Here is a 144,179-nt window from a genome sequence, read left to right as displayed (position 1 = left end):
CACTAGAGACCTTTATGCGAATAAACTTGAAATTTAAGAGGAGGAGGACACACAGTAAAATACAACTTAATCAACCGGAGAGAAGATGACATTTAAAAAACATGGTTTGAACTAAAAATATGAAGTGAATGAAATTAAAACTTTCCACAAAGGGATCTCTAAGCCCAGACAGCTTCATAAATGAGTTCTGTCAATATTTAAATAAGAGATAATTCCAGTATTACACAAAATATTCAGAGAATAGGGAAACAGGCTATACTACATTTTCGTGTTTTATGAAGCATAGCATTGGTATCCAAACTGGTCAGGACACTTTGAGAAGGTTAAATTGCAAACCACCTTGTCTCATAAACATGGATGAAAATATCGCAAGCAAATACTTGTAAAAAAAAAAAAAAAAAAAGAAAGAAAGAAAAAGACCAGCAACATAGAGAAAACACAGCATACAATTACCAATTAGAACATAAGTCAATGTAATTCTTCACCCTAACAGACGGAAGGGCAAGGCAAACTAAACGCGATCTCCTCAGTGGATGCAGAAATATATGTTGTTAAGTCATCATTCACTCATGATGGAACACCTTCAGAAACAGAGATATAGAAGAGACTCTCTAAAGGTTTGTCGATATAATTTTAGAATGAACAGGGTCCTTCGAGGCATGTTGCATAGCAAAATTCATGAAAGGAAAAAGTGATATATTTCAGTGCAAGACGGAATAGAGATTCAGCCGGCTAAATCTGTGTAAAGGGAAACTCAAAAGGCCAAGTTTCAAGAAGTGTCTGCTCTCCATGTCACAGGCAATGGGCTGATTTCCTAATAAGAATGGTGTTTTATTGACTCATTTTTGAAAAACGGCACAAAGGCTTCTCTACTGCGTGTCATAACACCAGCCGCTGTAACAGGTAAACTCCCAAATCGTAGTGGTCTTGCACTACGGAAATGTTTCCCGCCCGTGTAAATTCCAAATGAAGGCAGGTTTAGGAGACAGGCTCTGCTTTTGGAAAAAAATTCAGGACCCAGACTGACAGAAGGAGCTCTGCCACCTTCAGCACTGGCTACGTCGGTCACTCGGGTACAAGCATTTTGCCAGCAGATGAGGGAAGAAAGAAAAGAGGAGGCTCTCACGGGAGGCTTGTAGGAGTCATGCTGGTCTATGTTGTACCTCACTCAGGTCCTCTTTCCCTTGGCCAGGACTCAGCCCACAGGCCACAGTTCGGTGCTGGAAGGCTGGGAACCTTCCAGCAGGAAAAGGAAACGGGTTTGGAGAACAGCTAGTCAGTCTCTGCTATTGGTCTGACAAATACTTTCACAGGAGGGAAGATACACAGTGGCTTAAACGTGTTTTAAAACCCCCCAGCCTTGCTCATAAGAAGAGAAACGTGTATTTTAACTACAACGAGGTATCGTGGTTTATCAAGTTGCCCCATACACAAATGTTTGAGATGCACGATTGCGGCGAGGTTGTGCGGGAACAGAAATGCTCCTGCATTGTTAGAGGGGGTGTGAACTGATATAAGACCTAGAGAGGGAAATTTAGCAGCATCTGGCAACGTGCTGTGTGCATTTGCTCTTCGATCCCGAAATCCTACTTCTATGAATTTATCCACTGGATATACTTGCCCGTGTGTGGAATGATGTCCCATATAAGCTTATTCAAGGCAGTATCATCGGGGATTGGAAAACCCATAGTGTCCATGGGTAGCAGACTGGTAAATAAATAAAGGTGGATACATCTATGTAAAAGGATACCATGTAGCTGTTTTGGGTTTTTTTGTTTTGTTTTGTTTTGTTTTAAAGAATGTTATGTAGCTGCTTAGGGGTTAAGTGTGCATTCTGAAACTGCAGTGCATGGGTCCGATCCTGGCTCTTCCCACTATGGGCCATATCACTTTGGCACGTTATTCACATTCTGTGAGCTTTCGTTTCCTCATCAGTAAACAAGGGTCACATTTCCTCCAGTGGGTCTGACGAGGGTTAAACCAACAGGTTTAGAGCTCTTAAAACCATGACATGACCAGCACTCTCCAACATTTGTCCTCATCATGATCCGACAGAAAGACCTCCGAGGTACATTAAAAATGGAAAATGCAGGCCCACAATGCTGTTGGCTATTTGTACATAAAGCGGACAGGTTGAAATACACGTGTACGCTTGTCTATGCATAATGTACCTCTGAAAGGAAGGCTAGAGAAGAACCTGGCAGAACGTGTTGTTGCCTTTGGGAGCAGAACTGGGTGCTTCCACAGCTGGGGTGAGAGGCACATTTTTGACTGTGTGTTTTGAAGTTTTTGGATTTTATACTATGACTGTAATTTTCATCTATTCAATTTTTTCTTTTCGTTAAAGGCAAGAAGAAAAGACAAAGCAAACCTGGGATTCGGAGCTGTGCGATCTGAACTGTGTTCGTCTACCACGCAGGTCCAGCTATATAAGGAGGGGCCTATTGCAAAATGAAAATGTGTGGTTTCTCATTCCGAAAGCAGTGAAAAGCTTTTTTTCCCCCACCTTTCTCCCACAGTCTCTCTTTGACCTGTCGTTGTGTTTTGTATTTGCTGTCTGATGTCCTGAAGTTCCTCACAGGTGTCTAGGGGCCGCACCCTGGACCCGGCACTCTCCACCCTGGCCCTTCCTGGGCCCACACCCAGGCTCCCACCAGAGGGTGGAGTGAGGACAAGACACCCGCCAGGGCAGGAGGGGAGGGCAGTCTGGGTGGGTGGCTGGGTGAGTGCACAGCAGAGAACCTGTCCCAGTGAGGCTGGGAGCTGGTGGACTGGGCCTCAGGAGAACAGAGGCTCCGGGTCCCCAGTTCCTACCGCATTGTCTGGTCAGACACCACCTACAAGCACGAATTCAGAGAAAAGAGGTTACGAATTTCTAGAAGGCGGCATTAAACCAAAAATGCAGGGACCCATTTGCGGTGCAGGTTCAGTCCTGTGGGACTCACTACACCTGCTGCAGGCTCTGGACTCCCGCCCTGCTGTCATGTCTTACCTGTGTGCCAGTAGCTAACTTCTCTTGGGATTCGGTCTCTTCATCATCAAATGGAGGTTAAAAAAAACCCCCACAAAACCTTACCCGTTTTTGGTGAAACTTCAGTGAGATTTTATGTGTAAAGTGCTTAGCATATTACCTAGTACGATGCCACAAATCGTTACATGTTGAATATAATCGTTAAATTATTAACGAGACTGTAGTCGTATTACATTATAATTAACAATGAGCAGACATTGTCTCAGAATTCGAATGATTAAATCCTCCTTTAAAATAGCATTGAGGTGATATAAGGAGCACAACAAACAAGCCTCACATTACAGAGAACCGTCGACCACAGCAGAATAAACAGGAGAGTTCCTCCTACAGGTTTGGATGGAGTAATGTGCCCCAGACCACCCCCAGAGCTGTCGCCATCCTGAAAGCCACTCACCCACCCGCAGGTAATATCAGCAAGTTCAGAGCAAAGTGTCTGACTATTATGAACCCATTTTGGTAAAAAATTGGTCCTGGTGAGACACGTGGTTGGCAGAAGCTGGGTCAAGTACCTCAGTTGCCATGGCAACCAAGTATATCAAGAGCTCCATCTCTCCTAGAAAATGCAGGGAGAGGCTTTCTCTAAGAAGCAGGACTGCAACTTACTGGGAAGAGTTGGTGCCTCTCTTCTGGGTCCTGTGCACTTTCCACCAGGCCCACATCCTGTCTACACGCAAAAACCACCTCTTCAGGGGCCATTTTTAAGCTTCCGTGGAGCAGCAGTGCCCACGGGTTCAGGCATCTTCCACGTCCTCAGCCCAGCACACCATCCTCCTTGCCTCCACCTGTTCTTCCTTCCTCATGAGGTTGGGTGCCTTTTCTTTTCACTCATCAAAGTGCCGCTGTCTCTGTACACACTCTTTCACTGGAATTACTGCAGGGTGTGTTCCATTCCCCCACCCCATTGATAGGGGGACCAAGTGGGGCCGTAGCTGCAGGACCATGTCGGGGTCAACACAGGGTAAGTTACAGCAGGTTTGTAGCCCGATGGGTATGAGTCAGACGTGGTGTAAGGCAGCGAGTTCGTGTTAGTTTTCTCCAAGTCATGAGCTGGTTCTCCAAATGTTGACCTTTTCAACAGCAGTGTTGGGAGAGGAAGTCCACTATGGGCCCTGAGTGTTCCTTTGTGGTTTTGATGGAAGGTATGCCAGGAATTTAAAGCCCTAATCACCCTTAACCAGGGAGATTTCTCAGGGTTTTATTTGTGCTGAGCAATCCTGAAGGATGAGGTAAGGCCTCCCCCTGAGAGCAGGATTGCTTCTGCTCACTGTACCAGCGGTACAACTCCCAAGCTCAGGGTTCCCGTCCCAGGTCACAACCCTCTGCCTGTGCAGGCGTCCAGGCAAGTCTACCTTCATCATCCCCGTGCGACTTTGGGCACATGGAGAGCTGGTGCAAACTCGGTGCCCTGGCTACTGCTTTTGCTGCCAGTATAATGTCCTTTGTCTCTCACCCGGGAATCTTCTGTCTTCTGCCAGGATCCGTCAATCTGTGGCAAATGAGCTTGTGAGCTTGCAAGTAGGATAAATCCTCAGACCCTCCACAGTCCTTGACACACAGATTTAAGCACATCACTCTGTTTCCCTTTGCTTTGAAGATAAAGGCCAACTTTGCTAACAGGATCTTCCAGGCCCTGCGTGGTCTGACCCTGCTTACCTCTCCAGGTTCCTGTGCCACTCTCCCCCAAATCTCTCTGCTCTTTAGTCATAGGAAGGAATAATTCAGTGGCTGACATGTGGCACTTGCCTGACACTTACAAGGAGGCCTCCGTGTTGCTGATAACGGGGCCTGCTGCTCCAGCTAAGCCATGTTGTTGTCCTGTTGGACATAAGCAACCGAATCACCCAGCCAAATCTCGATTCCCATAATAGGTCCTTTCTAACATGATCTTCCTGACACCCATGTGTGGCTCCCCACGTCCTTCATTTCTTCACTGCAGTGAGTAATAAATGCAACTTATTTAATGCCCTGTGTCTTGGTGCTTTTTGTTTGGCATTAACATATACAATGTCAGTAGTCCTTTCAGCTTAACAAATGTGCCAATTTCTTTCCTGCCACAGGGCCTTTGCACGTACTGTTCTGTCCGCCTAGAACACTGTTTTACTCTCCTCCTTCCCTTTGCTAATCCCTCCCTATCCTGAATTTGTCCATGTAAATGTTACTTTCTCTAGAATATTTTCCTGACTTCCTGAGCAAACTTTGAGTTTATATCCTGATAGCACTGAGTATTTTTTCCATTAAATACCTTTCCATAATTTATAGTGTATATTTGTTCCTTTGTATTTATTGTATATAAATGTTGGTACCACATCTTCCTTTCTAATAATATGCAATATCTATCAGTTGGCTTAGTACATAGTGGGGACCAATAGTTATCATTTATTCATACAACAAACAATTTTCTACACCTACCAAAAAATAGGTAGAGACTATTCTATGATCTGGAGATCCACAGGTGAAATAGATGAAGTCCTGGCCCTCATGCAGATCACATTTTCATCAGGGAAGGAAACATGATAAGAATTATACAAGCCCCTCAACACATTTTTATTTAGAGACTCTGAGGTAGAACCCACTGTTCTAAAAGCAACACATGCAGCAGAGAACAAAATCTATATAATTTGTGTTCTCAAGACCTTAAATTTCTTGTGTACTTATGTTTATATTAGTCTATATGTACATTTTAATAGGTATTTATGAGAATCATTTTGATAAGTTTTGGCATGAAATAAAATATGATGAGGTGATGGAGAATGGAGGGGTGCTCTCTCCAGTTGATGTGACAGTCAGGAAGATCTCTCTGACATGGTGATAAGTTCTCAGAGAACTGTGGAATAAATAGGAAATGCAGTGATTGATCATCTAAATATTTGATGGTCATTGTATTCAACTTTTTTTATCAGGAAGATTGAAAGCAATAGGTGGTTGTTGAGTTGCGTAAGGGATTTATTTCTCAAGCTATTGTGAGGAGTACTGACACAGGAGTGAGAGATGAGGGGCAAGAGACATAACAAGAACATGAGCTAAAAGGCTATTGAAGTTATCCAGGTAAGAAATGGTGGTGACTTAGATCATGATGTTATGGCTCATGTATCTGAGATGCACCCCTTATATTCATCTGCAAAATGAAACTTGTCATCCAAGTGAGAGGAATTTGTTTAACTGACAACCTCCTACTTGTTAGCTCCTTCAGAGTCTACTTTTGCTTTCCAAATGAAGTCCTAATCTTCTCTGGTGGGCCCCACCCAGTAACTGAACAAGAGAGTGGCAGCCAAGGTTGAGATTTTTGTATAAGGTATTTCTAATAAGTTTTATTTTATTTTATTTTATTTTATTTTATTTTATTTTATTTTATTTTATTTTAGTTGAAGTAGTCAATTACAATGTGTCAATATCTGATGCACAGCACAATGCCTCAGTCATGCACAGATTTTAAAATTTAGAATCCAACTCTTCCAAATCACTAATCCATGTGGAGATGATGATGTCCATACTTTTTCACACCGTGTTATCCTTGTACCTTCAAGTGCGTCAGTGATGCAGCAGTTCTTTTTAAAATTTTTTTCTTTTTCAGTTTTATTAGGTAGAATTGTTACAATTTGACTGCACATATACAATGTATTACATGTAAATACATATACACAATATACTGCACATATTTTTAAATTTACATATATGTACTGATCATTTTTTCTAAGAACATTTAGAGCTTTAGCATTTTAAACTTACATAGTTAAGAAAGGAATAATGTCAACCACAAAATAAGAATTAATTCACAAAGACACATACACCCTGCTATGAAAAGCAATATTATTTCTAACTGCCAAGATATGGAAGCATCCTAAGTTCATATCAACAGATGAATGGATAAAGAAGATGCAGCATATGTATGTTATCGAATACAACTCACCCATAAGAAAGAAGGATATTTTGCCATTTACAGCCCTTCATTCACTTTTTTTTCCACTTCAAAAACCATAATTTTATAACTGGCATAAACATTTCCATTGCATCAAAAAGAACAAAATACTTAGAAGTAAACTTTATCAAAGAGGTTATCTATACTCTGAAAACTGTAAAAATTGATGAAGGAAATTGAAGATGATACAAAGAAATAGAAAGATATCTTGTGCTCTTGGATTGGAAAAATCAACATTATCAAAATGACTATATTACCCAAAACCATCTACAGATCCAATGTCACAATCCCTGTTACGACATTTTTCACAGAACTAGAACAGAAAATTCCAAAATTTATATGGAACCATAAAAGACTCCAAACTGCCAAAGCAATCTTTTCTAGGTCTTTTTTTCCCCTCTTTCTTCTTTTTGTTCTCTTTTCTTATGGTTTGATGACTAGAGAAGTTCCTTTAACATTTGTTGTAAAGCTGGTTTGGTGGTGCTGAATTCTTTTAGCTTTTGTTTATCTGTGAAGCTTTTGATTTCTCCATCAAATCTGAATGATAGCCTTGCTGTGGATAGAGTATTGTTGGTTGTAAGTTTTCCCCTCTTTCACCACTTTAAATATATCCTGTCACTCCCTTCTGGCCTGTAGAGTTTCTGCTGAAAAATCAGCTGATAAGCTTATGGGAGTTCCCTTGTATGTTATTTGTTGCTTTTCTATTGCTAATTTTAATATTTTCTCCTTATCCTTAATTTTTGTCAATTTGATTACTGTATGTCTTGGTGCATTATTCTTTGGGTTGAGCCTGTATGGAATGCTCTGTGCTTCCTGGACTTGGGTGACTGTTTCCTTTCCCAAGTTGGGGAAGTTTTCGGTGATTATCTCTCCAAAATTTTTCTCAGTTTTTTTCTCTCTCTCTTCTCTTTCTGGGACCCCTATAATGCAAATATTAGTGTGATTCATGTTGTCCCAGAGTTCTCTTAAACTATCCTCATTTCTTTTCATTCTTTTTTCTGTTTTGCAGTAGTGATTTCCACTAATCTGTCTTCTAGTTCCTTGATCTGTTCTTCTGCCTCATTTAATCTATTCTTGGTTCCTTCTAGTGTGTTATTCATTTCATTGATTTTATTCTTCAATTTTGTTTAGGTATTCTTTATATTTTCCAGCTCTTTGCTAAAAACTTCACTCTGTGCATCTGTTCTCCTCTTGAGGTCTCTGAACATCTTCACCATCATTACTTTAAACTCTTTCTCAGATAAATTGCCTATCTCCTCATCACTTATTTCTTTTTCTGGGATTTTTATCTTGTGCCTTTGCCTGGGAGATATTCCTCTGCTGCCTCATATTGTCTATCTATCTATTTGTATTTTTAGGTAGGTTAGTTACATTTCTCAACCTTGGAGAGGTGGTCCTCTGTGAGAGATGTCCTATGTGTCCCAGCAGTGCACTTCTCTTGTCACCCAAGGGCCAGGGTCCAGCTGGTCCCAGTGTAGGGTCTGGCTTGTGTTTGTGGATTCCTTCCACAGGCTTTGGGATTGTTGTTTTCTTATTTCTAGTATCTGCCCCTGGTACATGAGGCTGTACTAGAGGCTTATGCAGATTTCCTGGCAGGAGGAGGCAATGCCTGCCCACTGCTGGGTGAAGCTTGGTCCTGGAACTCTGGTGTGTAGGGCTGTGTCTAGAGGACTTTGTAGCTTAGGAAGTCTGCTTATGGGTGGGGCTGTGTTCCCACCCTGTATGTTGTTTGGCCTGAGGCTTCCCTACAGGCTGTTGTGTGGGGCTAGGTCTTGGTGCTAATGATCCAATCAAGATGTCAGCCTCCAGGAAAGCTCATGTAGATTAACACTCCTGGAATGCCAGCCATCAGCTTTTATGTACCCTGAGTTAGCTGTAACCATCCCCTATGTCCCTAGGAGACCCTCTAAATCCAGCAGGCAGGTCTGGCCCAGGTTCCTATGAAATCACTGCCTCTGCCCTTAGACCTTGGTGCACATTAGATTCTGTGTACACTTCCCAAGAGAGTGAAGTCTCTGTTTTCCCCAGTCCCAGGGAATTCCTGGAGCTAAACCCCACTGGCCTTCAAAATAAGGCGTCCTCGGGTCTCCTCCTCCCGATGCCAGAACCCCAGGCTGGGGAGACTGACATGGGGCTTAGAACTCTCACTCCTGTGGGAGGGCCTCTGTAACTTAATTATTCCTCAGTCTGTGGGTTGCCAACCTGGGGGTTATGGGGCCCAATTATATCACAAGCACGACCCTCCTACCGTCCTGCTGTGGTTCCCTCTTTATGTTTCCTTTTGAAGATGATCTTCTTTGCTAGGTTCCAGTCTTTTTTCCAATTGTTGTCTAGCAGTCAGTTGTGGTTTCGTTGTAGTCATGAGTAGAGGCAAGCTCGTGGTCCTACCTTTCTGCCATCTTGACTGGAACTGGTCCCAAGGTTGAGATTTTTACTGGGTGACTCCCAGCCATTGTCAGAGCCAAGTGGCTATACAAGGGCCTAACCATTTTCACTCAACATGGGGTCCTCTACCAGGCAATATTTGCCCTAGAGCTCTTCTCTGTGCTGAGAGAGACTTCTCCAGCTCTGTGTCATGTTCTGATGGCTCTCTCTGCTCAATTTTCCTTCTTTCCTTTCATTTTACAGGAGTTACTTCCTGTTGTGGTTAATTTTTTGTCCCCTGGGGGCCCAAATATTTGGTTAAATATTATTCCTGGGTGTCTCTGTGAGTGTATCTTAATGAGGTTTAACAATTGAATTGGCTGACTGAGTAAAGTGGATTACCCTGTCTGATGTTCTCTTCCAATCAGTTGAAAACCTGAATAGAACATATGGAGTAAGAAGGAATTCCTTCTGTCTGCCTGTTAAGCTGGGATATCAGTTTTTTCCAGATTTTGTACTCAACTGAAAAATCAGGTATTCTTTGGTCTCAAACCTGTCAACTTTTAGAATGGAACTTACACCATTAGGTCTCTTGGTTCTCAAGCCTTTAAATTCAGATTGGAATTAAATCGTCGGCCTACCTGGGTCTCCAGATTGCTGACTGCAGATCTAGGGACTTCTCATTCTACATAATTGTGTGAACCAATTCATTCTAACAAATTTCTGGTTCTGTTTATAATATAATTATAAAAAAGATAATTTTTGCACTTCTAACTCCATCTCAGCCTCTGCTTTATGGAAATCCCATTCTGTGGCAGAGATTAATATTGCAAGAGATGAGAAATGGACAGATTCAGGATACATTTTGAAAGTAAAGTTGGAAGGATTTGCTAATGGATCATATATGCCATGTGAGACAAATATTTAGTAATATTTATTTAAATTAAATATGTGGTAAGTATTACCACTCTTCATCAATTTTAAATCTGTGAAATGGGGAAATTCTGTGTAATGAGGTGTGTCATACTTCCTTGAAGTTAAGCATAGCTATGTTCATTTCTCTGATAAATGAAATATGAGGGGAAGTACAAAGTCTTACTTACTTTGGGGAGCAATTAAGAACCAATGGCTGGTTCTCCATGCCTTCTTCTTCCTACTGCTATAACTGATGAAATTTGGAAATTGTAGCTTCCATCATCCTATATCCCTGAGCGAATATATATACATGTGCATATATATATAATGGAATATTACTCAGCCATTAAAAAGGAAATGATGCCATTTTCAGCAACATGGATGGGCCTAGAGATTATCATATTGAGTGAAGAAGTCAGAGAAAGACAAATATCATATATCACTTATATGTGTAATCTACAAAAAGAATGATACAAATTCTATTTACAAACCAAAAACGGACTAAAGGACATAGAAAACAAATGATGGTTACCAAAGGGGAAAGGGTGGGGAAGGATAAATTAGGGGTTAGGGATTAACAGACACACGTTACTATATATAAAATAGATAACCAACAAGGACCTACTATACAGCACAGGGAACTGTATTTAATTTCTTGTAATAACATATAATGGGAAAGAATCTGAAAAGAAAAATATGTGTATATATATGTAAAAAATAATAATGCAGAGCAGTTACCATTCCTGATCCATGATAAACATGTACAATGAACAAGAAATATATATGTTGATGTGTTAAACCACTGAGATTTTGGTGTGTTTTATTACAATAGCCTAAATCTAGCTGAACCTGAATGAAATTGCTACTGTTACCCAAAGTGGAGTGCTGTAGAAACAAAACCCATAAAAATCTTAAAAATATGGCATTGACTTAGCAGTCAGATGGTAGATGGCAAGAAAAAGCTCTTTGGAAACTCAGAGGAGTTAAGAAACTTGTTTCTGTTTACACATCTGACAGATGGCAAAACTGAATTTGAATTCAATTCTGTTTGACTCCAAGGTCTATTTCATTTACCACTCTAGCCTTTCAGTTTGGACTTTGGTGGTTGGATGGTGGTGGCCTATCTTTAATTGATACATTTATTCTTTCAGTTAATATTGATTATTTGGCATCATGGTGAGCGGGAAGAGGAACATATAAATTAATAAGTAATTTTTCAGTCATGTTGCATTTCAGCTGACTTTGGGACTGCTGAGTGGAAAGAATGGTCCAGTAAGAATTAATTAACTAATTCATCCATTCATCGCACAAATCAATGCTAAAAATTTATAATGTGCCCAAAACTGTTATGTTCTAGGAATACAGTGGTGAACAAATCCCCCTTGATAATGGTATATAATTCATTTTTTGTATTTTTAGACTCTATTTTTTATATTTTATTGTTTTATTGCATTTATATTCATCTACTTCTCTTTTTTGTACTGTTTTTGTCTAGTTTTGTAGTTAGGGTAATTCTTATATCATAAAATGATACAGGAAGTATTCTCTCTTCTATTTTCTGGAAGAAATTGTGTAAATTAGTGCTAATTATTCTTTAAATGTTTGGTAGACTTGTCCAGTGAAACCATCTTGGCATTGAGATTCTTTTTCTAGAGTTTTTTTAATCACAAATTCAATATCTTTCATGGTTGTAGGACTAATTGGATTATCAGATTATGTATATTGTCTTGGTTGAGTTTTGGCAGGTTGTGATTTTTTGAGGAGTATGTCTTTGTCTTCTAAGTTGTCAAATTTATGAGTGTAAAATTGTAGTATTCCTGATTATGTTTTATATGTAGGGTTTTTAGTGATATCTCCTATTTTATTCCTGGTATTAGTGATTTGTGAGTCCTCTCATTTTATTTTTCCTCTCTAACAAAATGTTTATCATTCCCTTCAATTTTCTCAAGAAACTTCCTTTTGTTCATGCTTGCATTGTATATTTTTTCTATGTTTTCACTTTACCTGTGTCATTGAGTTTGAAGTGAGTTTCTTGTAAACAGCAGCAGACATATTTTTTTTGTTGTTATTTTGACACAGATTCTTGAGGCTCTGATTTGTTTTGAGTCTATTTCTATGTTCAGATTGAATAGATTTTCTTGATTATGTCCTCAATTCACTGATTCTGTCCTCAGTTCACTGATTCTGTCCTGTCTTCTCCACTCTACTATTGAGTTGAGCTTTCCTATTTCAGTATTATATTATTTCTTACTGAGAGTTTCTATTTTTTTCATTTGTTTTAAGGGAATTTCAAATTGCTTGTGGAAACATTTTTATGATGACTGCTTTCAAATTCTTGCCAAGGATGTTTCAGACCCTGGGGATGAAGAGGCTTCCTGGGTGCTTATTTTGGTGGAAACACTCTGGATCCTGCCACCCTGTTGCCTTGTGTCTCTTGTAGGGGAGGGTAGCCAAGCAGAGAAGAAATGCACTTCCCCTGGCTGCTTATTATCAGCAGGTCTCCTGATAGATCCTCCTGACCATTGCCACCAGGCTCCATTGGTGTTCATGATGGTACTTGATTCAGTTCAGGTAAGAAATGAGCCTACCTTGGCTTTCTGTTATTGACAGGTTGGAGTTTGGGAAATGCCAGACCTGGGTTTCCTTATTCTGTTGTGTGTGGGTGGGGAGAGGGGGAGATCCTAAGACACTCTGCCACTATGTTGTTCCCATGGTCCTAGAGTCTCTAACTAGTTTGCCTTCCTTTTTCCACCTTTCAGAGTTCTCCTTTGGCTGTTTCTTGCATTTTTTCCAGAGTTTATAGTTATACTTAGAAAAGAGGAGCAGGAAAAAAATGAGTCCATGGACTGGATGTTCACTTATATTATTTTTAGAATTCCATTTTGATTTATCAATAGCATTTCTGAGTGTATCTCTTGGTTTAGACTTTTTGTTATTGTTCTAAGTATTATATATTATACATATTATTACACTATACATTATACATACATTACTTACCACAGTTCACCCATGTCTTCCTTTTTTTCCAGTTCAAGTGAAGCGTAGAAAACTTTCCAGTTTTTAATTCCCTTTGCTCTCCCCTATTATAATATAAGCATCTTAACTATTTCTCTACATACTTTATGAACCACTGAAGACAATGCTATAATCTTTCCTTCAATTTTTAAACATAGTTTAGAAAACTAAAGAGAAGGAAAGTCTACTGTATTTACCCCTAATTTTCCTCTTTCTGTTGTTTTTTTCTTCCTTCTTGATGTTCCAAGACTCCTTCTTTCGTCATTTCCTTTCTATTTAGAGAATTTTTTTCTAGCCATTCTTTTAGGGTAGGTCTGTTGGAGACAAATTCTCTTAGTTTTCCTTCATGTGAAATTGTCTTGATCTCCTTTTCTTTTCTGACAGATATTTTCTCTGGATATAGATTTCTATGTTAACAGTTCTTTTCTTGTAACACTTGAAAAATATTTTGCCACTTCCTTCTAGCCTTCATCATTTTTGATGAGAAGGCTATTGCCAATCAGAATTGTTTCTTCCTTATATATGACACATCAATTCTCTCTTGTTCCTTTTGAGAATTTTCCCTCCAAATTTGGGAAATTTTTCCAGTATTTCTTTGCACTTACAACTCCACCCTCTTTCTCCTTGTGAGTCCCTGATAATAGGAATGTTAGTTTTTTTGTAGTAGTCCAAGTACCTGAGGCTGGTTTTAGTTTTTTTTTTTTTAATAGTCTCTCTCTTTGTTCGTATTAGGTAATTTTTCTTGTTCTGTATTCAAGTTCACTTAGTCAATCTTCTGTCTTCTCTATTCTGGTTTTGAGTCCATCCAGTGGTTTTATTTTGGTTTTAGTATTTTCAGTTCTAAAATTTCTGATTGAGCCTTCTTTATGTTGTCTATTTCTTTGCTGAGACTATATTTTTTTTGCTGAGATTTTCTACTTTTCATTTGTTTGAAATGTGTTTTTAATGCACTTTGAAACATTTATATAATGTTTTCTTTGAAAATACTTTTCAGATAATTTCAATGTCTGTGTTATTTCAGTGTTGGCATGTGAAGATTAGTATTTTCTCATACAAGTTGAGATTTTCCTGATTCTTGATATGATGAGTGATTTGTGTTGGATATTTTTTGTATCATGTTATGAGACACTGCATCTTATTTAAATCTTTCATTTCAGCAGACCTTCTCTGACACCATACTAATGGGAGAAGGGGGAGTGCTGCTTTGTAATTGCCAGGTGGGTATGGAAGTCTAGGATCCTCACTCAGCTTCCCCTGATAATTGGGAAGGAAGGGGCTCCTCATTACTGCTGGAAGGTGGGCACAAGTTCAGGCTCCCCACAAGGCCAACACTGAGACTAATTTATCTGGATGTTGTAGGGGGAAACCTCATTACTATTCCCTATGTGGTCTCTACTAAAACTGTGGGAGAATGCTTCCTTATCACTGAGTGAGGATGAATGTCCCAGCTCCACACTAGGCTTCATCTGAAACCACACTGACTCAGGAAAGAAGTGCCTTGTTACAGCCAGATCAGAATGGAAGTCTAAGCTCTCTGCTCAGTCTTTATTGACCAAGGGGTGAGGTGAGGTAAGGCCACATTATTTTCTATGGTATTTGGCTGGAGTGGGGCAGTAATTGCCTACAGTTTTCTATCTTGTTATGCTGATGCCCATGATCTTTTCCCAGTTCTTTGGCTACAGAAAGAAAGCTTTTCTTGTAAAGATACCCATTGACATTTCTGGGTTACTAGATTTTGTCCCACCCAGTCTTGGATCTATGAGACAAAAAAAAAAATCCAGGAACTCACTACTGTGTTTTACTTCATGTCTGATTTCTTCTTGCCACCTATCACGTGTAAGGGTTTTAGTTGTACTTAGTGGGAAGAACAAGGGGAAATGTGTCTATCTTGTCAAGCCTAGGGTCTAGTCCAAGATTTACTATTTACTAGTTAATAGACCTAAGCAAGTACTTTAACCTCTTTGGGACTCAGTTTCCTCATCTGTAAAACTGGGATACCGATAGTGCTGTTTCACAAGGTGGTTCTAACAATTAAATGAGATGATTTTGTTAGTTAAGATAGTTTATCGCAGTGCCTGGCACCCCATAAATATAATTTCTATTGTCATTTTTGTATTATCTCTAGCAGTGCAAGGAGAAACAAGTGAGCAAGCCATTTTTCTTGTCTTCAAGGAGCTTGTCAAAAATTCAGGAGGATGAAGTGGATACACAAGCAGCTACTATAAGAGCCGTAATAAGATAAATACCATAGGGCTAGGACTGCCAGAATGCTGTGAGAGTTCAAAGGTTTGGAACATGGTAGCTAATGTCAGAATTTTGTACCTAATTTTTACATGTGTGATTTTCTCAACACTGAGGTCTTGATATACAGCATTAAAGCTAGGAAGGCAAATATGCTGCAACCCTCTTCCTATATCTGTAGACAGACCCTACTTCTTTTTGGAGATAATGAGGTTTATATATTTATTTATCTATTTATTTATTTTTAATGGAGGTACTGGGGATTGAACCCAGGACCTCGTGCATGCTAAGCATGCACTCAACCATTGACCTATACCTTTGTCCCAGCACATGCTATTTCTTGATCTCAGATATGACCTTGAATTTTTTTCTTGACATATTACTCCAGGGTATCATTACTAATCACCTGAAATTATCCTTGAAATAGTCTGTACCTAAAGTGTGATGCTCCTGGGGGGACATCAAGAAGAAAGTTGCAGATACTAACCACTATATATAAAATAGATAAACAACAAGTTTCCTCTGTATAGCACAGGGAACTATATTCAATATCTTGTAGTAACCTATAATGAAAAAGAATATGAAAACAAAAAATGTATGTATATATATATGACTGAAACATTATGCTGTACACCAGAAATTGACACCACATTGTAAACTTACTATACTTCCATAAAAAAAGACCAAAAGAAAAAGAGAAAGGGACATAGGCTAACAGTGCTAAATAGTAGAAGTAAAAGACATAGAAAGGTATCAAATTTTTAAGAAAGGCATCATCGATGAATTTTGAGAGACAAATAACATTACAGTGAACCCAGAGTAAAGGTCACAGAGTTTGAAGCTTAAGGTGGATAGAGTTAATGACTGTTGGAGTTGTGGGCATCAAGGAGCTTTGAGGCTAAATTTGGATGGATAATCCAAATAAATGTTGAAGTTGCCCATGAAGATGGCAGAAGTTGCAGTGGAAATCAAGAACTGACTAATGGAACCCTCTTATACTGCTGGTGGGAATGCAGTTTGGTGCAGCCACTGTGGAAAACAGTATGGAGATTCCTCAAAAGACTAGGAATATGCTTACCATATGATCCAGTAATCCCATTCCTGAGCATATATACAGAAGGAACCTTACTTCAAAAAGATACCTGCACCCCAATGTTCATAGCAACACTGTTTACAATAGCCAAGACATGGAAACAGCCTAAATGTCCATTGACAGATGACTGGATAAAGAAGAAGTGGTATATTTATACAATGGAATACTATTCAGACATAAAAACCAACAACATAACGCCATTTGCAGCAACATGGATATTCCTGGAGAATGTCATTCTAAGTGAAGTAAACCAGAAAGAGAAAGAAAACTGCCATATGAGATTGCTCATATGTGGAATCTAAAAAAAAAAAAGAACATAAATACAAAACAGAAACAGACTCATAGACATAGAACACAAACTAGTGGTTGCCAAGGGAGTGGGGGATGGGAAGGGATACACTGGGATTTCAAAATTTGTAGATACTGACAGGCATATGCAAAATAGATAAACAAGATTATACTGTACAGCACAGGGAAATGTATACAAGATCTTGTGGTAGCTCACAGCGAAAAAAATATGTGACAATGAATATACGTATGTTCATGTGTAATTGAAAAAGTGTGCTCTACACTGGAATTTGACACAACATTGTAAAATGAATACAACTCAATAAAAACGTAAATAAAAATAAAAATAAAACCAAAAAAAAAAAGAACTGACTACAGTAGTCTCCCCATATCTGCAGTTTCACTTTCTGTGGTTTCAGTTACCCACGGCCAATTGCAGTCCAAAAATATTAAATGGAAAATTCCAGAAATAAACAATTGTGCACCATCTGTGTAGGGTGATGAAGTCAACAGCTGTCCTGCTTTGTCTCAGGCATCCCTTTGTCCAGCGTACTCTGCCTGCTAGTCACCTAGTTACTATCTAAGTTATCAGAATGACTGTTGCAATATTACAGTGCTTACATTCAAGTAACCCCTATTTTACTTAATAATAGCCCCAAAGCACAAGAGTAGTGATGACAATTCAGATACACCAAAGAGAAGCTGTAAAATTCTCCTTTTAAGCAAAAAGGTAAAAGTTCTTACTAAGGAAAGAAAACAATCATATGCTGAGATGTGGGGGAGGGTATATAGCTTAGTGGTAGAGCACATGTTTATCCTGGGTTCAATCCCCAGTACCTCCATTAAAATATTTTTAACATTTTTTATTGCATTATAGTCATTTTACAATGTTGTGTCAAATTCCAGTGTACAGCATGATTTTTCAGTTATACATGAACATACATATATTCATTGTCACATTTTTTTCACTGTGAGCTACCACAAGATCTTGTATATATTTCCCTGTGCTATACAGTATAATCTTGTTTATCTATTCCACATATGCCTGTCAGTATCTACAAATTTTGAAATCCCAGTCTATCACTTCCCACCCCCTTCCCCCTTGTCAACCACTAGTTTGTGTTCTATGTCTATGAGTGTTTCTGTTTTGTATTTATGGGTTTTTTTTAGATTCCATATATAAGCAATCTCATATGGTATTTTTCTTTCTCTTTCTGGCTTACTTCACTTAGAATGACATTCTCCAGGGACATCCATGTTGCTGCAAATGGCATTATGTTCTCATTTTTATGGCTGAGTAGTATTCCATTGTATAAATATACCACTTCTTCTTTATCCAGTCATCTGTTGATGGACATTTAGGCTGTTACCATGTCCTGGCTATTGTAAATAGTGTTGCTATCAACATTGGGGTACAGGTATCTTTTTGAAGTAGGGTTCCTTCTGGATATATGCTCAGGAGCAGGATTACTGGGTCATATGGTAAGTGTATTCTTAGTCTTTTGAGGAATCTCCATACTGTTTTCAATAATGGTTTCACCAAAGTTCATTCCCACTAGCAGTGTAGGAGTGTTCCCTTTTCTCCACATCCTCTCCAGCATTTATCATTTGGGGACTTCTGAATGATGGCCATTCTGACTGGTGTGAGGTGATACCTCATTGTAGTTCTGATTTGCATTTCTCTGTAATTAGTGATATTGAGCCTCATTTTTTCAAGTGCCTATTGATCATTTGTATTTCTTCCTGGGAGAATTGCTTGTTTAGGTCTTCTGCCCATTTTGGATTGGGTTGTTTGGTTTTTTCTTATTAAGTCATATGAGCTGCTTATATATTCTGGAGATCAAGCCTTTGTCGGTTTCATCATTTGCAAAAATTTTTCCCATCCATAGGTTGTTGTTTTGTTTTGCTTATGGTTTCCTTTGCTGTATAGAAGTTTGTAAATTTAATTAAGCCCCATATGTTTATTCTTGCTTTTATTTCTATTGCTTGGGTAGACTGCCCTAGGAGAACATTTTTGAGATTTATGTCAGATAATATTTTGCATATATTTTCTTGTAGGAGGTTTATTGTATCTTGTCTTATGTTTAAGTCTTTGATCCATCCTGAGTTTATTTTTGTGTCTGTTGTAAGGGAGTGTTCCAGCTTCATTGATTTACATGCTGCTTATACACAGAGAACTATAAAACACTGATGAAGGAAATTAAAGAAGACCATAAAAAATGGAAAGATATCCCATGCTCCTGGATTGGAAGAATCAATATCGTTAAAATGGTCACACTGCCCAAAGCAATCTACAGATTTAATGCAATCCCTATCAAATTACCCAGGACATATTTCACCAAACTAGAACAAATCATAATAAAATTTATATGGAACCACAAAAGACTTAGAATTGTCAAAGCATTACTGAAGAAAAAGAAAGAGGCTGGAGGAATAACTCTCCCAGACTTCAGACAATACTATAGAGCTACAGTAATCAAAACAGTATGGTATTGGCACAAAAACAGACATATGGACCAATGGAACAGAATAAAGAGCCCAGAAATGAACCCACAAACTTTTGGCCAACTAATCTTCGACAAAGGAGGCAAGCATATACAATGGAATAAAGACATTCTCTTCAGGAAATGGTGTTGGGAAAACTGGACAGCAGTATGTAAAATTTTTTTAAATCATATGCTAAGATTGCTAAGATCTGCAATAAGAGCTTTTGAAGAAGGAAAAAGAAATTCATGCCAGTTTTGATTTCACACCTCCAACTGCAAAAGTTAGGGCCACAGTGTGTGATAAGTGCTTAGTTAAGATGGAAAAAGTCTTAAATTTGTCCAGTAAGACATTTTGAGAGAGAACATATTCGCTTAATTTTTCTTGTAGTATATTGTTATAATTGTCCTATTTTATTATTAGTTGTGGTTGTTAGTCTCCTATTGTGCCTAATTTAGACATTAAATTTATCAGGGTATGTATTTTTCGGAAAAAATATAGCGTATATCTATACAGCTCAGTACTATCTGTGGGTTCAGGCATCCACTGGGGGGTCATGGAATATATCTCCTGCAGATAAGGGGGGACTACTGTTCATACTGAGGAGGAATGACATAGTACATAGCAGATTACGACAAGGAAGAAAGTTTGTTTACATGTCTACTCCCTCCCTCTACTAGATTGTGGCACCTCAAAGCCTAGGAGTTATATCTTATTTTCTTGAAATCTCAGCACCTAATACAGAGTAAAAAGCATTCAATGAATGGGTTGAATGAATGAGGAAATGTTTGGTGATCATCAGGTAAATGAATGTAGACGATATATTTGAAAGGAAGTTGAAAATATCATCCTAAAAAGATTAGATTGGGACTAAAGAGAAATGCTAAAAGCTGAGTTTCCCTTGAGCAAAATTGTATCTTCATTTCCCTGAGTCTTCAGTAGGTAATTTGCCCCATTAAGCACTCATTCCTTCTGACCTCGGTCTATGTCAAAGACTCTTATCCTTGTCTGCAAGTTAGAAACACCTAGAGTTTTAAAAATTCAGTTTCCCTGCCTGCATCCCAGACCAATCAAATCAGAATATCTGGAGGTGTGACTTAGTCATCAGTATTTTTGAAAGTCCCCTAGGCAATTTGTGCTGCCAAGATTGAGAACGACTGGGTTGGACCCAGATAAAACCAAGTGCAGGCATATTAACTTATTTAATCACACAAAGATTCAGTAATACAGCTAGAATTAATTTCTAGTAATTTTTGGTAAGAAATGAAGTATCACAGTTCTCAACTTCTGTTTACAATGTTATTCCATGATGACATAGTGCCTGGAGGCCTACAATGGATTGTGTTGGACCCTCATAGTGCTGAAAAATTTTTTAATTTATCTCCAACATTTAAAACTCTGGAGATTTCACATAAAAATAGGAGCTTCCACTTTCTCTTGAAAATTAGAAGTGCTGGTAACATGATATTTTTAAAATTTATTGAGACTTGCGTTCCTTAGTGGTACCAATGAGTCAAAACTGAGTAGCTGCTTCCCCATTTATTTATTTATTTTGTGTATGGTCTCATTTATATTTGGAATCTAAAAACCCCAAACTCACAAAAGAGTACAGTGGTGATTACCAGGAGCTAGGGTGGGGGAAGTGGAGAGATGTTGGTCAGAGGGTACAAACTTCCAATTATAAGATGAATGAATTCTGAGGATCTAATGTATAGCATAGTGATTACAGTTAACAATACTGTATGGGATACTTAAAAGTTGCTAAGAGTAAATTTTAAAAGTTTTCAGCACACAAAAAAATGATAATTATATGTGATAATGGATGTGTTAACTAACCTTACTGTGGTAATCATTTTGCAATATATACATGCATCAAGTCATCACAATATACACCTTAAACTTCCACAATGATATATGTCAATTATATCTCGATAAACCTGGGAAATAGAGTTTTGAAAATTGATGAAGTTAAAAAACAAAATATTCTCCAATAAGTTTGGCACAAAGCACTAGCTCATTATTATGTATTTACTGATTTATTAATGAGGATAGATTTTTTATATCTTAATTATAATTTTTTTCTTTTTGTTAATGCCGTTACATATATTTTGGTAATTTTTATATTATTGTGTTTGTTTTCTGTTTGTTTTGAAAGAGTTCTTTACTTATTGATAATATTCACTGTTGAATATTTTTGCTGCCCCATTTAGATGGAAATAGTCAATTGTTTTTTTTGTCTCTCTCTCTCTCTCTTTCTTTCTTTCTCTCTCTCTTTCTTTCTCTCTTTCTTTCTTTCTCTCTATCTTTCTTTCTCTCTATCTTTCTTTCTCTCTCTCTTTCTTTCTATCTTTCTTTCTCTCTATCTTTCTTTCTTTCTTTTCTTTCTTTTCTTTCTTCCTTTCTTCCTTTCTTCCTTTCTTCCTTTCTTTCTTTCTTTCTTTCTTTCTTTCTTTCTTTCTTTCTTTCTTTCTTTCTTTCTTTCTTTCTTTCTTTCTTTCTTTCTTTCTTTCTTTCTTTCTTTCTTGCTCTGATTAGAGCTTTACCAGTTTTATTGATCTCATAGAACCAGCCTTGTGTTTCATTAATCATTTTCTATTTTTTTATCTTTTCTGTTTTATCAGTTTCCATCTTTTTTATGCCCTTTCTTCTGCTTACTTTGGGATTAATTTTCTCTTCTTTTCCTGGCTTCCTAAGGAGGTTATTGACTTGAAATCTTTCTTATTTTCTAACGTAGACATTCAGTGCTATAAATTTCCTCCTAAGTACTTCTATTTTTTTTGGTATAATTGACATATAACATTATATTAGTTTCAGAGATACAACATGATTCAACATTTGTTCTAAGTACTTCTTTAGCAGCATCCCAGAAAACTTGATATATTGTGTTTTCATTTTCACTCAGTTAAAAATACTTTTTAACTTCCCTTTTGATTTATCCCATAATCCATGAGTGATTTATAAGTTTATTATTTCGTTTCCAAATATTTAGGGATTTTCCAGAGTCTTTCTGTTATTGTTTCTAATTTAATACCTTTATAGTCTGGGAATACACTTTGTATTATTTTATTCCTTTAAAATTTATTGGGATTTGTTTTTATTCCACAGAATATAATCTATATTGTTAAATGTTCTATGTGTACTTGAGAAGAATGTGTATTCTACTGTTGCTGGGTAGAGTTCTGTAAATGTCAATCAAGTCTAGCTGGCTGACTGTGTTGTTCAAGTCAGCTTCATATCCTTGCTGATAGTCTGCTGATATTTTCTGTTAGTTATTGAGATAGGAATATTGAAATCCCTGACTATAATTGTGAATTTGAATATTTCTCTTTGCAGTTGGTGAGGTAATAGAAAATATGAATATTGGTCTCAGCCCCTAGTTTCTGGCACAAGGCTCCTAAAACTTTTCTAAGTTCCCAAGTGATAAGAGTAACTAGGAACATCTTTTGTTTGAATATTTGGTCTTTGACCCCAGTTCTGGACACAGGGCTCCAGAAACTCTTACAAATTCCTCAGTGAATTCCTAGCACTAGGAGCATCTTTTGTTTTAATGAGGCAACTCTGGGTGGACTTCTGGATAGGGGCTGGTCACCAGAAAGACTAAGCCTCTATTAGAAGCTTGGGTTTCTCAGCGCCATCCACCTCCATCCTCCAGAGAGGGGAGACGGGGTAGAAATGGAGTTAATAATTGATTATGCTTACATGAAGAAGCCTTCATAAAATCCCAATAGTATGGTATTCAGAGTGCTTCCAGGTTGGTGAACACATCCCTGTACTGGAAGGGTGACGCATCCCAACTCCATGGAGACAGATGCTCCAGTGCTCAGGATCCTCCCAGACCTCACCTTCTGTATCTCTTTATCTGGCATTTCATCTGTACCCTTTATTATATCCTTTAATACACTGGTAAATATAAGTCTTTCATTGAGTTCTGTGAGCTGCTCTAGCAAATTAATCAAACCTGAAGATGGGGTCATGGGAACCTCAGATTTATACCACATTGGTCAGATGCATAGGTGACAACCTGGACTTGTGATTGTCATCTGAAGTGAAGTGGGAGCAGTCTGTGGGACTGAATCCTTAACCTGTGGGATCTGACACTATCTCCAGATAGATAATGTCAGATCTGAATTGAATTGAGTTAAATTGCAGGACACCCAGCTGGTGTCACATAATTGCTTGGTGTGGGAAACCCACTCACATATCTAGTGTCAGAGTGTGAAAGTAGTGTGAGAGTGAAGGAGAACCACAAGAAAAGGACTGTTTTTTTTTCCTAACACAGCAGTTATATCAGGTTTTGCTCCATATATTTTGAAGCTCTGTTATTAGATACATAACCATTTATGATTGTTATGTCCTCTAATTGACTAATTTATCGTTATTAAATATCCTTCTTTTTCTGTGATAATATTCTTTACCTTAAAATGTACTTTGCTGCATAAATTTAGCATCTCCAGGTTTTTCTCCACTAGAGTTAACATGGTATATCTTTATCAAACCTTTTACTTGTAGTCTATTTGTGCCTTTAAAACTAAAGTATATTTCTTATAGGCAGCATATACTAGTGTCTTGCATTTTTATCCAATCTATCAATTTATAACTTTGAATTGGGGTGTTCAGACCAGTTACACTTTGTCATTATTGATATGATTTAGTTTAAGTCTATCTAGTGTTTTCTGTTTTCTTTTTGTCTCATCTGTTCTCTTCCCTTTTCCCTCTTTTTCTGGCTTTTTTCCCATTAGTTAAATATTTTTATGATTCCATTTTATCCCCTTTGTTAACTTATTACCTGTAACTTTTTGTTATTTTAGTGGTCAGTTTTGGATTCATGGCCTACATGTTTAAATTATTGAAGTCTACCTTCAAGTAATATTATACCACTTTGGGTATATATAATATCAGATCCTTCAAATAGCCTGCCCATTCTTCCCTCCTGGCCTTTATTCCATTGTTGTATACATTTTATTTTTACATATGTTATAAAACTTATGATACATTATTATTCTTTTTGTTTAAATGGTCGATTTTCTTTTAAGAAGTTTTAAATAATAAGAAAAATACTTTTATATAGTTATTCTTTTTGGATACCATTTCCAGAGGAAAAACACACTGCCATGTGCCTCCTTCACTTCTGACACCAGAGATGTGGGGGAGGGGGTCCCCCACACAAGCAATTCTGCACCAGCTGGGTATCCTAAAATTTAACTCAATTCTGACACTAGATATCATCAAATGTCACAGGTTAAGGATTCAGTCCCACAAGACTGCCTCCCTCACTTCAGATATCAATTCCAAGTCCAAGTTGTTACCTGTGCCTCTGCCCTGCTAACTATAAATTGGAGATTTTCACAACCCTCTCCTCAGGTTTAATTAATTGGCTAGAGCTGCTCACAGAACTCAGGAAAGCATTTATTTGCTAGATTGCTTGTGTATCATAAAAGGATATCTCAGGAACAGCCAGATGCAAGAGTTGCACAGGGCAAGATATGTGGGAAGGGGCACAGAGTTTCCATGCTCTTCCTGGGTACACCACTCTTCTCACATTTCGGGATGTTCAGCAACCTGGAAGCTCTTTGAACTCATCCATTTGTGTTTTCATGGAATCTCTAATACATAGGTGTGATGAATTAAATCTTTGGCCATTGGTGACTGAACATTCCAACCCTCTAATCAAGGTTGGTTCTCCTGGCAACCAACCCCCCATCCTTAGGGGCTTCCTGAAAGTCACCTCATTAACATAATCTCAGATGTGCTTGAAAGATGTTTGTTATGAATAACAAGACACCCATTTCACCTTTATGCTCTAAAACTATTTCAGGAACTGAGGACAAAAGACCAAATATTGAAACAGAAGATGCCCCTATGGCTCTTATAAAAGAAATTATAAGACTTTTAGAGGCTATGTACTAGGAACAGTGGATAAAGACCAAATATATATTTCTTATTATAAATAAAATATCACACTATTTCTGGCCCTCTTCATTCCTTTCTGTAGATGCATATTCCCATCCAGTATCACTTTCCTTCTGTGTGAAGCACTTTCTTTAGTATTTCTTGAAGGACAAGTCTGCCAGTAATAAATTATTTCAGCTTTTGTATGTCTGAAAAACGTCTTTATTTTACCTTCACTTTTGAAAGATATTCTTGCCTGATAAGGAATTTTACCTTGACATTGTTTTTCCTTTTGGTATGTTATAGATGTTTCTCCACTGTCTTCTTGCTTGCATTGTTTCCCAGGAGAAATCTGATGTCATCATTATCTTTATTCCCCTGTACATAGCACGCCTTTTATCTCTGAGTGCTTTTAAGATTTTCTCTTTTTTCCCTGGTTTTAAGCAATTTGATCATAATGTGCATAGGTGTAGTTTTCTTCATTTTTCTTCTGCTTGGAATTCATTTACCTTTTTGATTCTGTGGGTTTATAGTTTTTCTTGAAGTATAGTTAGTTTACTATGTTGTGTCAATTTCTGGTGTACAGCATAATGTTTCAATCATACATATACATACATATATTCATTTTCATATTCTTTTTCATTATAGGTTACTATAAGATACTGAGTATAGTTCCCTGTGCTATACAGAAGAAACTTGTTGTTAATCTATTTTATATATAGTAGTATCTGCAAATCTCAAATTCCCAATTATCCCTTCCCACCCTCTTCCCCCTCTGGTAACCATAAGTTTGTTTTCTATGTCTGTGAGTCTGTTTCTGTTTTGCAAATAAGTTCATTTGCATCTTTTTCTTTTTTAGACTCCATACGTGAGTGATATCACACGGTGTTTTTCTTTCTTTTACTGGCTTTCTTCACTTAGAATGATGATCCCCAGATCCATCCATGTTGCTGCAAATGGCATTATTTTATTCTTTTTTTAAGACTGAGTAGTATTCCATTGTATAAATATACCACAATTTCTTTATCCACTCATCTGTCGATGGACATTTAGATTGTTTCCATGTTTTGGATATAGTTTTTTTTTAAATCAAATTCACAAATTTTCAGCCATTATTTCTTCAATTTTTTTTCTGTCTCCTTCACTTCTCCTCTCTTTCAGAGACTCCAATTATGCATTCATTAGCTACTTTTCCCACAGCTCACTGATACTCTGTTCATTTTTTATGATTCATTTTTCTCCCTGTGTTTCATTTTGGATAGTTTTTGCCATCAAGTACATTAATCTTTTCTTCTGCAATATCCAATCTGCCATCAATTCTATCCATCACATTTTTCATCATGCAAATTTTAGTTTTCATCCCCAGAATATCTATTTGGGTCTTTTTCATATATTTCATGCCTCTACTTAACTTTTTGAATATATGGAATACAATTATAATGTCTATTTAAATGTCTATGTCTTCTAATTCTAGTATCTCTATCAGCTTTGGATCACTTCCAGTTGAATTTTCTCCTCAATGCAGTTTATATTTTTATGCTTTTTTTCATTCTTTGTAATTTTTAATTGACGACTAGCTAGATAATGTAGATTTTACCTTGTTCAGTGCAAAATATATTTGTATTCCTATGAATATTCTTGACATAGTTCTGGGACATTGTTAAGATATCTGGAAATAATTTGATCCTCTTTAAGTTTTGTTACAGGACTAGAGTAGTGCTCAAACTAGGCCTAATGATTCCCCAGTACTCTGAAGCTACCCTTCTGGGTACTTGACCCCATGCCTCATGAATTTTAAAGGTTTTCAGTGTGGCTGGTGAGAACAGGCATCATTTCTGGCCCTGCATTCACCTCAGACACTGTTAGTTCTAATCCTCTTGGGTGATTATCTGGCCTTGGGTACTTTCTTCTCATGCATGTTCTGATCAGTCCTCTGCTGAATAATGAAGGGAAATTCCAGTAGACTTCTGGAGTTTTACTTCTGTGCAGTTTGTCTTCTTTAGTACTCTCTCCTGAAAATTTTAGCCACCTAGGTCTCTCTTGACACTCAACCCCATCTTCTCAATGTAGGGAGTACGTCTTCTCAATTCTCCTTCCCTGCACCATACCCTGGAAAATCTCTCAAGGCAATAAACTGGGGCAATCTTTGAGCTTGCCTCATTTGATTCCATTGCTGGATCTTTGGAGATCCAGTATCTTGAAAACTGATGTATTATACAGTTTGAAGCATCTTTTGGTTCTCTCAGCTTTGAGGGTAAATCTGTTGTGTTTTACTCCATATTGTCCATAAGCAGAAGTACTGTTCTTTTTTTCTTATTGCATTTTAAATTGAGGTGTTTTACATACAATAATATGCATGTCTCTTGTGTGTACAGCTCAATTATCTATATATCTGTGTAATCACTGTCCAGATCAAGATATTAAAATATTCAAGCACTCTTAGAAGACTCTTTCATCCTTCTCCACTACTCTGTTTTATTAGAAGTTAGATAACTACCTTGTTCTTCTTTTGTTTTGACCTTGAAGAATCTTATGCTACAGTCAGGATAAATCCATGTAATTTTATTGGTGCCACACTTAGGCTACCCATCCCTCTCTTCTAGAAGTAGTCTCACTTCAGACATTCTTTTTCTTTTTTATTTTTTACAAATGGCTATTATAGATCAGAATAGATTTTTTTTTTTTACTTTTTAAAAATTGAGGTATAATTGACATAGCATTATATTAGTTTCAGGTGTACAACATAATGATTTGATATTTGTATATATTGCAAAATGACCACCACAATAAGTCTGGTTAACATTCATCACCACACATAGTTACAAAAATTTTTTACTTATGATGAGGTCTTTTAAGATTTACTCTCTAAGCAACTTTCAAATATGCAATCCAGTATTACTAACTATAGTCACCATGCTGTACATTATCTCCCCATGACTTTTTTATAACTGAAAGTTTGTATGTTTTGACCCCACTCACTCATTTTACTCACCCCCTACCCTCTGCCTCTGGCAACCACCAATCTGTTCTCTGTATCTATGAGTTTAGTTTTTGTTTGTTTTGTTTTGTTTTGTTTTTAATTCCACATATGAGATCATATAATATTTGTCTTTCTCTGTCTGACATTTCCCTTAGCATAGTACCCACCAAAGTTCATACATGTTGTTGCAAATGGCAATATTTCCTTCTTTTTTATGGCTGAATAGTAGCCCATTGTGTGTGTGTGTGTGTGTGTGTGTGTCCATCTTCTTTATTTTATCTATTCTTTCATCGATAAACACTTAGATTTCTTGCATTCTTGGCTATCGTAAGTAATGCTCAATGAACATGGGGATGCATATATCTTTTCTATTCAGTGTTTTTGTTTTATTTGGATAAATTCCCAGAAATAGGATTTCTGGATCATATGGTAGTTCTATTTTTAGTTTTTTGAAGCTCCCTCATAACTTTATTGTTTGTTTTTTATTGAAGTATAGTTGATTTACAATGTTGTGTTAGTTTCTGGTGTATAGCAAAGTTATACATATATATACATTCTTTATATATATTCTTGTTCATATTCTTTTCCATCTCCTTCATACAGTTTTGATTGTAGCTATGCCAATCTACATTCTCATCAACAGTGAACAAGAGTTCCCTTTTTTCACATCCTTGCCAACATTTTTTGTCCAGCAAAACTGGGCCTAAGTATTCATAATTTCCAAGTTTCACACCAAAACCCACCAAATCTCACTGTTATCAGTTATTTATCATTCACATAGTAGAATTTTGATAGATACTAGCAAAAGTGAGTAATGCTAATAGAATTATGACCATGACTCCAATCAAGAAAAGTAGCATGATGCTGTAGTAATGGTTTCCTTCTGCTTTTTCACCCTTCCTGTCTGGATAACAAGTCAAAACTGTTATTTTTAAATCAATGGCATGCTTTCTTGAGTTTATGATTTTTCTTTATCTTCCAATTACTATTTTTTCATGTTTCCCAGACCTCAGCAGACAAAAAATTAAATAACAATTAAAAGGGAACATTTCTTCGATTCTGCTCCCACCTGGTCTTCAGAAACTTCAATCTTAGTCAAATTCCACACAAATGATTTTAAGAGAACCCACTGAGGTTTCTTTCACCCCACAGGTTTTTATCACTTTGCTCATCATTAGAATTACCTTGGAATTCTCTCAGGACCCCGCCCAGGGAACTGTTATGGTTTCTTTCTTTTTGCATTCTTCTTTTATTTTGGAAATGTTTTCCTAAAACTCAGTCTTTGGGTTCCTAGTACTGGGCTGGCAGACAGTGAGTGACTGAATGGGTTGTATTCATAATTCCTCTCTTCATGGTTTTGATATGAATTTTCCTGATGGCTAATGATGTTAAGCATCTTTTCATTTACTTACTGGCCATTTGTATATCTCCCTCAGAGGAATATTCCTTTAGATCTACTGCCCATTTTTCAGCTGGGTTATTTGTCTTTTTATCTTTGAGTTGTACAAGTTCTTTATAAATTATATCCACACATGCCTTATCAGATACAGTATTCAAATAGGAGAAAATATTTCCACATCATGTATCCTTTACAACCTAGAAGACTTTTTTTTAATTTTGTTGCATAATTTCCCTCTCTAGAACCTATAATACAATGTTGAAAAGAAGTGGTGGAAGTGTATATCCTTGCCTTATTGTTTATCTTAGGGAGAAAGCATTCAAGCTTTCATCATTAAGTATGATAATAACTGTGCCTTTTTTGTAGAAGATCTTTATAAGGTTGAGGAAGTTCCATTCTATTCCTAGTTTGGCCTTTTTTTTTTAAATCATAAAGGGGTGTTAGATTTTGTCAAATGCTTTTTTGTGTGTCTGTTCATGTGGTTTTTGTCCTTTATTCTAGTGATACGGTGACTTTAATAGATTTTCAGACTTTATACCAACTTTTCATTTCTAGGATACATTCTACTTGGTCATAATATGATCCCTTATATATGTTGTTGGGCTTGATTTGGTACTATTTTATTGAGGATTTCTGCATAAAGTTCAGTAGTTTTCTTTTCTTGTCATGCTTTTGTCTGCTTTTATTTGTAGGAAAATATTGGCTTTATAGAATTTGGGAAATATTTCTCTTCTTTTATTTTCTGTAACAATTTGTAAAGAGTAAGTATTGATTCTAATTAATTATTTTAAAATTTGATAGAGCTTATCAGTTTCTTTATAGTGTCATTCATTTCTTCTAATTTCTTGTTGATCTTCTGTTTGTTGTTCTATACATTCATGTAAGTAGAGTGTTAAAGTTTCCAACTATTATTGTTGAGTTCTCCATAACTCTTTTCAATTCTGCAACTTCATGCTCCTTTCATTTGGAGCTCTGTTTTGGGGTGCATATATATTTACAATGTTAATATCTTATGGATGGGTATACTCTTTTATCATTATAAAATTTTTATTTATAATAAATGTTTTTTGTTTTCAAGTCAAAACTCAGGATATAAAATCAACACACAAAATTAATCACATACATATGCTAATAGTGAAATTAAAAAATATATAATAGCTCCAACAGTTAAATAAAATTGAAGAAAACAATACAATTTATAACAGGTCAAAAAGGGGAAGCAATTAGATATGAATTTAACATGAAGAAAAAATAAACAGGATCTGCATCTTGAAAACTATAAAACACTGATTAAAGGAAGCTAAGAAGACCTAAAGAAATAGATTTATCTAGTGCTCATGTATTTATACAGTCCTCTTACTAAGATGGTAATCCCCAAGTTAATCTATATATTTAACACAATTTCAATCAAAATCACAAAATTTCAATCAAAATTTTTTTGTGGTTATAGAAAGCTGATTACATAATTTATAGGGAAAGTCAAAGGGATTAGAATAACCAAGCCAGTTTTGAAAAAGAAGAATATATTTGGAGGAATCACAGTACTTGAGATTAAGATTTACTTGTCAGAACAATATGGAATTGGTGAAGGGATAACATAGATCAGTGGAAAAGAATAGGGCATTCAGAAATAGACCAATACAAATATAGTGAATGATTTTTTTTTACAAAGGTAAACTTAATGGAGAAATAATTGTCCTTTTAATAAATGGTGTGCATACTAAAACCACAAAGAGATTCTGCTACATACCTGTTAGAATGGCTAGCATAAAAAAAGTATAAAGAACATCTAATGTTGGCAGGGATGTAGAGCAATTAGAACTCTCACACATTGCTGGCGGGAACACAAAATGGTACGGTCACTTTGGAAAACATTTTGGCAGTTTCTAATAAAGTTAAAAATGCACAAGTTATAACTATTTATGAGCAATCCTATTCCTAGACATTTCTTTTGAGAAACTAAGATTTATTTTCACACACAAGACTGCATATGAAAGTAATAGCTGCTTAATTGGTCATCTTCAAAAGTAGAAACTATCCAAATGTTTTTCAGTTGATGAATGAATAAACAATTTGTGATACATCCGTATGATGAGATATTCTTCATAAATAAAAACTAATGAATGGTTGATGTATGTATCAATTTGGATGAATCTCAAAGTTGTTAGCCTAAGTAAAATAAGCTTGTCTCAAAAAGTTACATATTCTATGCTTCCATTTATATGACATTTTAGAAAAGAAAGAACTAGATTGAAAGAGAACAGATGAGTATTTGCCCGAGTTTAGGCGTGGGGAAGACTGTGTGATGAAAACAGGATACCATGGGGCTTTGGGGGGCTTTGGAATTTTTCTGTATCCTGATTGTGGTGTGGTTACATGAATCTATGCATGTGTTAATACTCATAGTACTGTACATACCAAAAATTAATTTATTGTATGTAATTTCTTTAATGACAATTTTTAAAATTTAAGTATAGTTGTCTTACAATGTTGTATTAGTTTCTGCTGTACAGTAGAGTGATTCAGTTGTACATATACATATACATTCTTTATCAGATTCTTTTCCATTATAGGTTATTATAAGATATTCAATATAATTCCTTGTGTTTTACAGTAGGTCCTTGTTGTTTATCTATTTTATATATAGTAGTGTGTATGTGTTAATCCCAAACTCCCAATTTATCCCTCCTCCCAATCCTTTTCCTCTTTGGTAACCATAGTTTGTTTTCTATGTTTGTGAGTCTATTTCTGGTTTGTAAATAAGTTCATTTGTAACATTTTTTTTTAGATTTCACATATAAAATATTATGTAATATTTGCCTTTCTCTATCTGACTTATTTCACTTAATCTGATAATCCCTAAATCCATCCATGTTGCATTATTTCATTATTTTTATGGTTGAGTAATATTCCATTGTATATACATACTACATCTTCTTTATCCGTTTATCTCTCAGTTGACATTTAGGTTGCTTCCCTGCCTTGGCTATTGTAAATAGTGCTGCTATGAACATTGGGGTACATGCATCTTTTCAAGTTACTGTGTTATCTGGCTATATCCCAGAAGTGGGATTCCTGGATCATATGGAGACTCTAGTTTTAGTTTTTTAAGGAACCACCATAGTTCTCCATAGTGGATGTACCAATTTACTCTCCTACCAACAGTGTAGAAGGGTTCCCTTTTCTCTACACCCTCTCCAGAATTATTGTTTGTGGACTTTTGAATGATGGCCATTCTGACTAGTGTGAGGTGACACCTCATTGTAGTTTTGATTTGCATTTCTCTAATAATTAGCGGTATTGAGCATCTTTTCATGTGCCTGTTGGCCCTGTATGTTTTCTTTGGAGCAATGTCTATTTAGGTCTTCTGCCCATTTTTTGATTGGGTTGTTTGTTTTGTTATTCAGCTGTATAAGCTGTTTGTATATTTTTGGAAATTAATCCCTTGTCAGTCTCATTGTTTGCAAAAATTTTCTCCAATTTTGTAGGTTGCCATTTCATTTTGTTTATGGTTTCCTGTGCTGTGCAAAATCTTTTAAGCTTAATCAGGTCCCATTTGCTTATTTTTGCTTTTATTTCCATTACTCTAGGAGACGGATTGAAAAAAACATCGCTGCAATTTATGTCAAAGAGTGTTCTGCCTATGTTTTCCTCTAGGAGTTTAAGAGTATCTGGTCTTACATTTAGGTCTTTAATTCATTTTGAGCTAATTTTTGTATATGGTGTTAGAGATGGTTCTAATATCATTCTTTTACATGCAGCTGAAAAAAATTACAACTCTTTTTATGTACCAAGGTGAAATGAATGTCATAAAATATGGTTAAGTGAAAAAATCATGGTACAAAATAGTTTGTATCATACGTCTGGTAAAAGTGTAAAAAATTTACATGTGTTTACTTGCATATGCATAAAATACCTTTGAACAAGTAAGAAATTCACTAGGTAGCTAGGGGCCAGGTTTAAAAAGGAGAGTTTTTATTATATATCATTTTGTCCTGTTTTTGGTAATTAAAAATATTCTTTATATCTTTATTATAATATATGAAATAACACATGTAATACATTTGTAAATATATGATAAACATATATTTGTAATATATTTGTAAATATATGATAAACAATGGTGTAATGAACACGTCTGAACCAGTCTCAACAAAGATAATTATTGATTAATTTCCTCTGGCTATGAAATCCCCCAATGCTTCTCATTACCTACCCTAGAGGTAAATGCTATCTAGCAATCTATGTTTTTCTGTTCACATAGGTATGTGCTTCTTTTTAAAAATTTATTGAAATTGTTTATCCTCTTCCATTTTATCCCTCTACAAGTTTAAATTTATGCATTTTTCTTTATGCTACTTTTCACTCTCACCATGTTTCTGCTCTTTTAGTGGTAACTTTTGAATATTTCTTCGACTTATTTAACTTAACAATGTCTGAAATTTAAAAAGATTTTAACCCTTCTACCAATTTAATTCTGATCTCTATCTCTTCCTGAGTTGTAAATATTTTTGTTCAGAATCTTTGAAACACCATTTTCGTCAACTCCACAGCTCAGTCCTGATTATTATGTTTGTGTATGTACCACTTTTTTTTTTTAATATTGACATACATGTTTATAATTTTATTTGCTCTTCATTCTAGAAGCTTTTTGGATTGTCCTTCTGGTATCATTTTCCAGATCCTGTAGAAAAGTAGTTTTCAATCTCCTCTGTGCTTCAGAGACACTTTAAGGAGCTTTAAAAATATATGTAAATGCCTGACCTCATCCCTTAAGCTTCAGATTAGTTTTGGCTGGGATGGAGATCAGGCATTGGTATTTTAAAAAGTAGAAAGACAAAAGCTTTCCTAGCGATTCTAATGTCCACCCATAGTTGAGAACTATTGCTTTATAAGTTCTATATTTATTATGTTATTTTGTTTATTGCTTGTCTTCCTCACTAAAATGTAAGTTCCAAAAGCACAAGGATTTCTTTGACTCCTTTGTTTATGAATGTATCGCTACTGCCTTGAAGAACGACACAGAAGCTGACCAACAAATGTTTGCTGAGTGAATAAGAATAGGATACGTGGCAGAAGCAGAGAAAAGGAGCAGTTGTCTGGTTTGGGTTAAAGAGTGAAAGGAAGCATTAGCAAGGTTTCATGAAAGAGAGAAAATGTGAGCTGACCTTTGAAAGGTGAATATAAGCTAGCAGTGTGTGAAAGCACAGAGATTTGTGATCTTCTTGGTGCACTTTCCAAATTATAAGGAATTTGTCCATTTTGATCATGGTTCTATGCTCAGGGCCTGGTGCATATTAATTGGTCAATAAATATTTGTTGCATGAAGTAATAAAGAATTTTAATGCAGAGGGCATAAAGGAAAATGCTCAGGTTTCACTGTCTCTGGATTTTGGATAATCCATTGGCTATTTTTCCCAGCTCATTTCCAAAATACAATTAATTCTTAAATGCATAAATCCCTTATTTTCTGTTTTTGGTCATTGATGACTATAATATCTTCTAAACTAACCTGTCTGTCTCTAGGTTGCCCTGGTGTAACTTGTCTTCTATTTTCTGATTTGAAACATTACTATATGCTTTCTTGATTAAAATTCACCTTTGGCTTTCTGTTTTCCTCATAATTAAACTCAAACTCCATTACATGGTATGTAAGGTCCTTCCTTGTCTGGCCTCTTCTTATATCCAGCCTCATCTCTCAACAGTGCTCCTTTCACACTATGCTTCAAATCCATTGTCATTCATTTTTAATTTACCCATTCAATCATTTATTCAACATCAAACAAATCTCCCTTGAGCATCCTCTAGGAGATAAGGTCTATTTTAGGTTTCTAGTATTTGCCAGTCAATGGGTTAGCCATAGTTCCTACATTGTCTTCTCTTGACCAATTATTATTGTTACATTATACTACTGTTAGTTGTTTATGTCTTCTTTTCCCCTACTGGTTGGAGGGTCTTGAAATCTAGGACTGCGTCTTACTCTTCCTCACATGGACACTGTCAGGAACAGAGCCTTGCACTGAGTGATGGTTCAAAATCTGTTGGTTGAATGGCAAAATATGAGTCAAAATGTTGAAATGAACTATAACAATACCAACAAAAGTCAGGACCTTGTGCTGGTCCCGGTCATTGCCCTGACCACATTTTGGTTATTTATTCAGTCAACAAACATTTATAATCACCCATTTTATGCTAGGCTCTAATGTGTTTAAATGGTACATTTAACCCCTAAGCTGTGGGCTTCTAGTGCAATACCTCTGGCTATAGCATAGTGTTTGGGATATGGTAGATTCTCAGCATATACTTCTATGTCGACTAAAAATAACACCAAAAGAGGAGAACTGGGTACAGATTTGGGGCCCCAAAGAACTTTCTGGAAGTAATGGCAATAGTTAACTCAATGCTGAACTTTTAACCAGAGTAAGGATTATTCTTATTTATTTATTTGTTTGTTTGTTTGTTTATTTATTTATTTATTTTTAAGTTTTTTGGGGAGAGTGGATGGGTAATTAGGTTTATTTATTTATTTAAAAAATTTTAATGGAGTTACTAGGGATTGATCCTGGATTATTATTATTGAAACTTTTTGTCAGTTGTCAATTTCTTCATTTTCCTGGGGACTATACAAGTATACAAGAGTGCTTTCTAAATGAGCTCACCTTTGCTTATTTGGAAATTTGAGTATGGCAGGCAACTCTCTGGATACCATTCCAAGACAAAAGTGATTCAGATTTAGGATTTTAAAAAAAATCTTGAAATCTAAGTATGCCACTAGTAAAAACGAACTTTAAAAGAATTCCAGAAAACAGTAAATCAGTGTGGTAAATATATAACTGTAGGCATCCTAGACTTAAGAGGCTAAGGGTAAGGGGGATATTTGAAAGTCTGAATCATCAAGGCTTGGTGACAAACTGGATACTTAGGGTTTGACAAAAATGCTGCAGTTCCTGGGATGACTAGAGCTAGAATTTGTAAAAAGTTAACTGATTCCCTCTTCCAGCCGTTTTACGTCACTATCCAGGTTCCCATCCATCTGGTGAGAGAGCCAAGGAGACGAAGTATTTAAAGAGCTTGCTAGAGAGGCACAGGAAGTCTCCTGGAGTGAAGGCAGGGGGCGGGGGTGGGGGGCCGGGGTGGGGGTGTGGCCGCCTGGGCTAAAGCTTCCACCAAACAAAAGAAAACAGCACTTCCGGTCACGCCATCGTCGCGTCGCGGCTTTCTTCATCGAGGTGAGTGTAAAGAAAGGGACTGGTAATTTTCACAAGTGAGTCCCCAGACACTTCAGGGACACTTTCCTCCTAGCGTCCACGTGAGATGGAAAGAATTCATCCCCAGAGTACATTGTATGTAGGATGTTTCTGATGCTTCTGATTCCGATAGCCTCTCCCCTCTCTCTTACTCGTCAAGAGACGGCCGGCCGTCATCCCCTCTCCCTGTGACTTTTCTGGTCCTTTTATCCCTGGTTGTTCTTTACTTCTCCTCGTTGTCCCGGATCCTCCCTGATTTTTTCTGAGCCGTGATCATTTCTTCTGTCGCCGATTTCTTTCCTACCTCTTTACTCCTACCTCCCACCCCGCCCCTCTTTTAGCTTAAGAACTTTTGCAACCCCCCTTCCCCGACTCTGAACCTACATTCTTCCTTCTTTTTCCTTCCGACCCCAGTATTTTACTCCTCCTGAAGATTTCTGATCTCCCCTGTCACACTCCTGCAGAGGCCAGTGAATTATATACTTTCTAAAATCAGATGTGACTTCAATTTCAAGGGCAAGGCTGCTTTTGTTCTTTTTAAAAATTAGCAAAGGAGCAGAAATTTTAAACTTTGAGAGACATACGGACTTCAAATTCTTACGTCCTTGTACTTATTTTTTTTTTTACTCTAAACGAAATTACATATCAGGTATTGCACTGGTTTCAATCTTCTATTTATGACATTTAAACAAAATTTTGGTAGACAACTGAATCCTCAGATTTTTAGAGTGGCAAACAGAGTGGGTTTTCCCTATAACCTGGTGTCAGTTTTAGAGGGTGGAAGTTTACCATCCCCGTTAGAATTTCTCATAGAGCAGAAATGGTTGACAGATATAATATCCATTCACAAATTTATTATTTCATATGAGTTGGGTTTATTATGTAACTCCTTTTCTAATGTCTGGTAGCAACATTGAAGAGCAAGTTGGCAGATTTTTCAGACAAAGATTTTTTTTCTAGGAGCTTTGCATGTGTTATCCATTTGGTGCGGTGTCAACTATTTTTTCTTCATTTGTTGCAATGTGTAATGTATTTTTCTGCTTTATTTGCCATATATAATTTGTCTTGAGAAAATATTCGTTAATGTTCACAATTTATTCCTTCAGTTCTTTACCCAAGAGGAGGAAATGGTTATTAAATTTATAATGAGGGTCAGGGGTTTTCATGCTCTAAAGAGGAACTGAACCAACAGTCTCCTTGCACAAGCAACATATTCCCTCCTCCTGCTGTAACTAGTGTGTTAGACTTGCCAAAATAAGAGATGATTCTTTTTTCTAGGCCAGGTATAATTATCAGTTTTTTAACAGTGAGGCTGAGGTTTCCTGACACCAGAACACTTAGAGACTTTTTCAAAGGTTGGTGCTGATGTCTCTTTATTCTCAATTCAAATCGTAGTTACACAGCATTTTAAGTATCATCACACCGGCTTCAGCCCACTGTGCATGCATGAATCCATCCATTAGTTTAAGAGTTTTTTGTTGCATAACTTATATGCCAGACAGTGTTTTAAGCACTGAGGATACAACAGTGGAAAATAAAACCCAAACAGAGTCTTTGAAACTACAATTGAGAGACAGTAAATTAATATATAATAGAGTGTGATGAGGGAGGGACTGTACCATTTTAAATACAATGGTCACGAAGGTCTCCCTGGTAAGACATTTGAGCAGAAACCTAAAGGAAAAGAGGGCACAAACTATACAGATACTAGTGGGAAGACAGGATATGTCTATGACAGTGTCTCTGCATTTATTGGTCATTCGGCTTCCTACATTCCCTCCCCTCCCCTCTCCCTGCCATCACTGTTCTGCATAGCATTAATGCACCACTCTGCATACTCAAATAATCTATTCTGTCCACATAAATTCCCCATATTCTCTTTCTCCTGGCTAGCTTCTGGCTGCCATTTAGGGGAATTGTCAGTTACCAGCCCACCCAAGAAGATGTATCTTTGTCTCCATCCTCACCTCTTCCTCAGTCTGTTTATTTGTGGTGCACTGTGTGCTATCTTACAAGATCCGTGGTTTCCTCTCTCACTGCTCTTCCTCACTCTGCTCTTTCCTCTCTCACTGTGTGTCTGTAATATGTTGTCCATAAATGTTTGGTATGGTAAATTGAAGTGAATTCAGTGCTTGTCTGTAACAGACAAACTTTTAAATATAGATGGCTCCCTCCTGTTCAAAACCACCTTCTGAGGTCAGTATCATCATTGTCATTTTCCTGATAAAACCAAGACCCAGGTGTATCCTAACTTGCTAAATGGTAGTAGAGTTAATGGAGTTAAAGTCAGATACTCAGTCCTGGCCTGGTTCTCTCTTTCTGTCTGTCTGTCTGTATTTTTGTTTGTATGTTTGACTTCTTTGGCTTAAAGATTTTGTTTTTGAGATTGATCCAAGTTACTGGGTGTAGTAGTAATTCCTTCATTCTTATTGCTGTGTATTTCATTGTGTGAATTTACTGCAATAGGTGGACATTCTGGTTGTTTACATTCTTGGCCTGCAAATAGTGCTGTAAACATTCTAGAACATGTGTTTTGGTGATAACATGCGCACCTTTCTGTTAGGCATATACTTAGGAGTAGAAATGCTGACTCACAGGCTATGTATAAGATTAGCTTTAATAGATACTGCCAACCAGTTTTCCAAAGTGATTGTACTCAAAAACTCCTAACAGAAAATTTTGAGTTCTGATTGCTCTAGAATATTGCCAGTACTTGGTTATTGTCTTTTTAAGAAAAAATATGTAGCCATTCTAGTGGTTATGGATGGTATCTCGTTGTGGTTTTAATTTGCATAAGCCTGATGACAAATGTGAATCTTATGTTTGTTGGCCTGAATATCTTTTTATGAAGTGCCTGTTCAAGTCTTTTGACCACTTTTTCTCTTAGACTGTCCTTTTCTTATTGATTTGTAAGAGATCTTTCTATATTAAAGATGTCAATACTTTGTTGGGTCTATTTATTGCAAATCTCAGTTGCTTGCATTTTCAGTCTCTTAATGATGTCTTTTGAGGAACTGAATACAGGCATACCTTGGAGATAATACGAGTTTGGTTCCAGACCATCGCAATAAAATGAATATCACAATAAAGCAAGTAATATGAATTTTTTTCATTTCCCAGTGCATATAAAAGTTAATTTTATACTATACAGTAGTCTGGTAAGTGTGCAATAGCATTGTCTAAAAAACAACATATATGCCTTAATTAAAAAATACTTTATTACTGAAAAATGTTAACCATCATCTGACAACACAGGGTTGCAAGCATACTTTGAATTTGTAAAAAATGCAACATCTGTGAAGTGCAATAGAACAACATACGCCTGTATCTCAATTTTAACATCCTTCAATTCATCATTTTCCCCTTCATGGGTAGTGCTTGTTTGTCCTGGTTAAGAAACCTTTGCCTTTCTTAAGGTCGTGAAAATATTTTTCTATATTGTTTTATCATTTAATCTCTCGTTTATATTTATGATTCATTTGAAATTGATTTTATTGTATGTTGCCAGTATGACTTATGGGTATGGGTAAAGGCCCATTGTTTTGTTGTTGTTGTTGAAATGGGCATCCAGCTAACCCAATACCATTTATTGAAAAGATCATCCTTTTTTGCCTATAGTGTCATCATCTTTTTCATAAATTAAATAATTTGGTTATTTCTGTAGATTTGTTTCTAGATTCTGTTCATTTTAGTTTCTCTATCCTTGTTTGAGTACCAGTGTTATAATTATGTAATTTCATAATATACCTTTATATGTGGTCAGTAAGCCCTGCAGTTTTGCTCTTTTTCTTCAAGAATGCTTTGATTATTCTTGGCCTTTTGAATTTCCATGTTCATTTTAGAATCAGCTTATCAATTTTCACAAAAATTGTTCTTGGCATTTCGATTGAGATACCACTTTAATAATAATTTGAAGAGCACATATGGCACTTCACCCATAAATATCTCAGTGTTCATCTCCTAATATTAGGAACATTTTGTAAAAAAAATTTAATTACCATTATCTTACTAAGAAAAATTAACAGTAATTCCCTAGTATACTAATCCATTCTCAGATTTCTTTTTTTCTCAACAAATCTTTTATAGTTGGCATTTAAAACCATCATGCAATCTAGATTAATGTGTTTTTCTATTTGTTGAGTTTTTATTGTTGTCATTTTCTATATTTTGTTGAACTTGTTACATATTTAGTACTTTTCCATTCCCTGCAGTCATTATGTCTTCTATTTCTCAAACTGTCCTGTTTGGAAGGAGCCAGTTGGAAAACCCTAACATTGGCTTCTGTCTTTTTTCATTTATTACTGAAATTTTCAAATAGATTTAAAATAGAAAATAGTAAAAAAAAAAAAAAAAAAAGCATGAATCCATTCCCGAGCTTCAATAGTTAATACCATTTTGCCAGTTACATTTGATCTTTTCTCCTCACCCACTTTTTTCAATGTAATATTTTAAGCAATCTCAGACATAGTGTCATGGCGCAGGTAAATAACTCACAATGAATCCCTAACTCATAGGTACATTATATAAGGAATCACTAGGCCATTATTCTTAATAAGATTAACAATAATTCCATATCATCTAATACTCAGTCCATATTCAAATTTCCATGATTGTCTTAAAAATGTCTAGTTACAGTAGCTTTGTTAAATCCATGTCCAAACAAGGGCCATTTATTGCTACTGTTATGTATTTCTCTTGAGTCTCTTTTCCTATAAAATCCTCTATGATATCCCCCTCCATTTTAAAGACCATTGATTTATTGGAGAAACTAAGTCACTTGTCCTGTTGACAAATGGATTTAAATGCTTGCTTCTTTGAGATGGCTTTTATTGTGTTTTCCCTTCTCTGTGTTTCCTGTTCACTGGCCTTTAAAGCTAGAGGCTTGATTAGATTCCATTTATTTATTTTTTAAGGGAAAGACTCATTTCAGGCAGTGATAATGCACTTTCTATTGCATTTTATCAGTCTGGTTTTGTCTTTTTAACTGATGATGAGATTGATTTGTATTTTCAGGTGATCTCAGCCTGGTCCCTCCATTGTAACACATCCTACCAGCCTTTCTCCTGTTGGTTTTAGCAGCCATCGAAGATGATTGTCTAAATTCAGTATTTCAGTAGTGGTTGGAAAATAGTGGTCTAATTCTAGCAATCATTCTGCATTTATTAGCTGGAATTATTTTATAAAGGAGATCTTTTCCTTACTAGCTACTTTTTTTTTTGTCCTGAAATATGTTTCACAAGAAGAAAGTCAAGATAGATTCTTTTTTTTTCATTTATCAACTTTCAGAGTAATGAGTTGGTTTCTTAGAGACTGTCATTGTTTCTTTAATATCATTAAGAATTCATGGATTTTGGTGTATTTAACATGTCCAACATGTCCATTGTGATGTAAAATTTTTTTCATTGAAGTATAGTTTATTTATAATACCATGTTAATTTCAAATGTACAGCACAGTAATTCCGTTATATATTTTTTCCAGATTATTTTGCATTATAGGTTATTACAAGATATTGAATATATTTCCCTGTGCTCTACAGTAAATCCCTATTGCTTATCTATTTTATATATAGTAGTGTGTATCTGTTCATCCCATACTCCTAATTTATCCTTCCCTCCTCTCCCTTTCCCCTTTGGTAACCATAGATTTGTTTTTTATGTCTGTGAGTCTGTTTCTGTTTTGTAGGTAAGTTCCTTTTTTTTTTTTTCAGATTTCACATATAAGTGATATCAGATAATATTTGTCTTTCTTTGTCTGATTTACTTCACTTAGTATGATATTCTCCAAAGTCCATCCATGTTGTTGCAAATGGCCGAATTTCATTCTTTTTTATGGCTAATATTCCACTGTATTTATATACCACATGTTCTTCATCCAATCATATGTTGATGGACAGTTAGTTTGCTCCCATGTCTTGGCTACTGTAAATAATACTGCTTTGAACATTGAGGTGCGTGTATCTTTTCGAATTAGAATTTTCTCCAAATATATGCCCAGGAGTGGGATTGCTGATCATGTAGTAAATCTATTTTTAGTTTTTTAAGGAATTTCCATACTGTTCTCCTTAGTGGATGCAGCAATTTACATTCCCAGCAACAGTATAGGTGGGCTCCCTTTTCTCCACACCCTCTCCAGCATTTATTATTTGTAATACTGCAGTTTTTCTTTTTGATGCTCAAATTGTGTTATTTTAGAAATTAAGAGTCCTTTTTGTTTGATTCCTGTGTCCTTTTCACTTGTTCTTGTTAGATCCTAACTTCCCTGCTTTCTTTTCATTTATTTATTCATTTTATGTGTGTATATATATATATTTTTTTTTATTGAAGTATAGTCAGTTTACAATGTTGTACCAATTTCCAGTGTACAGCATAATACTTTAGTCATACATGAACATACATATATTCTTTTTCACCGTAAGTTACTACAAGATACTGAATATAGTTCCCTGTGCTATACAGTATAATCTTGTTGTTTATCTATTTTATATATATTAATTAGTATCTGCAAATCTCTACCTCCCAATTTATCCCTTCCCACCCCCACCCTGGAACCATTAGTTTTTTTCCTACGTTAAGTCTGTTTCTGTTTTGTAAATAAGTTTGTTTCTTAGATTCCACACATAAGTGATGTCATATGGTATTTTTCTTTCTCTTTTTGGCTTAGTTCACTTAGAATGACAATCCCCAGGTCCATCCATGTTGCTGCAAATGGCATTATTTTATTCTTTTTTATGGCCGAGTAGTATTCTATTGCATATATATACCACAATTTCTTTATCCAGTGATCTGTCAATGGACATTTAGGTTGTTTCCATGTCTTGGCTATTGTAAATAGTGCTGCTATGAACATTGGGGTGCAGGTGTCTTTTTAAATTAAGGTTCCCTCTGGATATATGCCCAGGAGTGGAATTGCTGGATCACATGGTAAGTCTATTTTTAGTTTTTTAGGGAATCTCCATGCTGTTTTCCATAGTGGCTGCACCAATTTACATTCCCACCAGCAGTGTAGGAGGGTCACCTTTTCTCCATACCCTCTCCAGCATTTATTTTCTGTAGCATTGTGATTTTTCTTTTTAGTGCTCAAATTGTGTCATTTTAGAAATTAGAAATCTTTTTGTTTGGTTCCTGTGTCCTTTTTCACATGATCTTAATAGATCCTGACTTCCCTGCTTTCTGATAAAAGGTATTTTAGGCTCATCATGTACACTCCCTGCCCCAGCTCTAGAAACAGCCATTTTGCAAGGAATCGTGTATTCTTTCAGTAGGGATTGGTACTTAGAAACCAAGGTGTGAATGATCAGGGGATTTTTTTTTTTCAGCCACACCGCTTGATCTTTTTTTTTTTTGTGCCCTTTTCCTCACTATTTTGAATATATTTGAGTGACTCCACTGGCATTCTGTTGAAAATTTCTTTGTGCATGGCTTTTATTTGTTTATGTAGTCATTCATTCAGCAAAAATGTTTGGAACACTTACTGCCATGTATATTGTCTTGTGCTGGGTACAGGGGATGTGAAGGGAAACCTAACTGGTTTCCTGTCCTTGATGACGATTCATTATAGTTGGGGTATGAGTAAATCAACAGACAATGTATAAAGCATATAATCAATTCTATGGTGGGCATAGGCAAGTGGGTTTGACAGCCTGGGAGTACAGAGTGGGCATCTAAAAATGCTTTGGAAGAGGGAGATAATGCTTGATATTGGATGAGTAGAGGAGGTATGAAGTTAGAGGAGCTATGAAGGGTGTATCAGTCAGAGGAAACTAGAAGAAGTAGAGGGATCTTGATGTATTCAAGGAAAGGTATGTGTGTATTTGGTTATAACTGGGATGTAAGTTTTATGTAGGGGAGGAGAGACAAAACTGGAGACATGGAAGGACATTGAGAGCCCCAAAGGTCAGATCAGACAACTGAAATTGCACTCTGAAGGGTATGAGACAGAAGTCCTGGAATTGTTTTAAGCAGATGAGCTTTATAATCACCCCTGTGATCTACTGATGATGCACTGGGTGGGTGGGTGGGAGTGGCACAGTCAGAGACTGGTAAGGAGGCGAAGGGTATAGCTGTCAGGGAAAAGGTAATGTCATGGTACACTGCACCTTAGGTCTGTGTGTGGTGTGTGGGAGAGTTGTGTGTGTGTGTGTGTGTGTATTACCATAGGTTGTAATGTATGTTATATATAGATAGATATAGATACATATGGCTCTCCCACACACCACACATGTATGTGTATAGAACTATATATATATAGTTTATATATATATAAAATAGATCTGTGCATGCACATGGATGTAGTGTGGCATGTCTATAGTTCTGTATGTGCATGTATATCCAGGGGCTGTCACATTGCCACAGATCTAAAGTAGAGAATATTTCATTGGAGAAACATTCTCTAAGGAAAACTAGAATGGAAAAGGGCTAACAAAAACTCTCTTCTTGACCAACCTTTAATCATACTCTTTTGTGCCCTCTTTTCAACTAAACCTCATCCTTGGGCATTGTCTTTGGCCCGCCTAGCTCAGTTTTAGAAAGAATCCTGCTAGGTCAGTTTAGCAAGAATCCCCCTACCCTTGATAGCTCAGCACTCTGGCTTGCCTTCAGCAAGAATCCTGGGGGCAAGAATCCCCCAGCCTTGATGTCTCCTTTTAGTAATTTTCTATCCACCAAACTCCCTCCTGCCTCCACCAAATCTGCTCCTTGGCTATAGATCCCCAGCTGTCTTTATTGTATTCAATCTTTCTCTCCTATTGCAATAGTCTTCCCACCTATTACAATAGTCCTTAATAAAGTCTTTCTTACCATTTTAACAAGTGTCAGAATAATTCTTTAACAGGCCACACCAAAACTTGTGCTTATTGTACTCTTCCTCTTCAAAGCTCCACCAGTTGGCATGGAGGATACCAGTTGTGTATCCTTGAGTAATCTGAGAATTCCTCTTCCTCCCCTCCTTCCTGGAATTTAAGGGTATAAGGGGGAATGAGGTGATTTTTTTCAGCTTCTCCCAGGGGTTAGAAGGTAGCTTTAACTGTTCTTTCTGGGAATGGGAATGATAATTGAAGATGCTTATCTCCTTTTCTGTGTCTGTGCCAAGTACTGTTGTATACTAGTGAACACATACTGTATTCGCCTTTTCAAACTACTATCTTAAACTCCTTAAAATAGAAACTATGAAATTTATCTACATGGGTACATAAGATGTAGACTTGAGAGGGTCCTGTTAGGGTAAGGATTTAAGGGAAACCAGGGCAGTGAGTGTGAATGGATCAAGGTTGGTGAAGGCTAAAGTACAGACAGCCAGTAATGTAATCAGTCAAAGTGCTGATGAAGTGAATGTGGACTCTTGGGTCATGAATACTGTCTGTGCATAGAGAACAATCTTATGGTTACCAGAGGGGAAAGGAGGTAGGAAGGGATAAATTGGCAGTTTGAGATTTGCAAATACTAACTACTATATAGAAAATAAATATACAACAAGTTTCTACTGAATAGCACAGGGAACTATACTCAATATCTTGTAGTAACCTATAATGAAAAAGAATACAAAAACAAACATAGGTATATATATGTATGACTGAAACATTATGCTGTACACCAGAAATTGACACAGCATTGCAAACTGACTATACTACAATAAAAAATAATGCAAGTTAAAAAAAGAATATTGTCTGTGAAAAGTAGAATAGCTAGTAAGTGGTACATGTATATTTTTAGGATGAGAGATTTGAACATGTTTGTATGTTCTGTGAGGGAGAAAAACAGAGAGGTCATTGAAAATACCAGGGAGAAATGGGATAACTGAAGAAGCAAATATGGAAAAGAGATGGTTTAGAGAATACGTGGAAAGACGAACCATGAGGAAGAGCAAGGGCATCACTTCCCATCCTGAAGTTAAAGAGGGTCAGAAAGTCAGTAAGTTTTTCAGGTTTTGGAGAGGCAAGAGATTGAGGGAGTTTCTTTCTTGCCCCAATATATTCTCTGTGAATAAGGTTGTAAGGGCATTCTTGAGTGTCAGAGGGGATGGCCAGGAGCCAGAGAAAAGAGGTGGAAGGTTGCAAACTTCTTTGGGGAATGAGAAGTTGATGGGCAGTAATGAATGTCTAGCTGAGGTGGAAATAAAAGGTCTTTAGTTTTGTGTTTTTTTCCAGTTGTGTTCAGCTGCCAAGAAGTGGGAAGCCAGGAAACAAACATTGGGTTTGATTTTAGACTCGTGAATGTGGTGATGATGATTTTGGGTGGTACGAGGTTTGAGGGACTTAAGTGGGTTGTTGAGGTTACTGATGAATTTTGTTCAGGATATAGACCATGGGATCTAGTCTCATCAGGAAAGTGTCTTCTCAGGAGGATTCTGTGGAACCCGAGAAAGAGAAGCTGGGTAAATATGTGAGTGGGTGTAGATGAAGCTATATGGAGATTCCAAAGCTCAAAAAGTAGATGTTAAAAAGGTGGAATGGCAGACAAGAAATTGTGGCTAGAGTATGATATTGGAACTTAAGATTTCAGAGGAAAAGTAGTTCTAGATGACAAGGTTCAGTGGGTGGGTGAGTTGGAGTAGAAAAGGTCCAGGAACTGTGAATCTGGGGTGATGGACAAGTTAGCCATGGGCTCATCAAGTATAGTGGGAAAGATATAGAATGGAGAGGAAGGCGAGAAAGATCCTGGTTTTTTTTTTTTTTAATTGAAGTGTAGTTGATTTACAATGTTACGTTACTTTCAGGTGTACAGCATAGTGATTCAGTTATACATATATAAACAAATATATTTTTTCATTATAGGTTATTACAAGCTTCTGAATACAGTTCCCTGTGCTATACAGTAGGACCTTGTTGTTTATCTATTTTATATATAGTAGTGTGTATCTGCTAATCCCAAACTCCTAATTTATCCCTTCCCACCCCCTTTCCCTGCTGGTAACCATAAGTTTGTTTTCTGTATCTGTGAATCTGTTTATGTTTTGTAAATAAATTCATTTGTGTCATTTTTTTTTGGATTCCACATATAAATGATATTATGACATTTGTCTTTCTCTGACTTACTTCACTTAGTATGATAATCTCTAGGTGCATCCATCTTGCTGCAAATGTCATTATTTCATTCTTTTTTATGGCTTAGTAGTATTCCATTGTGTGTATATGTGTACACACACACACACATACACACAGTACATCTTTATCCATTCATCTATTGATGGACATTTAGGTTGCTTCCATGTCTTGGCTATTGTAAATAAAGCAGCTATGAATATTGGGGTACAGTATCTTTTCAAATTAGAGTTTTCTCCAGATATATGCCCAGGAGTGGGATTGCTGGGTCATAGGATAACTCTATTTTTAGTTGTCTAAGGAACCTCTGTACTGTTTTCCATAGTGGCTGCTAAAATTTCATTCCCACCAACAGTGTAGGAGGGTCCCCTTTTCTCCACACCCTCTCCAGAAGTTATCCTTTGTGGACTTCTTAATGATGGCCATCCTGACCAGTGTGAGGTGATATCTCATTGTAGTTTTGATTTGCATTTCTTTGATAATTAGCTATATTGAACATCTTTTCATGTACCTATCAGCTGTCTATGTGGAAAGATGCTATTTTTTATTGAAGTATAGTCAGTTTAAAATGTGTTAATTTCTGGTGTACAGCATAACGTTTCAGTCATACATATACATACATATATTCATTTTCATATTCTTTTTTATTATAGGTCACAACAAGATATTGAATATAGTTTCCTGTGCTATACAGAAGAAACTTGTTTATCGATTTTATATATAGTATTTATTTAGCATCTGCAAATCTTGAATGCCCAATTTATCCCTTCCCACCCCCTTCCCCCCAGTAGCCATAAGTTTGTTTTCTGTCTGTGAGTCTGTTTCTGTTTTGTAAATAAGTTCATTTGTGGCCTTTTTTTAAGAACACAAGATTAAGATTCCATGTATGAGTGATATCATATGGTATTTTTCTTTCTCTTTCTGGCTTACTTCACTTAGAATGACGATCTCCAGGTCCATCCATGTTGCTACAAATGACATTGTTTTATTCTTTTTCATACTGTTTTCAATAATGGCTGCACCAAACTTCATTCCCACTAGCAGTGTTAGAGGGTTCCCTTTTCTCCACAACTTCTTCGGCATTTATCATTTGCGGACTTTTGAATGATGGCCATTCTGCCTGGTGTGAAGTGATACCTCATTGTAGTTTGGATTTGCATTTCTCTGATAATTAGTGATGTTGAGCATCTTTTCATGTCCCTATTGATCGTTTGTATGTCTTCCTTGGAGAATTGTTTGTTTAGGTCTTCTGCCCATTTTTGGATTGAGTTGTTTGGTTTTTTCTTCTTAAGTTGTATGAGCTGTTTATATAGTCTGGAAATGAAACCTTTGTCAGTTGCATGATTTGCAAATATTTTCTCTCATTCTGTAGGTTGTCATTTTGTTTTGCTTATGGTTTCCTTTGCTATGCAAAAGCTGATAGGTTTAATAAGGTCCCATTTGTTATTTTTGCTTTTATTTCAATTGCCTGTGTAGACTGCCCTAAGAGAACACTGCTAAGATTTATGTCAGAGAATGTTTGCCTATGTTTTCTTCTAGGAGGTTTATAGTGTAGATAGACTGTTAATTAATCAATCAATTAAGAAAGTAGGTAAAAATGTAGTGATATAGACTCTTTACTGCATAATGAGGACATATAGTTGAATTATATGTATTTTCTACCTAGTCATGTGGGTGAGATAGACATTGCAACAGGGAGTGCTATTATAGAGAGACCAGGGTGTGCTGATTCAATAGAAATATGGGGGAGGGTATCTATTCCATTCTAGGGGGCTCAGAGAAGATCTCCTGGAAAGCACCATGTTAACCCCATGCTCACAGCAGCACTATTTATAATAGCCAAGACATAGAACAACCTAAATGTCCACCAGCAGATGAATGGATAAAGATGTGATGTGATGTGATGTGTGTGTGTGTGTGTGTGTGTGTGTGTGTGTGTTTGTGTGTAGTGGAATATTACTAAGCCATAAAACAATGAAATAATGCCACTTGCAGCGACATAGATGGACCTAGAGGTTATCATACTAGTGAAGTAAGTCAGACAGAGAAAGACAAATATCATATGATATCACTTATATGTGAAATCTAAAAAAAAAAATGACACAAATGAACTGATTTACAAAACAAAAACAGACTCACAGATATAGGAAACAAACTTACGGGTGCCAAAGGGGAAAGGGGAGGTAGGGATAAATTAGGAGTAAGGGATTAACAGACACACACTACTATATATAAAATAAACAAGGACCTATGGTATAGCATTGGTAACCATATTCCATTTCTTTTAATAACCTATAATAGAAAATAATTTGAAGATAATCGATATATATGTATATGTATAACTGAATTGCTTTGTTGTACACCTGAAACTGACACAACATTGTAAATCAACTATACTTCAATTAAAAAAAAGAATTTAAGTTTGCACAGAAGTAGCAGTTAATCTGACAATGGAGGAGAAACCTCTGTGTGTAGGGGTCATTTATTTAAACCACATATAGTAGCTACCAGTATGTCATCTGCCTTGAGCTTGAGAAGCACCTGAAGAAATGGGCAGTTGAGAGGACACTGTGGTCTAGTAGGGAAAGAGGGCAAACAGAAAGAAACTGTTTTATAAATGGTTAAATTTATGCTATAACATTGATCACCTTCACTTTCTTGGAAGAGTAGCCACTTCTGTTTTCCCCAATTTTCCATGAGCTGATCATTTTCTATATACGCCATATTTTTGCATCTTGTGTAAGGAGTTCTTTCTCACCTTGATTTCATAAAGGTGTTCTATATCTTCCTGTAAAGCTTTTATAATTTTCTTTTCACAATTAAGTTTATGATTCACTTGGAGTTTATTTTTATGTACTTTTGTACTTTATAATGTAGTGATCTTAATTTGTTTTGGAATGATTCATTGGTGGTTCAAGGACTATTTACTGAATAGTCAGTTCTTTCTCCACAGATTTATAAAGCTCTCCTTATAATATACCAAATTGTAATGTATGTATATATCTGGTTCTGTGCTTTCTATTCTGTTCCACTGGTCTATTTGTCTATTTCTATACTGATATCACACTGTTAATTCTATAGTTTTGTAATGCATCTTAATATTTGGCCGAGAAAGACCCTCATTCTTTTCCCTCAAAATTGTTTTCTTTGCCTTTACTTTACCATATGAATTTTAAGGTAAGCTTTACATGATCTCTAAGAAATACTGAAATTTTGATTAGAACTACATTTTAGTTACAGATTATAGAGACAGAAGTGGCCTCTTTACCATAATGAAGGTGGTTTATCTCTCCTTTTATATGGATATTTTTAATGTCTTTGAAAAAAGTTTTATAATTTTCTCCATAAGGGTTTCATGTATATTTTATTAGATATATTTCTGTGTAGTAATAGTTTCTGTTGCTCTCACTAATATTTTAAAATGACATTTTGTAATTCATTGTGACTGGTGTATGGGACAACTTGTTTCTGGTGTATAGGTTTGAGATCCATTCACCTTGCTAACCTCTTTCTCTGGGTCTGATTGTTTATAGATTTTATTGAGTTTTTATATAACCTTTATATAAGACATACTTAAAAGTACATGAATTATACCTATACAGCTCAATGAATGATCACAAAGTGTTTTTGGTTTGTTAATGTAATTTGTGAGCAACATTTTTGTGAGCAATTATTTTTCCCTTCGGTCCTTATACCTCTGAAAGTTGATGTCAGAGGTATAAGTAGAATTTCTTTTCTGAGGCAGTTTCACTTAAGCATCTCTGAGACCTCATGTTCTAATGAGCTGTGTTTGATGTGTAAATACTTCTGAAGTCATCAGAAAAAGGAAATACCTTTACTTGGAAATTTGAACAGTACTTAATAAAAAAGCCTACGGGGTGGTGATATTTCAGTTAATTGACTGCAGTCCAGGATTTGGTCTTCAGCATTTGTGAAATTCAAATGAAACTTGGTGGTAAACAAACACAAACTAATTTACTGAGACTAAGATAGGTGTAGAGAGAAACACACACATATTTTCCACTAATACATTCTTTCCAGTGACTAGAACACTCAGGTCCTCTGTCTAGGACATGTCAGTTGGGGAAGTCAAACTAAGAAAACAGCATGTTGCTTACTGTGAGCTTAGAATGAAAGCAAAAGAAGGTAGGGTATCTCGCAAACATGGAGTCTTTTGTGCAGCTGTGGGTCATTTGAGGAACACATTTAGATGTTCTGCTTTCTCTTCATCATTACCCCAAGCAGTTTGAGAGGCAACAAGATGTAGTAGGAAAATATTGGACTTTATAGACAGGGATTTAAATCCTAGCTCTTAGTGTACTGACTTTAGGAGTTACTCCTGAGTTTTATTTTTCTCACTGGTGAAATAGATATCACAACAGTGCTAATTTCAAAGAAATAGATCCTTTCAAAGTATTTGTTATATAGTAAACTGGCAGAATCGTTGGTTTGTTTTTGTTTATCCATGTCTGTGGGTAAAGAGGAAAGTGCCAATGATCCTTTTTTTTTTTTTTAACATTTTTTATTGAGTTACAGTCATTTTACAATGTTGTGTCAATTTCCAGTGTAGAGCACAATTTTTCAGTTATACATGAACATACATATATTCATTGTTGCATTGTTTTTGCTGTGAGCTATCACAAGATCTTGTATATATTTCCCAGTATAATCTTGTTAATCTATTCTACATATGCCAATGATCCTTTCTTAATTTGACCGAATGATATTAGAAGTATTCTTCTGTTTCTAAATATCGAGGCTACAGTTTCAGCTTTATCACCAGATGTGTTAGTTTCCTATTGTTACTGTAATACGTAATGACAAACACAGACGCTAAACAGAAATTAATTATCTTGTAGTTCTGGAGGTCAGCAGGCCTAAAATCAAGGTGTTAGTAGGGTTGAGCTCCCTGTAGAGGCTCTAGGTGGAAATCGGTTTCTTGCTTTTTCCAGCTTCTTAGAGGCTGCCAGTGTTCCCTTGGTTCATGGTCCTTCACTCCATCTTCAGATCTAACAGTACAGCATCTTCAACTCTCTGACTCTGACCTTCTGCTTTCATGATCCTGTCTCCTTCTCTGACTGACCCTCCTGCTTCCTTCTTTTTTTTAACATTTTTTTGTGGGGGGTGGAGAGGTAATTAGGTTTATTTATTTATTTAAAGTGGTGGTACTGGGGATTGAACTCAGTACCTTGTCCATGCTAAGCATGCACTCTACTACTGAGCTATACCCTCCCCCCTCCTGTTTACTTCTTATAAAGAGTCTTGTCATGACATTGAGCTCACTGGGATAATTCAGGATAATCTCTCCATCTCAAGATCTTTAATCAAATTTGCAAAGCCCCATTTGCTCTGTAAGATAACATGTTCACAGGATCAGGACGTGGACATCTTGGAAGGGCCGTTGTTCTGTCTACCACACCAAGTTAATGAATTACCAAGTAAGATACTTAATTAGAATTACACATTTCTTTTGTGGGTTTTTTTGGAGAACAAAGCATCAATTTCTAAAGTTGTAGGAGTCTTCCAAAATGCTTTTCTTTAAAAATTATTCTAAGGAATAATTTGTATTAACAGAGAATAGAATTAATTGGTATCAGTTATGAATATTCATAAGTCTCCATATTGTAAAAGAGAACAAGATTGACATTCTCGTTAAAATTCTCAATTTAACATCTTTCAAATTTAGATTATTCGAAATAATTGTGAAGCAAAATGGCTTCCACCCTTTCTGGCTGCTGGGGAGAGAGTACAAGCCTACATCTCCTTTTGAGTTTCCTTTCGTTGATTGTGAAGATTCGCATTTGTAAAGTTAGGCTCTGGAATTTCATTAGCTATTTTTAAAGAAAAAGCAGGTCTGGAGCCCAATTTTGTTTGTAAAAAATGGAGAAAGGACAGAAAAAGATTTTACTTATTATCAGTGAAAGTCTACATTTTGTGCCTAGTAAAGTAGTTGTTAAGATTCAGTGTGATCACTTTGACAAAGCCCTGACACCTGCTTGGTGAGTGAGAGCAGTTTGAGTCTCTTAAACTCCTCTGTACTTTCCATCTTCTGTCGCTTATTAATTTCCTCTAACTTGTCTTAAATTTTCACAAATTATTTTCCTAATCTCCTGATTAAAGCTATCCACTTGGGATACTGTTTTTTTTTTTTAAGTTTGATTAGGTTTCATTATAATATACCATTTGATATAGCTTCCTGTTGCTTGGAAATAATCTGCAAGTTTGTTTTTTTCTTAATTTCCTTATCCACAGTAAAATACTTACATTATGGTTTGTGTTTGCTAATCCCGGTTATTTGGAGTCTTTTCTGTTATCAGCTGATCCTGCCGGTTTGCTGCTTTGTCTATTCATGGCTCCAGGATACCAGGGCAAGTCATATAATTCATCCTGGGCTGTGAAATGACCTGCTTCCCATTCATCCTCCCCCTGAGATGGTGGCCTTTTGGGGTCCCAGCTTATTGTAGGGAGGATCTCCTGTTGATTTTCCTACTTTGTGTACTTCTGGGTTTTAATCTGTCCTTCAAGGCAGCCAAAATGAAAGTTAAATTTTGAGGGGATTTGGCAAATGCTCTCAGGGCAGAAATTGCCTCCCTGCTTATATTTACTTCTCTAGGTTCCCCCTTTCCCATGATGTTTCCCTGATGTTTCCATATTTTTATTGCCCTGGCTTTTTCTTGTTTTCAAATAGTTGTGACTTCTTTTTCATCAGGGTTTTTTTTTTAAATTGAAGTATAGTTGGTTTATAATGTTGTGTTAGTTTCTGGTGTACAGCATAGTGGTTCAGTTATATATATATATATATATATATATATATATATATATTCCTTTTCATATTCTTTTTCATTATAGGCTATTACAAGGCATTGAATATAGTTCCCTGTGCTATACAGTAAGACCTCGTTGTTTATCTATTTTATATGTAGTAGTTAGTATCTGCAAATCCTTAACTCCCAATTTACCCCTCTACCCCACCTTTTTCCCCCCCTTGGTAACTGTAAGTTTGTTTTCTATGTCTCTGAGTCTGATTCTGTTTTGTAGATAAGTTCATTTGTGTCCTTTTTTTTTAGACCCCACATATGAGTGGTATCATATGATATTTTTCTTTCTCTTTTTGGCTTACTTCACTTAGTATGACAATCTCCAAGTCTATCCATGTTGTTGCAGATGACATTATTTCATTCTTTTTAATGGCTGAGTAGTATTCCATTGCATATATATACCACAACTTCTTTATCCCGTCATCTGTTGATGGACATTTAGGTTGTTGCCTTGTCTTCGCTATTATAAATAGTGCTGCTATGAACATTGGGGTGCATGTATCTTTTTGAATTAGGGTTCCCTCCAGATATATGCTCACGAGTGGGGTTCCTGGATCACATGGTAAGTCTATTTTTAGTTTTTTAAGGAATATCCATACTGTTTTCCATAATGGCTGCACCAAAAAGATTTTTTTTAGTTGGTTTCATTATAAGGATTTGTCCAAATAAGCTTGTGGGCAATTACCAGAACTTGAAAACTTTCCTTTAACTCTTTCCTACATTTTCTTTCACATTAGGTTTAGGCTCAGAACTTCTCATTGCCTTTGGTTTTATTTATTTTATAGAGGAAAGATCTGTCGGCTGAGGAAAAACACACAGCCTAAAAGTTGGGAGTTAAGTTTTATCCGGAGACTTTCCTGAGGGATAGGACGTTTTTGCTGGAAAAAAAAAATGTAGTCAAGCATCAAAATATTACTGGTAGTCATAAAAACAGACATCTCAAGTTAATGATTTTAGTGCTTTTCTATGTATAGGAAGATGCAAGAGTCTGGGCTCAAATTCTTCCTTAAATATACATCTTAACTATCTAGGGCCTGAATATCCAAAGCACAGAATGCTTCCTGTTTTTCTCCTGAATTCCCCTCAGGGTGCACTATGTGTGTAGGAGGGGGAGCAGCTGCAGTGGCTGATGACTTGATGGTGGGCATCATTTATTGTTCACTAGAATAAACATCCACTTTCTACATTTCCAGTGCTCAGAAATGCAAAGATTCTTACCCAGGGTCCCATAGCAAGGAAGTAGTAACATTCGGATTAAAGCCTAGCTCTGAAGCCTGTGTGCTTAATCAGGTCAGTGCACTGCATACTTTGGATTCCAATGTTTTTTGTTCCTGGATTATGACACATCTTTCTTCTAAGAGAGTAAATGACTTGTTGTGTTTTTCTTATCAGGTTTTTATCCTTCAAGGTCAGCGGCCACTCCCTAGCCTTGAGAACACATGCATTTTTAGGCCTTTTTCACAAGGCCTTTGGCTGGTTCTAAAACATCCTAATAAGTAAGAAAACCTCTTCCAGCACCCTTCCCTGTACCTTTCAGAACTGAATTTATGGACTTGGAGTAACCCAGCTCTAACCACAAAGTTTTATTTCCTGTTTCATCTGCAGGATTTTCTACATCAAAAAACCAAACTAAATTCCTAGCTGAATTTGGAAAGAATTAAGGACAAAATGACCCAAAAAGAAATCCTCTTAGGTGAGCAGAGGAAGGAACATGAGACAGGGAGGGGCTTGAGAAGTTACAGACTTGTTAGATAAAATTATGATAGTTTTGGAACTTTGGTTGGTGAATGTCCCTGTCCCCAAGGCACCTTGACATGGTGGAAAACACAGGAGCTTAAGAGCCAGGCATACTTGAGTTGGCTTTCAATTTCCCTACCTACTAATTCTAGAATACTGGGTAAGTCAGTTCCCCTCTCTAACCATCAGTTTCTTCATCTCTACAGTTGGAATAATAATATGTATCTCTCAAGGTTTCCATGTGAAATAGAGATAATATGTTTCAGTGAAGTGTTTGTGCTTGCTACATCTTTCCTAAATAGTTGTAGCAGCTGTTATCTTTATTGTTACAACTGCAGGGGTGGGAAAATGTCCCCTTCTTCCCTTCAAGGTTCTTTGACGGGTCTAATAATTAAATTGACATAAGACAGATGAATAGGAGAAAAACAAATTTAATCTAAACATTTTTAAATTTTATTACTTTATTGTTTTTATTTTATTTTTTTTACTGAAGTGTAGTCAGTTTACAACATTGTATCAATTTCTGGTGTGCAGCGTAATGTTTCAGTCATACATGTACATACATTAATTCATTTTCATATTATTTTTCATTATACAAGATATTGAATCTAGTTCCCTGTGCTATACAGAATAAACTTGTTGTTTATCTATTTTATATGTAGTAGTTAGTATCTGCAAATTTTGAACTCCGAATTTATCCCCCCTCCAGTAACCTTAAGAATAAATTTAATTTTGTATGTATAGGAGTCCCATAAAAATATGAGACTCAAAGTTAAGTGACCAGAGCAGGAAGCCTTTATACCTTTTAGATAAAAAACAAAAGCAAAAAAAAAAAAAAAAAGAATTTGTGAAGAATCGACAAGGCAGAAGGGTTTGGGCTAGAAATAGTAAATAGTGAAGAATTAACAAGGTTTATTTGGCCTTCTCAGGCCCTAAATTCCCTATCTCTGGTGGTAAGGCTGCCTTCTACCCTTCTGTTACAGTGAGGATGCCTTGCATTTGAGAAATTTATCTCCTGCTTTTGGAGGGACAAAGGAGGATCAGAGTATCCAGCTGTTTCTCAAGTCCCTTTAATTCAAAATAATATGCCATCATGGCATATTTGGGGGTGACATATTCTGAACCTCTGGGCCCCTCTCAAACCATCCATCTGATGGGTGCCCATAAGACAAGGCAAAAGAGAATCTTTCTTTTCCTATTTTCTTTGTGGTTACCTTTTTGTTAGCATGTCTAGTTACTTCTCCCTTCTCTGAAAATTAATCTCTTGCTCCCTCTCTTCTTACAAATCCTTGCTTTTCTCTCTTAGTTCTACACATTCAACACCTCCTTTTGTTTAGATCATTTTCCCATTTCCCTACTCAGTTGAATCTCTTTCATTTTCTCTACACTCCTCTCCAGACAAACCAGTCATCCTCCCATCACTTGGCTTCTCTAAGTCCCTCTCTCCCTGAGTTGGGAGGCTACCTGAAAATGAGACAAAGCCATGAAGTCACCGGGTCTTAGCTGGCCTTCGTTTTCTGACTGATTTTCTTTCTTCCTCACTTTGGCAGCATCTTTTCATCAAGTAAAAGTTATATGTTTTTTTTTTCCTGTCTCTTCTTTTTTTAATTGTTTCCTTATGGATATCTTTATCTTTTTTACATATTTGGTATTATAAAGGGAGAGACAGGCTCATTGTGAGGATTTTGGAGACCAACAAAACTTTATAAGGAAGGAAATAAAAATCACTCATTTGATTTCCCAGCTATAATTCTTATTAATGAACTAATATATTTCCTTCCAGTATATACAGTTTTGTACCTTGCCATATTAGTTTGCTAGGATTGCCCTAACAAAGGACCACAGACTGGGTAGCATAAACAGCAGAAATTTATTTTCTCAGCATTCTGGGGCCTAGAAGCCTAAGATCAAGGTGTTGACAGGGTTGGTTTCTTCTCGGCCCTCTCTCCTTGGCTTGTAGATGGCTACCTTTTTGTTTCTGTGTCTTCCCTTGGTCTTCCCTCTAGGTTTGCTGTGTTCTAAACTCTTCTTCTAAGAACACCAGTCATACTGGATTAAGGCCTACCCTAAAGACCTCAATTTAATTAAATTACCTCTTTAAAGGTCCTATCTCCAAGTACAGTCACGTTCTGAGGTACTGGTGATTAGGACTTCAACATGAATTTTGAAGGGACACAATTCAGCTCATGCTTTCTTCTCGAAAATCTGCTTTCTTCTCTAAAAATTATCTCATGAGAAACTCCTCTGTCAGCAACCAGTATTGGCAACATTTTTTTATTGAAGTATAGTCAGTTACAATGTGTCAATTTCTGGTGTACAGCATAATGTCCCAGTCATGCATATATGTATGTATATTCATTTTCATATTCTTTTTCATTAAAGGTTATTACAAGATACTGAATATAGTTCCTTGTGTTGGCAACATTTTTGATGACTGCATAATATCCCATCATATGCGTATACTGCAGTTTATTTAACCAATTCCATATTTTTGAATATATTGGGGGTTTCCATTTTTTTCAGTAGTGTAAATGCTTCAATGAAACATTTTGTACATGAATCTTTATTTGCATATCTGACCATTTTGTTGGCTATATTGCTTAAAGAGTCATTACTAGCTCAAAAGGTACGACTGTTCTCTGGCTCATAATTGCACACTGCACAGTTGTTTTCTAGAAGTTTGTGCCAATTTCCATTAATACCAGCAAGGAGAACAGTCAGACATGCCCTTACACAAACTGCTGGTGAGAATGAGAGAGGAACAATTACTCTCTCTCACGGTTGTTTCAATTTACATTTATTAATGACTAATAAGGTGAAATATTTCATACATTTATTATCTGTTTGCATTTCCTTTTTTGTGAATGACTTACTCATATTTTGACCCATTTATGTTGATGGGTCTATCATTTTACATGATAAGATTATAATGAAGAGTAGGATCTACTTCAGAGAGAAATTTCAGCAAAAGCCAAATTCCAAAGAATATTATGGATCCAAAATCCAAAGCCAGTTGGTCAGAGTCTCTATGTGGAGAAGACTTGGCATAGAATGACATAGGCTGCAAGGAAGCTTGGCAGGGAAGAATCTAACTTATTCCTTTTTCCAGGAAAGTCTGTTGCAGGCACAATACTGCCACTTATAAAAATTATCCTACTGAAGAGAAAGGTTGTGAGTGCATTGAATGAGAAAAGACTGAGCTAGATGTCTGTTATATGAGGAAAACTCCAACGTGAAAGAGTGTAGAGATATGCTTCATACAACTGTGACTCAGCAGAGTTTTTAGAATATGTGAAACACTGGGAAATTTTTGATGGGCAGAAGCCCTCCATGTATGATTAATGTTTAAAAGTCTTTTGTTGGTGTTCAAGGTTGATGCCTCAGAGTTTTCTAGAGAGAAAGCCTCTGAAGGTAATGGAGACAAAGGAATGTTTAGTCATGATGCCAGTCTTATTTGACATGTGAAGATTCATACCTGAGAATTTATTAATTCATACAACTGTAACAATGTGGGAAGGTGTTCAGGCTGAACTCAGTTCTCTTTCCACAAAAGAAATTTCATAAGGTGGGAAAGCTTTCCCAACGTGAAAGAAATTGCACTGGCAAATCAAACTTTTTCCATCATGTGAAAGTGCATAGTGAAGAGAAACCCTATGAATGTATTAACTGTAGGAAAGACTTCAGGACAAGCTCAGACTTTTTTTTTAAACATGAGAGATTTGGAAGGGGAGAAAAGCCTCTGTGCTAGTAATGCCTATGTGGAAGGCTTTCAGATCTACCTTACTAAGCATGAAAGAATTCATAGTGCAAGGAAACCTTATGCATGTAATGAATGTGGGAAAGGGGTTTTGGTGATAACAGGTCAGTCCTTATGGAACATCAGAAAACTCGTCATAGAGATGAAAAGACAGCCTTGTTTATCACCTGCAAATTCATAGTGGATTGAGACTAGAATGAATAAGCCTACAATTAGTGGCTAAGTCTTATCTATCATTAAATGATTTATAAAGGCCAGACCCTCTGTACATAAAAAATAGGAGTATTCTTTCAGTAGAATTTAGCCTTACTTGACATCAGTGAGTTCATAGTGCAGTGAATTTGGAAAGACCTTCAGATTGTTGTTTTTTTTTTTTAATTGAAATATAGTCGGTTTGCAATGTTGTGTTAATTTCTGGTGTACAGCATAGTGATTCAGGAAAGGCCATCAATTTGAAGTGTAATCTTACTCAGCGTTAGACAATACAGGAATCTTATTAATGTAATGTTGTGGAAAGGTCTTTGTGAGAAAAATAAGATCTTGGTAAAAATGAAAAAAGGTTCATAATAAAAGTTAATGAAAATATTTTCCATTTATTGCATATAATTATACAACTACCATGTGCCAAGCACTGCAAGAACTTTACATAATTAATCATTTAATTCTTGCAATAATCATATAACTTTCATCTTTATTTTTACCTGTGAAGAAACTGAAGCAAAGAGATGGAAGAATTTTCTCAAGGTCAGATAGCTATCACTGGAAGAGCCAGGATTTGAACCCTAGACAGTTTAATTGTTCTGGATTTATAGTGGCAATGTGTAAATCTTCAGAGGTGTGTTAGCCTTTATTTATTATTACGGAATTAATTCAAGAAATTAGAATTCACTCTTCAGTGTAGTGAGTTTTGGTAGCCTTGGGTCAGTTTTGGAATCTGGTAGATACTCCAAGAAACTCTGTATTGGGGTCCATAAAATGGAGTAAAGGTTATAAAGAGTTTATCCTTTTAGGTTGTTTACACATCTTGGCTATTGTAAATAGTGGAAACAACCTAAATGTCCATTAACAGATGACTGGATAAAGAAGATGTGGGGTGTGTATATATATATATATGGAATATTACTCAGCCATAAAAAGAATGAAATAATGCCATTTGCAGCAACATGGATGGACCTAGAGATTATCGTATTAAGTGAAGTAAGTCAGACAGAGAAAGACAGATATCATATGATATCACTTATGTGTGGAATTTTTAAAAAGATGATACAAATTCTATGTATAAACCAAGAACAGACTCATGTACATAGACAACAAACTATGGTTGCCAAAGGGGAAAGGGTAGGAATGGATAAATTGGGGGCTGTAGATTAACAGACACACAAATAGATAAACAGCAAGGACCTACTGTAGAGCACAGGGAACTATATTCAATTTCTTGCAAGAACATATAGTGGAAAAGGATCTGAAAAGAAAAAAATATATATGTATGTATATGCATATGTATAACTGAATCACTTTGCTGTACACCTGAAACTAACATTGTAAATCAACTACACTTCAATAAATTTTTTTAAATAAATAAATAAATAATAAAAAAGGAGTTTATCCTGGAACTCCCTTTGAATAGGGATCACCTCCAACCTTGAGCAGTTTCATCAATAAAATTCTCTTAAATGTTCACCATAACCACTTCTCATGGTGTAGGGAGTGTGATGGAGTATACAGAGCACAGGCTCTGAGATCTGCTAGGACAGTGTCATCATCAGGAACTAAGGGAGAGTTGTCCAGTTCTAAAAAAAAAGACTGAGTAGGAATGGAGGCCAGACTGATGTATGTGCTGGGAGCTTCAGGAACAGAGCCAGATCATTTTAGGGATTATAACCAGATAAGCCAAAATAAGCTGAAGAAATCTAGCCTGTAAGAAGAGAAACTAGGGTACATGGAGTGATTTTTCTCCTGGGATGGGTATAGACATGGGTTGCTTGTCTTTTACTACTTAAAATTGCCATGGGGATATTCAGTGCTTCAGCACTCAAAGATCAGTGTGACTTCAAGAAACTCAAGGTATAAGAAATACAAATATATACCTTTCACTTTAAGAAGGCACCACAGTATAGCAGAAAGTGTCCATGTTCTAGAACCAGATATACTTGGGTTTATTTGCCAGCTTAACTGCCTTCCAGCTGTATGACCTTGGTTATATTAATAAAGCTCTCTGAGTCTCATGTTGCTCATTTTTTAGGTCCAAATATTCATACCACACCAAAGTTGTAAAGATTCAAGAGACTTTAAGGGTCATAAAGTGTCGAGAGCAGTACCTGGCACACAGTACACACTTAACGAATGTTTGCTATTGTTTTTGTAAGTTCTGCCAGGTCTTCAACCCTCCATAATACAGAGCTCCCCAACTCCAGTGTTGTACAGCTGTATTGAGATATTAATCACCTTAGACCATGAGCTTCTGCTAACTCATATGGTACCTTAGTGTGAATTGGAATATGATATCTCTTCCTCAAGACACCTTATGACTTCTTGCCAGAAAACTGTCATCATAAGTGCAGGTATCTATGATGTGTGTAACGTGAATGATCTCCCACAGAATCATGTGATACACAGCTTGCACAGTCTACATCTGGTAAGCTGAATAATGGACCTTCAAAAATGTTTGCATCTTAATCCCTAGGACCTGAATATAAAGCTGATGTTACCCAAAATGATAAAAGGGACTTTTCAGATAGGGTTAAGGTTTATGAGATGTGGAGATTGTCCTGGATTATTAGAGTGGGCCCAGTGTAATCCTAGGGCTATTTGTAAGAGATGAGCAAAAGGTCAGAGTTGTAGAGAGAAGAGAGGAGGGCGGAAGCAGAGGTCAGAGAGGAAGATGCTAAGCTGGTGGCTTTAATAATGAAGAAAGGGGCCACGAACCAGGAAACGTAGGCTCTCTAGAAGCTAGGAAAAGCAAAGAAATATATTCTTCCCCAGAGCTTCCAGAAGGAATGCAACCTTGTGAACCCATTTTAGACTTTTGACTTCTAGGACTATAAAAGAATACACTTCCGTTGCTCTAAGCCACTAAGTTTGTGGTCATTTGTAGTGACGCATAAGAAACAAATACACTGCACAGGCAGCCCAGTCTACCTGGAGCCTCCAGGCCAGTTACTTCTGGCCATGAACAGTCTTGTCAAGGATACCCCTGTGTCTGTACATATGTCATCATTTTCTATGTGTTTTATAGTGTTAAGATTCAGAAACAGTGCTCTAGTAGATTGTTGTTCCTTTTGAGGAAGGAGTTTTTACTCTCTTCTGTAGTTTCCCAGGGTTTCTGGATGCAGAAAGAATGAAGATAAGTTGATCACTTGTTTCTCCAAGTGTGATATGCCTGTTAACTGGTTTCTCCGGTGCAGCACTTGGCTGGTTATCCGATTTCTGATCCTTAGTCAGAGATGAATATTTTCGGAATGAATTGAGACAAAATTGACATATCAATCAGAATGCCAACATATGGGGTTTTGTCTCCACTGATGACAAGATGTCTGTTTTTTTTTTTTTATTGTATGGTCAGTTTACAACATCGTATTAATTTCTGGTGTACAGCATAGTGATTCAGTTTTATACACACACACACACACATATATTCCTTTTCATATTCTTTTTCATAATAGGTTACTACAAGGTATTGAATATAGTTCTCTGTGCTATATAGTAGAACCTTGTTGTTTATCTATTTTATGTATAATAGTAGTATCTCTTTTCAGTGGGCAGTGCTGGATGTACACGGACAAAATTTACCTCCTGATGCCAGTTTTTGCTACAACTTACTGTTGCAAAGAGTGTTTAGGAGATCCACTGCCATTAGTTATGTTAATTCTCCCATGCTAATTCTCTTAGAGCAACTCCAGTTATTATTGAGGCACTCCATTGTGACAGCCTACATTCCAGGATAAGAAATAAATGTATCTTGCACCGATTCCAATTGATTGAAATAGGTTTACATAATATGCCATCTTGAGAATGATTCTGAGGTGCAAGGGGACCATTCTGTGGTAGATTACTGATGTCTGCTGTAGATAGGAGATTGGCATCAGGGTGGCCTCATATATTACATCTTCATGATGACTGTTTTATTCATTCAGAAACATTTGTTAAGCATCCTCTCTATACCAGGCAGTGTGATAGATATTTTGAATAGAGATATGAAAAAGATATATTCCTGGTCCTAGAGGAGCTGATATTAGTAGAAGAGACGTGTAAATGAACATACACAGCAAAATATTACAGATGCTTGGGGAGAATATTTGGGAATTTTATTCAAGGGATTAACAGGATCAGATTTCCATTTTATAAATATTCAGTGACGAGAGTATGATGGATAGAGTGGAGAAGACAGAACTGGGTAAAGGGAGACCAATTCAGAGGCTATTGCAAAAGAGGAGAGATGTTGAAGCCTGAGTTAAGGCAGTGGGGATGAAGTTAGAATACACACATGTGAGAAATTAAGAACTCAGTCATTGACTGGATATTGAGGAGGGGCAGCAGTGAGAAGAAGGAATCCTCAGTTTTCTGCCTTGGATGATTGAGATGTAAAGACATTCCATGAGCTGGAGAACTCAGAGTGAGGAACAGGTTTGAAGGGGGGAAAATAATGAGTTCAATTTTGAACAAGCAGAGTCTGAAGCACCTTAGTCCAAGAGGAATTATCCAGGAGGCAGTTGGGAATTTATTCTGTTGCTGTGAAGCAAGAGGGTTATAGATAGATTTCAAGGTCATTAAACATAGAGATGATGGTTTTGATTAAGGTATGAATGAAATTGCCCCAAGAGAATGTGTGGAGTGAGAAAGCGGGGGACCGGGCAGAATCTCAAATTTAGGCACGGGGGCGGGGTTGGGGGGGTGAGATCTGAGAATGAACAGCAGGAAAGGTGAGAGGGGAACCTGAGGAACTACTGCATTCTTATTGCGCCCTCTTGTGGCAGTCTGAGTTTCTTTCCCAGAATAAATTTCCCCTCTCCTGTCTTTAGTCTCCTCTGTCCCTATTTCCAATCCAATTTGACCTGTGAGACTGGGGCTGCCAGGTCCTCTGGTGGTCACTTCTCAAGTGTAAAACTTGCCTTTGATTATTGCTGTCATTTAAGAACAATTTGAAACACCCCCTCCCAAGTTGCAAAAGAATAAAAAAGCAAACATTGGGAGCACTTCAGTTTCTACCTTTATATGCTCCACACTTCTTTTGATCTATTCTGTGGGCCATGTTAATTTCAGCAAATCCCAATTCTCATCTTTTTTTTTAAGCAAGCACTTTTTTTGTTTGTTTTTGGGTTTTGGGGGGGGTAATTAGGTTGGTTGGTCGGTTTGTTTGTTTGTTTATTGGAGGTACTGGGGATTGAACCCAAGACATTGTGCATGCTAAGCACGTGCTCTACCACTGAGCTACACCCTCCCCATCTTCCAAGTTCTCATCTTATCCCATCTCTTTATAATTAAATAGTTCCCTTTATAATTAAAATATATATTATTTTGTATTTTTATTGTAGTAAGTGTAATATAATATATAGTTACAGCATATTTTATTTTATAGCAAGACCTATATATGGCTTAAAAATTTATAGTAACAAAAAAATTAGCAGTATTTACCTTCACATCTTCCCACTCACCAGGCTCAAATGCCTGAGGTAGCCAACTTTGAAATGTACTAGCTATGTATTTTGGGTTTTACCTCTATAGTTCAAGACAATATGGCTGTATGATTACTTCTTGAGTTACTTCAAATATTAGCTGTTGATTTTCCATAATGGTAGATGAAGATTAAACTATCAGTTTTCTTCTCTTACTTCCCTTCTCCATCCTTTTAATATAGTTAGAGCATACGTTTTGGTTAATGAAAATGTTTATATTATTGTGATTATGCAAACATTGTTGACTAAAAGACCAGTAGCGAATTGTGATTACATTTTTGCTTCTACACATACTTGTTAATTCTGGACTTAATGATTGCTTTTCACCTGCATATTTTTATATATTCCTATCCTTTCTAGCAGATCAATCGTATGTCTGGGGTTTTTTGGGGGAGGAGGATTGGTTTTTTGTTTTTTTGTTTTTTTTTTTTTTTTTTGCAACATGCTCAAGTAAGTCAGATTATCCAGAAAATTGATTTTTTGGAAATCCCCTTTCTAGAGCCTTCTGTCCTTCTCCAATCTGCATTATTTCCACCCCAAACTCCTGGAAGCATTGTGAATTTTTACTTTGTCACTGACAGTCTGAAATTTCATAACGATGTGTGGATATTTGTATATCTGTTGTGCTCGACACTTGGTAGACTCAGTGTATATGTTTCTGTACTAGGGCTCTGGAAAATCTTGTTATTTCTTTGATAATTTGCAAGCTTCAAAAGGACAGACATTTTAATCTATTTTAGTTATTTCTGTGTCCCCAGTGCCTAAAATAATGCCCGATACATGATAGGCACTTACTTTGTTGCATGAATTAATTACTATTTATATTTTAGACATATGAATGAAATAATGCCAGTAAACCCACCAGCCAGAGTAAGAAATAGATCATTAGCAATACCTTAGTGCCCCCTTACGTGCCCTTCTCTAATCACACCCTCCCGTCTCTCTTCATCTAGAGATAATACTGCCCTGAGTTTTGTATTAACAATCTCCTTGGTTTTTTAATACTTTTATCACCTATATGTATGTCCCTCAACAATATACTGTTTAGACTCACAGACATAGTAAACAATTTTATGGTTACCTGGGGAGAGAGGGTGGGAAGGGATAAATTTGGGAGTTTGAGATTTGCAGCTGTTAACCACAAAAATAGATAAAAATTTCATCTGTATAGTACAGGGAACTATAGTCAATATCTTGTAATAACCTTTAATGAAAAAGAATATGAAAACAAATATATATATATGTATATATACATGACTGGGATATTAGGCTGTACACCAGAAATTGACACATTGTAACTGACTATACTTCAATTTTAAAAAAGCAATATACTGTTGTTGATGTCCTTGAATGAGTAGGGCCACGGGGCCCAAGGCCAAGGTCACAACAACATACTTGTAGTATGAGGTAAATAATGATTGTACACATGGGCAGGTTATATAAGTTTTAGAACAAAGAAAGTAGAAGTACGCATGCGCTAATGATGTTCTCATGAACAAAGAAACACTGCATATGTGCAGGCAGAAAATAGATAAAAGCAGGACAAGTGCACCACTGGGGGGAGCGCCATCTTGTTAAACTAGAAGAAAGTGCTGAGCGCCATTGCCGCTGCCGCCCGCCGCGCGCACCACCTTGTGGCAATAGAATAAAGTGCTGTTTTGCTCCATGTCAGCTCCTGGTGCAGTCTGTTTTGTGGTATGGCAGCTCCTCACACATTTTTCCGGTTGGGCCGCTCACCTCCTCGAATCCCACGTCAGCCCCCTTCTGCTGACAACTGTTTAGTTTTGGAAAAGTTGAAAAGCAAGCACAAATCTAGTTCCATGAGAAAATGATAGCATCATCCCTGTTAGTTAAAGTCTCCCAGAAAAACAGAGGTTCTGAGTCAAAGAGTGACTTCAGCTTCCCTGAGCATTTAGTAAAGCCATCTCTGGGAAAATTAGTGAATGAGGTCATGAAGTTTAGTGTTACTGGTGAAAGTCCTCTGTCTAATTTAGTTTTTCTATTGTAGACAAGCTTGTAAGATGTCTAATTCGTTATTCTTTGGGTTCAGGAATTAGATCAGGATATACCTAAGTGTGTCTTAAAATGTAAACTCCATGAAGGCAAGGATTTTTGTCTATTTTGTTCACTGATAGGTCTTAAGTGCCTTAGAACAACAGTGCCAGACACATAATAGGTCCTTATTAAATATATTGCTTAAATTAACATACAGAAGCATAAATTGTTGAACGGATAAGTAAATAGATAAATGAATCAGTCTTGTCTGGAATTCAGAGGATCATATGGTAGTTCTGTTTTTAAATTTTTGAAGAACCTCCATACTGCTTTCCATAGTAGCTGCACCAATTGACATTCCCACCAACAGTGTAGGAGGGGTCCCTTTTCTCTACATTGTTGCCAACATTTGTTTTTGTAGACTTTTTGATAATAGTCATTCTGACAGATATGAGGTAATGTATCATTGTGTTTTTTTTTAATTGAGGTATAGCTGATGTACAACATTATGTAAGTTTCAGGTGTACAACATACTGATTCACAATTTTTAAAGGTTACACTCCATTTGTAGTTATTATAAATTATTGGCTATATTCCTTGTGTTGTTCAATATATTCTTGCAGTTTATTTATTTTATACATGGTAGTTTGAACTTCTTAATCCCCTCCCCCTATCTTGCTGCTCCCCCTCTTCCCTCTCCCCACTGGTAACCACTAGTTTTTTCCTCTATATCTGTGAATTGGTTTCTTTTTTGTTATATTCACTAGTTTGTTTTATTTTTTTAGATTCCATATATAGGTGATAACATACAGTATTTGTATTTATCTGTCTGACTTATTTCACTAAGCGTAATACCCTCCAAGTCCATTAATGTTGCTGGAAATGGCAAAATTTCATTCTTTTTTATGATTGAATAGTATTCTACTATGTATCTATATTCTACATATATGGTATATTCTATATACACACACACACACACACACACACACACCACATCTTTAATCCATCCGTCTCTTGATGGACACTTAAATAGTGCTGCTGTGAACATTGGGGTGCATGTATCTTTTTGAATTAGTATTTTCATTTTTTTCAGATATATACCCAGGAGTGGAATTGCTGGGTCATATGGTAGTTCTGTTTTTAGTGTTTTGATAAACCTCCATAGTGTTTCCCACAGTGGCAGCACCAATTTATACTCCTAACAGCATACGAGGGTTCCCTTTTCTTCACATCCTCCCCAACATTTGTTACTTGTAGACTTTTTGATGGTGGCCATTCTGACAAGTGTGAGGTGATACCTCATTGTAGTTTTGATTTGCCTTTCTCTAATAATTAGCAACGTTGAGCATCTTTTCATGTGCCTGTTGGACATCTGTATATATTATTTGGAAAAATTATCTCTTTAGGTCTTCCACTTATTTTTTGATTGGGTTATTTGTTTTTTGATGTTGAGTTGTATGAGCTGTTTATATGTTTTGGCTATTAACCCCTTGTTGGTCATATCATTTGCAAATATTTTCTGTCATTCCATAGGTTGTCTTTTTGTTTTGTTGATGGTTTCCTTTGCTGTGCAAAAGCTTTTAAGTTAATTAGGTCCCATTTATTTATTTTTGCTTTTGTTTCTTTTGCCTTGGGAGACTGATCTAAGAATATTTTGCTACTATTTATGTCAGAGGATGTTTTGCCTATGTTCTCTTCTAGGAATTTTATGGTGTCATGTCTTATATTTAAGTCTTTAAACTATTTTGAGTTTATTTTTGTATATGGTGTGAGGGAGTGTTCTAATTTCATTGATTTACATGTAGCTGTTCAGCTTTCCTAACACTACTTGCTAAAGAGACTGTCTTTTCTCCATTGTATGTTCTTGCCTCCTTTGTCAAAGATTAATTGACTGTAGGTGTGTGGGTTTATTTCTGGGCTCTCTGTTCTGTTCCGTTGATCTGTGTGTCTGTTTTTGTGCCAGTATCATGCTGTTTGGATTACTGTTGCTTTGTGGCATGGTCTGAAGTCTTGGAGGGTGATACCCCCAGCTTTGTTTTTTTTTTTCCTCAAGATTGCTTGGACAATTCTGGATCTTCTGTGGTTCCATATAAATTTTAGGATTATTTGTTCTAGTTCTATGAAAAAATGTCATGGGAATTTTGATAGGGATTGCATTAAACCTCTAGATTGCTTTGGCAAGTATGGCCATATTAATTCTTCCAATCCAAGAGCATGGGATATCTTTCCCTTTCTTTCTATCATGTCCAATTTCTTCCATCACTGTTCTGTAGTTTTCAGAGTATAGATCTTTCGCTTCCTTGGTTAAGTTTATTCCTAGGTATTTTATTCTTTTCAGGGCTCATCCATGACCATCATTTTTCATTTTATTGTTTAACTGGAATTTTTTTAAGCTTTGTGCTTCAGAAAGTTTTTGGTGTATGCGCTGTACTTGACTTTCCTTAGGTGTTCTTATTACTCTTCCATCAGGTTTTCACATACCTTGTCCAATAGTTTTGTTTCATTTCTCTTTGACTGCTGAGACTTATTTTTTTGTATGTTTATTTTTCTGTTGGTATATTTGTGTTTATGATCATTTTGTGAGCCCTGATGTAGACTGGAGAGGGTATATTTGGGTCAGCACTGCTAAAATACCCCAACTATGTGTAAGTATGTAAAGTGTTCCTCTGCAATATAAGTCACATGTGAAGTCCTCACACTGCTTTATTTCCAGAGAACAGTTGGCATTTCTTTATAGCAAAAGTTGTCCTAGGGTAAAAACTGCAGAAATTCCAGTATTTGGGCCTCGTCACCTTGGACACAAATTATACTCTGAAATGGTGTTATTTCACTAATAGCAGACAAACACAGTATTTAAGTGTGTATCCAAGGGCTCAAAAGCTAGCATTAAGCTAGCTAGCAAAAAGGAGAAAAATAGCTAAAATGACTGTTAGGTCTAAATTTCCAGAGAACTTGTTGTTAACAAGAACATTCTGTCAGACTAAATTCTAGTTTGTATTAAAAGGTGTTTTTATTTTTCACCCCTTAAGAAATGGTTCCCTGATCTGCCTTTTTAAAATAAGGCATCCATCCATCTGGATGAATATCTAAACCCCTTTCAAATATTTCACGTAAAGGTTTTCTACCCAATCCCACAAAAGATCTCTTTTGGTTATGGTCTTTTAAGACTTATCAATATGGCCAAGGAAGATATCTCTTGGTTTAGTTGGTGCTTGGTCGCAATCATCCTGATTAATTAAATAGCACCTACTGTATGTACTGTGGTAACTCTATGCCTTCAGAATTTGTACTCCCTAATCCAGAGGAATCGGGAGTCTAGGGGTGGTGGATGTATAATTTCCTTGTTTAGACTGATCTTAATTGCTGCTAAGTGTTTGTCTTCAGTGCTAATCAAAAACAAACTCCACCTAGAAACCTGTTTGTGTGAAAGCACAGATGAAATCAGTAAAGAGAATTTACATGATTTCAGTGGTCCACATCATGTGGGAATTATAAGGGATCAATAAATAACACTTGTCTTCCCTGCCTAGGTTCAGAACCAATTGAAATATAAGTGTAGGAAATCAGATAGATGGAGATCCAGACATCATCTTAAAGCTGATTGGAGAAGATGGTTTCCATGTGGACTTCCAATTAGTGTGGGCCCCAGAATTAGACAAACTTTTGCAGACAATTGCAAGCAATGCTGAACTGCAAGACTCCAGGCCAAAAGTTGACCCCTTATTGCATGGCAAGGAACCAGTCAGGATGCATGTTCACTACAGGCATGCAGATTCCTGAAAGAGAAGCAGAGAGCAGGGGCCTGAGCCAAGCCTACTCAGACATTTCTCACAAACATACTAGTCATATAACTCACTTTTCCTCCCGTGGGCAGAAAAGCAGGAATGTTAGTCTGGTTGAAGTTCTTCCACATGGAAACATGAGAAGTAAAGATTAAGTGTTCTGTCTAGCAGCTCAGTGATATATTCAGTATTGCCATTGGCTCGAACCTGTCTATCCTCTTCAGTACCAAAAATAACACAATTTTTCTGTAACAAAAAAGCTATTGGGGTATTTTAGGAAGACTTAAGTATAGTACTTAAATAACTACATGGTATCATATGAAAGATATATCAATGGACTATTTTAAAAACTTCATCTAACTGCTGTAACAAAACACGAGGAAATGCTTCTTAAAGGCAAATGTACTGAAAGGAATTCATTCACAACTACCTACCAAGTGGGAACATTAAATATTGTATCTTTCAAGCATGGTATGTCCATCTACTTACCACAGCTCTGAAATGAGGCTTCGAGTAAGAAATTTCTCTATTATTATCTATGTTCATGTAATAGCCACATAATGGGAAAATATGTGGGTAGGAGGGTGGAGAAGAAGAGAAGTAAAGGGAAAAAAGAGAGAAAGTGAAGAAGATTGAGGGGATGGGCACGGCGTGTAAAATTGTGGTTGATCTGGGCTATGCGTTTGAAGCAGAGTGGGGCAAGTATTAAGTGACAAGGGGAAAGAGGGAGTGATGTAAGCAAGGTCTGTGTGATCATGGTGGCAATGGGGACGGTGTGAATAATGGTGGAGGATGGCGTGGAATCACTGAAAATGAAGGCTGGGGCAATGTGAATGGTAGTGACGGGACAAGATCAGGATGTATGTGATAATGGTAGTTAGGGATACAGTGCATGTCCAACTATGGGTGATGAGAATTATGCCAGTGGATGATTGCATGAAAGAGTAGGGAGGGAGAGAAAATAATGGGAAAGGGCATGATGATAATCAGACACTGAGATCATTGTGTATTTGGAAATGTGGAAATGTGGAAATGTGGGTGGGGCATTTCAAGTAATAATTGGAGGATGTAGACAGTGGGTAGAATGGGGAGAATGTTATGTGATGGTAGAAGATAGGTACATGGTGGAAGTGATATAGGGTTAGTGTGTTTGTGTGTGTGATGATGGGGGAAATGAGAAGTGTGTCTGTTTGTGGGGGTAGATGGGTACAGTGAGCGTGCATGACAATGAGGGAGTGGAAAAGTGTATGATAATTTGGCATACAGAATCACAAGTGTCTGAGTGGAGTTGTTGAAGAAAGTGTATTATGGGAAAATGGAGTGTCTGGGTGTCAGTGAGGAATGACAAAAGTATGTATGTGAGAGTGTGGAGGTGATGTGGATATTGGTTGTGATCGTGTATGATCTGGAGACATCATGTGGGAAAGGAATATGGGAAGATGATGAATATTTTATAGTGAGGATGTAGACTGTATGTATGATGGGGGTGTGGCTAGGCACTGTGTGATAGAGTAGGGATTGAGTAATTGTAGGAGTGGCTGTGAGTGATGGAGATGGTGTGTGTGAGATAATGGAGGTTGATCAGAGCTCTGCATTTGACAGTGGGTGGCATGGTACCGTATGGACACTGTGTGTATGATAGTACAGGATAGGATAGTGTATGTGCAGAAATGAGAGTAATAAAGACAATGTGTGTTACTGGAATACTTTGGAGAATTGGAACAGTATGTGGAGATTGTAAGTCATGGTCATTACATAAGTCATAGAGGGAATCATGTGTGAATGAGATAGTGTATTAAAGATCGTGTGTGTGTGAGAGAGAAAGAGAGAGATTTCATATTTTGTGATAGGCATTTGGAATTGCATTCGTATATGAGTAACAGAGATCTGAAAATGAGTTGCTTAAAATGATTAGGGGATATCTATCTTACGTAAAACAAATCTAATGGTATGAAGTCCAGGACTTACGTGATTTCATCAAAGTTTCAGAGGTCCTTTTTTGTTGTTGTTATTGTTGTTGTTCCATGATGCTTAGCATGTGGGGGCTCACATCTTTCAGGTGCCTCATGGTTGCAAGATGGCTGCTGCAACTCTAGCCATCATTTCTATGTTCCAGGTAGGAAGATGAGGAAAAGGAGAGGGCAAAGTACCTTGTCAGTGGAATTAGTCTCCTTTATATGGTGCTTTCCCCAAAATTCTGCCCAACAATTTCCACCTACATTCAGTGGACAGAACTGTGACACATGACCACCATTTTCTGCAAGGGAGCCTGGGAAATACAAGTTTACAGCTGGGGACATTATCACCCATAATAAAAATCAAGAATTATTTAGTAAGGAAGAAGAGATGTTGGGTAGGATACAGCCAGTAGAGAAAGAGATTGAAGATATGGGCAAGAGGGTATAATTAATAGATTAATATCCTAGAGGTGATAGATACAAGCTTTGGGGTGCAGGAACACTACATGATTGGCATAGTTTCAGATGCTGAGGATATCATGATAAGCAAAAGTAGACATGTTTTCTCTGCCCTCATGGAGCTTACTGTTTTGTGAAGAAGACAGACATTAATCACAGACCAAATTTTTGTGAAGTTGACACTGCTTTAGAAGGGAAATATGGGGTTCTGTGAATAGGTTTAAAGAGAATTTGATCTACTCAGGGAGATCAAAGAAGGAGGAGGTGATGATTGAATTAAGATCTGAAGGCAGATTCACAGTTAACTGGATGCAGGATGGATGGATGGTTGGGATGAGGGAAAGGTGTTCCCAAAAGAGGAAACACCACGAACAAGAGCACTTAAGCACTATTTGTTTTTAAGTCTTAATTTTTACTTAGAGTATTTGCTATCGTTATGTCTTCAAGTTTGCTAGTCTTTACTACTGAATTCCATTCGGTGTATTTTTCATTTCAATTATTATGATTTTTGTCATTAGACTGGTGATTTGTACCTTATTAAATACATCTCATTTCTCTACTTAACATGACCATTCTTTTTTCTAGCCTTTTGGACATATGGGACATAGTTATAATAACTTTTTAATGTGCTTGTCTACTAAATTTAGCATCTATGTAAGTTCTAGATCGATTGAATTGATTGACTTTTCTCCTTGTGATGGGCCCCAGTTTTCTGCTGCTTTGTATGCCTGGTCGTTTTTTATTGAATGCCAGGCATTTTGAATTTTATCTTTTGGTAAAATTTTGGTATACATTTTTACCTTTTGGTGCTAGATATTTTTGTATTATTATGCACCTTGAACTTTATTATGAGATAGTTATTTGGGAGCAGTTAAATCTTTTTCGAGTCTTGCTTTTAAGATTTATTAGGCAGGACCACAACAGTGTTTTGCATTAAGTTAAATTATCTCAGCCTACTGAGGCAAGACCCATCTGAATATCCCATGCCTCATGAATTGTGAATTTTTCTGTTCTGAATTGTGGGAATAGGCATGATCTCCAGACCTGTTTGAGCTTCTGACACTTGTTCCATCTAATCTTTTCAGATCATTCTTTTGCCAGCCTTGGGTAATTTCCTTATATGCATTCACTTATCAGTACTCTGCTGAATACTTTATGGCAGTCCTTCAAAGATCTCAGGAGTTCTCCCTAAGTGCAGCTCTCTCCTTTTTGATATTCTCTTCTCTGAACTCTAGCTGCCTCAGTCTTTCTGGTTTCATCTCTGAATCCTCTGGGCTTCAACTGCATTTTCCCTCATTGCACGATCTGGAAACTCCCCCAAGTTGTAAGGATATTCCCCCATCTCTCAGGGATCACTGGTTTTCACTTGGTGATGTCTAGTGTCTTGAAAACAATTATTTCATATTTTGTCCCCACCTTTTTAGTGTTTTTGTCAGTTTAGAGGGTAACACCAGCCTCTGATTGCCTCTTAGGAAGCTACATGGTGAAGACTTGTTAGATAATTCTTTCCTTTCCCTTTCCTCTTCATCTTCTTCTTCTTCTCTTCCCCTCCTCTCCTTTGAGCTGGTTGATTTCGTCACTACCGCCAAATATCTGATGTAAGTGACAGTCGTACTTTAAAAATTTTTGTTATCAGATGAGGAGAAAGAGTCTGAACAAGAACAAGAAATTTATTCAAAGCCAGGGATTTGAGGAAGATTTTGGATCACAGGGAATGTGACCGCATATTCCAAGGGTAACTCTTCATGACTCCGAACTTAAACTTCTGAGTATAAAAACAGGTAAAAGAGGCAGATTAACCTGCTTTAAAAGATAGATGTTTAAGGCTTGGGATGGATACTCACAGGATTGGCTCCAAGACTATAATAAATGTTAGAGTAACTGTGCTCTAATCTTAGACACTGTCCTACATTAAGATGAATTCATACATATAGGTCAAGCAGCCTATGATGTGGGTTACATGATCATAACTTCAGTTCAATTTCAGGGATCATAAGTCACCAAGAAGGTCATGATGGTGACAAAACATGTGTGAAGAGCATTGAAGAGCTTTTAGCCAGGCTTCAGATCTTGTTAACATCAGGAAATTCATCAACAGAGATAACCCCTATGAATGTAGTAATCATGAATTATCTTTCCACCAGAGTTCAAATGTTGCTCAACATTACTAATCATCAGAAAAATGCAAATCAGAACCACAGCGATATATCACCTCACATCTGTCAGAATGGCCATCATGAAAAAGTCTACAAATAACAAATGTTGGAGAGGATGTGAAGAAAAGGGCACTCTCATACACCATTGGTGGGAATGTAAATCAGTGCTGCCACTGTGGGAAACAGTATGGAGGTTTCTTGAAAAACTAAAATTAGAACTACCATATGACCCAGCAATTCCACTCCTGGGTATATATCTGAAGAAAGCGAAAACACTAATTCAAAAAGATACATGCACCAAAATGTTCATAGATAGCAGCGTTATTCACAATAGTCAAGATATGGAAGCAACATGTAAGTGTCCATCAACAGTTGAATGGGTAAAGAATATGTGCTAAATAAATACAGTGGAATATTAGCCATAAAAAATAATGAAATTCTAAAAAAATGATTAATTTTGACATTTGCAACAACATAGATGGACCTAGAAGGTATTATGCTTAATGAAATAAGTCAGATAGAGAAAGACAGATACTGTATGTTATTACCTATATGTGGAAATCTAAAACATAAAACGAATGAATATAACAAACAGGCTCACAGACAGATATAGAGAACAAGCTAGTGGTTACTGATGGGGAGAGGGGTTGGGGGAGGGGCAAGGTAGGGGTAGGGGGTTAAGAGGTATAAATTACTATGTATAAGATAAATAAGCTACAAAGATGTATTGTACAACACAGGGAAATATAGCCATTATTTTATTATAACTTTAAATGGAGTATAATCTATAAAAATATTGAATCACTATATTGTATACCTTAAACTAATATAATATTATAAATCAACTATACTTCAGTATAAAAAAATTTATTCAGTATGGTTGAAGACACAGTGAAGAGAAGCTATAGGCATGCACTTAATGTAGAAAAGCCTTTAGGAGCAAGTCAAACCTTAGTAATCATCAGAAATTCCAGTCTAGAGGGACACTGTTGGATATCCACAATGTGATAAAATACTTCCCTCTCTTATTTCATGCAGGTTCCCTCAATCTCTATAAGTGATTCTTTGGATCCCTCTTCATGGTTTTGGCAAGAGAGTTGCATGCCCTTCCCTTCCTCAAGAGGGGAAAACACTCCCAAGCCAAGGACTCATAACACTGTAAATTGTGCTCTAATTCCTTCTAGTTTCCAAGTACATTTGGGATGAGAAGGAATGGGAAAAGTATCAGTAGCATGACTAGTCAGCTCTCCCTGCCTAAGCCCTATAGGAATATGTTCAGGACTCCTTGGTGACTCTTTTTAGGATTTGGAGATACTTGGCATTGGCATCTTTTTTTTAAGCTCTGTGGCTTTAACCAGAACTCAGAGGCAAGTGTAAAAGTCCCATTCAATATCCTGCTGAGTTTGTATTCAAGTATTTTCTTACTTTATACTGCCATAGAAACATGCTTCTGTCATTAAAATCATCCAGATTTTTGTAATTCCCCAATTAGAGCACAATCTTGAAAGGTAAATTACTGAGAAAGCATAGATATTTTTTAGGTCCTAAATACACACTTCCAAATTAATTTCCAGAAAAAAAATGAATGATTTATTTGGCTTTTGGATTGGGAAGGACATTTGCAGCATTAAAAAAAAAAAGAAGCTATGACAATGGAAATGAAAGTATATGGTTTACATTTTTTATTAGATCAAGAATTCATAAACAAAATTAAGAGGAAAGCCAAGCCATAAACTTAAAAAAATTGCAACAGATGTGATAAATATAAGGTTAATATCCTTAATATTTAAAGGACTCTTGCAGAAAGTGTGTTCCATTTCATTAGTCATGAAAGAAATAATATTTAAATCAATTAAATATTTTGTTTCTCAAACTGAAAAATATTTTTAAAGCAAATACTCAGTACTTATCAAGGGTACATGAGAATCTTCTACATCACTAGCATTGATAAAAATCTTTCTGGAAAGCATTTTGTTATTATTGAATAACAGCTTTAAAATAGTTTATATACCTTTGACTTAGTAATGCGATTTCTAATAATGTACCCTAAGAAAATAATTGAAGATGTGCTGAGAAGTTTGTAGGGGGGAAAAATCACCACAACGATAATATAGTAAATAAAAATAAATAGAAATAATACTTTTGTTAATTAGCCATAGGTAAATTTATATCATTGGATATTACATAGTTATTATAAAGAAGTTTGCAAAGGCTTTTTAATGTCATGGAAAATGTTATGTCAAAATAATTGTGATGTAACACCATGTACTAAAACAGTTTCAGATGGAGTATACTAATTACCATTGTGAATGTGGATGTGGGTGTACAGTGTTGGAGTTGGTGGACCATTTCCCCAGTGTTTTTCAGATGATCTTTGTTTCATAAAATGAAATCAGGAAATGCCATAAAGCTGAAGCGGGTGATGACTTGTGCAAGTCCAGCTCCATATCTCTTATAGTTGTTGTTCATGGTTCGTAATTCTCAAATTAGGTGGTTTATAAGTTTTATATTGATGTTGAACATTAAAAGACACATACGGAGCTAAATCATATCCCAGGTATCTGAGAACATTCAGATATACCTCTAGATTTGCCAGTGCAAATGATAGAGGGCCTCTATGTCACAAGACCCCAAGAGCCCGTAAGGCAAGACCATCTGATAAATATCAAACAAACATCCTCAAACTGTGTGTGCAGGTCCTGTTTGCAGGCTTCTTCATCTTGTCTCTCCTGGTAACATTCTTCTGCTTATTAATAGAACGTTAATTGCTCAGTGATGGGAGGGAGAAATTAACTGAAAGGGAAATGTGGAGTATGAAGGAAGATGTAACCTATTTAAGTTTATGCCAGGATCATTTAATGTAATCTCTAGATGTCACTTTGGCTGCTCCCATGATGCAAATTGGCGTCAAAAACTCGGTTAACTTTCTTAAAATTGTATGAGCCTGACTGGGCTCAGTTCTGATTACATTAGACTGAGATCCATTAGTCTTTGAAAGCAGGTAACACATGTGGTTTTTTAAATTGAAGTGTATATAGTTAGTTATAATGAGCCAATTTCTGGTGTACAGCATAATGTTTCAGTCATACATATACATACATATATTCCTTTTCATATTCTTTTTCATTATAGATTACTGCAAGACATTGAATATAGTTCCCTGTGCTATACAGTAGGACCTAGTTGTTTATCTATTTTATATATAGTAGTTAATGTCTGCAAATCTCAAACTCCCAATTTGCCCTTTCCCATCCCCTTTCCCCTTGGTAACCATAAGTCTGTTTGCTATGTGAGTCCGTTTCTGTTTTGTAAATAAGTTCATTTGTGCTTTTGTTTTTAAAATTCCACATATGAGCAATATCATATGGTATTTTTCTTTCTCTTTCTGGCTTACTTCACTTAGAATGACAATTTCCAAATCCATCCATGTTGCTGCAAATGGCATTATTTTATTCTTTTTTATGGCTGAATAGTATTCCATTGTAATACATGTGTTTTTGCTCATCATTATTTCTCCAGCACTTATCACAATATGCAGCACCTCATAAGCATACAGTACTTTAAATTTTCTTTCTAAATTCTTACACATATATAATGAAGGAGATGAAATCAATTTAGTTCCAGTCCAGAAAACATTGGAAGCTAGTTTTAAGAATTCCATAATGCTCATTCTGAGATGCCATTATGTTTTATGCTTGGGCCTCAATGCACAGTATCTTTGTAAGAGTTTTAAGAATCATATTTCATATGATTAGTCTATCCTTAGAAAGGGATGTTATAATCTCATGCTATGGTTTTGGTTTTAATTATTCTTTCTTACACATCTATTAAATTATGATTTGTATATTATTCTGTTTACATTATGCAGTGAGCTTTTATCTAAAATAATGTTTTGCCTTAAAGTACTATGTCTGATATTAATACATTTTCATTTGTTTATTAATTATGTGCCATAACTTATTTCAATCTTTTATCCTTGCTATACGTTTGTGTTTGAGATATTTCTTTTGTGAATTGCACGTAGTTGCTTGAAAATGAAAAAATGTATTAGCATAAATTTTCTTTGATTACAGCATCCCAAAATATCTATACTTGCAGTTTTGATTTCCTCTTTGAAGGAAAGCGTTATTTATCCCCTCTCCAATGCTCTTCCTGCCTTTGTGTAGATCTAAGTTTCTGCCCTATATCATTTTCCTTGTGCCTGAAAGAAATCTTTTAACACTTCTTGCAGGGCAGGTCTACTGGTGATGAATTCCTTCAGTTTTTGTTTGTCTGAGAAAGTCTTTATATATCCTTCACTTTTAAAGGATACTTTTGCTAGATACAGAAATCTAGGTCAGTAGGTTTTTTTCTTTTTAACAGTTTAAATATTCCATTCCACTCTTTCCTTGCTTGCATGGTTTCTGATGAAGTCTTCTGTAATTCTAATCCTTGTTCCACTATATATACTTAGAAAAAATTTTTTCCTATGACTTCTTTCAATAGTTTCTTTTTGTTTTTGGTTTTCTGCAGTTTGAATATGATGTGCCTCAGTGTAAATTTTTTAGTGTTTACCTTCTTGAGCTTCTGGGACCTATGATTTGTTGTCTTCATTAATTTGGAAAAGTCTTAGCCATTATTATTTGGAATATTCTTCTGTTCCATTCTTTTTTTCTCCTTTGGTGTTCTGGCATATGTTGCATCCTTTGAAGTTTTCCCACAGTTCTTGAATGTTCTGTTCTCTTTATTTTTCTTCTTCTTTTTATCTATATATTAGTTTGGGAAGTATCCTGTTATATTAATTTTTTTTATTTCTAGCATTTTCTTTTGATTCTTTCTCAGGATTTCCATCTCTCTACTTATATTACCCATCTGTGCTTGCATGTTGTTAGCTTTATTCATTAGCGCCTTTAACATATCAACTATGGTTAAATTTCCTGTCTAATAATGCCAGCAGCTCTGTCATATCTGAGTCTGATGCTTGCTTTATCTCTTCAGACTTTTTCTTCTTGCCATTTGGTGTGCCTTGTAAGTTTTTGTTGAAAGCTGGATATGTTTTAGGTAATAGGAACTGAGATAGAGAGGCCTCTAGTGTGAAGATTTATGTTAGTCTTGCTAAGAGTTGGGCTTTGTTTAAAGTTTACTTTAGCAATAGGTGACAGAGGCTTCACATTCCTCTAGTGCCCTTAATTTTTTTTATTGAAGTATAATCAGTTTATAGTGTTATGTTAGTCTCTGGTGTACAGCTTGGTGATTCAGTTATACACACACACATATATTTTTTCATATTCCTTTCCACCATAGATTACAAGACATTGAATATAGTTCCCTGTGCTGTATAGTAGGACCTTGTTGTTTATCCCTAGTGTCTTTGATTTTTGTCTCCTTTTTTGACTTTGGGCTTCCTTAGAGAGTCATCTTGTAAGTCATTCAGCTATAACATTGTTATTATACTGGAGCTCTGTTGGTATGGTGTCATGGTGTGGGAGAAAGGGAGTATTTTCTAATATTCCAATTAAATCACAGTGTTTTAGTAAGCCTTTGACTCAGGCTTATGACCTTTACAGGTATTTCTTCTTGTATAGTCCCCCCCACTCTCCCCTCACATTAGATGAGACAGGAAAGCTAGAACAGGGCTGGAGTGAGAAGAAAAATGTCCTTCCTTCATGGCTATAGGACAAGGCTCTGGTAGTCTCTCCTCCTGGAAAGTAGACCTTTGTTATGGTGAAGGCTCAGGGCATATTCCACAAGGATATTCACAAGGACCCTTCCCGTCCTCTGTCTTTCTTGGATCTTTACCATAAGAAACTGGTGAGATTCCTGGAAATAAAACCCATGAAAGTGTGCTTCCCCCACAAGACTACCACTCCCAGGAGTTTCTCACTCTCAGTCTGGTTCACACTCAACTTCTAGCAGTCTTTCAGAAGTTTCATTTAAGAATACCTACAAGTTTATGTCTTCAGTGGCTTCTGCTTTAGGTAAGCAAAACTCATCTGTGACTCTTGATTCGCCTGCCCCTCAATATTTCAGGATGGTGGTTTGCTCTGAAACCTCATTTCTCTGTCGGGTCCAAGAAAAAGTCATTGAGTTTTAGTTTATTCAGCTTTTTGTTGTTGTTGGCACTTCTTTTCAAGGCTGTACCTCTAGTCTCACATTCATTCTGTTGAAAAGAAAAGCAAAAGAGAAGCAAGGAGTCAGTAAATATTGTGGGTTCCTGTAAAAAGGAGAAACCTAGACCTTATATTCCAGGATGGGAAAAGAACCTAGATAGGTTTGTAGGATCCTCTCGCAATGTGTCCTGGTGCCTCACTTCCAGGATAAAGCCAGGAAGAGGACAAGACCACAAAATAGAAGTGGTTGTGTGGTGTCTATAGGCATTCAGAGCTTTAGGCCTCCTCATATGGTTCCTCTCAGCTCAGGATATCATGGGAGTACAAGAGGAATATGTTAAGTAAAGACAGTCTCACAGGGATGAACAATCCCCAGCATATGATAGAAGCAGCAGAATAGTTCCTGTGTATATGAGTTGTATATACATCACACCCTCAGAGACAGTCAGACCTTCGGGGGGCTTTGTAGTAAAGAATGAGGCTCAACTCAACAGCTACCTGCTTGGACAAACTTTGATGAACCAGATATGACAGCATGTAATGCCAGGATGCATATGTGATACTCAACATACATCACCCATCCTGGTGTTTTGACATATAAGATACCATAACTTAGATACAACTCTAATGAATGGGGTGAGAGGAACTCCATCCACACTGCTGGAGTTGAGTTTCAGCCACTTAGTAGATTGGGAACTTGACATAGAATTCAAGTTGAGTTGCAGAGAAAAAGAAACCTTACATTTCCTGCATACCTAAATTTGTCAGAGAATATTCATACCCGATGAACAACCAGGAGCAGAAAGTATGTGATAAATGCTGAGTATCCTAAACCAATTTACCTCTTCAAAATGCAGAGCATGTGGCTCTTACTAGTTGAAAACCACAGTGGTCTTACCTCCAGGCCAGAGTGATGTCCTGTGAGAAAAGACCTCTGGCACTTTGGTGGGTACCAAATGCAAAGGGAGCTGGGGATTTGAGAAGAAGAAAACGGGAGAACTTCTAAAATTAAGCCTTCTTCTCTCTGCAGAGTGAAATCTGCCATTAGTGAAGTGTGATTCCCCATCACTTTTCCCCCTCTTCCTCTTCCACCCCGCTTCCCTCCACTCCCTTTCCCCTTCCTCCTCTCTGCCCTTCTTATCTCAAACACTTCTCTTTTCTCCCTCGTTATTTTCTCTTCCTCCCCCCTTCCTCTTTTTCTTCCTTCTCCTTGTTTATTTTCCTTTCTTCTTCCATCTACCTGGAATCTCTCTGTCTGCTTCCACCTCTCTTTCACAGTCTTCCATCCTACATCTCTTTTCCCTTCTGCATTCTACTTCCTTTTTCTCTTTCCTCCTGCTTTTTAAATTTCAACTTAGTATCCATTCTTTCTGCATTCTCTTATTTCTCCTTATCTTAATCATTCCATTTATTTGCAACTGCTATTTCACTTATTCTTTTTATTTTTTACATAGAAGTCTTTTTGTTTAGCTTTTTTTGTGGTGGGGGGAGTTAATGAGTTTATTTATTTATTTTTAGAGGAGGTACTGGGGATTGAACTCAGGACCTCATGCATGCTAAGCATGGACTTTACCACTTAAGCTATACCCTCTCCCCACTTATTTCTTTTATTCCTGTTTTCTTTGTGCTTCTTTCCTTCCTCCCTCTCTTCCTCACCATCTCGTCTCTTTTCAACTTTTCTCTCGCTGTTACTCCCTCTCTTCATGCTCCCTTCTAACAAGAAGATGATGAAAAGTGAAGGAATAAAATGGAATCAAGGCATACTAAAAATGGTAGAATCAACAGAAATAGGTGATGGATTAGATTTGGTGATAAGGCAGAGATATGAATAATGGTAAGTAAAATAGGAATAGAAATAAACTACTGAATATGATGTTTAGAAACTAATTAAAAAGCAGCAAACATTCTAAATTGTGAAATGGTAAAGTCATTTCAAGAAAAAGAAAGAGTTGTTATTTATTGAGGTTATGACCCAATATTGTCTTGATGTTTCAGCAAGTTATATAAGACATCAAAATAAGTGCAATATATATAGCAAAATAAGTGATCAAATTATTTTTTATTGAATGATTTTAAATTAGAAATCTCAATAGTTACAATAAAAAAATACTAGAATTAGGAACTTCCTCTTCCAGTAGAAAGGAGTAAATAATATAGATGTACTTTTCCCTGTTTGTCCCTGGACATTATGTATAAACCAAACATGGTTAGACCCTGAAAGTAGGAATTAAGATGGCATACTCTCTAGGGAACTTGGATACCAAGCAATGACATGGTGGTGAGTTTCCTGGGTTTTCTTTTTGCCACATATATCCCAGACCAGATGCTGGAGAAGCTGGCAAACTGGAAGCACCATAGGGCACACACACACACACACACACACACACACAACCAGCTCCAATATAAGTTTAATCTCTCTATATCCAAAAGACAAAGGCACCATAGTGAGACCAGAAAAAATTTTTTAGACAATAAGTCCTCTACTTTAGCTAAATACCAGAAGAAAAACTGGCCCCACCCCTACTAGCAAAAGCCAAATAGAGACCCTGTACTTCTACTCTTGCCAGGCTGTACTGAGGTCTCAAATCTCCTGACGGAATGTTAGAGAAGGGTGAATGGGAAGTGGGAACAGCCCAATCCCCACAATGTTAGAGACCATGTGGGGAGCCTGGATCTTCTTCTCTAATGGGTGATAATGAGATACTCCTCCCCTTAACCATTGGGGTCATGTCTGAAGAAGACCTAGTGGAGAGTCAGGATTTTATCAGCACCAAGCACTAGCAGTGATACACATTCCCCATGTAATTAGGCATCCAAGTCTACCCCAGTCAGGGTGGTATCAGTAGAAGCTTAATATGGAGCTGGAACTCTCACTTAGCCCTCAGTAACAAGGAGCCCCTCTCTCCCAGGTGTCAATGAAGGCTGAGTGAGAATGTGGACTTCCACCCACATGTGATAAACCAGAAGATTTAATAAGATTCAAGTCCTTATGTCATAAGATGCAAAATACCCTGGATGCAATTGAAAATCACTTGTCACATCAAGAATTGTGATAATCACAACTTGAATGAGAAAAGACAGCCGACACACACCACCACCAAGATGACACAGATATTACAATCATCTACAAGGGTTTTTGAACAGCCATGATAAAAATGTTTCAGTGAGCAGTTGTTCATAGAGCATGTAAAAGAATAGAAAGTCTTAGCAAAGAAATAGAAAGTCTACAAAAGAAATAGAAGATATAAAGAAGAATCAAAAAGAAATTTAAGACTGAAAAATCCAGTAAATGAACTTAATTAATAGATGAACTCAACAGCAGTACCAATAGATAGATGAGCTCAATAGCAGAATAAGATGACAGAAGAATGAATTAGTGAACTTGAAGGTGGAATGATAAAAATTATCATATCTGACAGAGAGAAAATAGGCTGAAAAACAAAAGTGAACAACCTCAGGCACTTCTTGGACCATTGCAAAAGATCTAACATAGGTGTCATCATATGGGCTGAAAAAGTGGCTGAAAATTTCCCAAATTTGGAAAAAAGCATAATCAGACATATTCCAGAAGCTGAGCAAACTTCAAACAGGATGCAGTCAAAGAAATTCACACCTAGACACATCATTCTCAAACTTCTGAAAGCTAAAGGCAGAAATAAAAAAATCTTAAAAGGCACCAGAGAGAGAAATGACCCTTGATCTGTAGAAGAACACCAGATCGGTGACAGCAGATTTCTCATTAGAAACCATAGAAGCCATAACATTTTTCAAGTGCCACAAGAAACAAACTGTCAACGTGGAATTATCTACCCAATGAAAATATTCTTCAGTAATGAAGAGAAGGAAATCAAAACATTTTCAGAAGACAGAAAACTAACAGGATTTGTCACCAACCTATTTACCCTAAAATAATGGCTGAATAGAAGTTCTTGAAAAAGAGAAAATGATAAAAGAATCTTGGACCATCAGTAAGAAAGAAAGGATAATAAAAAGAGTAAAATAAAGGTAAACATAATAGGCTTTCCTTTTCCTCTTGAGTTATCTAAATTATGTTTGATGATTGAAGAATTATACCACTGTTGTTCTCAATGTATGTAAGGAAGTATTTAAGACAATTATATATATATAAATTATATTATGAATTTATATTATAAATGATGGTAAAAGCATGTAAACAAAGTTAGGTTTCTGTACTTCACTAAACTGGTAGAATGTTCCATGAGTGGACTGTGATACATGACATACATATACTTATAGCACCTGTAGCAACCACTAAAAAAAGTCTATGAAAAGCTATGCACTCAGAAATGTTGTTGATAAATCAAAACAGAATTTGTATTACTCCATGTGGGCTGCTATAACAAAATACCACAGACTAGGTAGCTTATAAACAACAGAAATTTGTTTCTCACAGTTCTGGAAGCTGAGAAGTCCAATATCAAGACATCAGTGTGGTCTCATTTGGTGAGGGCCCTCTTCCTGGTTTAGAGTGGGCATCTGCTCACTGTGTCCTCAAATGGTGGAAGGGGCTAGAGATCATTCTGGAGCCTTTGAGACACTAATTCCATTCAGGAGGTCTCCACTTTCATAACTAAAGCACCTCCCAAAAGCCCATCTCCTAAATCTATCGTCTTTTGGGATTAAGATTTCAACATACAAAGTTTCAAGGGACACAAACATTCAGACCATAGCATTATTCTACGTAGAAGTTTAACCCACAGGAAGGCATGAAAAAGAAAACAGAGAAATAAAAAACAGAGGAAAAGCCCCATAAAGTAAAAAACAAAAAAGGCAGACCTATTAAGCCCTAATATATCAACAACGAAAATCTATATAAATGGTTTAAATACATCAATTAAAAGACAGAGATTGGCAGAGTAGATAAACAAACATTACCAAATTATACACTGTTTATAAGAAACTCAGTTCAAATATAAGGATAAAAGTAGGTTGAAAGTAAAAAGATGTTAAAATATATGTCATACAAATACTAATCAAAAGAGAGCAGGAGTGGTGGTATTAATAATAACATAGACTTCAGAACGAGGGTATAGAAGAACTCAATAGCATCAGCCAACAGGATCTAATTGATATAGAACACTCTACCCAACAACAACAGAATACACAAAACTCTGATGAAGAAGTCAAAGAAGATCAATAGAAGAGACATACTGTATTCAGGGATTAGAAGAATCAATGTAGAAAAGATGTTAATTCTCCCTAAATTGATACAAGTTGAATGCACTTAATATCAAAATCACAGCAAGATGTTTTGTAGAGATAGATTATTCCAAAATATGTGGGAAAACAGAAGAACTAGAATAATAGATAAAATAATTCTGAAAAAGAAAAATAAAATTCTGTGCAACTTCAAGACTATTGTATAGCTACAATAATCAAGACTATTGTGGCATTGATAGATGAATAAACACATAGACCAATGGGCCAAAACAGAGAACTCAGAAATAGCCTCACACAAGTATGAATGACCAACTGATTTTTAACAAAGGTGCAAAAATAATTCAGTGGATGGATTGTCTTTTAAACAAATAGTGCTGGGATGATTCGATGGATATTCGTAGCTCTGCCTCTTCCATTCCCCTAAATGAAAATTGACCTGGACCTCACATCTCACTCAAAATTTAAATCCAAATTTTGATAGACTTCCATGTAAAATTTAAAACCATAAAACTTTTAGAGTATAATATAGGATAAAATCTTCAGATCCTAGGATTTGTTCAAAAGGTCTTAGAAATGACATAAAACCTACAATCTTTAAAAGGAAAAAAAATCAATATATTGGGCTGCCTCAAAAATTTGCCATGTGACTGTTAAGAATTTGAAAGCTACAAACTGGGAGAGAATATTTGCAAGCCATATATCTGACAAAGGACTTGTACATAAAATACATAAATTCTCAAGGTTCAATACTTTTTTAAAAAGACGGAAAAATACCAAACAATTCAATTAGAAAATGGACAAAGGATATGAGGAAACATTTCACTGAGGAGGATATATTGATGGCAAATAAGCACGTGTTTAAAATGTTCAACATTATTAGCCATTAGGGAAATGTAAAGTGGAACCGCAATGAGTTATTATTTTACATTGATCAGAATGACTAAAAAATACAACAGATGCTGGCAAGGATTTGGAGAAAATCCACTCACACATTGTTGGTGGGAATGTAAAATGATACAATCACTCTGGGAAAGTTTGGCAAGTTTTTTACAAAACTAACATGTTCTTATTACACAATCCAGCAATTGCACTCTTGGGCATTTATCCCAGAGAAATGAGAACTTATGTTCATAGAAAAAATTATACAAAAATGGTTATAGGAGCTTATTCTAAGAGCCCAAACTAGAAACCACCCAGATTTCCTTCAGTGGGTGAATGGTTAAACCACCTATGTATGGCATGTCTATACCATGGAATAGTACACAGCAATAAAAAGGGAAAACACACAACTTGGGTGTATCTCACAGGTATTATGCTGAGTGAAAAAAGTCTCTCAAAATGTGACATATTGTATGATTCTAATTTTATAACCTTCTTGAAATGTTAAAATTATATGATAGAGGGAGAACCCATTCATGGCTCCCAAGGGTTAGAGATAGTGGAGGGAATGGCAGTGAGTGTGACTATAAAGGAGTAGTACAGGGAAATATTTGTGGTGATGGAATAGTTCTGTATCTTGATTGCTGTGGTAATTACTGTGGAAACCTCCACTTGTCATAAAGTGACATAAAACTATACACACATATTATGCCAATGTTGATTTCCTGGTTTTGCTATTGTATTATAGTTACAAAGATGTGCCAATTGGGGGAAGCGGCTGAAGGATACATAGGACTTCTCTGTATTATCTTTGCAATATTCTGTGTATCTATAATTAATTTAAAATTTTGTTTTAACATTTTAAAGTAGCACAATTAATACAATAATTTGCTAAGAGCTGCCAACCCAGCTGTATTTCAAAAATCATGCCATAAATTTTAGCTGATTGGATCCCATTGCTGCCACCACTGAACACTGGATACCGGTTGCTGCCCTTGGCCCTGCTACCTATGCTGCTCCTAGAAACTGGATTTTTTTGTGGATCCTCATCCCACTGCCACAGATAATGGCATTGAATTCCATCACGGCATCTTTGAAGCACTCTTTTCAGATCAAGTCTTAAGTTGGAATTATGACTGTGCAGTAAAAGACTTGACTGGGCAGGTCTGGGATGTTCAAACCCTGTGCATTCCAAAAAATTTCTGCATATTCCAAAGAAAGACCCAGCTCTTGACAAGCTCCTGGGAGATAACCTCTAATCCTTTGGCATATAATGCCTGATGAAAGTTTTTTGCTCACCTGGGGCTTTGGGCCACATCAGATGGTTTATGTTAACAGTTTGATTTATAGTAGGGCCTTGAGCCTTGTGGTGTTAGTTTGACCTCTGCACAAGCTGAAGACTAAGGTCAGCCACCTGGGTGTTCCATGCCTACCTGACTGACCTCCAGTAAAATTCCAGGCACCAAGGCTCAGGCGAGATTTCCTGGTTGTCACACATCTTGCTGGGAGAATTAAGCACTGGCCATAAAACTCCACTGAGAGAGAAGCTCATCCTGGTCTCTCCTGGACTCTGTCCTATGCGCCTTTTAGCTTTGTGGATTTAAATTGGTGTCCTTTTATTGTAATAAACCATAGCCATGAGTATAACACCTTTTCTGAGTTCTGTGAGTGCATCTAATGAGTCACTGAACCTGAGGATGGTCTTCAGGACCCCACCACAGTGGTAAATTCTAGATCACATTCTCTTAGCTGCTAAGAGAATGTGAAAGTGTGAATATCTGACCTTTGTGGCTCTTGCATTTGGAACTGTTATGTAATATAGAGTATACACACTGTATTACCTTACTGAAATGTGAAAAAAAAATTTGCAATACATCTAGCCCTAAGGGATTTCAGTAAGCATCTGTAGGACTGTATAAAACGAAGTCCTCCAATAATTAAGACAAAGACAGACAACAAAAGAAAAATAGGTAAAAGACTTAACACAAGTGCTTTACAAAAGAAATCAAATAGGTTCATTAATATATGAATATGTGTTCCATTACTTATCAGAAATATAAGTTAAAACCACAAGGAGATACCAATAAAATACACATCAGATTGGCAGAAAATTGGGAAAGTCTTATAACACCAAACACTGTAGAGTATGTCAGTCTTACTCCTGGGCATCTGATGTCATGGGGTTAAAAATGTTAAGCTTTAAAATACAAGGATATATGTACAAGTATTTAATTGCAATGTTGTTGGCATGTGCCCCCTCCCCCAAAAAACACCTGCAACTAAAGTGAATGACCATCAGTGAAGGAATGGTTGAATACATTGTAGTCCATCCCTATTGTGGAATATTATGCAGCAATGTAAAAGGATGAACAAGAGGTAGACTAGTATTAACTAAGAAAAATCAGATGCATTAAAGTGTATATAATATGATCTTAACTTTTGTAAAACAATTTAAAAAGGACTTTTTGAATATGGACAGATAGAAAAATGGTTATTTGAAATGTATATCTGACAGATAAGGGTAGAGGTGAAAGAAAGGAGTGGGTAGCATTAAGTAAAAATGCAATTTATAGTATAATCCCACTATGTAAGAATATATATGCATAAAGTTATATGAAAAGGTAACATTAAAATCTTAATAGCAGTTATCTGAAGGTGGTGAGATTTGGAGTGGTGGTTACTTAATATCTAAAATATTTAGGTAATATTTGAATTTTTAATGATACGCATTTTTTATGTAATGAGGAAAAGTAAGTTAATTCATCACAGGAAAGAAAAAAGAATGCCTCTCGGGTTCCGCACTTAAGCAACAGGGTGGATGGTGGGATTCATTCATTCATTAAACAAATATTTTTTCAGCATATAAAATATGCCAAGCATCATTTTAGGTGCTAGGGATACAGCAATGAATAAAGCAAACAAAAATCCATCTCCCTTAAAGGTTTTTATTCTAATGGAGAGAGAAGGTCATTACTAAAGGAGAAACAATGTTGGTGAGGAGGGAGATATACAAAGGAATCACTTCGGGACCTGTTAGTTGTAAAAATACTGAGACCTATCCAATTGCAGAAATGAGGTAGGCAGTTGGATTACAGATCTAGAATTCATAGATCAAGTCGAGACTGGAGATACAGATATGGGAGCAAAAAGCATATAAAATGGTATTTCAGACCTCCTTTCCTGAGTCTGATCACGTCCCAGTGCAGACACTTTACAGAGGAAGAGCTGAGGAAAACAGGCAGCTGACAGAGGAGGTTGCTATGCAACAGATGAGGAAAGTCATCCAGCCAGGCAGAATTGATGTTGGCCCTTGGGGACCAAATGCTGCAGTTCCTCCTAGCATTAGCTTCCTTTCATATGTTGGCTCCTGGCAGGAGCCGATGCCAGAACAAATGTGAAATGTACAAAGATCTGCCTTGGATTTGGGGGAAGTATCAGTTCAATTTGAGTCATTTCACATCTGTATATCATTTTCTGCCTTTTTGAGTCTCTCTAGTCATTCTGGAAGCACAGCAGCATATGTGTCCTAGGGTAGGACCCCAGTAAGTGCTTCTTTGGCTTCCCATTTTGCATATTGAGAAGCTGGGTTCACACAGCTAGTGACACACTGGCCCAGCACTCCATCCCTGGGATTGAGGCCCAGCCCTGGAAGGAACCAGGGCAAACATTTACTCTGAATCAGGGCTTGTCATGGCTCAGACACACAAGTGCCTGATTGTCCTGCCACTCCGGTGGGCACCAGAAATGCCTCAGGGGCAGCGAGTTTGTGCCACAGCGAAGAAGCCTGACAGTCAGAGCAGGGAGTGGACCCCAAGGGGTAACTCCTACACCTGGATGGACCCACATAGAGCAGGCTGGGGCTGGGGCCTCTCCCTGTGTCCTCCCAGATGCAGAGCAAGAGCTTAGGTCTCAGAGAACACAAACCTTACTTGTTTGGACAGATGTTGACAGGGCAGGGGAGGTGGGATGAATCTGTCGCTCAAACTGAAGAGGGTAGGGTGCCTCAGTCTCTGGGACCGGCACGAGTGGAACGTGAGTTTTAGGATCTGGAAGATCCAGGCTCACAGTCTGCATTTTCTGTGTACTGGCTCTGTGGTCTTGTCTAGATCATGCAATGTGTCTGTGCCTCAGCGTCTTGATCTGTAAAATGGAGATGCTGACATCCACTTCCCAGGGCTGCTGCGAGAGGAAAACAAGCCGCAGCATAGATAGTGCTGTGAAGTACAAGCTGTGCCTTCCCTCCCCTCCTCCCCACCTCCCCACCTCCCCACACAAAATAAATAGCTGGAGCTGCACAAAGGGCAGGAAAGAAGCTAATGTTTATAAGTCTGGGTGCTGTTGGCGGGGGACGGGGGGGGTGAAGGGGGAGAGTCATGTAGAATCACGTGGCATGCACAGACTTTTTCTACCTCCAGTAATGATGTATTCTCTCTGGTCATTCCTTTGCCTGGGTCTCAAAGTAGAAGAGTTTATTTTTATAAGGAGCCTAGCACTTGTTGCAGTTAGAGACCTCCTTAATAGTGACCTAAGTGGTGCTAGACTAGGGGGTGGAGATGCATGCCAACCTGACAGGAGGGGCCACGAGAGGGGAGGGATAGAGCAGAGACGCATTGCGGAAAAGGTAGGGGGCCGGTGTGTGGGGCAAGGGGTGGGATCTAGAGGCTCAGCGCATTTGTTTGGGGGAGGGGATATAGAGGAAGGGGAGGGGCCGCTGTATACTGTCGACCTGGTTGGTGGTGGGGTGGTGTGTTGGCAAAGAGGCGGGACTGTTTCCCGCTGCACATGCGCACTACGGTCCCGGGGACGAAGCTTTTGTTGGGGAAGCGGGCGGGACTCTTATTTGGTCGGTCAGTTCTTGCGCATGCGTACAACCATCTGAGGCGGTGGGTGGTATATTAGGCGAAGAGGCGGGGTCGTCCTAGCTGCCGCGCTGGCATTTTCTCCTGGACAAGGAGAGGGTGCGGCTGCTGAGAGCCGAGCACTGCAATCCCGATCCTCTGAGTCGTGAAGAAGGGAGGCAACGAGGGGGTTGGGGTTGGGGCCTGAGGCAAGGTGAGAATTAGCCCCCAGACAGGGCATCTGCCCCCTGGTGCGGGCCCCCCATTTTTCATCCCGATCCCTTTACCCCGGATTCTGATCCCTCTTCCACTCCCCGAACCCTGATTCACACCCCTCACCCGATCCTCCCTTATTCAGAATCCCTGTTCGCTCTCTGAACCCCTCCCATCGTACAAAATCTCTACAGATTTCTCGACCTCGATCTGTACTGTTATATGATTCCTTCTGATTCGAAAACTCCATTCAATTTCCCAAATGCGAATCCCAACGCAATCCGCCTGGATTCAGAACTCATCGGCTTTCCGAACCCCGATTTGAAGCTTCTCCCCGTTGTAGCTTCTCGGGATTCAGAACATCCATCCGGACACCCATTCACTTTTCCCACTCGGATCTGGCCCGTTCTCCTCACATTCAGCACCTCATCCGTCCCCACAATCAAACCTCAAACACCACCATCCTCCCAAAATTCGTTTCTTCGCATTTGCCCTCTGGAGTATAACGCCCAACTCCTCCCCTACACCCCCCAGGCTCTGCTCTTGCCAGAGGGACAAGAACCATGGCTCAGAAAATGGACTGTGGTGCGGGCCTCCTCGGCTTCCAGGTGAGATCTCCACTTCCCACCCCACCATTTCCCTAGCCGACAGTTTCTCCCCCTGCCCCCCACCACCACCCTCTTTGGCTGTCCAAACGCCTGGATCCGATTTGGCTTTCTAGGTGCCTAGATCCCGTCATTTTTCCAAATTCCCATGGTTTCTTGAGGGGGGCGGGAGGGTCGCGTCCCTTTCCAGCCCTCAGTCCCTGCTCAGAGAAAAGGGAGACCCTGTTAGTAGTCAGGGCAATCTGCCCAGATAATGCGGGTTGGGTAAGGAACCATTTTTTCCCTATAGTCCTGATGCTTGTAGAGCTCTCTGCCACCCCCTCCCCCAACCTCCCGCCTCCACCCTCCCTTTCTCCTGCATTCCCCACCCCCCCTGCGACCCCCTTATTCTCCTCAACTCCTCGAGGCGGCACTCTTTCTCCACCTCCTCTTCCTGAGCGCTCCTACCTCACTCTGCACTGCTCTGCTCTAACCTCTCTCCTAGATCAGCACCCCGCCCCCGCCACTTCGCCCCTCTCCTCATTGCGCCCCATCCCTTGTTTAGCCCCTGCCCCACTCAGCCCCTACCACACGTTTTGTTACGGCTACAGCCCTCGGAAGCCCCTAGATCTCTGCCTCAGCCCTCCTCTGTTGCACCGAGCACCCCTCTGCACCTCCCCTGTGCTGCTCCTCCCCACTCTCCCAGAGATTTATTTTTGCCCCTTGTATTTGCAGGCTGAGGCCTCTGTAGAAGACAGCACCTTGCTTATGCAGACCCTGATGGAGGCCATCCAGATCTCAGAGGCTCCACCTACCAACCAGGCCACAGCAGCTGCCAGCGGGCCGCATGCTAGTCCTCAGAGTTCACAGCCCCCAACAGCCAGTGAGATGGCTGATATGCAGGCTTTAGCAGCTGCCACTAAGCCTAAGACAGCCTTTAAGGCCCAGAATGCCTCCACAAAAGGCCCAAATGCTGCCTATGATTTCTCTCAGGCTCTTAATGCCAAGGAGATTCCCAGCACCCCCCATACGGCAGCCTTTAAGTCCCAGAATGCCACCCCAAAGGGCCCAAATGCCGTCTATGATTTTTCCCAGGCAGCAACCGCCAGTGAGTTAACTGCCAACAAGTCGGAGATGGCCTTTAAGGCCCAGAATGCCACTACTAAGGTGGGCCCAAATGCCACCTACAATTTCTCTCCCTCTCTCAATGCCAGTGAGATGGTCAACACTCAGCCTAAGACAGCCTTCAAGGCTTGGAATGACACCACTAAGGCCCCGACAGCTGATCCCCAGACCCAGAATGTTAATCAGGTCAAGATGGCCACTTCCCAGGCTGACATAGAGGCTGACCCAGGCCCAGGTATCTGTGAATCTGACGGTGCAGCTGCACAGACATCAGCAGATGGTTCCCAGGCTCAGAATCTGGAGTCCAGGACGATAATTCGGGGCAAGAGGACCCGCAAGGTGAGATCCCTGCTATTTACACTTTGCTTTGGGTTCTCTCCTTTCTTCTCAGAGGTGGTTCATTTGTTCTAAACAAAACAAAACAAAATGTATATAATTGCCTGTTGTAGGTTGTAGAGGATGATAAGGTGAATGTGATCATTCCTGTCCTCTGAGTGTCCACAGGCTAGTGGGGAGATGACACATGAATGCATAATGTATATAGTCTGTACGTAATTCAGTTTACATCGTGACAGTAGCCACTGTGTGTTAGGTCTTGGCCTGGACAAGTTCACACAGGTTATCTCACTCCTTAAATCTTCAAAGTACCTCATACCAGCTAGGGGTCACAGTTTCAGCTTTACAGAGAAGGAAACTAAGTCCCCGAGAGGTGAAGTGACTTGAGTGATTTGTCCAGGGTGGTACAAGCAGAGCCAGTGGTGGACATAGGAAGAGGAGAAGCCTCAGGCCCCACCCTTGGGTTGCTTCTGGCCTGGTTCAGAGACGAAACTCCTGCCTGGAAGACAGTGAAAGACAAGCCCAGGACTCAGGGTGACCATTGGCTAGTGGGTCAGGCTGTCACTACAGGTGAGGGTTTTAGGGGGCCTTCCTGGAATAGATAAGGTGAGAACATAGAAACAGTTGGTGACCCTGACTTTCCTTCTCTTTGGTGATGCAGATTAATAACTTGAATGTGGAAGAGAACAGCGGTGGGGATCAGAGGCGGGCCCCACTGGCTCCAGGGACCTGGAGGTCTGCACCAGTTCCAGTGACCACTCAGAGCCCACCTGGCGCACCCCCCAATGTGCTCTGGCAGACCCCATTGGCCTGGCAGAATCCATCAGGCTGGCAAAACCAGCCAGCCAGGCAGACCCCACCAGCACGTCAGAGCCCCCCAGCTAGGCAGACCCCACCAGCCTGGCAAAACCCAGTTGCTTGGCAGAACCCAGTGATCTGGCCGAACCCAGTGATCTGGCAGAACCCTGTGATCTGGCCAAACCCCATTGTCTGGCCTGGTCCAGTTGTCTGGCCCAACCCACTGGCCTGGCAGAATCCACCTGGATGGCAGACCCCACCTGGATGGCAGACTCCACCAGGCTGGCAGGGTCCTCCAGATTGGCAAGGCCCTCCCGACTGGCCGCTACCACCTGACTGGCCATTGCCACCCGATTGGCCGCTTCCCACTGACTGGCCTCTCCCACCTGACTGGATCCCCACCGATTGGCCAGTTCCCCCTGACTGGCAGAACCTGCGCCCCTCCCCGAACCTGCGCCCCTCTCCCAACTCGCGTGCCTCACAGAACCTGGGTGCCTCACAGCCCCGAGATGTGGCCCTTCTTCAGGAAAGAGTAAGAACTAAAACTCCCCAGTCACTCCTCCCCTTTTCCTCTTTCTTTCGTCGTTCCCCCGTCTATAATTCAACCAAGTGTTCTGTAATGATAACTTTAACAATTTCCTTTTTTCCTTCCCAGGCGAATAAGTTGGTCAAGTACCTGATGCTTAAAGATTACACAAAGGTGCCCATCAAGCGCTCAGGTATGCATCCAGCGCCCTCTCTCGGAGCTCTGACCTTCCCCACACTCCATGCTCTGTGGACATCTCTTTGCTTGTATGTCCCCTCCCTTCCTTCCAGGGTGGGGGTCTTCCTTTTTCCCTCTCAAGGACACTGACTGTGCTTCCCTCACTGGGGCTGGCAAAGAGGTTGCCACTCTTTGGGCCCTGCTCAGCTCAGGTGCTCTCTCCTCTCTCCTCCAGAAATGCTGAGGGATATCATCCGTGAATACACTGATGTGTATCCAGAAATCATTGAACGTGCATGCTTTGTCTTGGAGAAGGTGAGAAGACAGCCTTGACGGACAGGAATGATGGGGAAAGCCCCCCCCCAATAGATACTACGAGAAAGTCTTGATTTCAAAGATTCATGGGATTCCTACCAGCAAGTCTTATGGGGAGGGGAGTGACCGTGTATGGGTAGCAGTTTAGGCTAGATTTTGTTATTTCATAGTCTGTTTTCTTGTCCCTGTAGAAATTTGGAATTCAGCTGAAAGAAATTGACAAGGAAGAACACCTGTACATTCTCATCAGTACCCCTGAGTCCCTGGCTGGCATACTGGGAACGTAAGATGGGAAAGGAGGTGGAATATTACCTTTCTCAGTGGTGCTTTTATCCCCAGGAGTTTCAAGTAGAAGTAGAGCAGGATCCAGGATTTGGGGTCACATAGTAGGTCACGGGCAGAACTGGGGTAGAATTATCCCCTAGTAGAGGAATCCTGGGGAAGCTGGATGGGGAGGCTGCCTAGGGGGTTCTCATGCAAATAGCTGCTGAAAACATTTTTTTTTTTTGTACTCCTTTAGGACCAAAGACACACCCAAGCTGGGTCTCCTCTTAGTGATTCTGGGTGTCATCTTCATGAATGGCAACCGTGCCAGTGAAGGTGAGTGGCTGGACCAGCAGCTGGGGGTTGGCTTCAGCCTGATTTCCATGCTCATTTTCCGTCCTTTGTCTCCCCTTGCCTCCCATTGCAGCTGTCCTCTGGGAGGCACTACGCAAGATGGGACTGCGTCCTGGGTATGATTGGGCTCTCTCATCTCTTGCCTGTTTATATCATCCTTTGGCAACAGAGGATGGTCCCAGGATTGCATCAGCCTGGTGGTCTAGGGGAATTGGTTTGGGGAGGTACAGAGCCCAAGAATGTGACCCGGGTGGATGGGGAAATAGTCCTGACCTCTCTGCCTCTTCTCTCATCTCTGACCTCTGTGCTGGAAACCTCTTTTCTTGTCTTTGGGCAATGTCATCGTCTCTGATTATGGGTTTCTTTTTATATTCTCAGGGTGAGGCATCCCCTCCTTGGAGATCTGAGGAAACTTCTCACTTACGAGTTTGTAAAGCAAAAGTAAGTAATACCTAAATGGTTTTGTGTGGTCTCCATGAAGTCTGTGTGCTGGTCAGCCTCAGAAATCCATCCCTGTGCTCCTTTTTTATACTCACTCTACCAATGCATACAGAAGCACATGTGTACTCAGGAGCATTTATTGAATATACTCCTTGTGGTTGGATTTTTCTGCAGCATAGTTATCTTGTAAGTGAAGCCTGTCCACCACGCCCACTGTAGATATTTCCAGGGCTGGACTTGACTGAGGCTTTTGCAGTGGGCTTATCTGTGGTTCAATGACAAGATGACAAGAACCTGGAGCTAGAGCTGGGGCGGAGGAGGTAACGTTAAGTGTTGTCCTTTCTATGACTCTACACAAGCTCCCCCTCCCGCTCTAGGGGACTGCTTGGTATAGAAGCACTGGCCCAGGAATTCGAAGGCCTGATAATTAGAGGGTAAATAATCTATATTTAGGAATGAGTCTGGGTTGGGGGGGAGTTGCTACTTGAAATCTGGGGTGTCAAAATCTAGGATTATTACACATCGATGGACTATAATTCTGGCTGGGTAGAGGCAAAGACCTTTCTGCTCTTTCTAAGGTACCTAGACTACAGACGAGTGCCCAACAGCAACCCTCCTGAGTATGAGTTCCTCTGGGGCCTCCGTTCCTACCATGAGACTAGCAAGATGAAAGTGTTGCGGTTCATTGCAGAGGTAATAGAGGGACTGCTCCAGACTTGATAGGTCAAGGGATGAGGTGTGATTGATGGGAAAAGTCCAGAGCAGGAATGAGATCTTAGGGATCGCACCTTGTAGGTACCACATTACTGGTGGTATTTGCTGTTGTTACTATGTGAACAGTAACACAAAGCAGGGCCCTAAATATATAGCAGGTGTGTCATAAATATTAATTAAGAATGTTATGGGTTTTATTTTCTATTCCTCATCTCAGGTTCAGAAAAGAGACCCTCGCGACTGGACTGCACAGTTTATGGAGGCTGCAGACGAGGCCTTGGATGCTTTAGATGCTGCTGCAGCTGAGGCCGAGGCCAGGGCTGAGGCGAGAACCCGCATGGGGATTGGAGATGAGGCCGTATCAGGGCCCTGGAGCTGGGATGACATTGAGTTTGAGCTACTGACCTGGGATGAGGAAGGAGATTTTGGAGATCCCTGGTCCAGAATCCCGTTTACCTTCTGGGCCAGATACCACCAGAATGCCCGCTCCAGATTTCCTCAGACCTTCGCGGGCCCCATTATTGGCCCTGGTGGTACGGCCAGTGCCAACTTCGCTGCCAACTTTGGTGCCATTGGTTTCTTCTGGGTTGAGTGAGATGTTGGGTAGGTATATCACTTTGGATTGGGCATTTAGGGTCATTGGGAGATACAGAGTCCATGGGAGTGTGTTTGTGTGCTGTAGCTGAGAGTTCTGGGAAATCCATGTTGGGGAGATGAGAGAAGTTTGGGGAAGCACTATTTGGTATGTATCTCCCTTCCTATTTGGTATATACTATTGATTTTTAATGGTTTTTTTTTTCATTTTTGTGTTCACAGATATTGCTAATCAATTGCAATAGTCTTTCCCCTGAGTGAGGCTGAAGCCTCAGAATCCTTCTGAACACAGCTATCTAGAGAGCCACATCCTGTTGACTGAAAGTGGCATGCAAGATGAATTTATTTGCTGTTCCTTGTCTATTGCTTTTTCCCCCTTGTGTGCTGTCAAGTTTTGGTATCAGAAATAAACGTTGAAACGGCAGAGTGAATTAGATGTGCTCCCTGGGTTTTTTTTCCCTGCATTTAGGGAGAGATCAACATGTTTCTATGGGAGAGATGGGGGTGGGGGGGCTCAGTGCTAGCCAGATCAGCTTTCTGGCTAATGGCTTGAGCAACAAAGGAGGAACTGATGAACACAAATGTTAATGAGGTCCAAGAAAAAGTGTGGTTGATCTAATAAATATCACTTAAGTGACTCATCTGTGATAGATACGCAGCTAGGTGTTTTGCAGTGACATTGAAAGATGAAATAATGAGAGGGTGTAGGTGGTCAGACAGTTGCATTTAGGAAGACAGAAGAGATAGAACTCTGGATGATGATAAAGTTCAAAGAGTGGGTGGTTGAAGGGGAGAGAAGATAACTGTTCCTGGAGATAATGTTCTGGGGACTCCAGGGTGTTGGTTGTATTAACCACAGGGAAAGTGAAATAACTCAGGGTTGGGGGTAGGAGTAGGAGCAGAGCCAGGTACCATAGTTTCCTGTGTGAGGAGGAAGATTTCATTCCCCTAGTCACATTTGCCCATAAAGGGACAGGCCCACTGGCCCCCCTCATCTCTGGACATGCTGCCTGGGAACCCGCCTCTAGAAAGTCTTCACAATCCCCCACCCCCACAGAAACTGGGCCTCATCACAGAAACAAGGTCTTATGTACAGCGAAGGAAGCCTCACAATGGCCTCTTCTCCCCTCCCGCAGCGAGAAAGAGGAACCTTTGTTGTTTAGGGAACAAGAATTGAGAAACTAAGACAAAGGCCCATGCAGAGCCAGACAGTCTTTTGGCTGTGACTGTGAACAGGGACCTGGCTTGAGCTGCTGAGGTCTTTGCCAGAAGCAGAGCCCTCCCGTTGAGGATGAAGTTAGGCCTAGGCCAGAACATCCTCAGAGGCTTGGGGGTACCTGGGCATGTAGGCAAGGGCAGATGCAGGAGCTCCTGGGGTAGAAAAAACAAAGAAAGCAAGAGTAAAGGCAACTTGGCCTCCTGGGAAGGGCTCAGTAGTGGGCAGGGACAGTGTTCAGGGCTTCCTGAGGTTCTCGGGTGAGGTCCACATTCTGAGAGGAGAGAACCCAGTGTTAATAGGAAGGAGACAGGAGTGCCAGCCCCTCCTTGCCTCTTGTTCTCACGGCCAGGCTCCCCTTTTTCAGCCAGGCCTGGATCCTGACCCTCTTCTCCGGCAAGCCTGGTGGAATCCCGGCTGGAGGCCTTTTTGGCAGGGGTTGCTCCAGCCCTGCGTCTCTGGTGCCTCAGGTTTGGGCTGCGGTTCCCGCATTTCTGGGTTATCCTACCTGTTGGAGTGAAACACCCAAGCTCTGTGGGAGAGGGTGCTTTCACTGGGTGCCAGCTTAAGCCACAGAGTCCATCACCTACCTCAGGTTTCTCCCGGTGTGTGTTTACGGCCTCCACGTTCAGGTAGATGGACTCCACATTGCAGCCTCAAAAAGAACAACTCATCCAGCCACAAGCCACCAAGGTGAGCACATATCTTCCCTGAGGTGTCACTCGGCCCCCCACCCATCACCACCCACACCCCCAGCTCCATGCTTTGTGCAGATTGTGACTCTGCCCTGTAGAGAGGGGAATTTAGGCCAGCTGCATGATGTCTGGGGAAGACAGCAGGCCTGAGAGGCAGGAGTGGAGCATCCACCCAGCTCTGCCCCTGTTAGTCTCAGAGTTCTCCGAGCCTCCGTTCCTCAGTTGTCAGTGGGAAAGAGAGATGAGAAGAGATGGTCTCTGCCCACCCCCAGCTCTTGTCTATGAGACAGAAACCTAATCTATGTAGCAACCATGGAGCTTTGTGGATCCTCAGAGCTGTGTTAGGTGCTGAAGTGGTGGAAGAGTCCTGGGGCCACTGCCTCGGGGTGGTCAGTCCCAGGTAAAGTTTATTTAGACAACTATGTGGTTTATGGCAACACCAGAGGTATGGAAGGTCACAAAGGAGTTCTGGGGACACTGAGGAAAGAGGAGGGTGGTATCCTTGGGGTCTGGAGCTGGCAGAGGAGGCTCAATGCCTGCAGAAGCCCCCTTGCCTCCATCCCTGTGGATTGCACCCTAATCCAGACTTCAGTACACTGCCTGCCCTGTTCACACCCCAGAAGAGATTTGAGTCTTTCTCTTCCTTGCTCATGAAATTCTAGTGCAATCTGGACAGTTGGCAAAATCTGAATAAGGGCAGTTAGTGGTCTGTTAGTATTCATGGTCGTGGTCTCATTTTGATTATTGGTACTGTTTTCTGCAAGAGAATGTAGCTTACTTCCAAACTATTTTTAAAATTGTATGTGTGTATGTGTGTGTAGAGAGAGAGACAGACAGACTGAGGATAAAACAAATATATAAAAATGTTAACATTGGAGAATCTAGGTTAAGTGCACACAGGAATTCCTTTTATTATTCTTGCAACTTTTTGGTAATTCTTATATCAGAATAAAAAGTAAAAAATTAAAATTGTTTTTATTTTAACAAATATTTACTGAAGTTCAGTTATCCAACGTCTACACATATTTCTTGCCATTACATCCTTTGGAAGAAGGACACTGTGTAACATAGTGAAGTTATTCTTCATATAAACAAAAGTGCATTCATTCTTTTCTAAAGAGATAAAAACCTTAAGTCTCATAATTTATTGCATCCAGATCCAAGTCCAAGGATAATGTTTTACCTTAATTAGCAGGGATTTTGAATGAGGACGTTTGGGAAAATGGACACATAACAGACCTAGGGAAGTGGTATTTGGACTTCTTGAGACCACTCAAGAACATGAGACTATTAGTGAATGCTCACCCCAATAGGCTCTCAGTAATCGTTTGGGTAATATGACCCACTCAGTGGAGGTCAGTAAGCCTCTTTTTTCAGACATTCCTGTGCTTCCTCAATGGGCACCTATACAAAGTGGTCATGGAGGCACGAATAGAGCCTATATATGGCCTTAGCAACCTGGTTTCCCTTTACAAAGCTGATATGACCACCCCTGCTGCTGAATGCCCAACTTGCCAGCACTATACAGAGTTTCCGGTATGTACCAATCTCAAGGGGACCAACCAGGTACCTGGGGGTAAGTTAATTAATTTGGATCCATTATATCATGGAGGAGTTAGTTGGCTTCATAATTTCTCTGGAATAAATCAGTATTCTAGACATGGATTTACCTTCCCTGCCTGTAATACTTCTGTAGGTACCATAATCTGTGAACTTACAGAATGCCTCATGCACCATTGTGAAATTTCATGCAGCATTGCTTCGAATCAAGGGAGGGGCTCATTTCAAAATAAAAACACTGTGGTGATTGGCTTATACCCATAGAATTCACTGGTTTTATCATGCACTCCATCACTCAGAAAAACAGTTGTCCTTATACGATGGAATACTGACTGTATTGAAGACAGTTATGCCACAATTTGAGAGACAACAGCTTTTATGTTAGAGGTGCTGTCTTACAATATATGGTATGTGTTCTGAACTAGCCACCAATGTATATAATGTCATATAGTCAACAACCAGAATTCCTAGGTCTAAGAACTAAATGATTGAAGTTAGCTGTCCCTAAAGACCTATTCACAAAACGTTCATTTCTGGTCCCTGCAACTTTGAGCTCTATTGGTTTAGAATTTTTAGTACCCAAGGAAGGTGTGTTCCTATCATATTACTCAACAATAATGCCACTAATTTGGAAGTTTAGATGGCCACCTGGTGATCTGGAATCCTCATGCCAATGGAAAAATAGGCAAAAATTGAGACTTTTATACTACCTAAGATGATTTATTTCAATCTCCAAGGGAAAGTAGGGTGGCTGCTATGTAATGGGGGCAGAAAAGAGTGTGTCTGGAGACCATGAGATCTTCTAGGGTGCTTTATCATGTCCCAATGTGGTTAAAATTATTAGACAACTGCGGCAACCCCATATAGGCAAAGCTACCAATAAGCTCAGACTCCACATAAAATAAATGTTTGAATATTTTTCTGGATAAAGAACCCATCCAACTAAAATGCTGACAGGATGAAAGAAAACATGACATGATGAGTGAAGGAAGTTTCTATGAACTTTGACCACATTTACAAATGAAGACTGCAGTAGTTACCTATATTTGAGTTTTTGCAACAATATTCATATATCTACATATTTTGATGTGCCCCTTTTTATTACACTCTATTTTATCTACTATTTTATATATGGTGAGTTGGTGGTAGTTTTATTTTTTATTTATCCATCTTATTACAGAATATTGATACAGCATTTGTATTGAACTAGAAGAAGAATGGATGCCATTTGAAGAACTTAGACATGAATGCTATGATTGATAAGTCTTCAGGTTTGGCTCCCTGTGGGGATGAGTGAATGCATTTCTTCTTGTATGAAGAATAGTTACATGTTGTCATTTTTCCAAAGTATGGGATAGCAAAAAGTATGTGTAAATGTTGGACATAATGAATGGACAATTGTGAATATCTGTCTTGCCAACATCCATTCATCTCCCTAATGGTGTTCAATTTCCTTTTAGTATAATAGAGTTCCCCCATTTTTTGTGACATACAAAACTGGTAAACAGAATTCTAGGATGACCTACAAGATCCTCTACCCCCTGGTGTGCATACACGTTCTCACAGTTATTCAATAAAACACTAATCTAGATGCTTATGTGAAGAAATTTTCCACATGTAATTAAGGTCCCAAATCAGTTGACCTTAAAATAGGAAGATCATCCTGGGTGGGCCTGATCTAATCAGATGAGAGCTTGGGGAGCACTGCACTATTCCTGGCAAAAGATATTTGAAGAGTGAGAGGGATTTTATGTATGGAAATTCTCCATTCTTGAATTTGAACATGGAGGGGTTATATGGCAAAGAGCATGGGTGGCCCCTATCAACTGAGGCCTTCAGCTGATATAGCCAGCAAAGAAACCAGGACCTCAGACCCACAGCTGCAAAGTTAGGAGTTCCGCCAACAATCTGAATATGCTTGGAAGTGGATTCTTCCCCAGAGGCTCCAGAAAGGAATGTAGCCCTGCTGACACTTTGATATCAGACTTGCCTGAACAGAGAATCCAGTCAAGCCATGCCTGGACTTCTGACCTACAATTACTATAAGATAATAAATAGATGTTGTTTTCCACTCAAATTGTGGTCACTTGTTGTGCATTAATAAAAAATTAATACATAGTGGGATGACATGTCAAAATGCTTGCCTCCTCCTATCAAATTGTTGTAAGCTAGATTCTTCGTCTCCCTGTATTGTTAAGGGGCAGGCATGCAACCTACTCTTTCTCAATCACATTACCTTTCATTGGACTTTGAAAATTAACTGATTGACACAAAGTTGAAAAAAATTGGTTTGTGTGATTTTATCCCCAGGGCAGCATTCTAATCAGACTATTCCTGTCTTTGTGCTCCCTATCCAGTTCTCAAGTTACTTTCTCCAGTCTCCCTCCAGTTCTGTGAGTCTCTGACATCTTTCTAATAAAATTCATTTATTTACATTAACAATAAAATCTTCCTATTTCTTATGACCAATGATGTGCTGGGGTCAGTTTGTACCTGTGTGCACTTCATCCCGCCTTTACATTCAGCAAAATTGGTGACTTAAAATTGGCCATGGTGGGATTATTTACTCTACGAAAAGCAGCAAGATGACCAATCAAGGATATTGTGGGTTTTTTTGTCATTTTGAGAACCATTTGTTAACTATTTACCAGCATACCATTGAGTACAATAAAAAAAAATCTTAAGTGATGGAACATGTATGTGCGTGGGAAAGGATTGGGATACTGTGAGCTCTAGGGGAGCAGAGGCAGCACAGCGTTGTAGAAAGGACTTGGATTTTGCCATCAGAGAGCAGTAGTTTTTGCCTTCCCCAGTGGTGAATTCTGCCTTCCCCAGTGATGAATTCTGCCTTCCCCAACAGTGTGTTTGGGGCAATTCCTTTTTTCCTCTATGTGTCTTAGTTTACTCATCCGTGAAAGTACATAAGGAAGATTCGGTATTGGGCAACAAACAAACAAACAAAAAACACTTAGTGCTTACGTTTCCCATCCACCTTTGCTGTTTTGTTGGGATCACATGACTCTTTCTAGCCAATGGATAGAAGTGATATGTGCACTTCCAGGACAACACCTAAGAATCTGTATATCTTTGAAATAATGTGTGCCCAGCAGACTCCTATCGGAGATTCCCTGGACAAGTGGTTGGATATTGTGGTGGAACTGGGACAGGTGGTAGTAGGATGAGAACAGGGAAGGACTGGGTTGGCCTCTAAATCCAGCATGTGGTCCCAACTTTCTCTCTGTCTCTGCCAGAGCACTGAGCTAAAATAGGGCTCACATGTAACAGAAGCAGTTGATTTTAGTAATTTGGTTTGGTGCAGAGAGGTGCAAGTGAATGACATAGGGAGACTGGATTGTGGGGGGAGTCCCAGTCCAAAGGCAACCAGAAGAACGAGTGTAGGTTGAGGCCAGATTGAAGAAGGGTCCCAAAGATCAGCCTGGGCAGCCTAGATCCATGCACATGATGTCATTTTTTTTTTGCCCACTAATTTTAGTTTTCATTGATGATTCTAGCCTCATTCAGTTATTACCATGCTTATTGACCAGAGGTGACTTTCTATTTTCATCACTTTGTCTACTTTTTAAAAGTTGAATTTCTACTCTTAAATTTTTCTGCTATAAAGAGATTTATTTCCCTTCTCATGTAAGAATCTATGAAAGTATGTATGTATGTATGTATGTATGTGTATCAGTGTTTTAACCTATTGATTATTATTCTATTCAGTCTAGCATAATCCCTTAAGAAGATTATTTATTTAGATACACAAATAGTTACAGATTTCATCAGTGGGAGCCCTTTCTAGTTGACTCCAGAGTCCACTTGACGCATCCTCATCATTCTTTGAGCATTTCTTATGTTTCAGTACAGCAAGATATTACAGACTCATCTTGTATCTTTCCTGACCCAGCCCTTGCTTCCTTTTCAGTAGGTAATGGTGTTAATAAACCAAGACCTGGGTGCTAAATGTGCTCACTGCTATTGAAATATCATTGCTACTAGGCCATATAAGAAGACAGATCTAGGTGAGATGGATATATATATCTCCACATTTTAATCTATTTTACATCAATTTTAAAAACCATGAGCTCATACTGTTACCCCAATTCCAGTCCAACACAAGATTCATTTCAACCTCTTCCCTTTCTGTAATTATAACCCTGTTCTCCAATGAGAAACTTGGCTCTCATTATCCAGTATGTATATAATTAATTTACTTGGTCAATACTAGCCTACTCAATAATTAATTTCAGAATTTTAAGCCCATGCTTCTTTAAGAATAATCAAATCAACAGCAAAAACAGCAATAAAACTATTACTTAGAGTTTAATATTTAAGTTGGTTTTTGTTGTTAGTAGTAAGGCATAAAATGCAAATACTTTTCAAAAATCATTTGGAAGACTCTCGCTTCCAGAAATATGGAGTAGACATACTTTAAAAAATTCCTTCCAGGAATAAAACCTTTAGACAGTAATTGAAGAACACTATGGAAAACTGCGGCACACCCCAAACCTCAACCCCAGTGAAGGTTGAATGGAGAGCCTAGATTTCTACCCTCGTATGGGTGTAAAGAGACACTTCAGACCCTGACCCTGCCAGAGTGATGTCAGAGAAAGGTGAGTGGGGATCCAAGACATTCATCCTCTCTGAGTGGCAGATAGTTCCACCCTCCACCTTGGGTGCTAAAACCATGTGGAACAGTTCTGGGTCTTTTGTGATTCCATATAAATTTTAGAATTATTTGTTCTAGTTCTGTGAAAAATGTCATGGGTAATTTGACAGGGATTGCATTAAGTCTATAGATTGCTTTGGGTAGTATGGCCATTTTAACAGTATTAATTCTTCCAATCCAAAAACATGGGATATCTTTCCACTTAAGTCATCTTTAATTTCCTTAATCAATGTTTTGTAGTTCTCTGCGTATGTCTTTCACCTCCTTGGTCAAGTTTATTCCTAAATATTTTATTTTTTGGATGCAATTTGAAAAGGATTCTTTCTTTATTTTCCTTTTCTGATATCTCATTGTCAGTGTAAAGAAACACCACTAATTTCTGTATGCTAATCTTGTATCTTGCGACTTTGCTGAATTCTTTTATCAGCTCTAGTTGTTTTTGTGTGGAGCTTTTAGGGTTTTCTATATATAGTATATCATCCACATATAATGACTATTTTATCTCTTATCTTCCAATTTGAATCCCTTTTATTTCTTTTTCTAGTCTAATTGCTATGACTAGGACTTCCAATACTTTGTTGAATAGAAGTGGTGAGAGTGGGCATCCTTGTCTTGTTCCAGATTTTAGCCAGAAGTATTTCACTTTTCACCATTGATTATTATGCTGGCTGCAGACTTGTTATAAATAGCTTTTATTATGTTGAAATATGTTCCCTGTATACCCACTTTGGTAAGAATTTTTAACACCAATGGGTGTTGAATTTTATCAAATGTTTTTTCTGCATCTATTGAGATAATAATGTGATTTTTGTCCTTTCTCTTGTTGATATGCTGTATCACGTTGATTGATTTGAATATGTTGAACCATCCTTGTGTCCCTAGGATGAACCCAACTTGATCATGGTGTATAATCTTTTTTTATGTGTTGTTGGAATCTGTTTGCTAACATTTTGTTGAGAATTTTTGCATCTGATTTCATCAATGATATTGACCTATAATTTTCTTTTTTGGTAGTGTCTTTGTTTGGTTTTGGTATCACTGTGATGGTGGCTTCATAGAATGAGTTTGGGAGTATTCCCTCCTCTTCACCTTTTGGAAGAGTTTGAGAAGGATAAGTATGAGCTCTTCCTTGTATGTTTGGCAGAATTCTCCAGTGAAGCCATCAGGTCCTGGACTTTTGTTTGCAGGAAGGTTTTTTATTGCTGATTTTATTTCACTTCTAGTGATTGGTCTGTTAAAATGATCTATTTCTTCTTGATTCAGTTTTGATGGACTGAATAAAAAGAATGAAGCTGGAGGAATAACCCTCCCAGACTTCAGACAATGCTACAAAGCTACAATACTCAAAACAGCATGGTTTTGGTACAAAAACAGACATATGGATCAATGGAACAGAATAGAGAACCCAGAAATAAACCCACAAACTTTTGGTCAATTAATTTTTGACAAAAGAAGCAAGAACATACTATGGAGTAAAGACAGTCTCTTCAGCAAATGGTGTTGGGAAAACTGGGCAGCTGCATGTAAATCAATGAAGTTAGAATACTCCCTCACACTATACACAAAAATAAACTCAAAATGGCTTAAAAACTTAAACATAAGACAAGACACTATAAACCTCCTAGAAGTAAACATAGGCAAAACATCATCTGACATAAATCTCAGCACTGTTCTCCCAGGGAAGTCTACCCAGGCAATAGAAATAAAAGCAAAAATAAACAAATGGGACCTAATTAAACTTAAAAGCTTTTGCACAGCAAAGGGAACCATAAGCAAAACAAAAAGGCAACCCACGGAATGGGAGAAAATATTTGCAGAAGATGAGACTGACAAGAGCTTAATTTCCAGAATATATAAACAGCTCATACAACTTAATAAGAAAAAAAATAAAACAACCCAATCCAAAAATGGGCAGAAAGCCTAAACAAACAATTCTCCAATGAAGACATACAAATGGCCAATAAGCACATGAAAAAAATGCTCAATATCGCTAATTATCAGAGAAATGCAAATCAAAACTACAACAAGATATCACCTCACACCAGCCAGAATGGCCATCTTTCAGAAGTCAGAAGTCCACAAACAATAAATGCTGGAGAGGCTGTGGAGAAGAGGAAAACCTCCTACACTGTTGGTGGGAATGTAGTTTGGTGCATCCATTATGGAAAACAGTATGGATATTCCTCAAAAGACTAAAAATAGACTTATTATATGATCCAGTAATCTCACTTCTGGGTATGTAGCTGGAGGGAACTCTAATTTGAAAAGATACATGCACCCCAATGTTCATAGCAGCACTATTTACAATAGCCAAGACCAGGAAACAACCTAAATGTCCATTGGCAGATGACTGGATAAAGAAGCTGTGGGATATTTATATGATGGAATACTACTCAGCCATAAAAAATAATAAAATAATGTCTTTTGCAGTAACATGGATGGGCCTAGAGGTTGTCAATCTAAGTGAGATAAGCCAGAAAGATAAAGAAAAATACCATATGATATCACTTATATGTAGAATCTTTAAAAAAGATAAATGAAGTTATTTATAAAACAGAAACAGACTCACAGACACAGGAAACAAACTTATGGTTACCAGGTGGGGAAGGGAGTAGGAAGGGATAAATTGAGAGTTCGAGATGCGCAGATACTAACTAATACATATATATAAAGTAGATAAACAACAGGTTTATTCTGTATAGCACAGGGAACTCTGTTCAGTATCTTGTAGTAATCTATAATGAAAAAGAATATGAATACGAATATATGTATGCTCATATATGACTGAAGCATAATGGTAGACATCAGAAATTAACACAACATTGTAAACTGACTATATATATATATATATATATATATATATATATATACATATATATATATATACATATACACACACACACAAAAAAAAAACAAACATGTGCAACAGTAATGAGAAGATCTCTTTCTCCTGATCATAGTGGTGTCAGAGAATACCTAGTAGAGAGTCAGAAATTTCACCACCTCTAAGGTGTCCACCCTCGTCCTTGGTAGTGTCAGTAGAGACAATGTAAGATGCCTGGACTTCTGTACATCCCCAGAAATAATGAGGCACTTCTGCATCCCCTCTGAGGTCATTTCAGAGAAGGTCTGTAAACAATCAGGACTATCACTACTCCTTATCCTTAACAAGGCCACCATCCCACTGTGTCAGTAGAGACCACATGGGATGCAGTAACAAAGCACTTCTGCCTCTACCAACCAGGATGATATCAACAGAAGCCTAATGTTGAGCTTGAACTCCTGATCCTGCATGGTGGTAATAAGGAGTACCTATTGCACTGTGGGTATCAACAGAAGTCAAGTGGAGAATCTACATATTCATTCCTACCTAACAGGAATGAGGAAATGTCAACTTCCAACCAATTGAAGCAGTGTCAGAGGATGCCTGCTAAAATATAGAATTTAAATAAGATATCAATTCCCACAACAAAATACCCAAAATATCCAAAATTTCAATATGAAATCACTCATCATAGTAAAAACTCAATTTTTGTTTTAAATATTTTATTTTAATAATTTGTATTATGGCAAGATACACATAACATAAAACTTACCTTAAGCATTTTTATGTGTACAGTTCAGTGGTATTAGGTACATTTATATCATGCAACCATCACAGCCATCCATCTCCAGAACTCATACTGAAAAACTGAAACTCTGTACTCATTAAACAATAACTCCCCAGACCCAGCCTCTGGTAACCACCACTCTACTCTTTGTTACTATGAGTTTGGATTTTGTTTGCTTGTTTTCCACATATAAGCGAGATCATACAGTATTTGTCTTTCTCTCACTTATTTTGCTTAACATAATTCCCTCAAGGTCCATCCATATTGTCACAAATGGCAGGATTGCCTTCTTTTTTGTGGCCAAATAATATTTCATTATATATAACTGTCTATTATGAATAATGCTGTAGTAAACATGTGAGTGCAAATCTCTTTGAGTTAGTGATCACATTTCCTTCAGATACATACCTAGTTGTGGGATTGCTGAATCATATGCTAGTTCTGTTTGTAATTTTTTGAGGAATGTTCATACTGCTTTCCATAGTGGCTGTACTGCTTTACTTTCTCACCAAGAATGTGTACATGTTCCCTTATTTTCACCGTCTCTCCAACACTTGTTGCTTGTCTATTTGATAATAGTCATTCTAACAACTGTGAAGTCATAGCTCATTGTGGTTTTGATTTGCATTTTCCTGATGATTAGTGAGGTTGAGCATCTTTTCATGTACCCGTGGGCCATTTGTAATTTGTATGTCTGTAGGAAAATGTCTATCCATTTTTTAATAAGATTGTTTATTTATTTTCTGCTATTGAGTTGTATGCATTCTTTATACATTTTGGATATTAACATCTTATCAGATAGGTGGTTTGTAAATATTTTCTCCTACACTAGTCTGTAGTGTGCCTTTTTCTAGTACTGATTGCCTCTTTTACCATGCAGAAGCTTTTTAGTTTCATGCAATGCCACTTGTTTACTTTTGCTTTTCTTGCTTCTGCTTGTGGTGTCATATCCAAAAAATCATTGCCAAGATCAACGTCAAGGAGATTTTTACCTATGTTTTCTTTTAGTGGTTTTTTGAATTTGAGTCCTGTTTAAGTCTTTATCCATTTTGAGTAAATTTTTGTGAGTGGTGTAAGATAGAAGTCCAATTTCATTCTTTTGCTTGTGAATGTGCAATTTTACCAGCACCATTTACTGAAGAGACTCTCCTTTCCCCATTGAATATTCTTGGCTCTCTAATCAAATATTAGTTGACCATACACACATGGGTTTATCTCTGGACTCTTGATTCTGTTCCATTGATCTTTGAATCTGTTCTTATGTCAGTACCACATGGTTTTGATTACTATAACTTTTTAATAAAGTTTGAAATCAGGAACTGTGATGCTTCTGCTTGGTTCCTCAATCTCAGGGATTTACTTTGACTATTTGGGGTCTTTTGTGGTTCCATAAAAATTTTAGGATTTTTTTTCTACTTCTGTGAAAAGTATCATTGCAATATTGATATAGATTTCACTGAATCTATAGATGGCTTTCAGTAGTACGGACATTTTAACAATATAAATTCTTTCCATCCATGAACATGGAATAGCTTTCCACTCATTTATGTCTTCTTCAATGTCTTTCATTAATGTTTTATAGTATTCAGCATACAGATCTTTCACTTCTTTGGTTAAATTTATTCCTAAATGTTTTATTTGTATGGTATTGTAAATGGGGTGGTTTTCTTTATTTTTAAGATACTTTGTTGTTAGTATATAGAAATACAACTGATTTTTGTATGCTGATTTTGTATCCTGCAAATTTACTAAATTTCTTTATCAGTTTTGACAGGTTTTTTGTGGAGACTTTAGGGTTTTCTATAATGTCATCTACAAATGGAGACAATTTTACTCGTTCCTTTCTGATTTGTGTACCTTCCATTTGTTTTGCCTAATTGCTCTCTCTAGGTCTTCAGTACTATGTTGAATAGAAGTGGTGAGACTGGGCACAATTTTCTTATTCCTGATCTTAGCAGGAAAGCTTTCATAGACTCACCATTGAGTATGATGTTAGCTGTGCATTTGTCATATACGGCCTTTATTATGTTGAGATACATTTCTACTATATCCAAGTTGTTGAAAGTTTTTATTATGAAAAGATGTTGAATTTTGTGAAATGCTTTTCTGCATAATTGAGATTATCATATGATTTTTATCTTTCTGTTAATGTGTTATATATAACATTTGTTGATTTGCATATTTAGACCCATCCTTGCATCAAAGGGATAAATCCCACTTGAAAATGGTGTATAATCTTTTGAATGCTCTGTTGAATTTCATTTGCTAGTATTTTGTTAAGAATTTTTATAAGTGTATTCATCAGGGATATTGGCCTGTTGTTTTCTTTTCTTATATGTCTTTATTTGGCTTTGATACCAGGGTAATCCTGGCCTCATAAAATAAGTTTGGAAGTATTTACTTCTCTTCAAATTTTTGGAAGAGCTGGAGAAGGATTAATATTAATTCTTCTTTGACTGTTTAGTAGAATTCACCTGTGAAGTCATCTGACCCTGGGCTTTTCTTTGTTGGGAGATTTTTTATTACTGGTTTAATCTCCTTAGTCATTTATCTGTTCAGCTTTTCTATTTCTTCATGATTCAGATTTGGTAGGTTGTACATTTCTTTAAATTCATCCATTTCTTCTAGATTATCCAATATGATGGCATAACAATTTTCATAGTGGTCTCTTGGGGTCATTTGTATTTCTGCTGTGTCAGTTGTAATGCGTCCTCTTTTCATTTCTGATTTTATTTATTTAGGTGTTCTCTATTTTTTCTTAGTATAACTAAAGTTTTGTCAATTAGTTTATGTTTAAAAAAAAAACCTCTTAGTTTCATCCATACATTCTATTGGGTTTTTTGTCTCGGTTTCATTTATTTCTATTCTAACCTGTGATCTCCTTCTTTCTGATAACTTTGGGCTTATTTTGGTCTTTTTCTATTTCTTTAAGATGTAAAGTTAGGTTGTTTATTTGAGATTGTTCTTTTTTTCTTAACGTAGGCATTTATTCCTATAAACTTCCCTCTTAGGACTGCTTTTGCTGCATCTCATACCTTTTGGAATGTTGTGTTTCCATTTTCATTTTTTAAAAGATAGTTTTATCTGCCTTTGAGTTCTTCTTTGACCTATTGGTTGTTCAGAAGCATGTTGTTTAATCTCCACATGTTTTTACATTTTCCTGTCTTTCTCCTGTTAGTTAGTATCTGGTTTCATACCATTGTGGTCTGAAAAAAATGCTTGATATGATTTCATTCATCTTAAATTTTCAAAGAATTGTTTTATGGCCTAACAAATGATTTATTCTAGAGAATGTTCCAAGTGTGCTTTGGAAGAATGTGTTTTCTTCTATTGTTGGGTGGAATGTTAGGTCCATTTGGTCTTTATTTGTTTAAGTGTACTGTTTCCATATTGATTGTCTGTCTGGATAATCTATCCATTATTGAAAATGGAGTATTAAAGTCCCCTACTATCAATGCATTGCTGCCTATTTCTCCCTTCAATTCTGTTAATATTTGTTTTATATACTTAGGTGCTCTGATGTTTTGTACATAAATATTTAAATTTTTTGCATATCCTCTTGATGAATTGATCTCTTTATCAGTTATATAATTACCTTTATCTCTTGTTATAGTTTATTACTTAGTTTATTTTTTCTGATATATATATATATATATATATATACCCCTGTTCTATTTTGGTTTCTATTTGTATGGAATACCTCTTTCCATCCTTTCCCTTTCAGTGTATGTGTGTCCTTAAAGCTGAGGTGAATCTCCTGTAGGCAGCAATATAGTTGGGTCTTATTTTTTATCCATTCAGCCACTATGTCTTTTGACTGGACAATTTAGTCCATTTACATTTAAAATAATTATTGATGGATAGGTATAGACTTACTATTGCCATTTTAATTTTTACTGGCTTTATTATTGTTCTTTTGTTCCTTTCTTCCTCTCTTTCTTTGTGATTTAATGATTTTCTGTAGTGGTATGCTTTGATTCCTTTTTCTTTATCTGTTGTGTATCTGCTATAGGTTTTTGCTTTGTAGTTACCATGAGGCTTACACAAAATATTTTATAGTTATAATAGTCTATTTTAAGCTGTTAATAACTTAACTTCAAATGCACACTAAAGCTCTACATTTTACTCTCCCTCCTCACATTTTCTGCATTTGATTTTGCCATTTACAGCTTTTTATATAGTATATCCATGAAAAAATTATTTTAGGTATACTTATTTTTAATACTTTTGCCTTATAACTTTTATACTCCAGTTATAAGTAATTTACACACCACCATTAGAATATTAGAGTTTTATGAATTTAACTATATATTTACCTTTACCAGTGAGTTTATACTTTCATATATTTTCATGATACTAATTAGTTTCCTTTCATTTAAGCTTGAAGAACTCTTTCTAACTTTTATTGTAAGGTCAATCTAGTGATGATTAACTCTTTCAGCTTTTGTTCTTGAAAATCCTTATCTCTTATTCAATTCTGAAAGACCACTTTGCTGGGTAAAGTATTCTTTGTTGGCATTTTTTCCTTTTCAGTACTTTGTATATATCATCCCACTCCTTTTAGCTTGCAACATTTCCGCTGAAAAATCCATTGATAGCCTTAAGGGGACTACTTTGTATGTAACAAGTCACTTTTCTCTTGCTGTTTCTAAAATTCTGTCTTTAACTTTGGACAATTTAATTAAAATATGACTTAGCATGGGCCTCTTTGGATTTATTTTTTTGTTATTCTTTGGGTTTCCTGGATCTGGAGTCTGTTTCTTTCCCCAGCTTTGAATAAGCTTTCTCTCTCTCTTCACTTCTGGGACACCTATAGTTCACATATTGATCTACTTGATAGTGTCCATGAGTCCCTTAAGCGATCTTCACTCTTTTTCATTCTTTTTTCTTTTTGCTCCTCTGATGAGAAGATTTCCACTGCACTGTTTTTGAGCTCTCTGATCCTTTCTTACACTTGATCTAATCCGATGTTGAATCCTCCAGTTGAATTTTCAGTTCAGTTATTGTTTTCAGCTCTATGATTTCTATTTGTTACTTTTAAATATTTTCTAACTTTGTTGAAATTTTCATTTGTTCACATATTGCTCTTCTGACCTCAGTGAGTATATTTATTACCATCATTTGAACTCTATGTCAAACAAATTGCTTATCTCCATTTTTTAAGGCTAGTTTCTGTAGATTCACTTTATCCTTTTGTTTGGAACATATTCTGCCCCTTCTTTATTTTCCTTGACTCTCTGTGTTGTTTTCTGTGGATTAGGTAAAGCAATCATCTCTCCCAGTCTTAACAGACTGGCCTCATGTGTAAGGTGAACCTCATCAATCAACCCAGCCTGAGCTCCTGGTTGTCCTTCAGATCTTTCTGTTTGTCCAAGACAATATCTTTGTTCATAGTGGCTCTGAGTAGATTAGGATTACCAGGACCTGTCAGGGTCCCAGATGCTTGGGAACACCTACTCCTGTTTAGGCTTCTAAAGGACTACTAATTGACTGCTCCTTCAGCACCCCAATACAGGTTGACTAGAAATACAATCTTCAGGATGTATTTGGGAATGTCAGACCTTAGATATGTAGTTTGGCCTGTATCAGGGAGAGTCCAAGAGCTGGGTGTTTGTGCCTACTCAAGGCTGAACCAGAAGGAATAGTTATTGGAGAGCTTATGCCCTCATATAGAACCACCTCTTTTTTGTGTGTATTCATAGGGGATTCATGGATGCCAAGCCCCATCATCTCCAAGAAATAAGTAATTTGGAGCTCATTTCCCAGGTCACAGCCATAACAGCATGCTAGATGTATGGAAACTTACTTCTAAGAAGAAACTGGAGATTTGGTTTAACTGTTGGAGTGAGCCAGGGGGAGAAGGCAAGGGACATGGCCACCAGCTCTTTCTGGCTCCTTGGAGGATCTCAGTTAGCTCCTGCATGCAGGATGATTAGAAGCCAGACCTTCAGGCAGCTGTTAGGAAAGTATGCAGTCAAACTAATTCCAGGGAGAAACTGGGAAATGGGTATTTTTGCTGTCCCCTCTGTGCTGAGCCTGGGGACATAGCTTCAGAACGTGCTCATTCACCCACTTAAAAACCGATTCTTTGTTTAATATAATTAATATGGTCCTGTGAGACTAGTGAGTGCCAAGCCCCACTGGCTATCAATACTAGGTTACTTGAAGACTTATCCCTTGGGTGGCAGCTGTAAAAGTTGAGGTGCTGGATGTGTGCACAAGCTCCTTCTAAGAAAAAGCTAGTGACATAATTTTGTTGAAATGAGCTGGAGAGAGAAGGTAGGGGACATGCTCACCTAGGCTTTGGGGTGGATCTCAGTCTACCCTCAGATACAAGCTGATAAAATGATGGACACTCAGGCTGCAGCTGGGAAAGTATGAAGTCATACCTCTTCTGAGGAAAATCTGAGAGATTGGCATTTTTTCCTGCTTCATCTGCAGTGAGTCTAGGGAGGTGATAGCTGAGGGTGTGTTCACATTCCCATTTAACAACTGATTATTTCTTTAGTATGATCTTATAGGACTCATAAATGCTGAACCCTGTTGGCTCTCAGAGCTAGGTGATTTGTGTGGCAGCCCTAAAAATTTGGCACTAAGAGGGGGATGAAGATGGTGGAGTAAGAGGATGTGGAGCTCACCTCCCTCCACAAACACATCAAAACTACATCTACATGGGGAACAACTCTCATGGGAAACTAACTAGAAACTGGAGAAGAATGCCAATATAAATAAGACAGTAAGAAAGATACACTTGTAATTGGGTAGAATGAAAAAAAAAAGTATCCTGTCAGGAGCTGTGCCCCTCGGACAGGACTAAGAGGAAAATGGAGACTATACAGGTGGACACTTGCCCTAAGGAGTGAGCAAGTTGAGCCACAGGTTGAGCATCCCAGACCTGGGGTCTTATGTGCAGAAGACAACCCCTCTTGGCTGCTTAGAGAATCACTGGGACAGATAGAAAGGTTGGAGAAGCTTAGACTCCACTACTGAGGAGTTTGTGGGTGTTCAGTTGTCACTGGGCAGGGTAGAAAGAGGTGTGTCCTAGCAGCTGCTACCTCACTGCTCCTCAATCCAAGCTGAGTAAACACTCTGGCCCTGCTCACTCCATGCCACAGCTTGGCACTGAATCTAGAGTGGCCAACACCTGGGAAAAGACTTGATCTAGGGATACAGAAGTGACCTGGGGGACTCAGGTGTGGTCCAGGTGGGGCAGCAGCAGCTATTGTTGGTGCTGACTCAAACAGTGCCACAGAAGAAGGCCAGAATTCTGATTACAGTGCAACCATTTGAAATACTACAATCACCTTGCTCATTCCCTAGTCCTAGCCAAGTGAACACTCTGGCCAAGTCCACTCCATGCCACAACCTAACACTAGATCTAGGACAACCACAATAAGGGAAAAGATGTGACCATTGGCTGCATCTAAGTGGAACCACAGATGTCTACACAGGCAAAGCATCAGACATTGGTAAGTACACAAATCACACTTACTTTAGCATTCCTCTCCTTTGGGAAAAAGGCTCCAGTGCAGGGAGAAGGAAAAACACACACTTAAAGGGAACAAAGACAGTTTGAGCCTAACCCTCAGGGCTTCCACTCCCATAGACCCTGCTCCTGACAAGGTGGCAATGGCCACTGAACAAAGAGGAACTCTTGCCTCACACCCTGTGCAGGCTTTACCTCCTCCAACATGAGCCACACTCACTACCAAGGTGATAGCTGCAAGCACACCCTGAGGAAAGCCATTACTGGTACCCACATCAAATTCAGCCCTCACACCAGAGGCATTGGGCATATACAGTCTACACAGGTAAACTCCTACATAAGAACAATCCTTCAAGATCACAATAGGGAATTGTTTCACCTAAGTTCATAGAGACAGAGAAAGTTTAGTAAAATGAAAAGGCAAAGGAACTATTCTCAACTGAAAGAGCAAGAGAAAACCCTTGAAAAATTAAAAATGAAACAGAGATAATCTGTCTACTAGACAATGAATTCAAAACGTGGTTAATAAAAATGCTAACTGAATTAGGAAAGAGAATTGATCTAAGTACAGATCATTTAAACAAGGAACTAGAAACCATGAAGAAGACCCAAACAAAAATAGGTAATTCAGTTTCTGAGACAAAAACCACTCTAGAAGTAATGAATAGCAGACTAAATGACAGAGAAGACTGCATAAGCGATCTGGAAGATAGAACAATGGAAATCACTCAATCAGAACAGCAGTCAGAATGAAAAATTTTTAAAAATGAAAGCAACATACGAGATCTATGAGATAACATAGAATGTTCCAACATCTGCATTATGTGTTCCAGAAGGGGAAGAGAGCGTGAAGGAGATTAAAAAATGTATTTGAAGAAATTATGGCTGAAAACTTCCCAAACCTAAAGAAGAAAACAGATATCCAGGTACTGGAAGCACAGAGGGTCCCCAATAAGATGAACCCAAATAGATACAGATCAAGGTATATCATAATTAAAATGACATGAGTGAAATATAAAGAGAGAATTCTAAAGGCAGCAAGAGAAAAATGAAGAGTCACACATAAAGGAATCACCATAAGGCTATAAGTTGATTTCTCTGCAGAAATTTTGCAGGCCAGAAGGAAGTGGCATGATATATTCAAAGTCCTGAAAGGGAAAAATTTGCAACCTAGGATACTCTACCAAGCAAGATTATCATTTAGAATGAAAACAGAGATAAAAAAAAAACTTAGACAAGTGACTTCTAAAAGAATTCATCAACATTAAACCTACCCTAAAATAAATGTTGAAGCGTCTCCTCTAAATGGAAAAGAACTAAGAATATATAGGAAAGGGAAAATCCCAATAGGAAAGGCAAATATATAGTAAGGATAGAAAATAACAAGACAGTACATAGATTAAAAGACAAAATATTGTAAAAGTAAATATAATTACAACAAATAGTAAAGGGATTGTCATGAAGATGTAAATAGGGCATGAAATGCACAAAATGTGAAGGAACGGAGTAATAAATGTAGATCTTTTATAATATGTTTGAACTTAAATGACTATCAGTTTAAAGCATGTAGATATAATTAAGAGTCAACATATGTGCACCCCATGGTAACCACAAATCAAAAACCTAAAATAGATACACAAAAACTAAAAAGATGGAAACCCAAACATACTACAAAAGAAAACAATTAATCTACAATAGGAGAAACAAAAAGATAAAGAACCAGAGAGGAACTACAAAAACAACCAGAAAACAAGTAATCAAATGTCAATAAGTACATACACATCAATAATTCAATGTCAATGGACTAAGTGCTTTGACCAAAAGACATAGGGTGGGCTAATTGGATGAAAAAGCAAGACTCTTTAACATGCTACTTACAAGAAACTCACTTCAGGGTGAAAGATGCACAGACTGAAAGTGAGGGGATGTAAAAAGATATTTCATGCAAACAGACATGACTACAAAGTGGAGGTAGCAATACTCATATTAGACCAAGCAAACTTTAAAATAAAGGCTATAATAAAAGATAGAGAAGGAAGTAAAGGGATCAATACAAGAAGAGGATATTACACTCATTAACATATACACACCCAATACAAGAGCATCTAAACATGTAAAATAAATACTAACAGACATATAGGGAGAAATTGGCAATAATAAAATAATAGTAGGAGAATTTAACACCCCACTGACATCAATGGACAGATCATCCAGACAGAAAATCCATAAGGCAACAGTGGTCTTAAATGACACAATAGATCAGTTTGACTTAATTGATATCTGTAGGACATTACATCAAAAAAAAAAAACAAACCAGCAGAATATACATTCTTTTCAAGTGCACATGGGACCTTCTCCAGGATAGATCACCTACTAGGTAACAAAACAAATATTTAAGAGGATAGAAATTATATCAAGTATTTCTCTGAACACAATGGTATAAAACTACAAATTAATAACAAAAGAAAATTGGGGAAAGAACAAACATGTGGCTACAAAACGCCAATGGCCAATGGTGAAATCAAAGAAGAAAGCAGAAAATACCATGAGGCAAATGAAAATTGAAACACAACCTTCCAAAATCTATAGAATGCAGGCAAAGCAGTTCTAAGAAGCAAGTTCATAGCGATATATGCCTTCCTCAAGAAACAAGAAAAATCTCAAATAAACAATCTAACCTAGCACCTAAAAGAATTACAAAAAGAAGAATCAACAAACCTCAAAGTCAGCAGAAGAAAGGAAATAATAATGATCAGAGAGGAAATAAAAACAATAGGGGTAAAAATAGAAAATATCTATGAAATCAAGAGTTGTTTTCTTAAAGATAAACAGAATTGATAAACCCTTAGCCAAACTCACCAAAAAGAAAAGAGCGATGACCCAAATAAACAAAATAAGAAAGAAAAGAGGACAAATAACAACTAATAACACAGAGGTACAAAAATCATAAGAGAATACTATGAACAGCTATATGCCAACAAGATTTGACATAATAAAGATATAATTTCTTCTCAGATTAGTTTACGGGTTTAGTGATATTCCTATCAAAATCTCAGCAGGATACTTTGTAGATAGAGACAAGATGATTCTAAATTAATATGGAAAAGAATTAGAATGTCAGAAATAATTTTGAGCAAAAATAAAGTTAGAGAAATAACACAATCTAATTTAAAGAATGACTATATAAAGACAGAAGAGTTTTTCAATATCAGTACCACTGACATTTAGGAATAATTGACATTTAGCAATCCCACCAACACCTCCAATTGTGACAACCAAAATGTCTCCAGCCATTGCTAAATGTTCCTTAGAGTAATATTATCTTCCATTAAGAACCACATGATATAGTAAAAAAGACAGTATGCTATTGGTAAAGACATACAAATGGAATACAATAGAGATTTGATAAATTGAGAAACAGATCCACACAAATATGGGCATTTGATTTTAACAACAGTTCAAAGCAATTAAATAAGGAGAGGACAGTATTTTCAACAAATGTTGGAGCATTTAGGCACCCATATGCAAAAAAATTGAACCTTCAACTAAAGTACTCACCTTAAACAATATTTAAGCTGACACTGATTATAAATCTAACATAAATGTAAAATTATAAAAGTGTAGAAAACGTAGAATAAAGTCTTACTTGAATTAGGTAAAGAGTTCTTAGATATAGCAGCAAAAGCATCTTTTATAAAAGAAAATTTGATAAAATGAATTTCATAAAAATTAAAATTTTTGCTTTGCAAGACACTGTTAAGAAAATTATAGACAGAGAGGAAATATACAAATCATATATTTAACAAAGTTAGGACTTGTATCCAGAATATAGTTTTAAAACCCTCAAAATTCAATACTAAACAAACAAAAGCATTTAAAATTGGGCAAGAGATTTGAACAGACATTTCAACAAAGACAATACACAGATGACAAATAAGAATATGAAAATATATACAACATAATTAGTTATTGGGTAAATGCAAATTAAAACCATGATGAAATACTACTACTTGTCTATTAGAATGTCAATGCTGTGGAGAAAATGGATCTCTAATACACCGTTTGATAGAGATTTTTTGGTAACGGAATACTTTTGTATCTTGATTGCCATGGAGATTATAGGAATTTATATATGTGCTAAAATAGCATATGACTGTACACATAGTGTACCAAAATCATTTCCTGGTATGTATCGTATTATAGATGTGTAAAATGTAACTGGGGAAATTGGGTGAAAGGTATACAGCGGCTTACTATTTTTTCAACTTCCTGTGAATCTATAACTATTTCAAACTAAAAACTTTCTTTAAGTTAATAAAAACAAAAGCATTGCTGGTAGGGATGCAAAATAGTAAAAACAATTTGGGAAATGATTTAGAAGTTTCTTATAAAGTTAAACATACAATTTGTTACATGACCCACTAATCACTCTTCTGGGTATTTCTCCTTGAGAAATGAGTTTGCGATTATACAGAAACCTGTATATGAATGTTTCTATGTGCTCTATTCAAAATAGCGAAAGTTCCATTCTAAGTGAAGTAAGCCAGAAAGAGAAAGAAAAATACCATATGAGATCGCTCATATGTGGAATCTAAAAAAAAACAAAAACAAAAACCAAACAAAGCATAAATACAAAACAGAAACAGACTCATAGACATAGAATACAAACTTTTGTTGCCAAGGGGGCGGAGGGTGGGAAGGGATAGATGGGATTTCAAAATTGTAGAATAGATTAACAAGATTATACTGTGTAGCACAGGGAAATATACACAAGATCTTATGGTAACTCACAGAGAAAAAAATGTGACAATGAATATATAAATGTTCATGTATGACTGAAAAATTGTGCTCTACACTGGAATTTGTCACAACATTGTAAAATGATTATAAATCAATAAAAAATGTTAAAAAAAACCCAAAATATTGACAATTCTGAAAACCAGTCAAATGTCATTCAACAAATAAATGGATTAAAAATTTTAGGAACAGACAATAAATAGAACATACTTCAGCAATAATAAGAAGTGACCTATTAGATATGATAACTTGGATGAATCTCAAAATCATGCTTGGTCAAAGAAGCCAGTCTCATAGAGTTACATAAAGTATTATTCTATTTAGATGACATTCTCAAAAAGATAAATGTACAGTGATGTAGAGCACATTGTGATCACTGTCAGGACAAGGACTGGGGAGAGGATGTGACTATGAGGTAGTGGTTCATAACTAGGGGAGATTTTTTTTTTCTCCTCCCAAGGAAATGTTTATTTGTCAATGACTCCAGACAATTTTGGTTATCACAACTTGGGGTGGAGGAGCTGCTACTGGCACCTGATGGGCAGAGACTAGTGATGTTTCTAAGCATCTTACAATGCACAGAAAAATTCTCCACAACAAAGAATTATCCAGCCCAATACATCAATATTGCCAAGGTTGAAAAATTCTGCTATGAAGAGATGGCACAAGGGAGTTTTGGAAATGATGGTACTGTTCTCTATCCTGACTGTGGCAGTGGTTACATAAATAAGAGCATGTGTTAAAATTCATAGGACCAAGGGAAGAGATGTATGAAGGTTTTTAAATAAAATAAATTAAAAATTAAAAAACATCTGAGGTGTAGCCCTAAATAAAGCAGATGGGAGCTATTTAATAATGATCTAAATATATACTACCAATAATCAGAAGGGTAAGTCAGAAGTTGCAGAATGCTGTCAAAGTATGCACAATGTTCTACAGTCCAAGTCCAAGATTTTTATGCACAATAAGTTGAGAAACATTGAGCATTAGTGTACAAATTCATATCCAACAGCTCCAAATGCATAATGTTTTTGAAAATCTCTTTTTAAAAAAACTTAGAGGGCTCTCTCAGGATCTAGTATCTCCCAAGTTAAAAAATATTTAAACAAAATTTTCCTTTTTTTGTTTTACTTCCATTTATTTTATCATAGTCTAAAAATGTTATTTAATTACTTTTGATTCTGAATAGAATATAGGCTATAAGCCTATTGTTGTCAAATTCATTTTTGTAAAGTTATATTTCTAGCTATCCAATATTAATCTGTATTTTTTATTTCACAAGTGAATAGAATTACATATCAGTGAATTTTAAAAATTAAACTTTTTATTTTGAAGTGACTATAGATGCTCATAAAGTGCGATTTTTTAGATTTTTTTAAAACTCAGTATAATACTTTTAAATTCATACATGTTGTGGCTTATCAATTGTTAGTTCCTTTTTATTGGTGTGTAGTATTCCATGGTATGGATGTACCACAGTTTGTTTACCCATTCACCCATTAAAGGACATCAGAGTCACGTCCAGTTTTTAGCTGCTATGAATAAAGATGCTATGAACATCTACGTACAGGTTTTTGCATAAGCCTAAAATTTCATTTCCCTTGGCTAAATGCCCAAGAGTCTGAGTCATATTGTAATTGCAGATTTAGATATGTATCACTGAGTTATAATTCACACAAAATAAATTTCATCACTTTATAGTATACAATTCAGTAGATTATGGTGTATTCACAAAATTATGCATTTATCACCATTAATTTTTCTAATAAATTTTCACCATCCCCCAAAATAAACCCATTAGCAGTCATTTTCCATTCCCCCTTTCCTTCATAACCTGGCAACCCCTTGACTAGTTTCTGCCCCATGGATTTCTCTGTTCTCAACATTTCACATACATGGATACACACAATATGTGCTGTTTTCTGATTGGTTTTTTTCATGTAGCATAGTGTTTTCAAGATTCATCCATGCTGTAGCATGTATCAATACTTCATCTCTTTTTATGACTAATAATTTGTTTGTGCATTCACTAGTTAATGGATATTTGAGACCACTTTTTAACTATTATGAATAACACTGCTATGAATATTTGGGTACAAGATTTTACATGGATAAATATTTTCAATTCTCCTGAGTATATACCTAAAAGAAGAATTGCTGGTTTATATAGTAATTTTAAGTTTAACTTTTTGAGGAACTGCTGAACTGTTATTTAAAGTGGATGAATCATTTTACATTTCCATCCATGATGTATGAGAATTCAGATTTCTCCACATTTTCACCAAAACTTGTTATTCTCCATATTCAAGTATTACATCCATCCTATTGCTGTGAAATTATTCTCATTTTAGTTTTGACTTACTGTCCTTAATGACTAATGATGTTAAGCATATTTTCATGTACTTATTGGCAATTTGTACATCTTCTTTGGAGAATGTTGATTCAAATCTTTTGCTTATTTTTAAAATTGAGTTATTTGCTTCCTTGCTTCTGAGTTGTAAGGATACTTTACATATCACAGATACTAGTCCCTTATTAAATATATGATTTTCAAATATTTTATCTCATTCTGTGGTTTGGATTTTCACTTTCTTCTTGGTATTTTTTGACGTATGGAAGTCTTTTTTATAAAAATTTAATTAAATTTTCTTTTGTCACTGTAGTTTTAGTGCTATATCTAAGTAACCATTAACTAAACTGCTAAGATATACTCATATTTTCTTCAAAAAATTCATAATTTTATCTCTTACATTTAGGTTCCTGACACATTTGTGTTAATTTTTGTTTATGGCATGAGGAAAAGGTCCAATTTAATTCTTTTATATAAGGGTATTCAGTTCAACAAAAATCACTTGTTGAAAGACTATTCTTTCCCATTGAATATACAGTTGGAACAGTTTAAAAAATCAATTGACCATGACTATAAATTCTATTCCATTGATCTGTATGTCTATCCTTATGCTAGTACCACATAGTTGATTACTGTGGCTTTATGGTAAGTTTAAAAATTGTAAAGTGTGAGCCCTACAACTTTATTGTTCTTTTTGAAGATTGCTGCAGCTACTTTTGGATCATTGTATTTTTCCCCAGCTATACTGAGGTATGATTGACAAATTAAAATTGTATATATTTAAGTTGTACAACATGATTTTTTTTTCAGATTTTTTAATTGATTTATAATCATTTTACAATGTACAACATGATGTTTTGATGTATGTATATATTGTGAAATAATTACCACATATAAGCTAATTAACACATCCATCACCTCACATAGTTACCCTTTTTGGTGGTGAGAACACTTGAGGTCTACTCTCTTAGCAAATTTCAAATTTATACAATACGGTATTTTTAACCTTAGTCATCATGCAGGACATTAAGTCTCGAGAACTTATTCATCTTATAAATGAAAGTTTGTGCTCTCTGATCAACAGCTTCCCTTTTCCCCCACCCACTAGGTCCTAGTAACCACAATTATATACTCTGTTATTATGAGTCTGATGTTTTAATCTAAATTCCATATATAAGGGAGACCATGCAATATATTTGTCTCTCTCTGTCTGGCTTATTTCACTTAGCATAATGTCCTGTGGGTTCATCCATGTTGTCATAAATGGCAGAATGTCCTTTTTTAAAATGCTGAATAATGTTCCATTGTATTTTTTCCTATCCACCCATCCATCCACCAATGGACATTTTAGGTTGATTCCACATCCTGCATACTGTGAATAATGCTGCAATGAACATGGGAGTACAAATATCTCTTTGAGATAGTGACTATTCCCTTTGGATATATACTCAGAAATGGAATTCCTGGATCTTGTGATAGTTCTATTTTTAATTTTTTGAGGAACCTTCATATGGTTTTCCATAGTGGCTGTACCAATTTACATTCCCATCAACTATGCACAGGTGTTCACTTTTCTCTACATCCTCACCAATATTTGTTATTTCTTGTCTTTTTGATGATAGACATTCTAACAGGCATGAGGTGATATTTCATTGTGGTTTTAATTTGCATTTCCCTATTGATAAGTGACATTAAGTGTCTTTTCATGTCCTTGCTAGCCAGTTGTCAACTGTTTTTTGTATCTCTTATAGCTTTTTTTGTTCCTCTTTTCTCTCTTACTCCCTTCCTTTGTATTTCATTGGTATTTTGCAGTGATATTCTTGGATTACATTCATTTCCTTTTGTGTATATTCTATTTTCTTTGTGATTATCGTAGAGATTATATAAACATCTTACAGCTTAAACTGATAATAACTTAACTTCAATGGTATAAAAAACTTTACTTCTTTACAGCTCCACCCCCACTTTATGTTATTCATGTCAAAAATTACATATGTACATTTTGGGAACCCATTAACATAGATTTATAGTAGCTTTTTATGTTTTTATCTTTTAGATATTACAGAAGAATTAATACTGGAGTTATAAACCAAAATTACAATATTACAAGTTTTTATATTTGTCCACATATAAATACATACCTTTGCTGGAGCACTTTATGTTTTCATATGGATTCAGGTTACTATCTAATCTCAGTTCATTACAACTTAAAGAACTCCCTGTGGAATTTCTTGTAGGCCATTTTTAGTGGTGATGAATTCCCTCAGCTTTTGTTTATGTGAGAAAGTCTTAATTTCTCCTTCATTTTTGAAGGACAGATTTGCCATATATAGTATTTTTGGTTGATGGGTTTTTTTTCCTTCAGGACTTTCATTATATCAACCCACTTCCTTTTGGCCTGCAAGGCTTCTGCTGAGATTTCCATTGATAATCTTACAGAGGATCCATTGTATGTGATAAGTCATTTATTTCTTGCTGCTTTTAAGATTCTCTCTTTGTCTTTGAATTTTTCAGTTTAATTATAATATGTCTCAATTAGGTATTTATGAGTTTATCTTACTTAGAGTTCATTTAGCTTCTTGTATTTGGATATTCATTTCTTTCCCGAGATTTGGAAAGTTTTTGATCAATTAAAAAGAAAAGCTCTCAGCTCCTTTCTCTCTTCTCCTGCCAGGACTCACATAGTGCATATGTTGATCCAGTAAACAATTTCTCATCAATCTTTTAGGCTCTGTTAACTTTTCTTCTTTCTTTTTTCTTTTGCTCTTCTGACTCAATGATCTCAAATGACCTGTCTTCTCTGATTTTTTTCTTCTACCTGCTCAAATCTGTGGTTGAATTCCTCTAGTGAATTTTTCAATTCAGACATCATAATTTTCTACTTTAAATTTTCTGTTTGGTTATTTAAAAAAACAATTTTAACCTCCTTTTTGATACTTTTGATCGTTGATGTTGTTTTCCTGATGTTTGTTTAGTTATTTGTCTGTGTTCTCTTTTACCTCATTGAGTATCTTTAAAACAGTTTAGATTCTTTGTCAAGTAAATCAGAGGCCTGCATTTCTCTAGGCTGATTTCTAGAGACTTACTTTGTCCCTTTGAATGGATCATCTTTTTCTGTTTTTTTGAACGCTTTCTGATATTTTGTTACTATTTTGGCATTCAAAAAATAGCCATCTCTCCAAACCTTTATGGAATGGCTTATGGACGGGGAAAAGCTTCAAAGACCAGCCTGTATTTAAAGGCTCAGTGTCCTCCCAAGCTTTTTTCTGATATGTTTCTTCACTGGGCTTGTGTTTTACATTTATTCCAGTTCTCAGTGTATGCAGCTGATTTTAAATGGTTTGATTTCTTTAAGACTCTCACCCCTGCTTATTTTCAGAAGCCTTGGTTTTCTATCACATTCCCCTGCTCATAATTTTTAACCCCCTTGTGCCTGTGGCTCTGCAGATCCCCTGTGGCTCTATTGCACACACCACTACTATCTGTGCCTTCCAAACTGTTATCCAAACCATGTCATAATACACATTAGTGCCCTGAGTCAGGGAAGACAAAATCCAGTCTCTTGGACATCTCTGAAACAAGCCAGAAAATTGCAAGCACACCACACTTTTTTCCTTCCATCCTGAGGGAAAATCTGGGAATTGGGAAGTTTCTTCCTGACCGCGCTGTGTTGTGCCAAGGAAGAGATGGGGCAAGAGTGAAAAAAAAAATGAGCTTTCCTACCATCTTAATTGTGGCTTTTTTTTTTGTTTAAGAGTTTACTTGGTTGCTGCTTCTCAGCTGTTTTCTGTAGTTCTTAAACTTATTTTGTTTGTATATTTCATTTTATTCGGTATTTCTTTGAAGTGCCTAGAGCTTTCTAGTTCCTCTTCTTGCTGACATCACTTTCTCTTCTTTAGCCTTTTGATATGGTGAATTATATTGACTGATTTCAGAAAGCTGTGCCAGCCTTGCATACTTGAAATAAATCTTACTTGGTTGTGGTGCATGATTTTTTTCTATATCTCTGAAATTGATTTGCTAATATTTTGTGGAGAAATTTTGCATCTACTCTCATGAAAATTATTTGTGTAAAGTTTTCTGTTTTTGTATTATCTTTGTCTGAATTTAGTACCAGAATAATACTGATCTCATAAAATTAGTTTGCAAGTGGTTCCTATCCTTCCATTTTCTGTAAGAGATTATATAAAATCAATATTGTTTAAATATTTGGTTATGTTTTTATAAGAAGACCTCTGAGCCTATAGTTTTCATTTTCAAGAGCTTTTACATTACAAATAATTTTCTTTAAAAGTTATATATCTCTTTCATCTTGGTTGAATTTTGATATCTTGTAGTTTTAAGGACTTGATCCATTTTTTCTAAGTTATGGCTTTTATGAGTGTTCAGTGGTCACATTCTTTGTTATCCTTTTAAAGCTTGCAGGATCTATAGTGTTATCCCTTATTTCATTCTTGATATTGGTAATTTATTCTTCTCTCTTTTTATCTTTGTCAGTTTTGTTGAAGTTTTGTGAATTTTATTGATATCTTCAAAGAACGAGCTTCTTGTTGCATTGATTTTCTGTATAATTTCTCTTTTTTCAATGATTATTGTTTTCTACTTTCCTGTATTATTTCCTTCCTTCCACTTATTTGTGTTAACTTTGTTCTTCTTTTCCTAGTTTCTTGAGATAGAAACTTAGGTCACTGATTTGAGAATTTCATTATTTTTGATGTAAGCATTTAGTGCTGTAAATTTTCTTCTCATCACTGCTTTAGCTGTATCCCACATAATGTTGACATATTGCATTTTTATGTTCTTTCAGTTCTATATAGTTTAAAATTTTCCTTTGAGACTTCTTTGATCCACAGATTATGTAGATTATTAGATTTCTAAGTATGTGTACAGTTTCTGTTGTTTTTATTTTATTGATTATTAGTTTTATTTCTTTATGGTTGGTGAACATACTATGCATAATGTCAATTCTTCTAATGTTGCTGAGGTTTATCTCCAAGGTATGAGCTATCTTGTTGGAAAGTCCATGAAAAAAAGTGTTTTCTACTGCTGTTCAGTGGAATGTTCTCTGTATATACATCAATTACATTATTTTGGTTGATTGCATTGATTGATTCTTCTATATACTTACAGATATTCTGTCTCATACTTTTATCAATTGCTGAGGGTGTGATGTTGAAGTCCTTTATTATAGTTTTGGATTTGTCTACTTCTTCCATTTATATCAGTTTTTCCTTCATATATTTTGAGGCTCTGTTGTTTGACACACACACATTGAAGATCACAATTTCTTACTGGTAATTGACCCTTTATCATTATGTAGTGTCCTGCTTTGTCACCACTTTTAAGAATTCACATTTGTTTTTGTAAACAGGTCCACATTTTAACAGTTTCTAGGTTTGGTACATTTGAAATTTTAACAGCAAAATCAATTTTCATGCATAGTCTAATATATTTATGATCAGATTTGTTTATATCCAAGCATTAGTGATCTATATCATTGATTTGGATTAGGTTTCTCTTACAACTGCTCCCTAGCCCAGGAAAAGCCCCCTTATCCCAAGATCTTTCCTTACTTCTCCCTTAGAAGGAATACTGATATGATGGGCCAGATTCCACAGCACTGTGAGCAGTACCACTGTGCACTATGAAGTGACACCCATACATGTAGGACATGTCTATGCCATTCTCTCTCTTGAGATACTAAGCAGTAGGTAAGCTGAGCCAGTGCCTACCTGTGAAAGCTAGACACTGCCACATTACTACCTCTTCCTTTCTTCTCATTGGAGATTCTGGGCTCTGTCATCCTTACACATTAGAGGTCAGATGGTGGTAAGATGCAGGATTAGAGGCAAAGAGATTCAGCTTCATTTGTGAGCCCAAGCATTACAGTGCTTCAACCCAACTTGACCAGAGGACTCTACATTTTTTTATGCCTTATGAGCTGGCCATGTTCAGTTTCCTATCTGCACATTATGTTCCCTTTCCAGACAGTTACCCCTTCTTTCATTGATTTTCTTGATTACTTCTGCCCTCTTTGAGCTCTGTCTTTTCTGATCAGCTCTAACATTGATGTCCAGGAAATACAGTTAGCACTCCATTATATCCATACATTTCATCTGTGCTGCACTTTACCAAAATTTCTTGGTATTTAACATATTATGTGGCATTTTGTAGTGGTTGGTTGCTCCTTTTAAAAATACCGCATGTTATTCTATAAGAAATAGTTAGAAAATGCTATTTAGTCAAAGAATCATGTGGTTTGAGTTCCGACTTAATAATTTTCTGGCTGTACAGAAGTCTCTACATTAAGGGTACTAGGAGCAGGCCCTGTGAGTGATATTCCAGGTTCTTGTATGTATGTATTCTTTAGGAAAAGACCTGGGAGAGGGTAGAGTGTCAATGAAGGGTAGGAGTGAGGCAGTCTTGTGTTCCCTGAACAAATACTAGCCTCATATAGTCATATTCTTACCAGGAACCTCACATCTACTGCAGATCATAAACACACCCACCCAAATGACATAACTCACACTGAAATATCACAAGTATCCATTCAAATAGACATGCCCTCAGGTGTTGCCATGCTCTCATCCAAAGGTCAGTACTTTGTGCTTGCTGGCAGTTACAACATGTATGAGAAGACAAGGTAAGTATCTGCAGTTCTTAGTTGTTTCAAGCATTTGTGGAGTCACCTTTTCCTCCCTGTTTTCCTTTCTGCTTCTTACCCATTTATTTCTTTAGGTATTCTACCTTATTTAGCCTTTTGACATCTGCTTTCATTTTCTGGGTTCAAATCAGGAGGTCACCAGTGACCTTCTGCCTTCCTAGGACTCATGGTAATGTAAAAACAGGTCTACCAATAACCTGAATGGGAGAACTGGTTGATGGGAGGACTGGTGAAGGCCTCGTGAACTCTAGTTCTTAATCTATTCTCACAATAAGCAGATTGTCCTATTTTGGACCTCATTTTTTTCTCTCAGTAGTTTAACCTTGACGTTTAGATTATTCAAACTGCAAACATATCCCAGGCCAATTTACTGGTTTTTGCCATTTCTCAGTTGTCTCAATTACAGTTAAAATTTGTACACTTTAGTTCATCTTCAGTAACTACTCCCACATATTTAATTGATTTTTATCTTATGTACCTCACATTTTACAATTGCCTTGAAATAGACAAGACATATTAAAATACCTTTCATCTATCACTGTTATATATTTTAAATTTTGTCTTGCGGAACCACTACCACTTTCCAATATATATTTCCTTTGCACAAAATTTTACACTTACAGGTTCAAATCAGCTATTAATATAAGCATAGTCAAAATGGGATGAGATAAATTTCTCTTTGGTGATCAGTCTCCAAATATGCCTCCACATGAGCAGGTGGAGTCTGTTCTATAGTCCCTATAATCCATCCTAAACTGCCTGTTACAAACAGTTTCTCTACCACCAGAAAATCATTTCTCTGTTGCCATAAGCTCTAGTAAAGTTACATTCCTCTGTGTCTAAAAATAAATCCACTACTGAGATCACATCCATATCACACGGTGCTATCACTCAAATTCAGTCCTAGTGGAATGATCATCAACTAAATATTCCCTAACACTTGCTCAGGAAATAGGAATGGAAGATGTCAAGATGAAGCTAAGACTGATGCAGTAAAGTGGTTTCAGGATGGGAGGAACTTTTCCATTTCAGTTCATCTGAATACTGAAAATCTTGGCTAAAATACTCCTTATCATCCCGTGTTAATAATAGTGCCTCACAGTGAATTATAACACAATATATAATTTGACAAGTATATAACATTATCTTACAGCTTTGCACCAAGATTACCTTGGTGTTTAATTGCCATAGTTGATAATATTTATATGTACTAAAGGACTAACATTTTTATGGCTCTTGAATGTAAGTTCCCTACTTAGTAGATTTATTTTCATCTAATGAATTAAGAATACCAGTGTGAGTATTTTGCTAATAGAAAGGATTAGATAACATTCCAGTGTCCCAGAAAAGGGGCATGGATACTTCATTATGAAATATTCAAAATATTCCTAAGAGAAACATTTTAGCAATGACAAATGCAGCAATTTATGCTACTCATTATATGAGAGAAGAGGCATCTGCTATTCTTGTCCATTCCCTGCAATTGCTGTTAGCATGAGTTTTGTAAAAACACAATGCTGTTAAAATTCTTTCAATTATCACTTATAGGATAAAGTTAAAACTCCTTGGCATGTGACTTCTGAAGACTTTCTACATTTTGACCAAACCGCCCTAGCAGCCTCACCTCTCTCACTATTCCTCTGAGAGTTGCCACCCCCTTTGACTTGGAACCCGCAGCAACACAGAACTCTCTGTCCTTTTCTACGTCACTGATGCATTCTCTCCTCAGGGTCCTGAGGTATGCCTTACTTTTTATGGCTCTGTCTTCTTTGCAGCTGCTACAGTTTGGTGCCTCCCTATGCTAAATTGTGAATGCTTCAAGGTTATTCACTCTGGAAACTATGGGGAAGAATGATGCTGTTCTTGGGTCAGGGAGGAAAGGTAGCCCTCTGAATAAATAGTGCTGCTCTGGACAGGGTTGGAGGCTAAGCAATGTCGATGAAAAAATTAATCAGTCAATTTAAGAAAAAAATGAAAAACTTTATTCAAGCCATATTAGGGCTTATAACCTGGGAACAGTCTCTTAGAAAGCTCCAAGAACTGTTCTGCCCTTTAGAAGTCAAAGCACAATTATACATATTTTGAGACACAGGGCTGTACATTAAATGACATATTATTGATGGTTTACACAATCCAGACCTGCAAGTACAAAGTGGTGTGTCATTGTGACTCTTTACAAGATCAAGAAGGAATGTTATCTTTTAAGGAGTTGTCTTCTTGGTGCTTGGAGAATGTTGCTCTTTATGGTTGAGCACGTATTTCTGCCCATGGGGGAGGTTTGGTTGATGCTAATGCAGATATACAAAGCACAGTAGAGGGGAGAGAGGAGACCAAAATGCAGAGAAAATATTTTGCACTTATATTTTTCTTGTCTTGCCACAAAGTACGAAGTTTATTTCACAATATTCATTCTTTTGATCATTAATCTTTTGATAGAAAGCATTAGGTGAGCAAATATTTGGTCCCTTGATGCCAGGGTGGTTGCTTGCTTGCCCTGGGTCCATCACTTTCTTCAATGCTGAATTCTAATGAACCAGTTCTCTCTTTTTTTGTAGGGGAAGGGGACAATACTAGCAAAATGTTCAGTAAGGAATGGCAGTCAATTCTAGATTGTCCAATAAAAGACTTAAGGTATTTTTCCTTGTATGTGCATTGTGTATGTTCATTATTTTATAGAGAACTATAGATGTTATCTATAGTTTCAAGTTGTTTAGGCATAATTATCTTAATAAGGGCAAGAAATTATCACCTTATAAGTTCCACAAATGAATTTAAATTGCCAATAGGGCCAACAATGTCATTAGCAAAGATTTTAAGCCAAGCTCCTCCTGAACCAAATAATTTCCCTAGTATTCCCTAAACTGGAAAGAGGATTGTTCAGAGCAAAAATCTGACTCTTCACATGGGTTGTAAGATTGGTTACATTTGAAGACTGGTCAGGTATAAAGATACAGCATTCAGTGTGTATTGCTGCACAAATTCACCATTTGAAAGTGGTTATAATATCAAGGGCCATGTGATTATGTAGAACTCCTTTTCTTATCATGGAGACATGAATTGAGCAAGCTAGTTGCTTACTACCATTCAAAATTTGCTGAGTGAATTTTGTTAAAGCATCTTAAGTGACTAATAATATTTTTTATTCCAAGTGAAGGACAAATATTGAGATCAAATGATTATACTATTGGAAAACTGATCAAGCTCAATGTGCCCACATTAAAAGCAGATTAGCAGGGGCAATTTCCAAGGTCACCCATAAGTGATCTTGGGCCCAAAGGAAACCAGTTATGCATCTTTCTAACCTACTTGGGGGAAGCCAAGGCCTTAAATTTGTTCCACAAATCCATTGGGTCCCAATAGGAGCTACTCATTATTTAACATCTAGTGAAAAGGATGTATTCACGGCCAGGTTCAGAACAAGCATCATTAATTGGCTGGGTAAGGTCTGACTTAGTATTGATGGTAACATTAGTTTGTGCTAAAGTTTCTTTCTTTCAAAATAAAACTTCTAAGGGCCATCCAGTTAGAACCTTAGAAAGGTGAACTCTACCAAGGCAACCTGGGAGTACTGGACATAGGTAATTGGCCATTGGATTGATTTTTGAAACTTGCAAATGGTTTAGCTCAAGGAAGAAGTGCATTTGGATCATAAGCAAAAGTGTGAGCATCTTGGCTCAGCTGACTACTTCATATGTTGTCTACTTAGTCTGGTCTGATAGTGCTTGTCTTAGTTAGTTGTAGTCAGGTGTCAGAAACAGGAGTTGCAGTCCATCCAGGAGATGCCTGATATGGTCCTTTCCAACATGGCCATAAAGAGTCCTTTATCTAATATCTTTTCCAGTACAAATAATCTCCTGGTTGAAGGTCATGGTGAATCTGACCTTCATCCAAAGATACATTACCGTGATAAGCTTCAGAAATGAACTTAGAGTGTCCTTTTAATAATTCAATTATATTTTACAATAATAACATAACAAGGAGCTATCTGGGAAGTGAGTCTTAGTAAATACAGATCTCAATCAACAAAACTAGAAATTAATATCTACTGAAATATAATCATTTTCTCTCTAAAATTACTCCCATTTCTACTAAACATAGCCAAATTAAGACTAATTTATTTGCAAAATAAGTCTGGTTAATTGCTTACATAGGCTTTTTAAAATTGGCTCTGCTGGAACTTTTCATAAGGAATCTCAGATTGAAGTTTTAAAGACCAAGAAAGCCACACCAAGGGCGTGTCACAGATTCTGCCAGCAATATATATATAGATTTGGGTGAATTCCTCTCTTTTAGAAGCCCCCAAAATACCTTGAGATTCCTGCACCTGTTAGAGGGATCTAGAGGGATCAGGTAGAGAGAAAGATAACTATTCAATTCTACTTACAAAGGTATAATTTATCAAATTGCCATAAGTCATAATTAGCTTGAGGGGAAAGGTTTCCTTATATCTAGAAAACACAGATTAAAAACCAGTAATATTTTAGACAAAGACCAAAAATTATAACCACACTCATTACTTTGCTCAGTCCTACGTGACTAATCCTTGATCTTAATCTTCTGTTAAATGTTTTATAAAACCATCAGGTTTTCCATTAGAATTCTTTAATTTCTTACCCAGTTCAGTGATATGGTATGAAAGTTATCAGAAACCTATACTTGTTAAAAAAGTCCTTTCTACGCATCTTCTTCAAGATGAAACATTTTTTGCAAAAGCTTCAGAGTACAACAATAAGGTCTATAAATAACAAAAGACATAAAAATGTGAGTTTAAAGATCTGATTGCAATGCAATTTCCAAATAAACTTGGTTAATGTTATGACATAAAACAATTTAAGACATGGAAACAGCCTAAATGTCCATCAACGGATGACTGGATAAAGAAGATTTGGTATATGTATACAATGGAATACTATTCAGCCATAAAAACCGACAACATAACGCCATTTGCAGCAACATGGATGCTCCTAGAGAATGTCATTCTAAGTGAAGTAAGCCAGAAAGAGAAAGAAATATACCACATGAGATCGCTCATATGTGGAATCTAAAAAACAAAAACAAAAAAACAAAGCATAAATACAAACCAGAAATAGACTCATAGGCATAGAATACAAACTTGTGGTTGCCAAGGGGGTGGAGGGTGGGAAGGGATAGACAGGATTTTAAAATTGTAGAATAGATAAGCAAGATTATACTGTAAAGCACAGGGAAATATACACAAGATCTTATGGTAGCTCACAGAGAAAAAAAGTGACAATGAATATATAAATGTTCATGTATAACTGAAAAATTGTGCTCTACACTGGAATTTGACACAACATTGTAAAATGATTATAAATCAATAAAAATGTTAAAAAAAAAGACCTTTTAAAGAATGACTTTAAAAATAAAAAAACAATTTAAGATAATTACTAGAATTATGACTGATAACATATAATTTCTAGATATCTATATTAATAGCATTTACTCACACAATATAAACTAAGAAGTTTCACCACCACTCATTTGACAATGCTTCCCATGTAATAACATACCAAAAAAGCCTAATTAGTTTAATATTCCTCTCTGAGATAGGGAGAAGACAAAAAATATTTTGAGGCATTCCAAAGACCCTTTGGAATACCTCAAAGTTAGCGAGAGGTCAAATAAACTTTGCTTAGAATTTGATCTTTGGGAAACGTCAAAAATATCAAAAAACTTCAAAAAACCTGTTCAAATAAGATCATAGGTCGCTATGAAATAATACCTATCCCCCAACCAATATGATAATGAAAGATCTCAAAGGTTGTAATAAATCACTGAAAGGTGAAGTAACTCACACAATCTGTTACCAAGAGACCCTCAATATTTTAAGAAAACTTTGTTTTCCCAGTAGAGAAAGAAAACCAAACTCCAGTCTTGCACCAACTTATTTTAATAATGAAATTCATCCAATCTTAGCCAATCCTGGCCATGCATAAAACTCTTCTCTTAGTGTTCCTCTTCCATAAACCTTCCACAACTTTCTATATCCATATTATTCTGTCTCCAACTTCCTTTTCCATTCAGAAATAACCAGCTTTAGGACAAAACTACCTTTTTCCCTTTAACAAACTGCATTTCCAGTCCTCATATCTTCTTTTTCTGAAAACATGCTTCCCATTTTCCTTGCATACTGAATGTTTCCCTTATTACTGTAGTAGCTTTAGTCACATATATTATGATTCTTAACCTTAAAACATAGTTTCCAGCAAAAGCTAAGAAGTAAGCAATTATGAACTGTACTTTACATTAATATTCTGTAGATTGGCAAGCTTATATATGCTGTTTATAATTTTTAGAAAAGACGTGCTTTCTTACAGAAAATGTCTTAGTGTGGCACCAACATATTTATTAATAGACTTAAATATCTTTAGTTTCTCTGTAAAAGAAAGTTTATGTTCAGTAATTAACGTTCCAGTATCTTATTTGGAAAAGATCTGGATATTCAATAGATTCCCATCATTTAACTTAATTTAGCAATACTCTAAAGTTTCTAAAGTTTTAAGTTGCCAAAATCTGGAGAGACTATTTTAGGTAGACATTCCCCAAACATCATTATTCCTAAAGAGTTTACCTAACAGTTCTTATATCATTTACCTCTATTTTATTTACTTAAACATTTCATCATATTGTTATTTTCTTGCTGACAAACTTTGTAACAGGAATAATGTTTTATTTGATTTCTAGTAAACCTAGGTACAATAAAAGTATTATACTTAATGTTGATGACTCTGAGACATGTCTGTATTAATTAAACCAAGAAGCTTAAGCTAACTTTACCACTAGATATTAATTCAATACTGAATATTTCCCAGATCATGTGAACCCGAAATTCATTCTGGCCAGTTTCTTCTATGTTTTTGAGTATTTATATAAGTACTTGATTTCCTTTAAGCCAATAAAATAGAGCTCTTTTACAAATTAATTTTGCCCATACCACATATCTACAACACATATATAGACAGATGCATACAAACACACATACAGAGACAATCCATAGTTCTCATTCCAAAATTTCAGCCATGAATCAAGTACAATAATATAAAACCCATCAAAAACCAAAGAAGTTGAATTCTAATTGGGTTTCTGGCAAATGGAACAAATCAAGATTACCTATCTAGGAGGCTGAATCCTTTTTACTAATATTTATGGAGAAGACCCTTCTGATTTCTATTTGTCCTTGACAAATCAAGTTCCAAATTACCTACTCCCTTTCCTGAAATTTGCATTTTGAAAAGATGATGGAGGGAGAGGGTATAGCTCAAGTGGTAGAGTGCATGCTTAGTATGCATGAGGTCCTGGGTTCAATATCTAGTACCTCCTCTAAAAATAAATAAACCTAATTACCTCCCCTAGAATACAATAATTAAATAATATAATAATAAATAAATAAGTAAAATATAAAAAGATGATGGAGTTAAGGGTTCCTGGAGAAGACCAGGTAGAACATTTGCATCTCAAAGGCATAGGAGGAGAAAGGCAAGTTCCTTCTAGGAGAACTTTGTTCCCTTAAGGTCAGAAAATTTATTTCTCAATACTTACAAGCCTCTTAAGATAAATAGGGGAGGTTTGGAGAGTGGCAAAAGGATTTGCTTTGAATTATTTCTGCAACCACACCTTTATCCTGTAAAGTCTAGATGTGTAAAACAAGGGCAGTTGATTTTGTCCTTGAAGAACTGGGTGGCCTCCTAAATGATATCAAAGGACTGACATACCCATTCTCCTATGTTGGAATGTTTTACTTTCCCTCACTTAGCTTAGTGGAGAAAGCCTCTCTGCCCCCCTCAAAATTCTTATTGGCTCTGAATATCACCTACAATCAGCTTAGTCAGACCCGTGAATTTCCATCATGGTAATCTATTTACAAACCCTGTTGAGGATCTGCCCCAGGTTTAAGAAGTTCTTTAACTATGGCCCTCAGTATGGTTATTGCTCTGAAGAGGTTTGCCTACAGCTTCAAGTGGCCTCATTTCCAAAGGTAACCATTTAATAGTGTTTTTAGAGTAGACAGTCATTCAGACTGAAGATTACTAAAGTGAGTACTCAAATACAGGAAGATAGAGGGGAGCAGTAATGTTTTAGGCACCTTTTACATCATTAATCTTCAATTAGCTTCCTATAACAAATCTTTTAAGGAGGCTATTTTGGAAATTTTGAAGTCTTTTGGGGCTTTTGTATACCAATTAAAATAGATACAATAGTTTAAGATGAGCAATCTCTAAAATTTTAACAATTTCAAGTTTTCCAATTCAGAGGATCCAAGGAGCTAGCTCTAAAAATATTTTTCCCTGATAATCTAATTTTAGGAAAAAGAAAAACTATTACCATTCTTATTTCCAGTAGACCCTGCAGGCACAGATCCAGAAGACTACCAGCTTTAACTGTGCCTGAAAAATCAATTTTGAAGTGCCAAGAAAACACAACCTTAGCCATTTCAGGGCCCAATTTCATTTAATTCCCAACTAGGTACTCGTAAAGTATACATAAACCCAGCTGGTATTCCCGCAGGTAGCTGTTTGCATGGGAGTTTTTGGCCTTTGAGGCACAATTTCCCTATTGTGGGAATTCCCTAATTTGGCTATTAACTTCATAGCCAAATTCAGATATAAGATATAATTTGAACAACTTTCTTAGGACAGTGTGGTGGATCCAATGTGTGCTGCTTCTGAGTCTAGATCACCAAGGAGTTACCCTTGGGTTGGTTCCACTCTTTTACATGTCTTGGTTTCTCCCTCTGACAATCTAAAACCACCATGGGTGCTCAGAGTGCTAGTTTATCAGCCTGTCATGCCCCTCCAGATGAGCAGTATTTACTTAATGATTGTAGTGGGTCTCCCTTATTTTTTGTAGCTGAATAATTCAGTCTCTCATTTCACTAGCAAAAGTTTTGTTCAAATCATAGATCATCATTGTTTTAAAAAAATCTAATCCAAATTTAACAAAAACCCAGCCACCTATGTTTCCCTGAGCCTCTTGCTCAGATCCCTCTAGGTCTCTGCTTAGGAAATGTACCTGTGCCCCTTTAGATTCCAAGTCTTATTTAAAACAGCTCAAATAAAGTTTTCAGGATTATCACTCAAACAATGAGATCTGGATATCAGGAGAACTCACTAGAACATCTGAGGAGTACTGAGAAGCCAGTGGGTCTCAATAGGCCCATGCTGGTTTCAGGTAGAGTCCAGGTGCCCTTCTGGTAGGTATCTCTGATATCCTGCTGGCTATGCCATGCATGCCAACAACAAAAAATCAATCAGTTGATTTAAGAAAGAAATTGAAAATTTTATTCAAGCCAAATTGAAGCTTATAACCCAGGAACAGCTCCTCAGAAAACTCTGAGAACTGTTCTACCCATTCAAAGTCAAAACATAGTTATGTAAGGTTTATTTTTGAGACCAAGGGCTGTACATTAAGTGACATATTATTGACAGTTTACATAATCCACATCTGCAAGTGTAAAGTGGTGGGTCATTGTGACTCCTTACAAAATCAAGAAGTAATGTTGTCTTTTAAGGAGTTGTCTTATTGGTGCTTGGAGAATGTTGCCCTTTATGGTTGAGCAGGTATTTCTGCCCATGGGGAAGATTTGGCCAATGCTAATGCAGATACACAAAGCACAATAGAGGAGGGAGAAGAGATCAAAGGACAGAGAAAAAAATTTAAATTTTTCTTGTCATGACATAAAATATGAATTTTATTTCAGAGCAATAGAACTTTTTCTTACTTTATTGTGTAAGCTCTCTCTTCAGAAACATATCTCTTGTCTTAAATATTCTCATTTTGGAGAAACTATACATTGCTACACTCCAATCATGAAATACTTTATCAGGAAACTTCTAAGCTAAAAGCCTCCCAGTCTGATTCTTCTGCTGTCAAATGAAGAAAACCCACCATCTAAAGGTTGTGAATTATATTTTATTTGGGGACCTTATTGAGAACTCTAGTCTGGGAGGCAGCCTCTGAGGAACTGCTCTGAAGAGATAAGGGAAGAGCCAATATATATAGGAGTTTTTGCTAAAAAAAAATGTAGTGGATCATCAAAATGTTACCTGTAATAACAAAAACAGACATCCCAAGTGAATGATTTTAGTGCTTTTCTATGTATGGGAAGATGCAAAAGTCTGGGCTCATTGAAATTATTCCTTAGACATGCATCTTGACTATCTAGGGCCAGTATTCAAAGCAAAGAATGTTTCCTGTTTTTCTCCATCTTGAATTACCCTCAGGGCCTACTGTCAGGGGTGGGGAGATAGCCACAGTGGCTCATGGCTTGATCCTTGTAGAAGTGAAATGATGGGCAACATACTTTGTTTACTGAAATGGCAGACAACATCCCCTTTCCATAGTTCAAATGTGAATTTCTTCTGGTCTTGCTGTGTTTCTAATCTTTTGTGTTTCTTTGAGGCTCATAAGTCCTCTGTGAGAGGTGTTGCTGTGCAAAGGAGTAAACAATTCTCTGCAGAACAATATGTGAAATAGATGAGGAGTGAGTCTATGTCCTCATCCCTTTCCATCTCCATGTCCCCTGGCTCCTGGATAATCTAAGCTACTTTTTAATCTAGAATTAAATGACAAGAGAGGCCCCTGGGCTGCCTCAGGATTACTTGAGTCCCTAGTTTTTGGTGACCTATTGTTCTGCATCTGAAAACCACTAATTCTTCAATTTTTAATTTCAGCAAAACTATCTTTTATTTTCCCATATCATAAAAAGGAGAACTATTTAAATAAAAAATCATTATGGGGTCTATAATAATTATTGAAATAAGATATATGACCACAATCATACAATAGAGAGGGATGAATGGAATTATAATATTTTAAATTTATTATATTTATGTGAAGTGGCTAATATTAACTCTAACAGATTGTGATGTTAAAGATGCATATTGTAACCCTTGAGTAACTATTAAAAGTGATACCAAAAATTATAGATTTATCTATATATTTAAGCAAAATAGAGGTACTAAATAAAATACAAAGGTATTGATTATCCTTGATGAATTAAGAATGTGAAATAGAGGAAAATAAATAGGGCAAAGAGAAAACAAATAGCAAATGATAGATTCAATCACATGCAAAATTACACTAAATAGAAATAGAATAAACACTCCAATAAAAGGCAGAGATTATTAAACAGGATAAAAAATCAAGACCCAACTATTTGCTGACAAAAAGAGATGCACTTTAATATAAATACTCAAATAACTTGAAAATAAAAGGATGGAAAGTGATATATCATGCAAATTGTAAACCTAAGAACATGTTGTGGCGTTATAAATATCAGACAAAGAGGACTTCAAGAAAAATAATATCACAAGAAATAAGGTAGAAATTTCATAAAGATAGTTTGTTAATACATAATAATGCTAAATATGTGTGCACCTAAAAACAGAGATTTAAAATTTATGAGAAAAATGCAGACAGCTCTAAAGGGAGAAACAGACACATTCACAATT

General features: G+C 37.1%; 1 protein-coding gene and 1 long non-coding RNA gene across 3 annotated transcripts in view; both read left to right on the top strand.

Annotated features, from left to right (window-relative positions):
- The window catches only part of LOC135320148 (uncharacterized), a 10,129-nt gene extending 7,657 nt beyond the window's left edge, over positions 1-2,472 (top strand). The window contains exon 2 of the long non-coding RNA XR_010379394.1: positions 2,348-2,472. This is a non-coding gene — a long non-coding RNA (uncharacterized LOC135320148). The remainder of the gene's footprint in view (positions 1-2,347) is intronic.
- A 34,337-nt stretch (positions 2,473-36,809) lies between these two features.
- MAGED1 (MAGE family member D1) lies at positions 36,810-100,091 on the top strand. Of its 2 annotated transcripts, none has more exons than XM_031445178.2 (13): positions 36,810-36,844; positions 93,967-94,040; positions 94,752-95,480; positions 96,139-96,807; positions 96,931-96,994; positions 97,214-97,293; positions 97,485-97,576; positions 97,814-97,893; positions 97,985-98,027; positions 98,290-98,352; positions 98,931-99,045; positions 99,284-99,669; positions 99,883-100,091. In XM_031445178.2, the coding sequence occupies exons 2-12, from the start codon at positions 93,996-93,998 to the stop codon at positions 99,659-99,661; spliced, it is 2,358 nt and encodes a 785-aa protein (XP_031301038.1). In that variant the 5' UTR covers positions 36,810-36,844; positions 93,967-93,995; the 3' UTR covers positions 99,662-99,669; positions 99,883-100,091. The 2 variants fall into 2 exon arrangements, with proteins under 2 accessions (XP_031301038.1, XP_010993076.1); XM_010994774.3 differs by lacking the exon at positions 36,810-36,844 and adding an exon at positions 93,246-93,433.
- Positions 100,092-144,179: the final 44,088 nt, after the last annotated feature.

This window comes from Camelus dromedarius, chromosome X, assembly GCF_036321535.1.
Source record: "Camelus dromedarius isolate mCamDro1 chromosome X, mCamDro1.pat, whole genome shotgun sequence".
Classification (NCBI taxonomy): Eukaryota; Metazoa; Chordata; class Mammalia; order Artiodactyla; family Camelidae; genus Camelus; species Camelus dromedarius.
The sequence above is the reverse complement of the archived record's forward strand: the minus strand, read 5'-3'. Positions and strand labels throughout refer to the sequence as shown.

Coding starts and splice junctions, on each gene's coding strand:
- MAGED1 (XM_031445178.2), top strand. CDS start 93,996: ATGGCTCAGAAAATGGACTGTGGTGCGGGCCTCCTCGGCTTCCAG. Junction 97,294..97,484: donor CATGCTTTGTCTTGGAGAAG/GTGAGAAGACAG, acceptor TTGTCCCTGTAG/AAATTTGGAATTCAGCTGAA. Junction 99,046..99,283: donor TGTTGCGGTTCATTGCAGAG/GTAATAGAGGGA, acceptor TCCTCATCTCAG/GTTCAGAAAAGAGACCCTCG.